Raw genomic sequence first — 120431 nt, 5'->3', positions numbered from 1 at the left:
AACACTGCCAAGTTCAACAGACAGGAAAGACAATATAAAGTGAAAAGAGACCTTCAGACCCTCAAAATTCTACTGGCAGGAAACAGGATGAGAAAATTACACAGCTGCAGACGGAGGCTGCCTTAACATGGAAAAGGAAGGATAATTCAGGGAGTGGAATGCAGAGGACAGAGCAAAGAGCCACGAAGAGTCATGGGTGAGGTAGGAATGAGCCTTAGTCCAGGAACCACCAACATGCTCCTGGCTGGATTTCAGAACTGTCATGGACCAGTGACTCCTGTGTGACCACCCCTGTCTATAGCAGGACTGTCTACAACAGCTATCCTATGCCTGTCCCACTGTTGTATGTTGGGTGTGTACTGGCGTGGGTGTGGGGTGGCAGCAGAGGACTTGCCTCCACTCACAGGTCTTCAGATCAGGAGAAAGTGTATACCAGGAGCTGTACTTAGGAGTGACATGTGAGGAGCTTCTCGGCACCAGACTTGACTTAGATGACCAGATTCTGGACTTGAGCCTGATACTGTAGTGGGAGGGAACTTTGAGGCCTTGGGAGGGAATAAGTATATTTTGTATTTGGAAGAACTATAAATAATTTGTGGCCAGCAAGTGAACTGTGGTGGTATAAAAAGGGAGGAGTAGCACTAGTGTTGCCAGAACCTGTCTAACTTCAGGGGAGACAGTGTGAAACAAGATCACCCCAAGGCTGGTCCCTATGAGGTGGAGGTCCGGCATACCTCCTCTCTCCAACCTTTTTACCAATTCTGACACCAGCCACCCCTCCCACAGCACTCTACTTCTCTGCGGGGCTCGATAATCTGTTGCAGTGTCCACACAATTCACGGACCATTCTTAAGTGGGTTATTAAGGAACAGGGTACAACTTGGGATCAAGATCAACAGGCTACAACTCAGGATCAGGAAACATACACAAAGTCTCCCTTCAGTGCACAACAGCTCTCTCAGCTCCTCTTGGCCGTGCAAGCTTCCTCTTGGCTGTGCAAGCCTCCTCTTGGCCCTGCTGTCTGTCACTGCCAGCTTTATTGCTGGATCCCACACGTTTAAATTCTTGGGCCCTTCATTATCTTCAGTATTACAGCCCTTGACTATGTTACAGGTGTTTTAGAAGGTTGTCTTTTCTCTTTCCGCTTTCTCCCTTTTGCCTCCCTCTCTGCTTCTTTCTGTCTCAGTAAACTTCTCTGGGAATGGTTGCTTAAATACACAAACTGCCTGCCAACTTCAAGGCATGGCAGTCCCACCAGGGCCATGAACTGACCAATTCTGTCTTGGTGTAGGCTACAGACATTTCATTCGCACAGTAGGGTACAACTCATCTCATTTGCATGGTCTATCGACCAGTCCATGTAAGGTGCATACCAATCACAGGGCAGGCTGCAGCCCAGGATCCCACAAGAAGTATTGAAACCAAGTTGCTTACCACTTAACCCAGGAAATGTCAATCAACCTGGACAAAAGTAACAAACCTAGGGTAGAAAACGTGGGCAAAGGTAACTCCTCAGGGCATAGGGGAAAAATCTCTCAAGCTGTTTTTCCAAAGAGCCAAGGGAAAAGGCCACGGAAAGAAATTCATTTCACCACAGGTGATTTTAAAATAGGGCAAGGATGGCTACCATCACTGAACATTTTGATCAAAGATTCTATAACAGAGCCCTGATCAAAAGGGGGATAAATTCGGAACAGAATTTCACACCCTCATGGAATCTAGACTTTTTGGAGCCATGGAGGCTGGAAGAAGCCTCGAAACTGTTGCCCTGAGATAATCTTTAAGACTTTAAACCAAAAATATCCCCTGAAACCTTTAACTAAATAGTAGTTTAGCTAGTAAAGAGTCTGAGAGTTACATGGGATAAAACTGACAACAGCAACTTGAAAGATTAGATAGGGAGCTTTGGGGGCAGTGAGTTTATGTTAATGGGACAAAACAATTGGGAAAAGGAGGGTGAGAATGGTTGCAAACTAAAAAATGTAATCAATGTCACTGAATTGTACATGCAGCAATTGTTGAATTGATGTATCTTCTATGTATATTCTCAACAATCACAAAAAAATGAATGATTAAAAAAAATTAAATAGGACAAAGAGGCTGGATGGCTGGAGCAGGGAGGAGTGGTAGGTGTAGTTCGGGTGGGGGTGGGCTGCTGCAGCAAGATAGGCGGGCAGGGAGGCTTTGAGCAAGGGGCACACTCTCTGCCTGAGGTTTTAGAAATATCACTCTGGCTACTAGCTTCTGCCACATATTTAAATTCTTGGAATGCCCGTAAGCATCAAGGAAACCAATCTTAAGGCTTCCATTCTTGCCTTTTAATGCTGTTAACATCATCTCGTATTTGCTGTGCAAATAAACAATAGGATTGAGTCGTCTTCATTCTTGACTCTTGTACACGGAACCAAGGCTTGTCAGAACAGAATGAAGTTTGCCGAGCATGATTAATTCCTCACGGCCCCGGCTGATTGCTATCGTGTTTCCGTTGGCGATTCACTTTCCTGTCTTCCGTGTATAGACGTGGCCAGCTTATCAGGGTTGTCATCCACATCCTCCAGCTGACTTTTTCATGTATTGTGAAGTCTTCCTTGTTCTTTGCTGCTCCATCAGGATCCTGGCGTCTCGGGGCTCTTGTTCAGCAAGTCTGCCGTCAACTGGCTGGCTTCTCCGCCCCTTCGATAGGAAGACATTGATTGAGCCTCCCAGGTGCCCACTGCCGCTGTCCGAACCAAGAGGCCCTGCCCTTTTGGTTTTCTGGACCCATGTGGGTGGCTTTGCTGATTAACTGATAGGTTACAGGTTCTTTTTTTCTCACGTAGGCAAATTTTAAGGGTCTGCTGGGTAACGTTATGTTACAGTGCTTGGCACACTGGACCTACCTTAGCTGTCTACTGAGAGCCTGGGTTGGCTCTGGGCGGGGGGGTAGTTTTTTGATCACATTTTGTGTGCTGTCAATTCTAACTCATAGCGACCCTAGAGGACGGAGTAGGACTGCCCCATAGGGTTTTCTAGGCTATAATCTTTATGGGAGCAGACTGGAAGGTCTTCCGTAGAGCTGCTGGGTGGGTTCAGACTGGCCTTTTGATTAGCAGCCGAGCGCTTATCTCTTGTGCCACCGGGGCTTCTTTTTGATCATTAGTCTGCATGTAATTTTATTTTTAAGAATCTCGATGGTTTTTTGGTTTTGTTTTGTTGCTGTTTTGTTCTGTATGCGTTTTAATGTGCAGGCTTTAAATGGACCTAAGCCACTGTATAAAAAATCACACTTCAGAGATGCATGTGGAGTTTTTAGGGAACATCTACCTTCAGCGTAGGAGTGGAGGAAGCATAGGCTCCAAATACTGGCACTTAAGACTCAGTGGCTGAGTTTCTGACAAGGTTGCGCACAGGGTGCGGTATACCCAGCACCCCTGCTGGCCTGGCGTGCAGTGGGAACTTTACTGTGGTGCAGGGTGGAACTCTGCGGTGGCCCAATCCCAGCCCTGTCTCTTGGTAGCTGTGTGACTTGGCCTTTGTGTCCCCATCTATAAGATGGGGATAATAGTGTTTCCCTCCTCGGGTGCCACTAAGGATTCACGAGAGAACGAAGGTCAGACTCTTGTACCACCCAGGAGTCATGCTTGATCATGGCAGCTGTTGTAGCCAATGATCTTATTTAATGTCCTTCCTCCAACGATGGGTCCCTCTTGATGCCATGTCCAAAGTAAGTGGTGGACAAAGAAAGACCAGACTTGCTGGCCTGACAGAAACTGGAGAAACCCCGAGAGGATGGCCCCTGGACACCCTTTCAGCTCAGTAATGAGGTCACTCCTCAGGTTCACTAAAGTATAAAAAAAAAAAGTCAACCAAAACAAAAAACAAAAAGTAAGTGAGTCAAAGTCTTGGACAACATTCTGTGGCCCATAGGGTTTTCATTGGCTGATTTTTTGGAAGTAGATTGCCAGCCCTTTCTTCCTAACCTGTTATAGCAACTTGCAAGCCTCCACTGACAGACGAGTGGTGACTGCACTTGGGGTGCATCGGCCAGGAGTTGAACCCAGGTCTTCCACATCGAAGGTGAGAATTCTACTAGTCTCCCTTTTAAATTCACAAGTTCCTAATGTTAAAACAGGAAAGAATTGGTCACCTTCAAGAAGATACTGAAGAGCCAACTCATTATCTTGAGGAGTTCTGGGTGGTACAAACGCTTAAGTGCTTGACTACCAACTGAAAGGTTGACAATTGAACACACCCAGAGGTGCCTCGGAAGAAAGGCCTGGCAATCTGCTTCTGAAAGGTCATAGCCATGAAAACCCTACGGAGCAGTTCTGCTCTGCATGTATGAGGTTGCTGTGAATCAGAATTCATTCGCTGGCAACAACATGCTTAGAATGAACACAGAGATGAGTTTTAATTCATTATCTTGAAAGCTGGTCAGTCAAGGGGGTGAATTCTTAATGAGTGTACGATGGGGCCACCAAACAGGGCTGTCTGCATAAGGATGCTGTCTTAGTTATCTAGTGCTGCTATAACAGAAATACCACAAATGGATGGTTTTAACAGAGAAATATATTTTCTCATAGTCTGGGAGGCTAGAAGTCCAATTTCAGGTTGCTAACTCCAGGCAAATGACAGTGTTCCACCGCTATTCATAAGGTTTTCACTGGCTAATGCTTTTCAGAAGTAGACTGCCGGGTCCTTCTTCTAGTCTGTCTTAGTCTGGAAGCTCAGCTGAAACCTGTCCTCCATGGGTGACCCTGCTGGTCTCTGAATACCAGTGGCATAGCTTCCAGCATCACAGCAACACGCAAGCCCCCACGGTATGACAAAAAGAACGGTTCAAGATCTATCCTGAAGTACAACACTGTCGTGATAGGATAATATCCATGCACCTACAAGGAAGACCAGTTAATACGACTATTATTCAAATTTACGTACCAACCACTAGGGCCGAAGATGAAGAAATAGAAGATTTTTGTCAGCTGCTGCAGTCTGAAATTGATCGAACATGCAATCAAGATGCATTGATAATTACTGGCGATTGGAGTGCGAAAGTTGGAATCAAAGACGAAGGATCCGTAGTTGGAAAATAAGGCCTTGGTGATAGAAACAATGCCAGAGATTGAGTAACAGAATTTTGCAAAACCAACGAGTTCTTCATTGCAAATACCTTCTTTCATCAACATAAATGGCGATTATACACATGGACCTCGCCAGATGGAACACACAGAAATCAAATTGACTACATCTGTGGAAGGAGACGATGGAAAAAATATCATCAGTCAGAACAAGGCCAGGGGACGACTGTGGAACAGACCATCAACTGCTCATATGCAAGTTCAAGCTGAAACTGAAGAAAATCAGAGCAAGTCCACGAGAGCCAAGATATGACCTTGAGTATATCCCACCTGAATTTAGAGACAATCTCAAGAATAGATCTGATGCGTTGAACACTAGAGACCGCAGACCAGACGAATTGTGGAATGACATCAAGGACATCATCTATGAAGAAAGCAAGAGGTCACTGAAAAGACAGGAAAGAAAGAAAAGACCAAGATGGGTTGCAGAGGAGACTCTGAAACTTGCTCTTGAACATCGAGCAGCTAAAGTAAAAGGAAGAATTGATGAAGTAAAAGAACTGAACAGTTTTCAAAGGGTCTCTTGAGAAGACAAAGTAAACTATTATAATGACATGTGCAAAGAGCTGGAGATGGAAAACCAAAAGGGAAGAACATGCTCGCCATTTCTCAAGCTGAAAGAACTGAAGAAAAAATTCAAGCCTCGAATTGCAATAGTGAAGGAGTCCATGGGGAAAATATTAAATGGCGCAGGAATCATCAAAAGAAGATGGAAGGAATACACACAGTCATTATACCAAAAAGAATTAGTTGATGTTCAACCATTTCAAGAGGTGGCATATGATCAGGAACCGATGGTACTGAAGGAAGAAGTCCAAGCTGCTCTGAAGGCATTGGCGAAGAACAAGGCTTCAGGAATTGATGGAATATCAATTGAGATGTTTCAACAAACAGATGCAGTGCTGGTGGTGCTCACTCATCTATGCCAAGAAATATGGAAGACAACTTCCTGGCCAACTGACTGGAAGAGATCCATATTTATGCCTATTCCCAAGAAAGGTGATCCAACCGAATGTGGAAATTATAGAACGATATCATTAATATCACACGTAAGCAAAATTTTGCAGAAGATCATTCAAAAACGGCTGCAGCAGTATATCGACAGGGAACTGCCAGAAATTCAGGCCGGTTTCAAAAGAGGATGTGGAACCAGGGATATCGTTGTAGATATCAGATGGATCCTGGCTGAAAGCAGAGAATACCAGAAGGATGTTTCCCTGTGTTTTATTGACTATGCAAAGGCATTTGACTGTGTGGATCATAACAAAGTATGGATAACATTGCGAAGGATGGGAATTCCAGAACACTTAATTGTGCTCATGAGGAACCTTTACATAGATCAGGAGGCAGTTGTTCAGACAGAACAAGGGAATACTGATTGGTTTAAAGTCAGGAAAGGTGTGCGTCAGGGTTGTATTCTTTCACCATACCTATTTAATCTGTATGCCAAACAAATAATCCGAGAAGCTGGACTATATAAAGAATGGGGCATCAGGATTGGAGGAAGACTCATTAACAACCTGCGTTACGCAGATGACACAACCTTGCTTGCTGAAAGTGAAGAGGACTTGAAGCACTTACTAATGAAGATCAGAGACCACAGCCTTCAGTATTCATTGCACCTCAACATAAAACAAAAATCCTCACGACTGGACCAGTGAGCAACATCAGGATAAACAGAGAAAAGACTGAAGTTGTCAAGGATTTCATTTTACTTGGATCCACAATCAACAGCCATGGAAGCAGCAGTCAAGAAATCAAAAGACGCATTGCATTGGATAAATCTGCTGCAAAGGACCTCTTCTAAGTGTTGAAGAGCAAAGAGATCACCTTGAAGACTAAGGTGTGCCTGACCCAAGCCGTGGTATTTTCAATCGCATCATATCCATGTGAAAGCTGGGCAATGAATAAGGAAGACTGAAGAAGAGTTGACACCTTTGAATTGTGGTGTTGGCGAAGAATGTTGAATATACCATGGACTGTCTGTCAAAAGAACGAACAAATCTGTCTTGGAAGAAGTGTGGCCAGAATGTTCCTTAGAGGCAAGGATGGCGAGACTGTGTCTTACACACTTTGGACATGTTGTCATAAGGGATGAGTCCCTGGAGAAGGACATCATGCTTGGCAGAGTACAGGGTCAGCGGAAAAGAGGAAGACCCTCAGTGAGGTGGATTGACACAGTGGTCAAGCATAGCAACGATTGTAAGGATGGCTCAAGACAGGGCAATGCTTCGTTCTGTTATGCATTGGGTTGCTATGAGTTGGAACTGACTCTAAGGCACCTAACAACAACAACAACAACTCCAGGGAAGGCTTTCTCTCTCGCTTGGCTCTGGGGGAAGGTCCTTGTCATCAGTCTTCCCTGGTCGAGGAGCTTATCGGTGCAGGGACCCCGGGTCCAAAGGACGCACTGTTCTCCTGGCTGTTGTTTTTTGGTGGTATGAGGTCCCCATGTCTCTCTGCTCGCTTCTCTCTTTGTACATAAAAGGTAACATCTTACAGATACTCTCGCAATTTTTTTTCAGCTTCCCCATGTTGCCTGGTATCACTCGCCATCATGCCATGGAGATTAATTAAATCTAGGGTGATGAAAAAGTTTTAGAACCACAGGGAGGCAACAAGTGCACAGCGCTGTTACTGTGTACTAGATGCCACTGAGTTGTACATTTTAAAATGGTTAATTTTATGTTAGGTGAATTTCATCTCAACAAACAAAGAAACGTACAAGGGTCTGGAAGCCATCATAGCATAGGCCTGACAAAATGGGATGGGCACACGGGCTTTCGGTACATTATTTTCTATACTTTTCTGTACACGCCATATATTCCCAATAAAAAAATTGAAGGGAGAAATTCAGGAAAACTAGCAGGGACTACGGTAAGCTGGGCTAACCCAGGGTTCACCAGGCCCATTCCATATCTCATCTAGTCCTTGGCCAACTCTGTGAGCTGGGTGTCATTATTGCCCCCATGTACAGATGTGGAAACTGAGGTACGCAGAGATGCCTGGCGATCCTGCCCAGCCTGTTCCTCCACCATCAGCTCTGCTGGCGAGATATCTAGGTGGGCAGGTGGGAGGAGAGAAGAAAAATAAAGCAAAAATGAGTCAATGCAGCAAAGTCCAGAAAAAAAGACACAAAAAAGCTTTTAAAACAGGAAGCCTGGTAAGATAGCAGGACTGATCGCAGTGAACTCAGCCCACACAAAGCGCTTTACTTCTCGCATCAAAAGACAGATATTTTTGGAATATCACTCAGCTGTAAAGAGACATGAGGTTCTGACACGTCACACATGGATGAACCTTGAGAACAGGCTGAGCAAAGTCACTCACTCGCAAAAGGACACATACCATACGATGTCACTCAGGTGAAAAAGCAAAGAGAAACCAAAGCTTCTTAGCGGTTACCGGGGGTGGGAGGGGAGCCTTTGCTGGGGGTGTTGAGTTCGTGTTCACCATGGTGGAATTTTGGGATGAGAACAGTTACAACGGCGGCACAGCATGAAAAATGTAAGCAAAGGCCCTGAGCTGTAAATGGAGAAGTTGTGTTGGCTGATGTTTTGAAGTGGTTGTTTTCACCACTTTAAAAAGAGAGAGGAATAAATAGATGATCTGAGGGGGAAGCTCCGAGTGCAGCCACCTGCTGCAGGCAAGAGCCACACCCGTACAGGCCGCTGGGGAGCATGCTGCCGAGGGCGTCCCCCGAGCTGTGGCTGTGTCCCCCCTCCTCTGTGCTCGCTTCTCTCTTTTATACCTCAGAACAGGCTGACTGAAGACGCAGCCTCCTCTTGTAGTTGGAGTCCTGCCTCATCAACGAAACTGCTGCTAACCCTGTACTGTGGCAAGCGGAGGAGGGATACATGGCGTGTGCAGGGAACCAGGAAGCCACGTGCAGGAAACTGTAGGAAATAATGCCCGCATGCCCATCCCCAGTTTTGTCAGGCCTTTGCTGTGATGGCTTCCAGACCCTTGTATGTTTGTTCGTTGAGGTGAAACTCACATAACATAAAATTAACCATTTTAAAGTGTACGACTTGGTGGCGTCTGGTACAGTCACAATGCTGTGTACCTGTCGCCTCCCTGTGGTTCTAAAACTTTTTCATCACTCCAAGAATACCCACCCCATGACCTTTAAATAATCACTTCCCACTGCCAATTCCCACCCCTGGTGTCTTAGTCTCCCAGCGCCGCTGTAACAGAAATACCGCAAGTGGGTGGCTTCAAAGGACAGAAATTTATTTTCTCACAGTTCGGAGTCTAGAAGTTTGAATTGAGGGACGCTGGCTGTATGGGAAGGCTTTCTCTCCGTCGGATCTGAGGGAAGGTCCTTGTCTGTTTTCAGCATCTGTTCCTTGGTTCTCTGGCCCATTCCGTGTGGCCTGTGTGTATCTTTCCCTAGGTTTGTGCTTGCTTCCCTCTGCCTCATCTGCTCTTTTTGTATCTCAGAGGTGATTGGCTTAAGACAGGCCCTATACTGATATGGTCCATTAACAAAGCAAAGCAAACCCTGTTCCCAAATGAGATTACATCCACAGGTATAGGGGTTTAGGATTTATAATATGCCTCTTGGGGGACACAATCCCTAACACCTGGCAACCACCGATCTGCTTTCTGTCTCAATGGATTTTCCTATTCTGAGTATTTTGTATAAAAGGGGTCACATGATACGTGGTCTTTTGTGTTTGGTTTCTTTCACTCAGCGTAATATTTCCTAGGTTCACCCACATCGTAGCACGTATCAGCACTTCATTTCTTTTTATGGATGGAGGATTTTTTTGTATGCTCTACCACGTTTTGTTTTCCACTCATCCTTTGATGGGCATTCGGGTTGTTTCCACCTGGTGGTTATTGTGAATAAGGCTGCTATGAACATTGGCATATAAGCATTTGTTTGAGTCCCTGCTTTTAATTCTTTGGGGTATATACCTAGGAGTGTCATTGCTGGGTCACATGGTAACTCCATGTTCAACTTTTTTAGGAACCGCCAAACTTTTTTTCTTTTTTTTAAAAAATGAGAGGTAGAAACCATTCTGATATAGTTGAGGCCGCCAGGCTGCCCCACGGTCTATGCACCTACTTTCCCCTCCACAGACGGCATGTTTGTGCCCTCTTTCCCTGTTAGCGTGTCTAGTGTTGTTTTGTGCATTTTGCAGGTTTTACAGCCGTAAGGCCTGTCCCTGTCCTTCAGTAGTGAGGTGCCCCCTAGACTGGCCCATCCGTCACAGCTCTCCCGAGCGAGGATGAGCTTACCTGAGTCCATCCGTTGTCATGAGCAGGGACAGTCAGGGCGTGGCCACTGTTCGCCGTGACACCTGGGGCTCTGAAGACATTGTTGCACCTCAGCCCACATTTCCATGGCCAGGTTTCTCCAGGGAACTCACCTGGAGTGGCCTTGCTATGACCGTTTGGCTTCACTAGCCAGTACCAAGGGTTAGTTCCACATAGATGGACAGCCTCCCTCAGGTGGATGGTGTCCTCATCGCACCCTGTCACACCCCTGACAGTCCCTGATCTGTGGGTGTGGTGTCAAATGGCCTCGTTTTCTTTGGCATTTCCCGATCCCCATGGCTTGGTGTCCAATCATAGTTCCATCTCTTTGAACTGCCGTCCAGGCCCTTCGCCAGTTTCCCCGTGTGTCATAGCCTTTTCTTGGTAAGTAGGCACACGGGGTGTGGTTGTCAGCTGCCATAGAGTCAACTCCAACTCACGGTGACCTCACGGACAACAGTACATGACGTTGCCTGGTCCTGTGACATCCTCATAATGGTAAGCTTGTTTGAGTCCGATTGGGTCTATTGTGCCGTCCATCTCAGCGCGGGTCCCTCGCCCTCGCTGGCTGTCTACCGTCCATCTTACCACGGGTGCCTCACCCTCGCTGGCTGTCTACCGTCCATCTCAGCGCGGGTCCCTCACCCTCGCTGGCTGTCTACCGTCCATCTTACCACGGGTCCCTCGCCCTCGCTGGCTGTCTACCGTCCATCTCAGCGCGGGTCCCTCACCCTCGCTGGCTGTTTACCGTCCATCTTACCACGGTTCCCTTGGCCTCGCTGGCTGTCTACCGTCCATCTTACCGCGGGTCCCTCGCCCTCGCTGGCTGTCTACCGTCCATCTTACCGCGGGTCCCTCGCCCTCGCTGGCTGTCTACCGTCCATCTTACCGCGGGTCCCTCGCCCTCGCTGGCTGTCTACCGTCCATCTCAGCGCGGGTCCCTCGCCCTCGCTGGCTGTCTACCGTCCATCTTACCGCGGGTCCCTCGCCCTCGCTGGCTGTCTACCGTCCATCTCAGCGCGGGTCCCTCGCCCTCGCTGGCTGTCTACCGTCCATCTCAGCGCGGGTCCCTCGCCCTCGCTGGCTGTCTACCGTCCATCTTACCGCGGGTCCCTCGCCCTCGCTGGCTGTCTACCGTCCATCTTACCGCGGGTCCCTCGCCCTCGCTGGCTGTCTACCGTCCATCTCAGCGCGGGTCCCTCACCCTCGCTGGCTGTCTACCGTCCATCTCAGCGCGGGTCCCTCACCCTCGCTGGCTGTCTACCGTCCATCTCAGCGCGGGTCCCTCACCCTTGCTGGCTGTCTACCGTCCATCTTACCATGGGTCCCTCACCCTCGCTGGCTGTCTGTTCCACCAAACCTGATACCCTCCTCCAGCAATTGATCCCTCCTGATGAGTCGGAAAATGTTCTCTTGTGGTCCGTAAGATTTTCACTGGCTGGGTTTTGGAAGTAGGTTACCGGGTCTTTCTTCCTAATCTGCCTTAGTCTGAGAGCTCTGCTGAAAGCTCTCCACCCCGGGTGGCCCTGCTGCTGGTATTTGAAATACTGGTGGCATAGCTTCCAGCATCACAGCAACATGCCAGCCACCACAGTGCAGCCCAGTGACAGATGGGAGGTTAAGTGTTTTGGCTGCTAACCGAAAGGTTAGCATTTCTGACCCACCAGCCATTCTGTGGAGAAAGATGTGGCATTCTGCTTCCGTAAAGATGACAGCCGTGGAAATCCCAGGGGCAGTTCTGCTGTGTCCTGTGGTTTTGCTGTGAGCCTGAATTGACTCGACGGCAACAGATTTTATTCCTGTGTTATTAATAAGTAGCACAGCTTCTTTCCCAGCCCTTCTGCCATCAGTCATAGTATAGAAGTATTTGCTTTCTTCATTAAAATTAGTGTAATTATAAATAGGCAAGAGAAGGAAAAGCTGTAATTACCCACATCCTACCCTATAGATAATATATTAGTTTTACCCACATCCCTCCAGACATTTTCTTAGCAAACGTGGATGTGTGCACACGCTTACACACACGTGCCTGCGCAGAAAATGGGACTGTGCTTTATAAGACCATCGTGGACCTGGTTCGTACATTAGCAGTCTACCCTCTTTCATGAATCCTGAGAGGCACCAGTTCCCTCATCTTAAAAACCAGGTGCCGTCAAATCGATTCCCACTCATGGCGACCCCCCGTGTGTCAGAGGAGAACTGTGTTCCATAGGGTTTTCAGTGGTTGATTTTTTGGGAAGTAGATTGCCAGGCCTTTCTTCCGAGGTACCTCTAGGTGGACTTGGATTTCCAACCTTGTGGTTAGTAGCCCCGCACATTATCCATTTGCACCACCAGGGACTCCTTCCCTCATTTGAATGTCTGTGAAATTGGAACGCATCTTACAGTCAGTGTCCACCAGGGGGCAGCCGTGCCCTGGTCATCTTAGAGTAAGCAAGAGCATCAGAGGTCTCAGTTCCGTGGGCCAAGGGGTATGTCCCTCATCCTGACATCCTCCCCAGATGCCTGTGGCATTGTCCCCAGTTTTTGGCTAGTTTCAGAAGCATTTAGATTTACTGCAGACAAACTTATCAGATTTTTTTCCTTTATGATTCACACTTCTTTGTGTCATATTTTAAAATCCTTCTCACCCCCAAGGTGACAAAGATACTGTCCTATATATTTTTTGTGACGTTTTAAAGGTTTGCTTTGATTGGTTTGGAATTTATGTTTATGTTTGGCGTGAGGCGGTTATTGTTGTTATGTGCCATCAAGTGGATTCTGACCCGTGGACACCCTATAGGACAGAGTAGAACTGCCCTGTAGGGTTTCCAAGGCTGTAATCCCTACCGGAACCGACTGCCACCTTCTGCGCAGCAGCTGGTGGGTTTGAGCTGCTGACCTTTCAGTTAGCAGCTGAGCAGTTAACCACTCTGCCACCAGGCTCCTTATCCCCACCGTAAGTCCCATCAAATAACTCCCTTTTAGAATATGCTGCCAGGTATGTTCCCTTCCCTCACTGGATACACCGTGGATACAATTTGTGAGACAGCAGTCCAGGGAGAAGCATCACGTTTTGTTTTTTTGCCCTGACCACAAGGAGGCTCACAGGAAAATTTAGTGTCAGACATGGTCAATGTATAAAGCCCAGGTTTGTGGTGTATTTCTTCACCTTCCTTCTACTTTTTAGAAGAATAGCTTCTGTTTTCATGGCGTGAGGTAGGGATCTAATATTATCCATATGGATGGGCACTGGCAGTATTTACTGGCTAGTCAGTCCTTGCCCATGACTGGTGAGTCCCTTTCTGTGTGTGTCACGTGGCCACATAAAATTGACTTGTTTCTGAACTCTCCTGCTCAGCCCCATTGTTTGGACTGTCCCTTCAGCAGGACTGCTACACTGTCTTCTTTACTATAGCTTTGTAATAAGCCTCAATATCTGGTAGGCAAACCCTGCCCACCACCCCATTGTTAATTTTCAGAATTGAATTATTTTTGGCCCTGTGTTCTCCCTAGTGAATGCTGCCATCAGATGGACAAATTCTTCCAAAAGCTTTGAGTTTATAGCTGATTTGGGGGAGAACTGCAGTCTTTGTGGTATTGAGTCTTCCTCTCTGTGGTGAAATGAGTTCTTTCATGTGGCATTTAGCCTTGGTTCTTCGGAAGAACAGGTTGAGACACTTTTCCCCTAAACCCTGAGAAGTTCCCTTTGCCCTAGTTTTCTACCCCAGAGAGTTTGTTACCTTTGTCCAGGTTGATTGACAGTTCCTGGGTAAGCTGTGAACAACATGGTTTGATTCTTTTTGTCTGGTCCTGGCCTGCAGCCCACCCTGTGATTGGTATGCACTTCGTAGGAATTGGTCAATGGACTATGCAAATGAAGTGTCTGTGGCCTATGGAGGAGGACATTTGTCAGTTTGTGGCCCACTATGGGGCGGGGCCATGCCTTGAAATTGACAATAAGCTTGTGTATATATGCAGTCAGCCCCACAGAGGTTTTTCAGGTAGAAAGCAGACAGAAGCAGAAGGAAGAGAAAAGAAGCAGAGAGAGAAAGACAGGAGGCAAGGAACCTCCTTAAAGAGCTGTAACAGGGGGCTAGGGCTATACTACTGAAGGCTGTGAAAGGCCTGGAAGGGGCCCTGCGGCACAGCCAGCAGTGACAGGACCAGAAGGGGCTGGCCCTGTGGCAGAGCCAGTGGTGATGACAGGACCAGAAGGGGCTGGCCCTGTGGCAGAGTCAGTGGTGGTGACAGGACCAGAAGGGGCTGGCCCTGTGGCAGAGTCAGTGGTGGTGACAGGACCAGAAGGGGCTGGCCCTGTGGCAGAGTCAGTGGTGGTGACAGGACCAGAAGGGGCTGGCCCTGTGGCAGAGTCAGTGGTGACAGACAGCAGGGCCAAGAGGAGCCTGTCCTGAGGGGCTTTGATTTCTACTCTCCCAGGCTACAGCAGCTTCCCCTGGTGGCATCTTTTAGAAGATCTAAAGGACAGATCCCTCCCCTCTCCCTTTTTTGAAGCCAGACATTTAAGGAAATCTTTGTCAGGTTCACCACAAAAACAAAGGAACAGAAACGTCAGTGACCACATACAACAAGGAATACATACTTTGCAAACAACAAGGAATACGTACTTCACAAAAATAGTTTGGAAAAACCACAAAGGATGGTTTCGGCCCTCAACAAGTGATAATCAGCAATTCCTGAGGAGGGGATAGTCTGGTCTCCAGAGTTAGCAAATTACAATACTCAGAATGTCCAGTTCTCAACAAAAATCACAAAGTATACAAAGAAACGAAGTATGGCCCGTTCACAAGGAAAAAAAAAATTTGATAGAAACCATTGTGAGAAACCCCATATATTGGAGTTGCTGTTCAGAGACATTAAATCAACTGTCTTAAGTATTCTCAGTGAGCTCGAGGAGACTGTCTTACTGATCCAGTGCTGCTATAACAGAAATTTATTTTCTCAATAGCTTAGGAGGCTAGAAGTCCTAATTCAGAGTGCTAGCCCCAGGGAAAGGCTTTATCTCTCTGTCCGCTCTGGAGGAAGGTCCTTGTCTCTTCAACTTCTGCTTCCCATGTGTCTTGGCATCTGTCTTACCCCATCTCTGCTTCTTAGTTTGCTTGTTTAATCTATTTTATGTGTCAAAGGTCAAAAGATATTGACTCAAAATATACCCTGTACTAATCCTGCCTCATTAACATAACAAAGACAACCCCCCTCAATTGGGATATGTTTTTGGGGGACACAATTTGATCCATAACAGAAACTATGGACATAGAACTAAAGGAAATCAGGAAAATGATCCATGAAAAAAATGATATCAATAAAGAGATGGAAATTATAAAAAACTAAACAGAAATTCTGGAGTGTTACAAAATTAACACAAAAATCAACTATATTTCTGTACACTAGTGGTGAACAACCTAAAAACAAAATTAAGAGAACAATTCCGTTTGTAATAACATCAAAAAGAATAAGAAACTTAGGAATAAATTTAACTATGAGCCAAAAGACTTGTACATTGCTGAAAGAAATTAAACAAGATGTAAATAAGTAGAAAGACACCCTGTGTTCATGGATTGTTGAGTTGGTTCTGACTCATACCTACTCTGTGTACAACAGAACAAAACACTGCCCAGTCGTGCATCATCCTCATGATCGTTGCTATGCTTGAGCCCATTGTTGCAGTCACTGTGTTAACCCATCTCCTTGAGGGTCTTCCTCTTTTTTGCTGACCCTCTACTTTACTAAGCATGATGTCCTTCTCCAGGGACTGGTCCCTCCTGATAACAGGTCCAAGGTACATGAGATGACGTCTCATTATCCTTGCTTCTAAGGAGCATTCTGGCTGTATTTCTTCCAAGACAGATTTGTATGTTCTTCTGGCAGGCCATGGTATATTCAATATTCTTCACCAATGCCATAATTAAAAGGCGTCAGTTCTTCTTCAGTCTTACTTATTCATTGTCCAGCTTTCTCATGCATATGAAGCAACTGAAAATACCATGGCTTGAGTAAGGTGTACTTTAGTCCTCAAAGTGACATCTTTTTAACACTTTAAAGAGGTCTTTTGTTGCAGATGTGCCCGATGCAATGCCTCGTTTGATTTCTGGACTGGTGCTTCCATGGGTGTTGATTGTGGATCCAAGTAGAATGAAATCCTTGACAACTTCACTGTTTTCTCCATTTATCATGATGTTGCTCATTGATCCAGTTGTGAGAATTTTTCCTTTATGTTGAGGTGTAATCCATACTGAAGGCTATAGTCTTTGATTTTCATCAGTAAGTGCTTCCAGTCTTCAATTTTCAGCAAGCAAGATTATGCCATCGTCTCTTTCCACAGATGCAGTCCATTTAATTTCTGTGTATTCCATCTGGCCAAGTCCATGTGTATAGTTGCCGTTCATATTGTCGAAAAAAGGTATTTTTAGTGAAGAAGTCATTGGTCTAGCAAAATTCTATCATGTAATCTCCGGCATCTTTCTATCACCAAGGCCATATTTTCCAACTACCAATCCTTCTTTGTTTCCAACTTTTGCATTCCAGTTTCCAGTAATTATCAATGCATCCTGATTGCATGTTTGATCAATTTCAGACTGTAAAAGTTGATAAAAATCTTCATTTTTTTCATCTTTGGCCTTAGTGGTTGGTACATAAATTTGAATAAGTCACATTAACTGGTCTTCCTTGTAGGCATGTAGATATTATCCTATCACTGACAGCATTTTACTTCAGGATAGATCTTGAAATGTTCTTTTTGATGATGAATGCAACACCATTCCTCTTTAATTTGTCATTCCTGGCATAGTAGACTATATGACTGTCTGATTCAGAAGGCCAATACCAGTCCACTTTAGCTCTCTAATGCCTAGGATAGCAATGTTTATATGTTCCATTTCATTTTTAACATTTCCAATTTTCCTAGATTCGTACTTTGTATGTTCCATGTTCTGATTGTTAATGGATGTTTATAGCTGTTTCTTCTCATTTTGAGTTGTGCCACATCATGGATTAGAAAACTTAATGTTGTTAAGATGAAAATACAACCCAAAGTGATCTACATACAGATTCAACACAATTCCCATCAAAATCCCAAAGTGTTTGTTTTTTGCAGAAGTAGAAAAACTCATCCTAAATTTCATATGTTATGGTAAGCTGAAAAATGGCCTCCCCAAAGATGCTCGTCTCAAATCCCTGGAGGCTTTGAACCTGGCTTTGGAATGTTGAAAAAGGGTCTTTGCAGATGTGACTGAATGCAGGACCTTGAGATGAAAAGATAATCCTGGGTTATCTGGGTGGGTTGTAAATCCAATGACAAATGTCCTCTGAGATTTAATACAGACAGAAGAGAAGGCGGCCATGTGAAGACAGATAGAGGCTGAAGTGATGCACCCACAAGCCAAGGAATGCTGGCTGCCATCAGAAACTCAAAGAGGCAAAGACTAGATTCTCCCTTAGAGCCCAGAGGCAGTGCAACCCTGCCAACACCTTGATTTCAGACTCCTGGCCTCCAGAACTGTGAGAGAATAAATTTATGTTGTTTTTAACCATTCGGTTTATGGTAATTTTTACGGTAGCCTCAGGAAACTCATACATGTGCTATGAAAGTTTTTTTGTCCAACTTTAAGAAATTTTTTGTTATTCCTGCTGCAGACAGCTAAAACGCTGGAGGGAAAACAGGTATCAAAAATCTGGAAAGTATCAGATTGCATTCATTAAGGTGCAGCATCCCCAGGTGGAGAGCTGGGAGAGGCTGAGAATACTTTCATCTGGCTGGTTGCTGATTCAGAAGAGGTGTGAGGGGCCAAGCTACCCTTTGGCAACTTGAGGGGCTGCAGGAGTGAGACTCTGATAAATTGCGGCCTACTTGGGACTGAGACCCCAAAGGAGGCTTCAGGAGCAAGGGTTGCCCTGAAGTAAACCAGCTCTCGCAAGCATGTAGCCTGTAGTCCTCCCAAAAAATCCTCCAGTGGCCTCCAAACCTCCTGATGATCCTGGGAAATGCAGCTGAAGAATCTCAGAAGGAAGATGAGATCATCCTTGGCCTCCAGTTATTTCTACATTTGATTTTTTTCCCAAATAAAAGGTCCAGGCCACAGTCAGAAATAATTGGGCTCGGATTAAGAACTCAGTGGCCGGATTTGACATAGATTAGATACAGGTGAAGAAGGAATCAAGCAGGAATTAGTGACTTGGAAGATGGGCCTGCAGTAGTCTGAGCCTTCTGTTTCTGTTAGGGTGGCTAGAATTAATCCCACCTTCAAGGTGATGTGAATGCTCATTGACTCACCCTCTCACGTAGAGCATCCTCTTTGGACAGAGGTCCTGCATGAGGTCTCCTTGGACCCCAAGGGCCACCTGCTGTGGCTCAGGTGTGGGGTCACGTGAGCTGAAGCAGGGGCTGAGAGCCAGTATGTGGAAGGTGGGTACTGGCCAGCAGGTTTGACCTACTGATGCCCGGATTTCTGGGTTGGAGGGACTGGTGCTGGGGCAGGTGCTGGGTAAGGCAGTGCTGTGCTGTAAACCCCGAATCAGGGGATGTCTGCCCTCTGCGTTTATAGAAAGCTGGCTTTTGGGCAAGTCTTCCTTCCTAGGAACATAGTTGTGAGGGCAGGACTTAACTTTCTTTACAGAAGACATCTGGTCTGGCCCTGCGGGAAGGCCCAGGTTGAGTCCCACCTGGAAGGGTCTTATGGTCCATCCAATCTGACCAGCTTGCCCCGGGGGTCCTGTGTGAGCAGTAGTGTTGTCCCTGTCTGGTAGTGTTCTGCCTTCTCTCCAGCCACCTCTCCCATTATAAGTGTAGAAGGTGTCCAGAGGCTCCGGTGACACACCCAGGCCAAGCTCTGGAACTCAGGTGGGTGCTGAGCCTGGAGCTGGGCCTAGTATAGCCAGGGAGATGCACTTGGCAATCAGGCAGTAGGAGCCACGGGGCACAGGCCTTCATCTACTTCCAGACTTGCAGCAGGGCGGAGACACTCCTTCGTGATGCCTGGTGAAGCAGGGAGAGGCGAGGTCCGCTGTTCCATGGGGCACCCAGGGCAAGAGCTGTGGGTGTTGAAGTCGTTCACACAGTCCTTGACTCTACTGGCCCAGGACACAAGACTTTGCCAATGGGCACAGCTCAGCCGAGAATGCAGGAGGTGCCGGATGTTTAATGGGCCAGCCGGCAGGTCATGGTTGATGCATGTGGCGTGTGTGGTGGAGAGGAGCCTGCCCTTTGCCTGGCTCTCCGAATGCCAGGCCCTGCTCACCGTTGGGCAGGAGGGGGCAGGGCAGGGTGGGAGGAGGTGAGCTGGGAGGTCTCTGGTCTCTGTACTCTCTGCATGGCTCCGGACAAATGACCACCCTGTCCCCAGCCCTCTTGGGCGTCGGGTTCCTCACCTGCAAAACCCGAAGTGCACCGTTCACTCTGCAGGGCTTCTCCCTGCCAGCCCATGGCCATCCTCAGACCCCCAGGCCATCCTCAGACCACCAGGCCCCAGACCAGTGTCTCCCGCCGTGGGAACCTCCGAGACGTGTCCGACCCCATGGCCATCCCCAGACCCCCAGGCCATCCTCAGTCCCCCAGGCCCCAGAAGAGTGTCTCCTGCCCTGGGAACCTCTGAGATGTGTCCAGCCCTCGTGTCATCCTCAAGCCTCACTTACTCCCAAGTCCTGATGACCAGCTTCTGGACAGCCCTGGGCTCCGGCCCTCTTCCCACAGCCTCTGCTGCCCCACTACCCTTGCTGCCCCCTACCGCCCTCCCTGTCCCCTCTTGCCCTGCCCCCTCTGCCCCCTGTCCTCGCTGTGGCACCTTTTCTCACAGTGGCTCCTCTCTGGCTCCAGCCCTGCCTTCTTGCCGCTAGCCACCAAGCCCTGGTCTGACCCTGTCCCCCCCATGGCTCCTGGTCTCCTTGCCTAGTGTTTCTGCCCAGGGTGCTGGCCCCACCTTCTGCCTGGTTCTTGCCCTGCCTGTCAGTACCCTGGGACTGGCCCCTGTGCTCCTGATTCCTGCTAGGATTTGGCCCGTGGACCCCATGCCTGTCCTCCTGGCCCAGAGGTTCAGCCCATCCAAGCCTGGCGATGTCCAGGCAACACAGGGCTGGTGCAGAGTGAGCGTGCTACGGAGAGCCTGGGCGGGCAGTAAACCTGGGACCCCAGCTCCCTGCTGTACCGTGCCCTTGGGCTGTGTGTCAGTCTCTCCATCTGTAGAATGGGCCTGCTGATATTTGCCATGAGGATAAAGTGAGGATGCGGCACTCTCAGCCCATTCCAGAGCATTGCAGGGGTATACCAAGTGGGTGCTCCCCACCCAGGCTGCTCGGGAAACGCCTTCCCCACCTATAGCAAGAAGGGAGTGTGGCCTCCAGCCTCTTGGAGCAGCCCCATCCTGGCTCAGGGCTTCACACACCAGGGGGTAGCACCAGGTTGGAGCAGCCTGTCCTGAACCTGGGGCAGGGGTGGAGGTCTGGGACATAGTGCAAGTTCTAGATACCCCTGCTCCAAAGTCCCATGTGGGTGGGGTCTGGGCAGGGCCCACCCTTCCCCTCTTCCCCACCCTTCCCCTCCCTTTCCCACCTTTCCTTCCCCTCCCTTCCCTACCCTTCCCCACCCCTCCCTTCCTCTCCTGTTTGTTTGCTCTTGGCCTAGCAACCTGGCCCTGCCCTTCTGCACCCTGTCCCTCCCTGTCCTGAGTCCAGCTGCTATCCTCCAACGAATGGAACGTCATACCTTGTTTCCAGAAGCATGCACCCCCTCCCCCCTCCCCCCCCCCGCCCCAGCCTGGCAGGGCAGGTGGGGACAGAACCCTGGTGGGCCTAGCTGAAGGACACCAACTCCCTTTCCCTGGCTGCAGGGACCCACCCGGCTGCAAACTGTACATCTTGGAGCCCCTCAAGGCCCCCCCACCCGGCTTCCTCTCTCAGCTGTTGAAGTGGAGGTGGGGGGAAGGGCACTGAGGAGAGGCCTATAACCACTCTCAGAGCCAAACATCCCAGGCCTGGCCTGGGCCCAGCTGCCAAACAGGGATGGGTGGGGCGGCTGGGCAGGGTGGGGCCCCCACGTTAGGAGCTGCAGCCCCAAGCCCCAGACAGGCCCACCTCCAGGTGTGTGTGCGGCACCAGTGGCACTGTCCAGAGCAGGGGTGGGAGTGGAAGGGCTGCGTGCCTGCCACAGGCCGTAACTCTAGGGAGCCACCAGCCTTGCATCTGGCACTGTGGGCTGCTAACGTGGGCGCTGGGGACATCAGAGTGGGACGGACGGAGGACTGCAAACAGGCCAGATGGGGGGTTCTGTTCATGCTTGTGCCCTGAAAACCAGCAAGGTCATTCAAGGCCACAATGACGTTTCTAAAAGGCTTCCCCCAAAGGCTAGTCCCCAGAGCGGCTCTGTGCTCTGAAAACTTCCAAGGCCCTTCAAGGCCACAGTGACATTTCTAAAAGGCTTCCCCAAAGGCTAGTCCCCAGAAAGTGCTACATTCCACATTTCCTTAGGAACTTCCCATGACATCAGCCCATCAAAGGCTCTGAGAGCTCCTGCGACAAAGAAACTCATATAATATTAAATCATGCGTTTCCCACACTCATTTAATGAAAGAATCTTTTTAGGGAACACTTACACATGGCACACAGAATGAGTGGGCAGAGATACCATGTCACGGTTCCTTCTGGGGTGAGATGGGGGTAGGTCATCTCAAAGGCCACAGTGCCTGAAGTCCCCCACTTAGAGTGCACTCTTTTCCTTCTGGTCTGCCTGAGACCCATTCAGAGAAGAGGAGCTGAAGCCAACAACTAATAGGTTCTTGCCCAGCAGACTAGCGAATGGAAGTCAGCCAGACATGGGGTTGGAAGAACAGAAAGGTTTGCAAACTGTGAATATTAGCTGTTGGCTTCATAGCCCCAGAACTTATATAACACCGACTTGGTGCTTATTGGTGAGTCACGGCTTGGCAGTTTTGGAAGATGGCAGACTTAGGTGGTTATGGCATTCGGCAGGTCGGGGCATTTCTGGCTTTGCCTGACGAGGCTTCTGTTGGAGAGCTGCCTGCCGGGTCTCTGGGAGAGAGCTGGTCCCAGGACTTGGCAGCCAATGGGCTGAGAGGAGGGCAGGCCTGGACCAGGGGCTTGGACAGCCGGAGAGATGGCAGGAGTCGCCCAGTGGGAAGTGTGGGGGACAACTAGGAATAGGGGGCTGGAGCTGCCCCTCATGGGGGGTGGGTGGTAGGGGATGGAGGCTGAGCTGTAATAGCCGTTCTTCTGGCTCCACTTCTGTTGGGCTGCACTATTCCTGGGCTTCTTCCTCCATTAAAAAATATGAAAAATTATATTTTACAATTGTGTTGGTATAAAGACAGACATTGACGTTATATATTAAAACATTTTCATTTTTTTCTTCTGATTTTAAAAGAAATTGCACCATTTTCATGGCTCCTGGGTGTCTGATGGCCCCAGGCACTGTGTCTCCAGTGGTAATGGAGCTGTGGGTCCCGCATCCCGGCCCCTAGGCCTGGAGTGGAAGCCACAGGGCTGCCCCCAGACCCGGAGGGTCCATGCCTGAGTAGACTTTGTATCCAGTGACTCCCCCTCCCATGCCCAGGGAAGTGGTTAAGGGTATGGCTGTGGTGTCTCTGGTCCTTCTAGCCTCCACCATTGGGCCACCGATGGCTGGGACTGGGTGTGGCAGCAGGCCACCAGGTGGGCACCACCTGTACACCATGGTCACGCCCAGGTGGGCACGGGGGGGGGGTGTTATGGATTGAATTGTGTAAAAACGGCATGGGAGGGGCGCTGACCTCCTCTAACGTCACAAGAGGGAAGGAAAATCCAGGTCAACAGTCCAACACTGATTCCTGTGAGACGGAGGTTAGACGTGCCTCCTCTCTGTGCCACCTTCACGGATTCTGACAGCAGCCATCCCCTCCCACGGCACCCTCTACTTCTTTGCTGAGTTCGGAGAGTTCATTGCAGTGGCCACAGAGAACTCAGGACAGCGCTTCTGATGATGGGGTTTATTAGGGAAGTAACAGATTACAGCTGAAGTTCAGGAATGTTCAAGATAACAGTTTTTGCATCAGAACAGCCTCTTCCCAGCCGTGCCTGCAGGCACGCTTCTCTCTGGCTCCAGGCCTCTCCCCTGCTCAGGCAAATGTTACACAACTCTTTTAGCTCCCCCGATAAGTGCCCTGAGGCACCCCACTCCACTCCGCCAGTAAGCCTTGGCCCAAAGGTGCTCATCTCTAGCTCCACAAAGTGGTCAAAGGCACCCTCCTACTCCAGCAAGCCTCCTGCCCAAAGGCACTTAGCTTTCTTGCTCTGTGGGCCAGGAAGCCCAATGTGCGGTCTCTCGCTGGTCTCTTCTGCTGCCATTTCTCTGCCACTGCCGTCTTCCGTGTTACAGCTCTCTCTCTTTGTCTCTCTCTCTCTCTCGGTCTCCTCAGCACAGGGATCCTGGGTCCAAATGTTGCGCTCTGCTCTTGGGTCTTCTTCCTTGGTGGTGGTGAGATCCTCTCCTCTCACCTCTGGGATGGCTTATTTAAAGCCTAGTGGGGCGGCAAAACTCTGATCAAACCCCTCATTAGGGTTGTGTATGCTTCCTTAGTATGGTCCCACCTGATCATTTGGTGGGAGTTACAAAGAATATGGCTAGAAGGGCCATGTTAAGTAGTTCATTGCACCACAAGTTGTGCCCCCCCCCCAAAAAGGTATGTTGAAGTCCTAACACACCTATGAATGTGACCTTGTTTGGAAATAGGGTCTCTGAAGATGTTAGGAGTTAACACGAGATCACACCAGAGTAGGAAAAGAACCCATTGCTGCTGAGTCGATTCAGACTCATAAGGACCCTACAGGACAGAGTAGAACTGCCTCATAGGGTTTCCAAAACTGTAATCTTTACCAAAGCAGACTGCCACATCTGTCTTTCACAGAGCAGCTGGTGCGTTCGAACAGCTGACCTTTCAGTTAGCAGCCTGGTGGGAGAGCACTGCATCACCAAGACTCGCCCTCCCAGAGTGCTGACTTTATAAAAGAGAACAGAAACAGGGAGACGCCATGGGAAGATGCACGTACAAGCCAAGGGATGCCTGGGGCTACCAGAAGCTAGAGGAGACTGGAAGGATCTTCCCCTAGAGCGGTCAGAGAAAGCATGGCATGGCCCTGGCTCACACCCTTATTTCGGATTCCAGCCTCCAGAACTGTGAGACGACAAATTTCTGTTTTTATCAGCCACCCAGTTTGTGGCATTTTGTAATGATGGGAAGGAGCCTGGCCCTGCTGCTTTCTCCCACAGGCCCCCAGGTGTTCTAAGGCACCCCTGAACCCTGGCTCTCCCAGTGAAAGCCCTACCAGCCCTTGCAGTCTCTTTCAGCCCGCCAGCAGAGGCGCTGCCCCTGTCGTGTGCCTCTTCTGCTTGGTTCCTGGCCCCTTTGCCTGCCCAGGGTTATGGGGGTGCTTGGGAGCAGGGGTCCTGGGAGCAGGAGTCCTGGGAGCAGGGACGTATCTTCATAGGACCAGCTCACGGAGGACAGAGCACAGCACAGTGCCAAAGAGTGTGAATGCCACCAGCCACTCCTTATGTCACCTGGGTGGGACAAGTCCCTTCACTCTGAACCTCAGTTTCCACATCTGTGAAATGGGGACAATTCTAATACCTTCACACTGGCTAATCCACAGTTGTTAGGTGCCATCCTCACAACTTTTGCTATGTTTGAGCCCATTGTTGCGGCCACTGTGTCAGTCCTCTCGTTGAGAGTCTTCTTTCTCAACGACCCTCTACCAAGCATGATTTCCTTCTCCAGGGACTGGTCTCTTCTGATAACATGTCCAAAGTACACGAGACAAAGTCTTGCCATCCTTGCTTCTAAGGAGCATTTTGGCTGTACTGCTCAGTCCACAGTAAGGGCTCCATAAACAGCACTTTGATTGAGCACCTGGCCACATGGGCCGAACTGCCATGTGACATGACACCCACAGTGTTTGCAACACAACCTCTGTGCAGCATGAGAAGTGACCCTGCTCTCACCTGCCCAGACATGAGCTTGTAGACTCACCCAGCCACTTCCAGTCTGCAACTCCGTCCCTACAATCTGATGGCCAGGGTGGGGTTTGGAAACACTTTTTGGTTTTATGTGAGATAATCAAACCAAATAAGAGACATTATTTTAAAGGACACAGGCTCTACTGAAAGCCTTCAATAATTATGCAAATAAAGTTGAGAAGGACAGGTGGATATAATTTAAATACCCATAAGGCTTTTGACAAACAGGAAGGTAATCTTGTTAACTGAAGGTAGAAGGGGCTGGTCGTGGATCTAGATGGGCGAGGACAGCAAACCCAGCTGGGGGTGGGGTGGGGGCATCATGGGCAAAGCCCCTCCCTGGCTCAGGTGCCTCCCAGGAGTTGGGTCCTGGTCTGGCCTCTGCCTGCTCTGGTTCAGGCGGGGTGAGGCCTGGGTCCCAAAGCCGCTTGTCCTCAGATCACCTGGCCAGCCTCCCCTCACTGTGATGTGGGGATTAAAGGACAGCCAGGGCAGGTCCTCTGTGGCTTTTCAGGTCCCAACATGGAAACCATCCAGGCACCTGTATCCCAGCCACCTGGGAAGCCTGCCCCCAGCCCCCACTGCTGCTGGCCCTGCTTCCCCCACCAGCCACACTGGGGATTCTTGCATGTCTGGAATGGACGGAAGGTGACTCCTACTGGTTCTGGAGACCCCAACCCTGGACCCCAACCTTTACCCAGGGCCTTGACCTAGAGCCAAGAACCTGAACAGAGGTCCCAGCCTGACATCTGGAGCCCCATCCCCAGTGCCTCCACCACCCTTGTCCCCTTGGATGCCCTTGTGGCTCAAGCCCCACCCCCCTTTGGGACTCTCATGGAATGCCACTCTGAGTGACTCCGTTTCTATCTAAAATAGCCTCCCCCCTCCCCACAATGCTTATGCTGCCCAGCACCACCAGGCTAGCACCTGGCGCTCACCACGGGGTTGGTGTGTGACCCCTTCCCACCACCCGACCCAGAGCTCAGGGCTGGGGGACTGAATTGTGGGAACCCTGGACCACGCAGACTTTAAGCCTCTCAGCTCCAACTGCTTCTCTCCAGGGGCAGGGGCCATCTTCCTGCCTGTACCCTTTGAATAAACCAGCCACTCTGAAACTCCACGTCACTGATACACCAAACCCATGGATGAGCCCTCCTGGCCTGTGTGCTCCCCCTTTGCGGGGGGGGGGGGGTGGTAGTGAGTGTCTGCTGTGGAGGACAGGTGGAAGCTGGGGCTGGAGGGTGTCCGGCTGGGTCAGTCCGCCAGTCCTAGAAGGTGAGAGTCCAGGCCCCTCATCTCAACAGAGGGACACCCCCACCCCCAAGGATGGAAGGGTTGGGAGCGGGGGCAGGGACCCCTTCCTGGGAGTTTGTTAGAGACAGCCAAGGGGAACGCCTTTGCCTGGGAGTGTGGTCGGTAGCGTGGGCTGCCCACCCACGGACCTCGACCACGGCCATCACTGGAAGCCCAGTGAGAAGTCGGTCACGCTGCTCAGCTGTGCTCAGATGGAAAGTCCCGGCCCTGCCTTTGGCCACAGGGGCCTGTGTCGCTGTCCGCTCTGGGCCCCGCACGCCGTGCGCTTCTGGCACACCCCGCCTGCTGGTCTGCGTGAGACCCGACGGGGCGAGGGGCTGGCCAAGGTCACGCCGCGGGTCGGAGGCAGGGCTGGAGCCCTGGAGTCCGGCGGGCCAGGAGTCGGGAAGGGGAGGCGACGGCGGCGAGCCCCAGGGGCTCCGGGACCCGCGCCCCGCGCTCCCCAGCCTGGGCGCCCGCTCTGGCCCGAGAGCCGCCCTCCGGCCGCCACTGCCTAAGGCGGCAAGGACCTTCCGGGGACCTGGGGGCCGAGGTGTCCAAGGCAGTGGGGACCCTAAACGGCCCCGGGCGACAGCGGACAGACCCTGAGCGCCAGCCCGGAGAACACCAACCCTCTACACGCCGCCCCCGCCCCCGCCCCCGCCCCCGCCCCCGCCCCCGCCCCCGGCCGCCCACCCTCGCGGCCCCGCCTCCTTGGCGGGGGCGGGGCCACGTCCAGGGCACGCAAAGCGCGGTGGAGCGGCGGGGGCGGGGCCTGTCCGGGGGCGGGGCCCGACCTGGGGGCGGGGCCAGCTTCAGCGCACGCGCCGTTCGCCGTCTCCTGCCGCGGCCGCGCGCCGGGCTGGGCGGCAGAAGGCGGGGCGCGCGGTGGCCCCGCCCCCGGCCGGCGCGCGGGGCGGCTGAGGGGCAGCGGCAGGAGGTGGCTGCGGCCGCGCGGGGGCCGGCTGACGGGCGCGCGGCGGCGGCGGGGGCGTGGCGGCCAATGAGGGCGGCCGGAGGGGGCGGGGCGTCGCGCGGTTTTGTTCCGCCGGCCGAGGCGCCGCGCCTGTGCGGGAGGAGCGCGGCCTGCAGCGGCCGGGCCTCCTCGCTCCGCCGCGGTCGCGCCGCCATCGGCCGCCGCGCCGAGCTCAGGTACCGACCGCTGGCGGCCCCGCAAGGCGCGGGCTGCGCGCGTCCGTCTGTCCGTCTGTCCGCGCTCCCGGGAGGACGTGCGCGCGGCCGTGGGGTCCCGGGTGCACTTGGGCCGGACCCTGCCCTCCGCCGGCCCCGGACGCCCCCCCCGGCGGCGCGGCGGCCTCGCCTGTCAGCGGCCCAGTTTGAGGCCGTCGGAGCGCACGGGGCCGCCCGGTGCTTCAGGCCGTGGGCCACCCGGAGAGCCTGGCGGCCGCGGGGCAACAAGGGTGCGGGCTCCTGGGTCGCGACTCGGGGTTGGGACCCAGCGCCGCGCGGACGACCCCACTGGACCGGCCCCGGCCCCACGCACCCCGGGTCCCCAGTGCCCCCGAAGTTCCCGCGACCCTCGCGCACTTAGTGGGGTCCGCGTATCCCGAGCCCTCCACGCCCCCCGGGTCCCCCGACGCCCTGGCGCACCTCGGGTCTCCTGCGCACTCCAGCAGCCCGAACCCCCCGACGTCCCCGAGTTCCCCGCGCACCTCGAGCTTCCTGCGTCCCGCGGGCACCGGCACCCTGGACCCCCCCCGTGCCTTCTGCGCGTCCGACGCACCCTGACACTCCTAGGCCCCCGTGCACCCCGGGCCCCTGCGCATCCGGAGCCCCCTGATTCACCTGGGCCCCGCGCACCCCGGGCTCCCTGAGCACCCCGAGCCGCCTGCGCACCCCGAGCCTTCGGGCACCCGGCTGCGAAGGGCTGGCCGGCCGCGCCTAGGGCGCGCTGCCACTTGTTGAATCAACTCTCCGCGTCGGCCTTGGCGAGCCGGTGTCGCTGCAGCCGGCCGTGCGCGCCGCGGTGCCGAGCAGGACGGGCTGGAGCCGCCGCCGCCGCGGGTTCACGTGCTTGTCATTTCGGAGAGCGAGGAGGACGTTTGACGCGATCAAACGGCGCGCGGAGCCCAGGCGGGGACCGGGCGGCGTGCGGAGGGGCCCCGGCAGCCTGCGGCGGCCGCTGGGAGTGGACTCCGAAGCCGCCTTCCGTCCCCGCGTTAGCCTGGAGGCATAAGTCCGAACGACTTCCCGACTTCGCCGGGAACGGAGAAGGGAACGTGGGGTGTAGGTACCTCGTCTACTTTCCTTGATTTCTAGTTTGTTATTGCCTTACTTCGCAAACCCAAAGCCACTGCCTTGGAGTCAATTCTGACCCATAGCAGCCGGGTAGGACAGAGTAGGAATGCCCGTAGGGTTTCCAAGGTTGTAATCTTTATGGAAGCCGACTGGCCACATCTTTCTCCAGCAGAGCGGCTGGTGGGTTGGAACGGCCCGCCTCTCGGTTAGCAGCCACGCGCTCAACCGCTAAGCCTTTTTAGTCAGCAGGTAGGAAGTAATTTTTATCTTAATGTAAGTGCAGCCATGGCTCTTAAGTTTATCCTTCAGTGTGTGAAGCCGGACTCTGGAGGCATCGTATTTCACCCCTGAGTACCTTTACTTTGACTCTAAGCTTTCATAACTTTAAAATGCTTCCTTTTTTTTTTTTTTTTTAATAACTCAAACTTGATTCATTGCTTAGTTGAGTTTCTGATGACCTCTCCTCACTGAGAACTTTCTAGAATAAGTCAGTTTGACTTCACAAATGTGCTCCAGTTTTAGAATATTGGAGTTAAGAAGTTTAACTTGGGCATGTTAATTCTGCTTCTTTAAAAAGCTCAGCTGTCCCCTCACTGTTGAGGGAGCGTGTCCACCATCCAAGTGGGTCGGCGGGCAGGGAAGCCTGGCCTCTCTGAGGATGGTGGAAGGGAGGGACGCTCTCTGAATGGCTTGATTTTGAAGCTTTTGACTCTGATCCCAAAATGGCCACTGGAATTATTTAGAAACAGTAGTGTTTCTTTTAATTGAGTTAGTAATCAATTCAGACATTTGTGCTTCAGGTCTTCATTTTATCCTCCCCACCCCCAGCCCCGCAGGAGTTTCCCAGGTGACAATACCCCTGCCCCCTGCCCCCCTGCCCCCCCGTCCCCCCTGCCCCCCAGATCCTTTGTGCTGTAGGCGGTGGGTGGTGGTGGCAGTTCTGGTCCCCTCCTGTGACTTGATAGACCATTCCCCTCACTGTCCTGTGAACTTAGAACTTGGTTCTGGAGCTTTTGTTCCTCTGGTGAGCTTCGCGATGCCACTCAGAGGGCTTATGTGACCGGGATGGCAGCATGCAGCATGTGGTGTGAACCTGAGATCCCTTTGAGCTGTGTGTATCAGTCAGTTCCACGGAGAGATGGTAACGGGCCTGCCTCCTAGGATGGACCCTTATATTTTCTTATGTTGGATTGAAGGAGCTCTAGTGGCTCAGTGGTTAAACGCTTAGCTGCTAATGGAAAGGTTGATGGTTCGAACCCAGCAGCTGCTCCTCAGGAGAATGATGTCGCAGTTTGCTTCCGTAAAGATTACAGCCTTGGATACTCTATGGGACAGTTCTATTCTGTCTTATAAGATTGGCTGTGAGCTGGAATTGACTCGACGGCAACAGGCTTTTGTTTTTTTTGATATTGAATTGGGGGCCACAGGAAGAAGGGGAACAGTTCTCGTTGCTACTGGAAGTCTTTTAAAACAGAGAAAATGCCACAGTATCCTTTTTTTCAGTGGCTGCACTGGGGTATTTCCTGGGCGTAGAGGCATTTGCTCACAGGCACGTCTGTGCACAGGGAATAGCCGGATGAGGTGGTGCTCATGATGGGGGAGGGGGGCTTATTGGGAGGTAAAAGAACGAAGAGAACACCTGAGTACCTCTTCCTGACATTTCAGGCATTTAAGAACCATGACTTTTCTAGAAAGCAAATTAAAACCCTTTTAGCTTGTTGTGTAGTAATAACTTCTTAAATGAAAATTGACTTTCATATTTCAAGTATTTGTTATAAATGGGCATACTTTAAAAATCTGTGTCAGGGACTGGACCTGGGCACTGTCCTACATCTTATTTAATTTGATACCTCACGGTCTGGTGAAGTGGGTGGTTCTTTCCCAGTTTCCATCAAGGAAACCCAGGCCCAGAGAGGTGAAGTCACTTGCCCAGGAATACACAGCTAGTACATGGGCAAGCTGGAGTTTGATCCTCCATCTTGTGTCCAAAGCTCGGCTTACATCCCTTATCTCATAACAAAATGATTTGATGAAATTTATCCCCTTAAATGTGGAGCACGCTATACTCATGAGTATAGAGGTAATGGTGGTTGTCTCCGTTTTAAAGACATAAAGCTCTTTCTCCATTTTAAGGCACACAGTTTGTTGGTTTGCAAAGATAACATTTCCAAAATAGTTTCTGTGCCCTTTTAAACTAAAGACTCTGCTGTTCAAACCCACTAGTTGTGGGTGTTAATATTAGATGCTTGTTATTTAGGAAAGGTGATTTTTCTTTTCTTTTTTTTACTTTTGTCCTATTTTTGCAAAGGTATTTCTTAGAGACTCTAGAAGTCTTGGAGCCCTGGTGGCACAGTGGTTTAAGAGCTCGGCTGCTAACCAAAAGGTCAGCAGTTGGGATCCGCCAGCCGCTCCTTGGAAACCATATGGGGCAGTTCTGCTCTGTCCTATAGGGTCAGTATGAGCCGGAATGGACTTGACAACAGTGGGTTTGGGTTTTTTGGTTTTCTAAAAGTCTTGCACGTGTTTTATCAATACCACCAGCTTGTGGCACAGATAGAGGGCTTTGTTTTACACTTACCCAGGAATCGCTGATTCTAGCACCTCTATATCCCCTAGAGAAGGAGACGCTGGACCCCTGAAGTGGAGTTGTACCCTAGAGCTATTGATTTGTGGCTTCAGTGAAGGTGATCCAGCGCTGTCGGTGGTCTGAGTCAACTTCACTCATGTGGCTTGTCTTGCGTATGGAGACTTCCTCCACGCCCTTTTTCTTCCTCGGCCTCTGTGTGGTGGAAGAGTCCTAGTTATGACTGGGCTCCAGCAACGTCAGGCCATTTGGCTCCATTCTCTTTCTTAAGTGTGACCGTTGTGGTTACTATGGCAGCATAACAAATTACCTCTGAAATTGGTGGCTTGAAACAACAATAATCAATTATCATCTCATGGTTTCTGGGTTCCTGCAGTGTCTCAGCTGGGTAGGACTTACTTGCTTGAGGTTTCGCGCAGGTTGTTTGGTTGGTGTCCGTGGCAGGAATGTCTCCTTGCAGACGTTCTCATACCTGTGCCTGGTGCCTGGGCTGGGAAGACGTGAACAGCAGGGATTCCTTGGGCCTCTGGTCTCTGTACATGTCTCTGCAGCATGGTGGCTTTGGGGCATGTCCCATAGGAGAGCCAGGCTGCAGTTGTGGAACCTGATTTCATCTTAGAAGTCCCCCAGAGTCCTGGACGTTCCTCTGGTGAGGAGCTAGTCACTAAGATCTGCCCACGTTGAAGGGAGGAAACGAGACACCACCTTTTCAGGGGAGGGAACGCTGCTGGCGCAGTGGCTAAGAGATTGGCTGCTGACCACAAGCTTGATAGTTTGAATCCACCAGCTGCTCCTTGGAAACCCAGCGGGACAGTTCTGCTCTGTCCTGTAGGGTCACTATGAGTCAGAATCGACTCAACGGCAATGGATTTTTCAGGGGAACGATGCCAAAGAATCCGCAGGCTTGTTTTAGAATCTCTCTCTACCTCATGAAAAAAATGAGTGCGTGTTAATAACTGATGTTCAGCCAGGCTGTCTTTGGGTTAAGCAGCATTGTTCAAGTGCCCTTTGAGAGAAAACTAAAAAAAATCTCGGAACCTGGAGTTTGGTGCCATTGTGTTAGCCATGTGGTTATAAATCAGTAGGCATCTCCTTGAATTTGGAGTGTTTACAGTTGAACAGCATTGGTGGACTTGATCGTTTTTGTCTTCTATCAAAACCCATTCCAGGATCCCGATGCCTTTGTGTGGGAAAAGGGAACCACTTTGGTCTTCTGACTGCTGTTTCTAGGACACATTTGTTGACAGCGTGCTCTGCGTGAGGCACCGGGCTGGCTGCCTCGCGCAGATCCTGATTTCATCCGCACAGCCACTTCTTCAGCAGGTACTGGTGTTACCTCTGGTTTCTGGCTTCAGGACCCAGAATCGATGGGGTTAGGGAATTGACCAGAGCCCAGATTTGAACTCAGGTGTCTGAGTCATAGTGAAGAGGGTCTGAGTTGAGTGCCTGGGCCAGTGTCTGCTGGGTACTCGGGAGTCAGAGGGAGCTGCTACTCAGAGGTGACTTTTCCCCTCCTCCCAGGCTGTGGTGCCCCAGAGGCTGGGCATCCATGTGAATTTATTTGTTCTACAAATACTCACTGACTTCCTCCCTGTGTTGGGTAGGCAGCCTGCTGGTGGAGATGCGGGGATGGGGGGATGAGTTCTGTGACTACCAAAGGAGCTGTCTGGGATGGGAGGCACGCTCTGTGTGACCAGTAGGTCACACTGCAACAAGGCCTGCACCAGGAGGCTCTAGGTGGTCTGGCTTGGGGTGATAGGACAGGCTGCGAGAGCTGGGTTTGAAAGGAAGCTTGCCAGGGTCCCAAGCAGGAGGAGGGTTTTCTGGTCATAGGCAGGGTCTGAGGTTGGCAGGCCAGTGAGATGGGGCTCTGGGCCAGGCCGGCTGGGTGTGGCCCTTTGGACTGAGGAGCCAGGTGAGGCTTTCAAACAGTGCGAAGTGGTCAGAGTCCCATCAAAAAACGTTTCTATAGAAAGATTCAGCACACTCTTGTTCTGCTTATTGCCACCGAAATGGTCTTAAAAGGAATAAAAAAGAATAAACCCTCAAGGGCAAGAGACAGGAAAGGACAGCAAACCTGATGGAAAGCAAATACATAAGTGTGACTGTCTTAGAATGGAAACCAGTTGACATGGAGCTGACCCCGACTCCTGGCGCCCCCACGTATTAGAGTAGAACTGTGCTCCGTAGCGTTTTCAATGGCTGATTTATTGGAATTAGATTGGCAGGCCTTTCTTAGGAGGTGCCTCTGGGTGGACTCGAACTGCCAATTTTTTGGTTAGCAGCCGTGTGTGTTAACTGTTCGCACCACCCAGGGAGTAGAAAAGGCAGAAATGTAAGCACCAGTAGGAGAGAAGCAGCAAGAAGCCTCCCCCATCCTGGGATAGGGTCCCAAATGGAGGTAGCAGGCACCTCGGAAAGTGAGGGCGGTAGCTGAAGGCAGAAGGATCGGCTGCTCTCTGATGGAGGTGCTCATCACTATCATCATCTTCATTATTGCCGTTCCCTGTTCCCCAGTGGAACTGGGAGGAGACCCCAGTCTGGGGGTCAGCAGGCAGAGACAGGGGCAGGGCAGGTGCCAGCAGGAAAACGGATCAGGAGGCTTCCCATGCGTCAAGCCCCCAGCAGGAGCGTGGTGGCCTCACCCGTGAAAGGCTGAGCTGCTGTGGGAAGCTGGTGTACGTCCACTGACACTGGGTGGCACCTCCCGCTGGGTCTGCCCAGCCATTCTGAGTGAGACCTGCCAGTCCACAAACCCTACCCCTGCCCACAGAGCTGCTCTGTGTCTCAGGTGTTTGAAATTTTATGATTTGACACGCAAAGGTGTGTGTAAGTTAGGAAGCATGTTGAAAGAACATGAGTTCCCAGCCTCAGAACAGAAGCCCACAGTACTGTGACCAGTGTGGTCCTCCTTGACCCATTCCTCATCAGTCTTGTGTCCAACCAGTATGCTTGATTTTGTGGATTTCTGTCCCTTAAAAAAGAACAAAAATGCACAGGAACTTGAAATGCTTATAGACTCGTAAGATCCCTGGGTGGTGCAAACAATTTGTGCTCGACTACTAACCTAAAGGTTGGCGGTTCGAACCCACCCAGTGGTGCTGTGCAAGAAAGACCTGGTGATTTGCACCCATAAAGATTACAGCCAAGAAAATCCTGTGGAGCACAGTTCTACTCTGTAACATATGGGGTTGCCACCAGTTAGAATTGACAACAACAGTTTCTTTTTTTTTTTGATAGATTCACAGGAAGTTGCAAAGAATAGTAGAGAGTCCCAGGTACCTTTCACCCAGCTTCCCACAATGGTGGTATTTTGCGTAGCTGTAGTACAGTCTCAAAAGTCAGGAAGTTGACTTTGGTATATTACTGTTAACTAGACACCAGACCTTACTCAGTTTCACTGTTTTTTTTACATGCATTCATTCCTCTCCGTGTGTGTGTATTTCCATGGAGATTTATCTCATGTTCAGATTCGTTTAACCACCTCCATAATCAGGACACAGAACTGTTCTATCACCTCAAACAAACTCCCTCTTGCTACCTGTCTTAGTCATCTACTGCTGCTGTAGCAGAAATACCACAAGTGGATGGCTTTAATAAAGAGTTTATTTCTTCACAGTAGAGTAGGCTAAAAGTCCAAATTCAGGGCGTCAGCTCCAGGGGAAGACTTTCTCTCTATACTGTCTCGTCAGTCTTCTCCGGACTAGGAGCTTCTCTGCACAGGGACCCTGGGTCCAAAGGATGCACTCTGCTTTCTTGGTGGTATGAGGTCCCCCCTCTCTGCTCCCTTCCCTTTTCCTTTTATCTCTTGAGAGATAAAAGGTGGTGCAGGGCACACCCTAGGAAAACTCCCTTTACATTGGATCAGGGATGTGACCTGGGTAAGGGTGTTACAATCCCACCCTAATTCTCTTTAACATAAAATTACAAGCACAGAATGGAGGATGACCACACAATACTGGGAATCAATGGCCTAACCGAGTTGACACATATTTTGGGGGGACACAATTCAATCCATGCCACTACCCCTTTATATTCTCCCCTCTCTTCCTTGGCAGCCACTAATCCGTTCTCCATCTCTGTAGGTTTGTCATTTTGAGAATGGTATATCAGTGGAATCATACGGCATGTGACCTTTGGAGGCTGACTTTTTTTTCTGTCAGCACCATGCCCTTGGGAGCCACACAAGTCATCACGTACCTCAGTCGTTTGTCCCTTTTCACTGCTAGGTAGGATTCTGTGTCTCCTGTGCCTTAAAAGAACTCCTTCTCAGCCCCCAATCATAAAAGTCTTAGAGTGTCTCCTAAAAGCCTTCCAGCCTAGCCCTCCATGCCTGAGTATTCTGTACATCCTGAGTGGATGTTTCTGTCTAGGATGGGGCCGGGGCCCCGTTTCCTCCTTCCGCATAGACAGTCATGTCCTGTTCATCTCCTGGCCCTGCTTTGCATGGGGACCCACGGTGCCGCCTGCGTCACTTTGCATTTGCAGACAGGTGCGATTGTTCTGAGTCCGTGTCAGTTCATCTCATCATTTCGTCTCGGCCTGGGCGTTGGTGTCAGTGTGTGTTAATTACCGTAGCTTCATCGCTCTTGCTCCCCCCTCACTCTGGGTATGAATGGAGTCCCAACATGACGGACAGCTGAGACAGTCTTTAGCCTGAAAGCAGAGACCAGAATACCTAGGGAAGACCAAGGGGACTGAGACAATACAGGCACCAGAGAAATCATATTAAAAAACAAACGAAAAGCCCTGTGATAGCCTCCCACCTGACCCTCGGGGGGTGGAGGAGGCCTGTTACTGTGATGCTGAACAGGTTTCAGGGGAGCTTCCAGCCTAAGATGGACTGGGAAGAACACCTGGGGATTTATTTCTGACAATCAGCCAGTGAAAACCCTGTGGATCACAGTGGTCTGGCCTGCAGCCAATCTTGGGCGTGGCACGGGATCGGGCAGCGTTCTGTTCTGTTGGGCGTAGGGTCTCTATGAGTTGGGGACCCACACGATGGCAGCTAACCACAACGGCAGCTAACCACGACAATAGTAACAGCCTTAGAGACAAGAGAGCAAGAAGAAAAGAACTGAAGTTATAAAATGAGCAGCCAGAGACGAGAAGGGAGCCCTCAGAGGTTACACACGTAAGAGTGGAAATAAACATGTTATTGGAAGGATTGGAAAGTGAAGTCAAGGACATAGCCTAGAAAGTAGAACAACAGCTAAAAGAGTTGAAAAATAGGAGGGAAAAGATAGCCAGTTCAGAGAGGGCCAGTCCCAGGGAGCAGGGCATGACATTAGAGGCTGGGGAAAAAGGAGGATGGAAGATAATCAGAAGTAATGCCGGCAGATCTCTGAGAACCGAAGGACTCAGTTTCCAAATCACGTGCCCACTGAGTGAAAGCACAGACGACAAAGCCCCTTCCCAGGGCTCATGTGAATTCTCGGCACTGGGAGAGAAGACCCCAAAAGCGTGGCAGGCGTCAGACGTTGGCTTCTTACAGCAACTGGGAAGAAGACAAGAGTGGTTCCCCCACATCTGCACACCCCTTTCTGGGAAGCTACTGAGAGTGTGTATCTACAAGAGAGACCATGGCGAGGGGTCCTGTAAATGGGATCCCACTCTGGAGCAGGGGGAAGGGCATTATCAAGGCAAGGGAAGGGCGAGGCGCCAGGTGTGACCAGGGAGATGCACTGCAGAGCCCAGCAAGAGGCTGGACGCTGTCCTGGTGTCGTTGACGAAATGAAGCTGCTTCGCAGGAGTTTTGTAGGTGGTTAAGAGTATGGATACTAACCAAAAGGTCAGCAGATTGAATCCACCAGCCACTCCTTCGAAACCCTCTGGGACAGTTCTATTGTGTCCTATAGTGTCTCTATGAGTCGGCATTGACTTGACGGCGATGAGTTTGGGTTTTTTTTTTTTTTTTTTGAGTTGGGGAGTTTAAAAACAAGTCTATTCCAACTCATGGCGATGCCGTGTGTTACAGTGTAGACCTGCTCTGTAGCGTTTTCTTGGCTGTGATCTTTGCAGAAGCAGATTGCAGGCTTTTCCTCTGTGATGCTCCTCGGTGGGTCTGTACCACTAACCTTTGGGTTAGTAGTGGAACACAAACCCTTTGCACCACCCAGGGACCTGTTGGGGAGTTTGGGGGAAAGAATTTGTATCAGGCAGAAATTTTGCGTATTTAAAAAGAAGGAAATTATTCACTTCTGGAGGACAGACTACTGTGTGGCCTAGCCGGGAACACTGTGCTGACGCCATAATGTCAACGATGATCCAGTGGGAATGTGTGTATGGCATTATGGGAGGTTTGGGGTGGGGGAGTTGGTGTGGAGATGTGCTAGAAAGATCTAGAACCTAACCATCCTAAAGGGGGTAGATACTGTGTGAAATGGAGCAATCAAGGAACTGCTGTGTACACACGCTGTTTAGGTGTTGATGTAAGAAAGTACCTGAGTGCAGGGCTGATGGGGCAGAAAGTGCCCCCTTCCTCTCCACAAAACACATAAACACATTTAAAACTGTTGCCAGTACCGGATAAAACATACCTTTACAAATGCTAAATCTGTATGTTAGTAAACTTAAGTTAAAAAACACACAGAAATCCAGACCACTTTGGTGCCTTTAGGAAGGTGGATTCCCAGAGAATGAGACTGACCAGAAAAACCAGCTTAAAGGGATTTTTATTACAGTCCAAGGGGGTAGTAAGTGCCTGGATTTAGGCAGTGCAGAGTGCTCGGTCTTCTATTATTGTTTGTGCATGACCCTCCTGGGGACTCAGAGACACCTTTGTGACTGGAATGTGGTGAGTGCGGGACATGGCATGAGGGAGAAAACAGGTGAAGGGCCAGATCCCCAGAGGCTGGAGCCCAGCATGAGGATTTTGACCTTTGTTCTGCAAGCCATTGAAGGGTGTTTCTGAGGGTCGAAGTGATAGGATCCACATTTTGTTTTAAAGATGCCACCCTCGGGGGCACTGGCTTGAGAGGGGTGCAGAAATGGACAGGAGGGACCACTCAGGCCATTTTGTTGTACAGGCGAGCCATGGCTGGGGCTTGAGCTGAGGGGCAATGGTGGAGGTAGACAGAGAAGGTGGCAAAGAAGAAACTATTTTTGAAGTCGTCAACTAAATTGCTGGTTTGGTTGTAAAGAAGTATCAGAGCCTTTGTAGGCCAGGACAGTGAGTTTGAGTGTGGCTCCTCTCCGGCTGCTTCCTGCTTGTCTTCCTGCCTGGCTTCCGTGTGAGTCCCCTTATCAGGGCTCCTCCAGCAGGCTGCCCTCCGTTACCCCTGGTTTTCTGCTCGCCTCCTCCTTTGAATCTCCACCATCTGTCATCATTTTTGTTTACCTCTTGCCTTTCCCAGCTGGAGTGTGCCCCCTCAGGGCAGAGAGGCTGTCTGTCTCAGCTGCTGACCCAGCTTGGGCTTGGCAAGCAGACCGGCTCTGGTGGCCGTCGAGGAGGGGGCGTGAGCACGTTATACCTTGTGATCAGGGGTACCATCCTGATTGTTTAGTTCTTCAAGGGGGAAACTGGCTGGGGATAGGTTTTATATATAAAAAAAGCATTAGTAACTACCTGAGTCACATGCATTCCTTCCCCTTGACGGAAATGAAAAGGTATACACCTAGGGTCTGATTCTCCTGAGTAGTGCTTCCAATCCCAGTCTGCTTTCTGGTTTCTGAGAGGTAACTGCTGTTGGATCTTGGCACGTTCCCTTCCCCACCATTTCGTGCTTTTCTGTACCATGGAGTGCTTCCTTTGCCTACGTACGCTGCGTTCCTGTAGGTAGCAGGCTGCTTCTGCATATATGGTGTGCTGCTTCCTTATACATGGTGTGCCTCCCCTCTGTATGTAGCGTGCTGCTTCCTCGCACGTGGTGTGTCCCTTCTCTGTACATGGTTTGCTGCTTGCTCGTATGTGGTGTGTCTCGTCTGTGTATGCAGTTTGCTGCTTCCTCGCACGTGGTGTGCCTCTTCTCTGTACATAACGTGCTGCTTCCTTGTACGTGGTGTGTCTCTTCTCTGTATGCGGTGTGCTGCTTCCTCGTACTTGGTGTTACCTCTTCTCTGTACGTAATGTGCTGCTTCCTCGTACGTGGTGTGTCTCTTCTCTGTATTTGGTGTGCTGCTTCCTCGTACGTGATGTGCTTCTTCTTCGTACGTCGTGTGGTCCTCGGTTCTCCCTACGTAGTGTGCTTGTTTTCTGTACATAGTATGTGTCTTCTCCGCTTCTTTTGAAAGGCAGATGGTTTGCTCTGTGCATCCTACTGTGGGTGCTCCCCCCGCCACTCAACAAGGTCTCCTCTGTACACTCTTCGTCAGTCACATATAGACAAAGCACACTTTTTTTTTTTTAAACTTCCATAAGCACAGTATACTAGTCCACATTTTTTATAGCCATTTCCCTATTTAGGGACATACAGATTTTAAAAAGCAAAGATGTCACTTTGAGGTCTAAGGTATGCCTGAACCAAGCTGTGGTGTTTTCAGTTGCTTCGTATGTATGCTGGACAGTGAAATAAGGAAGACAGAAGAAGAATCGATGCCTTTGAATTATGGTGTTGGTGAAGAGTATTGAATATACCATGGACTGCCAGAGGAACGAACATAGCTGTCTTGGAAGAAGTACAACTAGAATGCTTCTTAGAAGCAAAGGTGGAGAGACTTTGTCTCATATACTTTGGACATGTTATCGAGAGGGACCAGTCCCTGGAGAAGGACATCATGCTTGGTGAAGTAGAGGGTCAGGAAAAAAGGAAAACCCTCAATGAGATGTATTGATGCAGTGGCTGCAAAAATGGGCTCAAACATACCAACAACTGTAAAGATGGCACAGGACCGGGCAGTGTTTCGTTCTGTTGTACACAGGGTCACTATGAGTCAGATTCGACTCAATGGCACCTAACAACAACAACAAAGATTTCCCAAATGTTAACACCTTATATAACCACAGTACAGTGAGCAAAATCTGGAAAATAACATTCATACGATACAGTTATTGTTTTGTTAGCTACGGTTGAGTGGGCTCCGAGTCATAGCTACCTTCTGTACAAAAGAATGAAATGTTGCCCAGTCCTTCATCATCCTCACAACTGCCAGTGTGTTCGACTCCATCACTGCCATCCTTGTGCCAGTCCATCTCAGCAGGGATCTCCCTTGCCCTTACAGGCCCCTACCTCAGCAAACATGATGTCCTCCTCCAGCAATTGATCTTTGGTCTTTCCCAATGTCCAGAATGAGAGAGTTGGACCGTGTGCTGTTGTGATCCATAACGTTTTCACTGGCTAATTTTCAGAAGTAGGCCGCCAAGCCTTTCTTCCTAGTCTATCTTAGTTTGGAAGCTCTGCTGAAACCTGTCCACCAGGGGTGACCCCACTGCTATTTGAAATACTGGTGGCATAGCTTCCAGTATCACAGCAACATGCAAGCCACCACAGCATGACAGACTGACAGATGGGGGTGGTATGATGTAGTACTATTATCTAACTTATGGTGCTTACTCAGATTTTGGTAGCTCTCCAATGTCCTCTTACTGGTCTAGGGTCACATGTTACGTTTGGTTGTCCCATGTCTTTAGTCTCCCTCCAATCTGGGATAGTTCCTTAGTCTTCATCTTTTTTGACCTAGACATTCTTGAAGAATTTAAAACTCCTTCCCGTTGAGTTGATTCCGACTCAGAGTGACCCTGTAGACCGAGTAGAACTGCCCCATAGAGTTTCCAAGGCTGTAATCCTTATGGAAGCAGGCTGCCACATCTTTCTCCCGTGGGGCAGCTGGTAGGTTTGAAGGATTCAAACTGCCAACCTTTTGGTTAGAGGCCGAGTGCTTCAACCACGCCACCAGGTACTGGCCAGTTATGTTGTAGAATGTCTCGTAATTTGGGTTTGATGTTTTCTAGCGATTAGATTGAGTTTATGCGTTTTGGCCGGGACCCCCAGGAAGAACGTCTTTTCAGCACATCACATCAGAGGCACACAATGTCGGTTCGTCCGGGCACTCGCCTTGTGAACTTGACCTTTTGCTTGAAGTGGTGTCAGCCAGGTTTCTCCACTATCAGGCTACAATTCCCCCATTGTAAGGAAAAAGTATCTTATAGGGAATGCTTTGAGACTATGTAAACATCGTGTTTCTTGTCATACTTTCACTCAATAATTTTAGCATTCATTTCTTTGATGTTTATTGCCTGAGACAAGTATTATGGGGTGCTTGCCAAATGGTGATTTCTTTTTTTCATTTCCATCGTTCCTTCTCAATTTATTAGTTGGCATTTTGCTGTAAGGAAGAGCTCTCCCTTCTCTCCCATTTATTTATTTTTTCAATTATTTATTTATGTCAGGATGGACTTGGGGATTCTTATTTTATTCTAATGGATTATAACCCATCACTGTCATTACTTACCTTGCTGCTGTTAGGAGCCCTTTTATCGTTCTTTGAGCACTTCCCTACTTTTTGGCAACCTGAGATGTCCGGGCTCATCTTGCCCTTTCTCTCCCCCAGGCCTGGGAGCAGCCATTTCTCTAAGAACTATGTGGCCTTCTTTTCATTTTACTCCTTTTTTAAAAATTGTTATTGAAAATATACACAGCAAAACATACACCAATTCAGTAGTTTCTACGTGTACAATTCAGCGACATTGATTACCTTCTTCCAGTTGTGCAGCCATTCTCACCCTCCTTTTCCAAATTGTTCCTCCCCCATTAACATAAACTCACCACTCTCTAAGCTTCCTGTCTAACTTTTCGAGTTAGTGTTCTCACTTTGGTCCCATACAGATAGTTATTAAAGGAGCGCAGTGCTGAAGGCAGACATTCTTTACTAACTTAGCTAAACTGCTGTTTGGTTTAAGAAGACTTCAGATCATATTTTCAGCTTAAGGTTTAAAGATTATCTCAGGGCAGTAGTTTCAGGGGCTTATCCAGCCTCGGTGGCTCCAAAAAGGCTGGAGTCCATAAGAATTTGAAATTCTGTTTCATATTTCCTCCCCTTTTGATCAGGATTCTTCTATAGAATCTTTGAGCACAATGTTCAGTAACAGTAGCTGGGCACCATCCAGTTCTTCTGGTCTCATGGCAAAGGAGACAGTTGTTGACGGAGGCAATTAGCCACGCAGTCCATTTCCTCCTATTCCTTGGTGGCTCAGTGATTAAGTGCTTGGCTGCTCACCAAAAGGTTGGTGGTTCGAACCCACCACCTGTTCTACAGGAGAAAGATGTGGCAGTGTGCTTCCGTAAAGATGACAGCCTTGGAAACCCAGTGGGGCAGTTCTACTCTGTCCTATAGGGTTGCTGTGAGTTGGAAATGACTTGACGGCAGTGGATTTTTTGATATTCCTGACTCTCCTTCTTTGATGGTCCAGGTGAGTATGTGACCTGCTTTTTAAAATACTGTTGTTATTGTTCTTAGGTGCCATTGAACCTGACTCATAGTGACCCTCCGTACAACAGAATGAAATACTGCCCAGTCTTGCGCCATCCTCACAGTTGTGCTATGTTTGAACCCATTGTTGCAGCCACTGTGTCAGTCCATTTCATCGAGGGTCTTCCTCTTTTTCGCTGACCCTCTACTTTAACACGCATGATGTCCTTCTCCAGGGACTGATCCCTCCTGATAACATGTCCAAAGTATGTGAGATGAAGTCTTGCCATCCTTCTAATGAGCATCCTGGCTGTACTTCTTCCAAGACAGATTTTTTTGTTCTTCTGGCAATCCATGGTATATCCAGTATTCTTCGCCATCACCATAATTCAAGGTATCAGTTCTTCTCGGGTCATCCGTGTTCACTGTCCAGCGTTCACATGCATATGAGGCCATTGAAAACACCATGGTTTGGGTCAGGAGCACCTTAGTCCTTAAACTGACATCTTTACTTTTTAACACTTTAAAGATCTTTTGCAGCAGATTGGCCCAATCCAATGCGTCATTTCATTTCTTGACTGCTGCTTCAATGGGTGTTGATTGTGGATCCAAGTAAAATGAAATCCTTGACAATTTCAGTCTTTTCTCCATTTATCGTGATGTTGCTCATTGGTATGGTTGTGAGGATTTTTGTTTTATGTTGAAGTGTAATCCATACTGAAGGCTGTGGTCTTTGCTCTTCATCAATAAATGCTTCAAGTCTTCTTTACTTTCCGCAGTTAAGGTTGTTTCATCTGCATATTGCAGGTTGTTGAGTCTTCCACCAATCCTGATGCCCTGTTCTTCTTCATAAAGTCCAGGCTTTTAAATTATTTGCTCAGAATACAGATTGAATAAGTGTGATGAAAAGATACAACCCTGACGCACACCTTTCCTGACTTTAAACCACGCAGTATCCCATTGTGTATGTACGACTGCTTCTTGGTCTAAGTACAGATTCTTCATGAGCACAATTAAGTGTTCCGGAATTCCCATTCTTTGTAATATTATCCATAATTTGTTATGATCCACACAGCTGAATGCCTTTGCGTAGTTAATAAAACACACTAAACACTTCTCTGGTATTCTCTGCTTTTAGCCAAGATTCATCTGACGTCAGCAATGATATCCCCGGTTTCAGAGTCTCTTCTGACATTCGTTTTGGTCTTTTCTTTCTTTCCTGTGTTTTTAATGACCTCTTAATTTCTTCACGTATGATATCCTTGCGTGTGATATTAATGATATTGCTCGATAATTTCCGCATTCTGTTGGATCACCTTTCTTTGGAATGGTTACAAATATGAATCTCTTCCAGTTGATTGGCCAACTAGCTGTATCCCAAATTTCTTGGCATAGACAAGTGAGCACTTCCAGCGCTGCATCTGTTTGTTGAAACATCTCAATGGATAGCCCGTCAATTCCTGGAGCCTTCTTTTTCGCCAGTGCCTTTAGTGCAGCTTGGACCTCCTCCTTCGGTACCGTTGGTTCTTGATCATATGCTACCCCCTGAAATGGTTGAATGTCCACCATTTCTCTTTGGTATCCTGATTCTGTGTATTCGTCACATCTTCTTTTGATACTTCTGGATCGTTTAATATTTTCCCCATAGAATTCTTTAGTATTGCAACTCCAGGCTTGAATTTTTTCTTCAGTACTTTCAGTTTGAGAAACGCCGAGCACGTTCTTCCCTTTTTGTTTCTTAACTCCAGGTCTTTGCACATGTCATTATGATCCTTTGTCTTCTTGAGCCACCCTTTTAAATCTTCTGTTCAGGTCTTGCACTTCATCGTTTCTTCCTTGGGCTTTAACTACTGTGCTTGAAGAGCAAGTTTCAGAGTCTCTTCTGACATTCATTTTGGTCTTTTCTTTGTTTCCTGTCTTTTTAATGACCTCTTAATTTCTTCAAGGAGACCTGGTGGCGAAATAGTTAAGAGCTATCCATGGCTGCTGACCAAAAGGCTGGCAGTTCAAATCCACCAGCTGCTCCTTGGAAATCCTATGGGGCAGTTCTGTTCTGTCCTATAGAGTCATTATGACTCAGAATCCACTCGATAGCAGTGGGTTTGTTTTGGAAACCCTGGTGGCATTTCCAAACTTTGGCTGCTAATCAAAACGTCAGTGGTTGGAATCCACCAGGCGCTCCTTGGAAACTCTGTGGGGCAGTTCTACTCTGTCCTATAGCGTCGCTATGAGTCAGAATTGACTCGATGGCAACGGTTTTTTTTTTTTAATTTCTTCATGTGTGATATCCTTGATGGCACTTTACAACTTGTCTGGTCTTCAGTCATTAGTGTTCAACACGTCCAGTCTGTTCTTGTGGTGGTGTCTAAATTCAGACGGGATACACACAAGGTCGTACTTTGGCTCTTGTGGACTTGTTCTAATTTTCTTCACCTTTACCTTGAACTTGCATGTGAGCAATTGATGGTCTATTCCAGAATTGGCCCCTGGCCTTGTTCTGACTTTTGATATTGAGCGTTTCCATTGTCTCTTTCCACAGATGTAGTCGATTTGATTCCTGTGTATTCCATCTGGTGAGGTCCACGTGTGTAGTCCCTTTTATGTTGTTGAAAAACGGTGTTTGTGATGAAGTCATTGGTCTAGCAAAATTCCATCATGCGAGCTCTAGCATCGTTTTTATCACCAGGGCCATATTTTCCAACTACCAATCCTTCTTTGTTTCTAGCACTCGTATTCCAATTGCCAGCAATTATCAGTGCATCTTGATCACATGTGTGGTCAATTTCAGACTGCAGAAGTTGGTAAAAACTTCAATTTCTTCATCTTTGGCCTTAGTGGTTGGTGCGTAAATATGAATAATAGTCATATTAACTGGTCTTCCTTGTAGGCGTATGGATATTATCCTATCACTGACAGTGTTGTACTTCAGGATAGATCTTGAAACGTTCTTTTTGATGAGGAATGTGATGCCCATTTCTCTTCAAGCTGTCCTTCCCAGCATACTAGACCATATGATTGTCTGATTCAAGATGGCCAGTACCACTCTGTTTCAGCTCGCCAATGCCTAGGGTATCAATGTTTATGCGTCCCATTTCATTTTTGATGACTTCCAATTTTCCTAGATTCATACTTTGTACATTATACTTTCTGATTATTAATGGATGTTTGTAGCTGTTCTCATTTTGAGTCATGCCACATCAGCAAATGAAGGCCCTGAAAGCTTGACTCCATCCATGTCATTAAGGTTGACTCTTCTTTGAGGAGGCAGCTCTTCCCTAGTTGTCTTTTGAGTGCCTTCCAACCTGGGGGGGCTCATCTTCCAGTACTATATCATTTAAAAAATTTTTTATTGTGCTTTAAGTGAAAGTTTACAAATCAAGTCAGTCTCTCGTACAGAAATTTTATATATACCTTGTTATATACTTGTAGTTGCTCTCCCCTTAATGAGACAGCACACTCCTTCCCTCCACTCTCTATTTTCATGTCCATTTGGCCAGCTTCTGACCGCCTCTGCCCTCTTATCTCCCAGCCAGACAGGAGATGCTAACATAGTCTCATGTGTCTCTACTTGATCCAAGAAGCTCATTCTTCACCAGTATCTTTTTCTATCCCATAGTCCAGTCCAATCCCTGTCTGAAGAGTTGGCTTTGGGAATGATTCCTGTCCTGGACTAACAGAAGGTCTGGGGACCATGACCTCCGGGGTCCTTCTAGTCTCAGTCAGACCATTAAGCCTGGTCTTTTCACGAGAATTTGAGGTCTGCATCCCACTGCTCTCCTGCTCCCTCAGGGGTTCTCTGTTGTGTTCCCTGTCAGGGCAGTCATCGGTTGTAGCCAGGCACCATCTAGTTCTTCTGGTCTCAGGCTGATGTAGTCTCTGGTTTATGTGGTCCTTTCTGTCTCTTGGGCTCACAATTACCTTGTTTCTTTGGTGTTCTTCATTTTCCTTTGCTCTAGGTAGGTTGAGACCAGTTGATGCATCTTAGATGGCCACTTGCTAGCGTTTAAGACCCCAGACACCACTCTCCAAAGTGAGATGCAGAATGTTATCTTAATAGATTTTATTATGCCAATTGACTTAGATGTCCCCTGAAATCATGGTCCCCAAACCCCTGTCCCTGCTACGCTGGCCTTCAAAGCATTCAGTTTATTCAGGAAACTTCTTTGCTTTTGGTTTAGTCCAATTGTGCTGACCTCTTCTGTATCGTGTGTTGTCTTTCCCTTCACCTAAAATAGTTCTTGTCTACTATCTAATTAGTGAAAACCCCTCTCCCTCCCTCCCTCCCTCCCCACTCTCGTAACCATCAAAGGATATTTTCTTCTTTGTTTAAACTGTTTTTCGAGTTCTTATAATAGTGATCTCATACAATATTTGTTCTTTTGCAACTGACTAATTTCACTCAGAAAAATGCCTTCCAGATTCCTGCATGTTATGAAATGTTTCACAGATTCATCATTGTTCTTTATTGATGCGTGGTATTCCATTGTGTGAATATACCATAATTTATTTATCCATTCATCTGTTGATAGGCACCTTGGTTGCTTCCATCTTTTTGCTGTTGTAAACAGTGCTGCAGTGAACATGGGTGTGCATATATCTGTTGGTGTAAAGGCTTTTACTTCTCTAGGATATATTCCAAGGAGTCAGATTGCTGGATCATACTGTAGCTCTATCTCTAGTTTTTTAAGGAAGCACTAAATCGATTTCCATAGTGGTTGTACCATTTTACATTCCCACCAGGTGTGTATAAGTGTTCCAATCTCTCCACAACCTCTCTAACCTTTATTATTTTGTGTTTTTTGGATTAATGCCAGCCTTGTTGGAGTGAGATGGAATCTCATTGTAGTTTTGATTTGCATTTCTCTAATGGCTAATGATCGTGAGCATTTCCTCATACATCTGCTAGCTACCTGAATGTCTTCTTTAGTGAAGTGTCTATTCATATCTTTTGGCCATTTTTTAATTGGGTTATTTGTCTTTTTGTAGTTGAGTTTTTGCAGTATCACGTAGATTTTAGAGATCAGACACTGATCGGAAGTGTCATAGCTAAAAACTTTTTCCCAGTCTGTAGGTTATCTTTGTACTCTTTTGGTGAAGTCTTTGGATGAGCATAGGTGTTTGATTTTCGGGAGCTCCCCGTTATCTAGTTTCTCTTCTGCATTGTCAGTAACGTTTTGTATAATGTTTATGCCATGTATTAGGGCTCCTAGCGTTGTCCCTAATTTTTCTTCCATGATCTTTATCGTTTTAGATTTTACATTTAGGTCTTTAATCCATTTTGAGTTTGTTTTTGTGCATGGTGTGAGGTATGGGTCATGTTTCATTTTTTTGCAGATGGATATCCAGTTATACCAGCACCGTTTGTTAAAAAGACTGTCTTTTCCCCATTTAACTGACTTTGGGCCTTTGTCAAATATCAGCTGCTCATTTGTGGACGGATTTATGTCTGGATTCTCAATTCTGTTCCATTGGTCCATGTATCTGTTGTTGTACCAGTACCAGGCTGTTTTTACTACTGCAGCGGTATAACAGGTTCTAAAATCAGGTGCAGTGAGGCCTCCCACTTTGTTCTTTTTCAGTAATGCTTTACTTATCCGGGGCCTCTTTCCCGTCCATGTGAGGTTGGTGATTTGTTTCTCCAACTCTTTAAAAAATGTCGCTGGAATTTGGATCGGAATTGCATTGTATCTATAGATGGCTTTTGGTAGAATAGACATTTTTACAATGTTAAGTCTTTCTGTCCATGAGGAAGGTATGTTTTTCCACTTATGTAGGTCTCTTTTGGTTTCTTGCAGTAGTGTCTTGTAGTTTTCTTTGTATAGGTCTTTTACTTCTCTGGTTAGATTTATTCCTAAGTATTTTATTGTCTTGGGGGCTACTGTAAATGGTATTGATTTGGTGATTTCTTCTCCAATGTTCTTTTTGTTGGTGTAGAGGAATCCCACTGATTTTTGTGTGTTTATCTTGTACCCTGATACTCTGCTGAACTCTTCTATTAGTTTCAGTAGTTTTTTGAGGATTCCTTAGGGTTTTCTGTGTATAAGATCATGTTGTCTGCAAATACAGATACTTTTACTTCTCCTTTATCAATCTGGATGCCCTTTATTTCTTTATCTAGCCTAATTGCTCTGGCTAGGACCTCCAGCGCTATGTTGAATAAGAGTGGTGATAAAGGGCATCCTTGTCTGATTCCCAATCTCAAGGGGAATTTAAATAATTTTTAATAAAATAAAGTTTACTGTGGCTGGTGTAGCCTTTCTTGGGAACGTGTGTGTGCATGCTGTGTGCTCCCAGGTTTTTGACAGCCAAGGTGTGAGGGGGATGGTACATAGTGATGGAGCAGAGCCCCCGAGTGGTCCCGAGGAGCAAGAAACCTGCCCTTTGCCCTCCGTTAGGAACTAGCTGCTGTGATGCAGTGGACCCATGGCCGGATGTCAAAAGTTGGTGGGATTAGTGGAAAACAGGCTGGGGCTGAATGAGGGCTGCACTGGCCTGTTGGGGTGCAGTTCTAAGTTGGGGCTGTGGGGAATTTGAGTGTAGTGACCACAAGAACTGTACCTTGTTGAGGACAACATTCTGTGCCAGCTGGTCCACCCAGCTGATGCCCGACCGGTGGGGGCCTGATGTGATGTGGTTGGCTGTGAGTAGGGCTCTTTGGTTTGAAAACGTATTGAAGCATCCACTCCCAGCAGGCAGATGTCTCTTCTGGGAGATATGGCTTCCTGTCCAGGCTCTTGGGCCTCTGGAGGGTGGAGCAGCCAAAGTATCCATGCCATGTATATGCTGTACAGATGCAGTGTCTCATTTAGTTGGCTTTGGGTGAGTTCCATGCACGTATGGTGTGTATCTACTCCTCTGTACCATCAACCACTGTTGTCATTTCGTCAGTAGCCTCAGAGTAGACAAGAGCCAGCTGCCCAGTCATCTTGACACAGATGGATGGGCGCCGTCAACATGTGGGATGGCCTGATCCTGATTCTCCTCATGTTGCCGCACATGGTGAAGGCTTTGTAGTGGCTGTCAGCACAGCCCTGGCTCAGTGTCGGTGGCATGGTCACCACAGCCTGGCTCAGCATTGGCGGCATGGTCACCACAGCCTGGCTCAGCATCGGTGGCATGTTCACCACAGCCCAGGCTCAGTATGAGCGGCATGGTCACCGCACCCCAGGCTCAGTGTCGGCAATGTGGTCACTGTAGATGGGCTCAGCATTGGCAGAGTGGTCACCACAGCCTGGGCTCAGTGTCATTGGTGTGGTCATCACAGCCCAGGTTCTGCGTTGGTGGCATGGTGGGTTCAGTGGCAGTGGCATGGTCTCCATGGCTCGGGCTCAACGTTGGCCACGTGGCCACCACAGCCTGGGCTTTGCGTCGGCGGTGTGGTCTCCACAGCCTGGGCTCACCGTTGGCGGCGTGGTCACCACGGCTTGGGCTCAGTGTTGGCGGCATGGTCACCACGGCTTGGGCTCAGTGTTGGGAGCCTGGTGGCATCCCTGCGAGACTGTGCTCTGGCTGATGCACCATACTTTATGCCCTCCGGTGTGGCCAGGGGACTTTTTCACAGGGTCACTGTGGGCAGAGGACAGACTTGGCCAACAGCTGTCTGCATGTTCACGGTGGCATCATCGTGGGTCAGAACGTGTGAGATGACCTCTCTGAAGGTTGAGATTTGAGTGATGGTGAGGGATGATATCCCTTAGTCCCCAGAGGTGCTGGTTATAGCCCAGGGCCTTACACTGACCCTGCCCCAGGCAAATCTGTCCCTCGCTGAGTTCTTTCTCTTTTCTGATTGCTTCGGCTAAATAGTCCAGTGCAGGATTTGATGGTAGTGCTGTGCCGATAGAGGGTATCTTTGTTCTGCTCCCCTCTGTTTGCTAGAACGCCTCCAGTATTTCCCCATTTGGTAAGATGCGCTGGCTTTTGGGCTGCATGGTTTAAAGCTACATGTTGTGGAAGTTTCTACTGATTCCTATTGAGAGCACGTGTATACACACACGCACACACACATACACACATACACTCACACCTATGTATATATCTGCACAGTCAGATGGTGTCTTAGGCTGGGTTCTCTAGAGAAGCAAAGCCAGTAAAGTGTATAAATATATAGAGAGAGAGATTTATATCAAGGAAACAGCTCACGCAGTTGTAGAGGCTGGAACATCCCAAACCCGTGGATCAGGATAGAGGCTTCTCCCAATTCACACGGCCACAGAAGCTGATGGACCGAAGATCGGCAGGTCGGAGAACAGAGCTCCAGCTTACAGGCTGTGAAGGTCAACAGATCCCAAGATTGGCAGGCAAGACTGCAGGGTTTCTCTGGAGTCACGTAGCTGCAGGGACTGGTGAACCCAAGATTGGCAGATCGGGGAGCAGGACTCTTGCTCACGGGCTGTGAAGATAGACAAATCCCAAGATCGACAGTAAGCTGCTAGCTCAGGTCCTAAGAGCTGGAGGTCAGACGAGACGGATGCTGGATGCAGAACAAGCCAAAAGCCTTGGCAAGGCAAGCAGAAAGGAAGTAGGCGGCGGAGGGCACAGAGATGAAGGCTGAGGGGGGTGGTGAGCTGCCACAGGCCCTGCCCCCACTGATACCACTCAGCAGATTCCATCATGGGAGTGATCACGTATCAGATTTCAACAGGAAGTGATCACAAGATTATACAGCTGCCAAAACTCTGAGAATCATGGCCAAACCAAGTTGACACATAGTCTTAACCATCACAGATAGTATATATAAATTTTTTATTAATTGGCTTTATTTTTTAGAGCAGTTTTAGGTGTATAGAAAAATTGAACAGAAAGTACTGAGAGTTCTATATACCCACCTCTCCCCCTCCCATAGTTTCCTCTTTTGTTAACATCTTGAATTCCTGTGGTGCATTTGTTACAATGGATGAGCCAATATTGATACATTTTTATTAACTAAAGTCCATAGTTTACACTGGGGTTCTGTCTTAGCTATTGCTGCTTTAACAGAAATTCCACAAATGGATGGCTTTAACAAACAAGTTTATTCTCTCACAGTCTAGGAAGCTAGAAGTCTAAATTCAGGACACCAGCTCCCAGGGAATGTTTTCTTTCTCTGTCAGTTCTGGGGGAAGGTCCTTGTCATCAATCTTTCCCTTGGTCTAGGAGTTTCTCAATGCAGGGACCCCAGGTCCAAAGGACACACTCTTCTCCTGGCACTATTTTCTTGGTGGTATGAAGTTCTCCCGTCTCTCTGCTTGCTTCTCTCTTTTATATCTCAGAAGAGATTGACTCAAGATACAGCCTAATCCTGTAGATTGAGTCCTGCCTCATTAACATAACTACATCTAATCCTGCCTCGTTAATATCATAGAGGTTAGGATTTATAATACACAGGATAATTCCATTAGATTACAAAATGGTGGATAACCACACAATACTGGAAATCATGGCCTAGCCAAGTTGACACATTTTTGGGGGACACAGTTCAATCCATGACATTCTGCCCTTTGGCCCCCCAAAATTCATGTCTGTGCCACATGTCAAACACATTCACCCCATCATATCATCCCAAAAGTTCATTCAACTCCAAGTCCAAAATGTCCTGGGGCAAAATTCCTCTTTTCATCTGTGAAATCTAGAATCCAAGTTGTCTGCTTCCAGAGTACAGTGATGGGACAGCCACAAGCTAGACATTTGCATTACAAATGGGAGAAATTGGAGGGAAAGAAGGGATAACAGGCACCAAACAAGTCGGCAGGCACATTACATTAGCTCCCAAGGCTTGAAAATAATCCTCTGTTTTGAGACCATTTAGGCAATGGCCATGCCCTCCAGGCTCTAGGCGTTGGCCACACTCTCCAGTTTCTGGGTGGAGGCCCCTTGGCCTTAGGCTTCACCCCCATCCTCCAGGTCCACTGGAACAGCAACTCTCTTCCCTCACATTTGGGCGACCCCCATTCTAGTCCAACCAGTGGCCACCCTGCCCCCTCATCCCTTGCAGGCCCCATTCTTCTGCCCCTTGGGCATGGCAGGCCTTCCCCTTCAGCTTTGGACAGCGGATCTGGCCCTATCCCGTGAAAGTCAGCCCCACACTCCAGAACCGAGGTGGTGAAGGTCTGACTCTTTAAAACCTAGGAGCCTGTGGCCCCACCCCTTGAAACCCCAGAAGCCATGACTCCACTCTGAGACCCCAGAAGTCCTGGCCCAACCCTTTGAGGCCGAGGCAGCTCTGTTTCCTGTGTTCCCTGTCTCTTCAGCTTCTGCTTCCTGATTCCTTGTCCTCTTGGCCCCTCAGGCCCCTAGGCTGATCCAGCATCTGCCCTGCTTGGCAAGTGTTCCAAAGCTCTTTGGCTCTATCGAAAAGTGCCTGGAGGCATCTCACTCCATCAGTAAACCTTGTCCAGTGAGCACTCAGCTCACTCGCGCTGAGGGTCGGCAAGCCCAGCTCCACTGATGAATACTCGGAGGCACCCCACTCCTCCAGGAAGCCTCTTGCGCAAGGACACTCAGCTCTCCTGCTCCATGGGTTGGCTCCTGCACTGCCTCAGGCCGGTCTCCTGGGTCTGCTGCTGCTGTTCCTTTGCTGCTGCTTCTTGCCTCTGAACCAACTCTGTTGTTACAGCTCTCCTCACTTCCTTTTGAGCCCTTACCAGAATTGTCTTTGACATCCATGATTCCACCAAGAATCTCTTCAAGGCAATCTAGGATTTTACTGTTAGGCAGTTTAAAACTCTTACAGTCTCTATACTCATTCACAGTTTCAAAACCACTTTTACATTTTAGGTACCTCTTAGAGCAGAACCCCACTCTCGGTACCAAATTTGTCTTAGCTGTCTAATACTGCTGTAACAGAAATACCAAAAATGGATGGCTTTTTTTTTTTTTTAATAGAAATTTATTGTCTCTTAGTCCAGTAAGCTAGAAGTCCTAATTCAGGGCACCAGCTCCAGGAGCAGACCTTCTGTCTCTGTTGGTTCTTGGGGAAGGTCCTTGTCATCAATCTTCCCCTCGTTTAGGAGCTTCTCAGCTCAAGGACCCCAGGTTCAAAAGATGCACTCTGCCCCCGGCACTTCTTTCTTGGTGGCATGAGGTCCCTCTCCTCTCTACTTAGATCTCTCTTTTATATCTCAAAAGGGATTGACTCAAGATACAACCTAATCCTGTAGATTGAGTCCTGCCTCATTAACAATTGCCTCTAATCCTGCCTCATTAACATCATAGAGGTTAGGATTTACAACACAGAGGATAATCCCATCAGATCACAAAAGGTTGGACAACCACATAACACTAGGAATCACGGCCTAGCCAAGTTAATATGCGTTTTGGGGGGGACGCAATTCAGTCCCTAACAGGCTCACTGTTAGTGTTGGGTTTTGACAGACGATAATGTCCTGTGTCCAACATTACAGTACCACGGAGAATAGTTTCACTGCCCTAAAAATGCCCTGCGCTCCACCTGTTCATTTCTCTCTCCCTCTTTCTGAACCCCTGGCAACCACTGATCTTTTTACTGTCTCTGTAGTTTTGCCTTTTCTGGAATGTCATATTGTTGGAATTGTATAGTACATAGCCTCTTCAGACTGGCTTCATCCACTTAGCAACAAGTGTTTAAGGTTTCTCCACATCTTTTCCTAGCTTAGTAGCTCATTTCTTTTTCTCACTGAATAATACTCGGTTGTGTGGATGGACCACAGTTAAGTTTATCCATTCATCTACTGAAGGACATTTCAGTTGCTTCCAGTTTGAGGCATTTATGAATAAACCTGCTATAAATGTTCATGTGCAGGGTTTGTGTGGACATGCGTTGTCGACTCAGTTGGGTAAATAGCTAGGAGCGTGGTTGTTGGATCGGATGGTAAGCCTGTGTTTACCTTGGTGAGAAAGTGCTGGACTGTCTTCCAGAGTGGCTGTGTTCCCAGCGGCAATGAATGAGTGTTTGTTCCTGCAGCTCCATATCCTTGCCAGCATTTGGCATTGTCAGTGTTTTGGATTTTAGCCACTCGTGTACGTGTGCAGTGGTATCTCATTGTTGGTTTAATTTGTAATTCCCTAATGACATGTGGGGGCCCTCGTGGCACAATGGTTAAACATTTGGCTGCTAACCAAAAGGTCAGCAGTTTGAATCCACCGGCTGCTTCTTGGAAACCCTATGGGGCAGTTCTACCCTGCCCTATAGGGTTGATATGAGTCGGAATCGACTTGATGGCAATGGGTTTGGTTTGGTTAATGACGTACGAAAGGAGCCCTGGAGATGAAATAGTTAAGTGCTTGGCTGCTAACTGAAAGGTTGGCAGTTGGAACCCAGTGGCTCCGTGGAACCCAGAAAAACCTGGAGATCTGCTCCTGTAAAGATTACAGCCAAGAAAACCCTATGGGGCAGCCCTGTTCAATCACATGTGGTGGCCGTGAGTTAGAATCGACGTTGAAGGCACTCGGTGATAACAACAGCGATGACATGTGCTGCTGGACACCTTTTCATGTGCTTATTTGCCTTCTGTAATCTTCTGTCTATGGGCTCAAACACAGAAACGATTGTGAGGATGGTGCAGGGCCGGGCAGCGTTTTGTTCTGTTGTACGTAGGGTGGCTATGAGTTGGAACCAACTTGACGGCACCTGTCTTAGTCATCTAGCCCTTCTATAACAGAAATACCACAGGTGGATGGCTGTAATAAAAGAGAAACTTATTCTTTCACAGTCTGGGAGACTAAAAGTCTGAATTCAGGGTGCCAGCTCCAGGGGAAGACTTTGTCTTTCTGTCAGCTCTGCTGGAAGGCCTTGCCATCAATCTTCCCCTGGTCGAGGAGCTTCTCGGTGCAGGCACCCTGGGTCCAAAGGACGTGCTATTCTCCTGGACCTTTTGGTGGTGTGAGGTCCTCCTGTCTCTGTACTCACTTCTCTGTTTTATATCTCAGAAGAGATTGGCTTAAAACACAACCTAGTCTTGTAGGTTGAGTCCTGCTTTATTAACATAACTGCTGCTAATCCTGTCTCATTAACATCGTAGAGATAAGATTTACATCACAAGGGAAAATCACATCAGGTGACAAAAATGGTGGACAGTCACACAATACTGGGAATCACGGCCTAGCCAAGTTGACTGATATTTTTGGGAGACACAGTTCAATCCATGACAGCCCCTAACAACAGCAGCCTGTCTTCTTTGGTGAGGTGTCTGTTCAGATCTTTTGTTCATTTTGTATTTGGGTTGCTTGTTTCCTTATTGCTGAGTTTTAAGAGTTTTATGTATTTTGGATAGTATACTTTTAAAGATGAGAAATGAGTATTAGAATTTTTTCAGAAACCATTTCAGCATCTACGGCAATGATCATATGGTTTTTCTCCTTAGATCTATTAGCACATTGTACTAGTAGATTTCATAAAATGGAATGACCCTTGCTTTCCTAGCTCAGCCCCACTTGGCTGGCACGGACATTCCTCTGATGCCGTAAGGGTGATACTGCTGACAAACACTAAGGTTTTGGGGGCAGATGTCCATAAGCAGTGCTGTCCCAGAGATGGATTTAATGGCTCGTGGAGAGGCCTGGGCACTGAGTGCTTTGGGCTCCCGCCGGTGGGGACCCTCTGTTCAGTGATGCTTATTCTGCCCGACGAGTCTCCTCGAAGGAGACTGGAGGTCTGTGTTTTGAGGACACGCATTCAGGATCTTCTGTGCAGTTTTTCATCCCTGCTGTTATGGTTTTAGACGTCCTGTGGAAGTGACTCGACGGCACTGGGTTTGGGTGACACAAGTGGCTAAGCACTCTGCTGCTAATTGAAAGGTGGAAGTTCAGGTCTACCCAGAGGTGCCTCAGAAGAAAGGCCTGGCAATCTCCTTTGAAAAATCAGCCACTGACAACTGTAGAGCCCAGTTCTACTCTGACACACGTGGGGTTGCCATGCGTTGGAATCGACTTGATGGCAAATGGTTTTTATTATGTTTTTAATGTCCAAGAGCTCCTTTTTTTTTCCTTTTTGAGTGTTGTTAAGGATATTGTGGTCATTGGTATAGTATCTTACCACTTTGAGGTAAGATTGATACTAATGTTGAAAGATCCCTCTCGCACACTGTATTTTCTTCAGGTTGCTTTTTTCCCCTGATGGTTCTGGCCTCTTTTATTGCATTCCTAAGGAGCCCTGATTGTGCAGTGGTTAAGCGCTCAGCTGCTAACCAAAAGGTCAGTGGTTTGAACCCACCAGCCGCTTTGCAAAAGAAGGATTAGGCAGTCTGCTTCTATAAAGATGACATCCTTGGAAATCCTGTGGGACAGTTCTGCTCTGTCCTACGGGGTCACTATGTGTTGAAATTGACTCGACGGCAGTAGGTATTGCTTTCCTAAACTGATGACCCTGGGCGCCTGCTGGTGTTCAAGAATGGGACACTGAAAAGCAGACTGAAGCCTGTGTGTGGTAGGCTTGCTGGGCTGCTTGTGGGCCCTTGCCTTGTCAGGACCTCTCTCCTCTTCTGCCTGGGGGAGGCAGACCCCCCAGTGTGGCAGTTGAGTCTTTGCCTGCGGGTGGGTTCTTAGCTGTCCACTTCTGGGGCTTGGACAGGGATGGCTGAAGGGTTAATGCTGTCTGGAGTCCCCTGCGCCTGTTGACCGGTTTCACCTAGCTCTTCCCCTTCAGCTGGGCCCAGCCAGCAGACCTCTGTGCACCCCAGGAAACTGCGCTTCAGTTGGGGTGGGGTGGGGCTCTTGCCCAGCAGGGTGGAGTGGGGGAGGGGACCGGTGTGTAACTGCTTTAAACAGACTTTCTACCAGGGAGGTGGGAGGTTCAGTAGTTTGCAGTCAGGTTGTTCCCTGGGGCTTCTCCACAGTGGGCTTAAGGTTCGATTTCTTAGCTGCTTTCCAGCTTCCCAAATCCAGTTCCTGTGTCTCCTCGCCTGTCTTCTTTGCCTTGTGGGCTAAGGGCCTTGTTGGAGAGGGTGGGACTGGCCTTCCCTGGCACCTCTGTGGGGGCATTGGAAGGGGTTGGCCCTAACGTGTGGATTTGACCCTCCATCTTTTAGCCGGAAGACGGCTCTCATTAAGTTTTCCAGGAGAGAGCTTGTGTGGTTGTTTTTAAAGGGCTTGTCAGGCAGAGGGGTCAGAAATATTTTATGTGCGTAGTACTCAGCATGTGATAGAAAAACGAATGGAACGGTGTGTATGTCGTTACATTTGACAGTTTCTCTTTACCGACAAACAGACACGAGGCTCTGAAGACCCCCTGGAAATGGATCGTTCATCTGCCAAATGGGAGCATAATCTCCAGGTTTAGCTCAGACCCAGCAATGGCCTGGGCCTCCTGAAGCCCAATGCCCCAGAACCTCAATGCTCGACTGTGCGGACAGAGGACACGGGACCCCCGACCATGGTCACGCTTATCACCGAGAAGCTGCAGAACCAGAGCCTGGACGACCTCGCCCGCAAGACCTATGATGCCAGCCCGGTAAGCTAGCCTTGGGCGGCAGGAGGCAGTGCTCTGCTTTCTCTCCAGCCTTCTCGAGAGTGGCCGACTGGCAGGCGGGGGTCTGGGGCAGTGGGGGAGGAGGGGGTGTGGGGAAGGAGGAGGGGATGTTGGGGGCAGGGGTGCCCAGCAGAAGCCCAGTGCAGGTGTAGCTCCTGGAGGCCAGCCGTCTCTGTGGATCGCTTTTCTTTTAAAGTAAACCTTTAACTAACGTACAACCTACACACAGAAAAGTGGGCAAATCACAGTGTGTGAATTTGTACACCTGTTAGCCTCACCAGATGAAGAAACTACACAGGACTGCTGCCCAGAGGCCCCCTTCGGGCCTCCCAGCACCACCCGCTCCCAGGGAAACCTGTGTCTTGAATTTTATCATCCTAGGTTAGTTTTGGAGCCCTGGTGGTGCAGTGGTTAAGAGCTCAACTGCTAACCAAAAGGTCGGCAGTTCGAACCTACCAGCCGCTCCTTGGAAACCCTGTGGGGCAGTTCTACTCTGCCCTATAAGGTTGCTATGCGTCGGAATTGACTTGATGGCAACGAGTTTGGTTTAGATTAGTTTTGCCTAGTTTTAGACTTTGTGCAAGTGGGGTTAATTTTTCTAGCATCGGCCTAAAGGGGACTTTTAGTACACCTCCTTCAATATACCAGCCATGCCCTGGTCAGATGGGGATTCAGAGGGTGTGCTCAGTCATGTGCAGCCCCCACATCCACACGCAGAATCGCGGTGCTGCTGAGCTTTGCCTGCGTGGCACCCTGCGGCTGGGCCTGGGCACTCTCACTGCAAGACCCAGCTGGCTCGGAGCCATTATCCTTTTGCCCTGGACCGTGCTGCAGGCACACGTGAGCGAGGCTTATCTGTAGCCTGCAAGTTCAGGTGACACATGGGAGGCATGGGCGCGGGTTCTAGGCCTCCTAAGCCGGGCACATGCAATCCACGTTCAGAGCTGTCAGCTTGGGTTTTCTGTGGGTCAGCATGGAAAGTGCTCTCTGCAGCAGAAAGATGATTGTTGTTGCTCCTACTGAGTGGGGAGGGTGGGGGACCAGGTCGTGGGGAGCAGGGGTACCAGCAAGAGGGGCCGCAGTGCCTGCCTGGTAGAGTGGTCGGGGATGTGTGGGAGATGGCCTTGGCACAGCACATGTGCTGGTGCACACACGAGCCTGCAGGGTCTACACGGGCATGGCACATGCCTGCGCCCTGTGGGCTTGATTTCTCCACTTGCCCTAACAGCCCATGCGGTGGGTGGCCGGTCCCCCTTTCATTCAGGGAGACTGAATTAGCTCCCTAGCATTCTCCGGAGTTTACCAATGAGGTACATTTTCTTTCTTTCTTTTTTTAAAGTATCGTGGTGAACTAGTGGCTTTTAACAGTTGATGTTTCAGTTCATTTCAGTTCTTACTCTGATGCCCATGTTGTCCCACCTGGGGTCAGTGGGAGTTTCTTCAAGTTAGCTCATAGCTATTTTTACTCTAAGATCAAAAACCAGTTGCGTTGTATTGATTCTGACCCATAGCGACCCCATGTGTGTCTGAGTAGAACTGTGTTCCATAGAGTTTTCAGTGACTGATTTTTTGGAAATAGATCACCTGGCCTTTTTTCCTAGTTGCCTCTAAGGTAGACGTGAATTTTTGGTTCAAGTACTGTGCCTGGTTAAGAGAACGAACAAATGTGTCTTGAAACAAGAATGCTCCTGAGCAGCAAGGGTGGCAAGACTTTGTCTCACATACTTTGGACATGTTATCAGGAGGGATCAGTCCCTGGAGAAGGACATCATGCTTGGTAAAGTAGAGGGAGAAAAAAAAGAGGAAGACCCTCCATGAGATGGATTGACACAGTGGCTGGGACAGTGGGCTCAAGCATAACAACAATTGTGAGGATGGTGCAGGACCAGGCAGTGTTTCATTCTGTTGTACCTGGGGTTGCTATGAGCAGGAACTGCTCGACGGCATCTGGCAACAACTGCACTTGGTTAGTAGCCAGGTGCAGTAATTGTTTGCACTCTCAGGGAGTCGCATTTTAACCATAGATGCTGTCTTAGTCATCTAGTGCTGCTATAACAGAAACACCACAAGTGGATGGCTTCAACAAAAACAAGGTTACTTTCTCACAGTCTAGTAGGCTAGAAGCCCAAATTCATGGCACCAGCTCCAGGGGAAGGCTCTCTCTCTCTGTCGGCTTTGGAGGAAGGTCCTTGTCATCACTCTTCCCTTGGTCTGGGAGCTTCTCAGTACAGGAATCTCTAGTCCAAAGGATGTGCTCTGCTCCTGGTGCTGCTTTCTTGGTGGTATGAGGTCCCCCAACCCTCTGCTCACTTTCCTTTCCTTTTATCTCTTGGAAGATAAAAGGTGGTACAGGCCACACCCCAGGGAAGCTCCATTTGCATGGATCAGGAATGTGACCTTAGTAAGGGTGTTACAATCCCACCCTAATCCTCTTTAACATATCTAATCTTGCCTCATTAGCCACAGGCAGAGATTAGGATTTACAACACGTAGGAAATTACAATCATGAAATGGAGGACAACCATAAAATACTGGTAGTCATAGCTTAACCAAGTTACAACATGTTTTTGGGGGACATAATTCAATCCATGACATTCTACCCTTTGGTCCCCAAAATGTCCTTGCCACATGTAAAACACATTAACTCCATCATACCATAGTGTGAGATAGCAAGTCTTAATTCAACTCCATGTCCAAAATCCAAAAAATACCTCTTCATCTGTGAAATCTAGAATACAAGTTACCTGCTTCCAAAGGTACAGTGGTGTAACAGGCAGGCAGAAGCTAGACATTTCCACTACAAACGGGAGAAATTGGAGGGAAAGAAGGATACAGGCACCAAGCTAGTCAGCAGAACACATTACATTAGCCCTCAAGGCCTCGTAACCCTCACTTATCTGAGACCATTTACACAATGGCCCTGCCCTCCAGACCCTAAGGTACTGGTCTCATTTTGGAGGCCCCTAGGCCCTGGGCTTCAGCTCTGCCATCCAGGCCCACTGGGGTGGCATCTCTGCTCCCTCAGCTTTAGGCACACCATTCTCCTAGTCCATCTTAGTGGCGACTCCACCCTTTAAAACCCCAGAGGTCCTGGCCGTACCTTTTGAGACTGAGGCAGCTCAGCTTCCTGTGTTCCTTGTCTCTTCTGCTTCTGATTCCTAGTTCCTTAGTCTCTTGGCCCCTCAGCCTCATGCCTGCATCTGCCCTGCTGGGGCAAGTGTTCCAAATATCTGTAGCTACACTGATAAGTGTCTGGAGGCACTGTACTCCGCCAGTAAACTTCAGCCAGAAGGCACTCAGCTCCCTTGCTCTGTGGCTCAGCAAATTTAGCTCTACTGATCAGTGCCTGGAGGCACCCAACTCTGCCAGGAAACCTCCTGCACAAAGGCCCTCAGCCCCCTTGTTTCATGGGTCAGCTTCAGCGCTGTCCGGTGATGGTTTCCAGGTTCTGCTGCTGTGGGTCTTCTGAGTTGCTGGTCTTCTGCTCTTGGTGGTCCTCTGCTGCTGCTGCTCCTCTATTCATTCACAGTTTCAAAACCACTTCCGCATTTTACATATCTGTTAGAGCAGCACCTCACTCCTGGTACCGAATGTCGTAAGCTGGGTTATCTAGAGAAGCAAAACTAGTAAAGTGTATAAATATACATAGAGAGAGATTTATATCAAGGAAAAGGCTCACGTGATTGTAGAGGCAGGAATGTCCCAAGTCTGAGGATCAGAATAGAGGGTTCTCCAGATTCACGTAGCTGCAGGGGTTGACAAACCCAAGATCGGCAGGTCGGAGAGCAGGGCTCTTGCTCACAGGCTGTGAAGATCGACAAATCCCAAGGTCAGCAGATAAGCTGATAGCTCATGTCCCAAGAACCGGAGGTCAGATGAACAGAAGGCAGCTGCAGGATCTAGAGAGGCAAAAGCCGGAATGCCCGCTTGTATTTCGATGCAGGCCACAGCAGATCGCTTTATGGGGTGTTCGCGTATAAGCGCTGAGAGTCAAGGCCCAGCCAAGCTGGCACACGATCTCAGCCATCGCAGGTGCTTTATGTGGCGTGCTTGAGCATCTTGTAGGGAAAGTGTACCTTTGTTGTTTTTTTCCAAATTTTCTTTGCTGCTTTTGCATACTTATTTTTCTAAATGAACTTTAAAAACCAACTTGCCACATTTGTAATCTCTGAGTTAATGGCTAGAATTGCATAAAATTTAGTTTCTGTTTTAGAAGTTTAACGCATTTGTGATATTAAGTCTTTGTTCATAAACATATATGTTACTCTATTCAAGTTTTTTACATCCTTGCGTAAAGTTCTATAATTTTTTATAGACTTTTTTTTTCCTTGATCATTTCTGGCTATTTATTTGCTTTTGTTGCTAATCGGAATGAAATTGTCTTTTTTTTTTTTAACCAGTGATTGCTGATGAAAGAAGAATAATCGATTTGTATATGTTTATCATGTATCTACCCACTTTCGGGACCCTCGGTTTTAGTAGAAAATTCAATCATTTTATCCGCACTACTGACAGCTTCGTCAGTTTTCACACCTGTGTCCACCTTTCCCTTTTTGCGTCTCCTTATTGTTGGAACCTCAGAGACATTGCTGAAGAGCAAGATGATAGCCGAGGCTTAGTTCTGACGTGCCGTTATTATCCGCCGTATGGAATTCCTGATATATTTCTCATGTCAGAAATTTCATCATAATATTTCACTGGTGTGCTTAGGAAGTTTATTATTTTATTTCAGGAAATGAGTGCTGAGTGTCATTAAATGCTTTGAGGGCATAGGTTGCTATGAGTTTTCTCTTTTAGTTTGTTAACATAGTGAGTTAAATTTCATCACGTTGAACTAATTGATGTGTACCTAGACGATACTCTACGTGTTCATGGTATATCCTTTTCCTATTTTAGTTTTGGGTGCCTTTTTCAGATGAAGTATTCACCACCCTCTAGGAAGTACCAAGAAGACACCAAGAAACGAGAGAAAGCATGATCAACCGCAGGATTTGAACTGCTCATAATTTTAATATTTTTGTATCTGTATTCAGAAGCGAGGTGGTTGTTAGGTGCTGTCGAGTTGGTTCTGACTCATAGTGACCTTATATAGAGCAGAAGATTGGCCTATAGAAATTTCACTGAGGATTTGTAAATAGATTGTAATTTTCAGTGATATTTTCTCAAATGCGAGAGTTGCTGAAAAGTGCTTAGGTTTCTTTTTAATGTTGATTTCCTCTTTAATTGCATTAAAGAGAATATAGTCTGTGTGTATGACATCCATTCCTAGAAATATCTCAAAACTGATTTTGAGGCTTAATTACTTGATCAAATTTTGTACATTTCCATGTTCTTGAGTAAATCTTGGATGCAAAGTTGAGTATCTACTAGCTGTAATTTGTTACTTTCCATATCCTCACTATTTTTTGTCCGTTAATTTAGTAGCACCTGCTAGTTGCTACTGTTGTACACAGGGTTCCTATGAGTTGGAGCTGACTCAAGTCATGGATTGTTGTTAGAGTTGGTTCTGACTCGTAGCGACCCTGTGTACGACAGAACGAAACACTGCCAGATCCTGTGCCATCCTTACAATCATTGTTATGTTTAAGGCCAGTGTTGCAGCCACCATGTCAGTCCATCTCGTTGAGGGCCTTCCTCTTTTTCACTGACCCTCTACCTCACCAAGCACGATGCTGTTCTTCAGGGACTGGTCCCTTCTGATAACATGTCCAGAGTCTCACTATCATTGCTTCCAAGAGCGCTCTGGCTGTACTTCTTCCAAGACAGACTTGTTCGTTCTTCTGGCAGCCCGTGGTATATTCAGTATTCTTCACCAGCCCCGTAATTCAGAGGCATCAATTCTTCTTGAGTCTTCCTTATTCATTGTCCAGCTTTCATATGCATGCAAAGCGATTGGTAATACCATGGCTTTGGTCCACCATGGGTGACCCTGTTGGTATTTGAAATACCGGTGGCATAGTTTCCAGTATCAAAGCAACATGCAAGCCACCACAGTATGACAAACTGACAGACGTGTGGTGGATGTCATCTTTAGGGACTGGCTTTTTCACTCAGCACAGTTCTCCGGGGGTCCATCCAGGTTGCAGCTTCTCTCAGTAGTTCGTGCCTTTGAATTGCCGAGTAGTGCTCCTTGGTAGGATGTCTTACTGCGTATTTAACCATTCACTTGTTGAAGGATCATTGCAATTCCAATAAAGACCCTCAAACCATGTTTTGTGGAACACATGACGGAGAAGGAGGGTTGTGTGGCCTGGGCTGCTGGGGTCCAGTGAGCTGAGGGCTGGCCCTGGATTATACATGTGGAGGTCATTGGTGAGCCCGAGGAGAGTCAGAGTGTGAACTGGAAAGTGGCCCCAGGAGACTGGGAGATCAGCTTTCGTGGCAGTGGTGACAGCTGGACCAGGGAGATGGGGCCACAGGTGTTTATTAAAGAGTGGCAAATAAGCAGCATGGTCACGTGATGGGACAGCACAGGTGGAGGGGATTGGTTCAGATGGGGGACTTGTGTGGGCGAGGAGTGGGAAGCCGCCTGGGTGCGTGGGGATGCAGGGGACGCAGGCGGCTCAGGGCGCTGGGCCTGAGTGGACATGCTGTTGTCAGTCAGCATGCTGGGTGGCTGTGACCCACTGCGCGAAGCAGGCTTGAGTGGCGGAGAGTGGGTATTTTCAAACCTTTCGTTCGAGTGTATTCTTTTGTGGAGGTGGAATTCACGGGCACTGAAGTGCGTGGCCGGGGAGGGTTCAGTTCCATGCGTTTGCCTGGTGTGCACAGCCTGGCACCTACCACCCCGAACAGGCTCCAGGCCATCCTTGACCCAGGGCATCCCCCTGAGCCCTGGGCTGGGGGCCTGGGCCCCATGGCTGGAGCTGCCATGGGGGAGCAGGCCCCAGTGGTGAGGTTTGTGAAGACGTGGCCCAAACCAGCCAAGAAGTAGGAGGCCTGGCGTTCAGGAGTCAGGTGTTTATTTCCACTTCGTAAATGAATTGTCAGGTCTTTAAAAATCTCCTTTAAGAAAAAATACTGTATTCCAGAGGCCAGTGCCTTTTTTTTAATCAGCAAAAAGAAAATGATGGAGAAACAGGCTTTGTTGTAGTGATGGAAACATGGACTGGGGTAACCCTATTTCTCGATTTTCCTGTGCAAGTCCGTGGTGTTGAAACATCTCTTTCTCATCACTTTCAGTATTCAGCTGAGAAACTGAACAAAAGCGGCAGTTTGTTCCCCTTTGACCTCAACGGTAAGTGTTGAAAAGCTCTGGCGGTCTTCCTGGGGCTGGTGTGGGCCTGCAGGAAGCAGAGTCAGGGCCTGGGCCCCTGGCCTGGGGGCGGAGGTGGAGGCTGTGTAGTGGGATTCGCACCTAAGGTTGACGGTCTTAGTCATCCAGTGCTGCTGTAACAGAAACACCACAAGTGGATGGCTTTAACAAAGGAAAATTTATGTCCTCATAATAAAGTAGGCTAAAAGTCCAAATTCAGGGCATCAGTGCCAGGGGAGGGCTTTCTGTCTCTGTCTGCCTTCTCATCAGTCCTTCCTCAAACTAGAAGCTTTTCCATGCAGGGACCCTGGGTCCAAAGAATGCTCTGCTCCCTGCACTACTTTCTTGGTGATACGACGTCCCCAACTCTCTGCTTGCTTTCCATTTATCTCTTGTAAGATAAAGGTGGTGCAGGCCACACCCCGGGGAAACTCCTTTACATTGGATCAGGGATGTGACCTGAGTAAGGATGTTACAATCCCACCCTAATCTTCTTTAACAAAACTACAGCCACAAAGTGGAGGACAACCACACAGTACTGAGAATCATGGCCTAACCAAGTTTACACAGGTTTTGGGGGGACACAATTCAATCCACGACATTGACCTTCATAGCCACGCCCAGACAGTGTTTCTGTCTTGTCCCTCGGGTGCCTAGAGTTCTTCAGTAGCTATCCTTTCCCTTTGCTGGACCAGTGGTTGGAGGGTGATCCATGAGTCCAGGTGGGTGGTGCCTGTGGCTAAGGGCCAGTTAGGGTACTTGGGAGATAGCCCCTTGCCCTTCTGCCTGGAGTCACTTTAAACAGTGACAGTGTCCGGGATGGAGCCTGGGAAATTGCTGTGTCCTTTCTGGAAAGGCACCTGGAGGTGCCAGAGTGAAACATCCACTCCATGGGGTCCTGCGGCCCCCTGTTGGCAGCACAACCTAGACAAACCAGAGGGCAGCAGGCCAAGCGGTATCCACAGTGTTGGCTGGAGCTCTAACATGTCTGGCCCTGGAGCCAGCTGTGGGTTGTTGGGGTGATGGCAGAGTGGGAGGGGGTGTCCGTGCTGTGGGGTGCTTGGCCCCCAGCCCATGTCCTTGGCGGCTGGCCACGCTGAGCATGTCGGGGAGCCAAGCCTAGTGGTGGTCACGCTCTCAGTGCGCCTGTGCACTGTTTTGCTGGCTGCAGTCAGATGTGCTCGTTGGTGGTGTTTATAAAGGAGGAGCTGAATGGAGAGAAAAGGCAGGGTGGTTTACAGTCAGACAGACCTGAGTCTGAGCCTCAGTTCCCACCCCAGTTGAGACCTGGGGGCGGCCGTCTCTGTTGGCCAGGATCACGGGGCTGTGGAAGGCGCCTGGATCTGGCCAGGGTGGTCTGAGTGGTGATGTGTCTGCGTGCCAGACAACTGAAGTGAAGAGTCTCTACCAGATCTTTAATGGGTAATGGAAATAAAAGTCCCCACCGCGGTCCCAACGTCATTACCTGCCCCAGCCTTTGGCGCTTCTCCCCAGCTCACCTTCCTGCTTCGGTCTTGGCCTCCTGGAGTCCGTCCTGCCCTCAGGCCAGGCCAGACCACCACTGTCCCAGCTCAGAACTCCCTAAAGGCTTCCCACTGCAGAGTCAGCCCCACTACTCTTGTGGCCCCTAGGCCTCCTCTCTGACTGCACCTTCCACCCCCTCATACCCCTTTCCAGCCTCGTTGCTGCTCTAGGGTCACCAGGCCCCGCCCCACCCCAGGGCCTGTGCTGGGGCTTTCTCCCTCATGCCTCTCAGCTGGACAGTCACTGCAGAAGCAGCTGGTGAGGCCGCCAGGGGCTGCTGGATGCCTTCTGCCTGGACTGGGTTTTGAACTACCCTCTGGGCCTTACGGCCAGGTGTTGGCTCCATGTGAGGAAGCCTGTGTACCTGACTGTGTGTTTTCTTTTCTGAAGGGTGGTGATGGAGGCAGTTAGGAAAGCGCCCCCAGGGGGCAAGGGTGAATCTGATAACGCACGCCCGGAGTCTGGGCGCCCAGGTTGGGCGGCATGAGGCAGAGGGGCTGGTGGGAAGGGGAGCGGGGCCCCTTGTGTGGGGAGCTTCTGCAGGGCAGTGGTCATTCAGGGAAAGCTGGGGAGTATAAGTATTAGATGGAGAGCAGAGGCCTTGGTGGGCATGCTCTTGAGTTGCTGGAGCTAAGACTTGACTGTCTCTTGAGAAGCACCGGTCCAGGGGAGTGTGAACTTTGGTTCTGTTCTCAAGTCTTTACCTGGGGTGTCAAAGGCAGAGAAGGCCAGTGCAGGCCCCCCTTGGTCCGTTCATATTCTGCAGATGGCACATTTCACTGCCTGCCAGCTGAGAGGCAGGCACTAACTCAAACGGAGAGGGCCGCTTCTGGTGGCAGGGCTGGCTCTGGACGCTCACAGCAGACGCCTGGTTCATGGGGCCTGGGGTGGGGAGGCTCTGTCCCCAGATGCGGTCCCCACCCGCTGTGTGTGATGCAGGGAATGGATGGCAGGGAAGCCCAGGAGCTGAGGCCGCTGGAGCCCCTGCCGGACAAGGTAGCCGGGCCTTGGTGCTGGGCCTCTGTCCGCCTCAGGCTGCTTGTGAGGGAGGGCTTCACTACGACTTCTCACAGCTGTCAAGAGGGAAAGAACACTAGTGGCGTCCCCTCTCCGAGACTACTGAAGGAGTGTGAGTAGTTTTGAGGAAGCAGCTCGGTGGGGTCCTCACCAGTAAGTCACACACTCGCACATGACCATTGAACCCCAGGATAGGAAAAGCCTTTTGATGATGTAAACAAGTATTTTGGTGAAACTGAGTCAAGCGCAGAGGAATCTGGTTCTTTTCCTGGAACTGACTGGTGGGGAGATACTAGGCTTGCTAAGACCAGGCACCCTCCTGAAGGAAATGGGCAGCTCCACAGCTAACCTGTGCAGGAGACACAGGGCCATGGAGAGGCCATTGGCAAGTGCAGGTGGCCAGCCATGCTGGGGCCTGCGCAGCCTCCGTCGGCCCTGAGGTGCCATTCGCCTCCCTGCAGATGTCTTGAGTAGACAAACCTGGAAGTCCAGTCCAGGCTTGGTGAGGCATTCCTGGGTGTTCTAGGCTGTGGCTGGGCTCCCCACCCCACCAGCCAGGGCAGAAGCTGGTCCCTGTGCTGGCCCCGCATGCGGAGATATATCCCTGTGCCCCCGCTCACTGTCTCTCCCCCACCCCCTGTGTTTCCTCAGTAGACAACAAGAGCCCCTGGCAAGTTCTAAGTGGAGGACGGCCGGTCTGCAGCGAGGTGGCCCAGGGCCCTGCCTTCCCCTTCCCTCCTGGCCCCTTCGGCTCGGCTCACACCATGGGGCTCCAGTGGCGACCAGAGTCACCCAGCCCATCCGTGGGGCCTGGCAGCATCAGTGACGTGAGCCTCAGTGAACACTCAGGGCAGCCCCTGGCCCCGCCGACCAAGCGGCACTGCCGGTCCCTGTCAGAACCCGACGAGCTGGCGCGCTGCCGGTCCCCTTGGAGGCCCGGTGGCTCTAAGGTCTGGACTCCTGTCTCCAAAAGGCGGTGCAACAGTGGTGGCAGTGCCACACTGCAGCGCTGCAGCGGCCCCGGGAGCACCAGCCTGCCACGGGCTGTTGCACCACCGAGCCACACCCAGCCTGTAGCCAGCTCACCCCCGCCTGCGGCGCCCAGGCCGGCTTCGGCCAGCAGCAGCTTTGTGGACTATGGCGCTGCAGGGCCCTGGGAGCTGTCCTCGAGGCGCCGCCTCTCGCTGTCGCAGGAGCACATTGCAGATGCGGCCAGTGGCCTGCCCTCCGCCAGCAGCACCCCGACCACCACACCCGAGCTGAGCCGGCGCCAGGGCCTGCTGCGGAGCCGCTCGCAGCCGTGTGTGCTGGACGAGAGGAAGAGCCGGCGCAAGCGGAGGCGCGAGGAGGATGCCAGGTGGACGCGACCAGCCTTGGACTTTTTAAAAATGACACGGGTGAGGCTCTTGTTGTAGTTTTGAGTAGGGGTGGAGGGAAGGCTCAGCTTCCTGGACTTGGTATTTCTTGGGCTGAGGGTGGTGTTGGCAGATGGTGAATGTTTGCTTTGCAGAGTTAATTTGATCACACCTTGAACTAACATGTGCCTGAGAAGAAAGCTGAGCTCATGGCTTTGCACCTGGAGGCTGTCCCTGTGCCTTCAGAATATCCTGCCCTGCCTCACCCCCTCCCTCCAAAGAAGCAGGAAAAGCCTGGAAGAGCCTGCTCGCCGTGCCCCGGGGTCTGCGGGAGGAGTGGAGGCCTGAGCTGTAGGTGTCCACGGTAGTGCAGCTTGCCGCCCCACCTGGGCGCAGCCTTTGTTTGTTGGGGAGAGTCTGGGAAGTGAGGTGTGGAGCTTGGTCCAGGGTGGAGCTGCAGCCCACCCTGCAGCCCAGGCTTCCTTTCTCGGGAGATACAGCTGGAACCAGGCCCTCTTGCCTTGCATGCTCTCCACTCAGGACTCACTGAAGGAGCCCTGGTCTGTCGAAGGCCTGCACATGCCTCTTGTTTAGGAACTTAGAGATTTGAAGTGATGCTTTCGAGTTGTGGTCTAGAAGGAAATGCTAATCTCGTGCGGAGCATCGTTACCATCACCTCCTCCCTGTGTCTGCTTACCGCTCGGTCTCCTCGGCAGAGTTGCTAGACTATGTAAAAAGGCCCTGGGCCCTTAGTGTTTTATTGGAAGGGGTCACATTCACTGCAGTGTATTTGGAGACTTACTAATGGGCTTCTCGAAGAGCTCAGCTGGAAGTGGCATCATTGGGGGTGCAAATGTGTCATGTGCCTGCTTGGTTTCATTCACATCTGCTTGACCGTTCTGAATGCAAAAGGAGCTGAGGCAGCTGAAGCAGTAAGACTGGGACTTGCCGATACTATTAAGCCTGTGAAATGAAGGAGAGGACAGACCTTTGAGCAGCTGAGGCTGAGGTGGTAGGAAAGCAGGCCACCTGCTGGGCCCCGTCAGCCTGATACTTCCTTCCCGCGCCGGTTCTGGGGCAGGTCCCTGGATTGGTGCACAGGCCTTCCCACACGGCGACCTGTGGCCTTGGAAAGTTACCTGACTTTCCTGACTCCCCCCCTCCCCCGACCCCAACATTATCTGTGATCTGATGCCCCGCTTTTATGGGACGTTGGGTCTGAATGCTCGTCACATTCAAAAGCAAGTACTCTGTGTGTCAGAGGGCATCTGCTGTGTGTGTCTTGCGTCATGTGGGCAGTGCCTGGGCTGCCCTTTTGGGAGATCAGTGGCTCGAGACTCTGGAGTCAGTTTAATTTTAAATCAGTCAAGATCAAATAAACTTAGAAACTCAGTTCCCCAGTTGCACTGGCTCAAGGGCTCCATGGCCATGTGTGGCTGGTGGCCGCCATATTGGATGGTGCAGACTTGGAGAGAGCTGTCTTGGGTTGTGCTGCTCTAGACCCACATGCTAGGTCTTCCTGACTGGTAGGTTCTCTGGAATACTCCCCACAGTGGCTGTGAGCGGGTACAAATCCAGATGGCTGACTTTTCTTATTGGTTGTAATACTTCTCTTCAGAGCTCTGGGGCTTAGACTATGAATGTTCTGAAGAGAAGGTGGCCATCCTGGTGAATCACACTCTGTGTTGGAAAACCACCCCTCTTCCTCTTTGCTTCCCCACAGAAGCAAACCAGGAGACCTGAAGGCTGCTTGTCTCCTTTCCTTTCTTCTTTGTTTCTTTTTCTTTCTTTTCTCCCTGTCACTGGCACATTACTGTACCCGCTTCCCCCAAAGACACCTAGAGGCCCTTTTGCTTCCCACTCTGCTCTTACCCAATCACTCAGTTCCCTGGTTCTGGTGGGGCTGTCTCCTGGGCATTTCTCTAACCAACCCCTGCTCCATCCCTATCACAGCTGTCCTGCCTCAGGCTTCCTGATAACACCTCAACTACTGAGACATCATCTTTGTTAGTTTCTTTGCCTCTAATCTTGCCATCCTCCATTTAATCTATTAGAGTGAACTCTCTAAAATGAAAATGCAAGATTGTTATATTAGCCCATATTTAGCAGTTTAAAGTAACAAATGTCTGTTGTCTCACAGTTTATGTGGGTCAGGAATTGAGGGGGACGAGGGGATGGGGATGGGGGAGGAGGTGATGGGAGACAAAGAGACGGGGATGGGGGATGGGGACAATGGGACGGGGGACGAGGGCATGGGGGATTGGGGGAGGGGTGCGAGGGGGTGGGAGGTGGGGATGAGGGGAGGGGGGTTGGGGGACAGGAGTGTGAGGGGGTGGGGGTGGGGACGAGGGGAGGGGGGATGGGGATGAGGGGACAGGGATGAGCGTGTGCCCTTGCCCTTCTTCCATGGTTCAGCCCAGTCACAACACCCAGTGCTGTCTCCTGCGTGTGTCCACAAGCCTTTCCTGGGCAGACAGTACAGTGGGTACATCTCCATCTTCCTGGGCGTCGCCAAGGTGTCCTGAATGGATTGCCTGCCTCCCCCACAACTTCCCCTGCCTGCCTCCCCGACGTCCTCCCCTTGCCCAACTGCTGACAAGGTAGACAGTTGCGTGTGTTTTTGGCTTTCCACCCTTTCCCTTCTGGGAAACACCGACTTGTGTCTTAGGCTGTTCTTGCTCCTTGGTGGTTCTTTGTCTTTCTGATGTTTGATCTGTTGGAACTTTCTGTATGGTAGGACCCTGATGTCCTGCTTACTACGCCTTCCCGTCAAGGCTCGTGTTCTGTTGTCTTCTTCCATGGTATGTTGATGAGTAGACGTTCTGCTCAGGACTGACAGCCTGCTCCGTGAATCTGCCAGTGGCTCAGCTCCCTGCACTGGGATCTCCATCCTCAGCCCGAGGACATCTCGCAGTGAGGTTGCTTCTCTGGTTCCCCCCAACTTTGGAGGAAGGCGCCCAGACCAGCCTTCCGGGTGCTGTGGAAATGAGCCTGCAAGCAAGGTGGGCGGGTGGGAGTTGTGGTGTGTGCTTGAACTCAGGAGGGGCCCCCCCGTGCACAAGTACGTAGCATGCCGGTCTGCCTTCCCAGAAGCGCCGGGAGCAGAGGGCCAGCATGGAGGCCTTCTGTCTTGAGTTCTCAGTGTCACATGTGAAGAATTTGAATCCTGTGTGTATTTGTCAGAAATTTAAAAATAAGAGAGTGGGAGAACCACAGCGGAAGTAAAACACTTAAAAAAGAAAAGCACACATCTAGGCCAGTTCTGCTGTGGGGCCCCTCCTAATTGGTGGCAGGTTGGAGGCTGGCGGCCGCAGAGGGAACCACACAGCTGTGCCCTGCCTCCCCGTGTACCGCTGACCCCTCACTGTTGACAGTGAGTGAGTAATGCCTGCGAGAAGCTTCAGCTCAGAAGGTTTTTCTTTTCTGTGAAAACATGCGCTCCATTCTGAGACTCAGAATCCTACATCTGGTGGTTTAGTCCTTCCAGGAGGCCCCCAGCAGGGAATGTGGCTCTGGGCTGCTCTTGCTGCCATCACAGGGATTTGTCTACTGAGGCTGCTGATTATTCTGGGAAGGGGCTCCCGGTCGGCACCCTGGGCATCCTGCAAGTGGTAACCAGACCTGCTCCCAAGGAGGTGGGATCAGCTGCACTGTGGATGAGGCTTTCGAATACGTGAGGGTTTTCACAACCAAATAATGCTCCCAAAACAAAACATTTAACATTTTCTGTTTTGATTGGCACAGCTCTGTTTCAAAGTTGAAATGAAAATATCCCTGAGAACATGCATGTTGGAACAGGCTCCTGCAAAGTAGGTAGCAGGTGCGAGGTTGTGGAAAAGTACCAGGTCGCGGAAAAGCACCAAGTCATGGAAAAGCGTGAGGTCGCAGAAAAGCGTGAGGTCGTGAAAAAGTGCTTGCATTTATAGGAAACCCTCAGCCCCTTGAGCGTGATCAGAAGTTACTCTCATGTCCTGTAAAGAAGGAGACGCAGCTCTGCCCTCGGGCTCAGCAGAGCCTCTGTGCAGAGACCCTCAGTGCTGGAGGTGGTCCCTGGCCTGGTGTTCCCTGGGACTTGCCGGTTTTTACCACGTGTCCTGCTGATGCCTGCGTCCACGTTGCCCGGGGAGGAAACTGACGTCTAGAGAGATGACCCAGACTTCTCGCCCGGACTCCGTGGCCGCTCTGAGATGTGACATTCTTGCTGATATTTTGATAGTTCCAAGCACCTTGTCCCTCTGGCTCTGGTGTGACCCAGGAGGTGCCCGGAGCTGGCCATCCATGTAGGGCAGTGTCAGGGGGGTGGGGACTGGTGGCAGGTTGGTTGACTGGATTTCTGTTTGTCATGTTTTCTCTGGTCTTTGTCATTATTTTTTGCCACGCGCTGTCTTAGTTACCTAGTCCTGCTATAACTGAAATATAACAAGTGGGTGGCTTAAACAAACAGAAGTTTATTTTCTCTTGGTTCAGGCGCCTAGAAGCCCGAATTCAGGGTGTGCCTCTCTGGGAAGGCTTTCTCTCTCTTTTGGCTCTGGATTAAGGTCCTTGTTTCTTTGAGCTTCTGCTCCTGGGAGATCTTCATGTGGCTAGGCATCTCTCTTCCCTCATCTCTGCTCCTCACTTGCTTGTTTAATCTTTTTTATATCTCAAAAGAGATTGATCTAAGGCACACCCTACACTAATCCTGTCTCATTAACGTAACAGAGAAGATCCATTTCCAAATGGGGTTGTAACCACCAGTATAGGGGTTAGGATTTACAGCAGAGACTTTTTGGGGACATGATTCAATCCATAGATCACACATAGCAATCAGACGTTTTAGCAGGGGCACTACCTGTCCTTGTCTGAGGGGCCCTTCTGGTAGGAGATCACTTCCACGAGGCAGGGGGTGCCCACTCACCCCTCCACTGGCCGTGGTGGGTGACTTATGGCATCTCGTCCCAACACTTGCCTATGCTGCTGAATGAGACAGTTTTGTGAAAGAGCGTGCTAGCAGGTCTGTCGCGTGGCGGAACTTCGTCTGGACTGTTAGGAGGCTATTGGCAGCCTTTGTTGTTGAGAGTATACACAGCAGAGTATACACCAATTCAACAATTTCCATGCGTACAGTTCAGTGACCCTGATTACATTCTTTCAGTTTACAACCACTCTTACCCTCCTTTTCTGAGTCGTTCCTCCACCATTGGCATAAACTCACTGCCCCCCGTGTTTCCTATGTGATCATTTGAGTTGCTCTTGTCAATTTGATCCCATATAGTTATTAAAAGAACACATGCTCAAGGCAGACGTTCTTTACTAATTAAGCTGAACTGCTGTTTGGTTTTTTCTGGGGATATTTTTGGTCTAAAGTTAAAGATTATCTCAGGGCAATAGTTTTGGGGGTTCATCCAGCCTCAGTGGCTCCAACTGTGGTGTTGGAGAAGAATATTGAATACAACATGGACTGCCAAAAGAACAGACAGTCTGTCTTGGATGAAGTACAGCCAGAATACACCTTGGAAGCAAGGGTGTAAGACTTCATCTTACATATTTTGGACATGTTGCCAGGAGGATCAGTCCCTGGAGAAGGACATCATGCTTGCTCACCAATAAAACTAAAGAATAAAAACAAAAACAAGACAGCTTGTAGCTGTTCAAGCAAAGGACCATTGTGAACATAAAATGTTCAAATAGCGCAGGTTGAAAGCTCGGTCTTTTGCAGCTAGAGTGAAACCTGTGAGAGCCGGAACTCCACAGGACTGCCTTGTTTTTCTGGGTCTCCCAAGTTCTCTGCCTTTGACTTTTCTATCACTTGTTTTAGTGGAAAATATTTCAGTTCTTCTCTGACAGGTTTCTGCCTTACACAGCTTCCGGCTTTTGCAGGTTGTGCTGTCCTATAGTTTCCCCCTGCTCGTTTTCTCAGATCTTCCCCAGGAGATGTAACGCCAGCGAGTGTCATGCGTGGAGATGAGGAGAAGTTACAATGTGGAGATGGCTGACTAGAGAATCATGTAACTGGACAGAAAGCTGTGCCACCCCTGCGATCACACCCTGCTGGAGTACGTTGGGTGTCACAGCGCCAGCTTTCTGCACCTCATTGACGTGGGCTGAGGAGGCCAAGCCTCCCTGACCAGCAGTGCATGGGGTGGCGGTCCCAGGGGCGAGGCCAGAGCCCTCCCCTCACGGAGGACTGGGAGGACCTTGGGAGGGTCTCTGATCTGCAGTTTCCTGTCTACCTGAGGCGTAAGCTCAGGCCTGTATTCAGAGTTCACAGTCTGGCAAGTTGTACCTGCTTTAATTTTTTTCTTACTCTTTCCACTTACGTTTAGGTTGTACCACAGTTGAATAAACAATTTTAAATATCTACTTTAACCTTTTTTTCTCAATTATTTTAACTTTTCAACTTATATTTAGATAAATGTGAAAGGTGACACATATGAAAACTGGGCAGTGAGGGTGTTCTGCCTCTGTTGCGGGGTAGTATCGCCGCTGTCAGTGAAGGCTCTGGGGAAGAGAGGCTAAGCAGCATCTTGAGACCACTGTGTGGCCCCCACTTTTGAGAAAGTCAGTGCCGCGGTCACAGGCTGGCACCCAGGGTGCAGGCAGGTGCCGGGGGTGCAGGCTGGCACTGGAGTCACAAGCAGGTGCTGGAGTTACAGGCTGGTGCTGGGGCCACAGGCGAGTGCTGGGGTCACACATATGTTATGGGGTCACAGACGGGTACCGGGGTCACACATGGGGGTGTCGAACTCAGCCAAGGCATCTGGGAGAGTGGGCTGGCTCCTGGGCATGTGGCAGGAGGAAGTTTGGGCATGTGAGCTGCACCTCAAGCCTAGCCTTGCCTTATTGAGTGGGGTCAACCAGAACTCAGGTGTGGGTGATAGGAGTGTCCTCAGATGGCCCAGGCAACCGGGCAGGAGCAGAGACCAGGAACACTGCCCGTGTGTGGTTGAGGTGCACGATCAGGCACATGGTCCTGTCACATCTTGAGTTATCGGTTCTCAGGTCGCAGGGCGCACTGTGGCTGCAGTATTTTGGTGGTCGCCTTTGACTCACCAGTCTTGAGCCATGTGGCTCCAGCTGGGACTGGTTGCCCCCACACTGTCCTGTCTCCCTTCACTGGCCCCTTGTGGGGTCCTACTGTCCATGTGCCTCGGTTGCAGGCTGTCTTTTTCTTAGTTTACTGTCTCGTTTTGATAGAGTGTAGTTGTCAGGTGCCATCAGTCCCATCTCATAGCGACCCTGTGCACAACATAACAAAACACTGCCCTCTCTTGCGCCATCCTCACAATCGTTGTGGTGCTTGAGCTCATTGTTGCAGCCACTGTGTCAGCCCATCTCTTTGAGGCTGTCTTTTTCGCTGACCCTCTACTTTACCAAACATGATGTCCTTCTCCAGGGACTGATCCCTCCTGATAACATGTCAAAAGTACGTGAGACAAAGTCTGGCCATCTTTGCTTCCAAGGAGCATTCTCGCTGTCCTTCTTGCCAGACAGATTTGTTTGTTCTTTTGGCAGTCCATCGTATATTCAATATTCTTTGCCAACACCACAATTCAAAGGCATCAATTCTGCTTTGGTCTAGCTTTCACATGCATACGAAGTGACTGAAAACAGCATGGCTTGAGTCAGGCGCCTTTTAGTCCTTAAAGCGACATCTTTGTTCTTTCACACTTTAAGGAGGTGTTTTGTAGCAGATTTGCCCAATGCTGTACATCATTTGACTTCCTGACTGCTGCTGCCATGGACCTTTGGTGGAGTATCTTGTTGAGAAAGGCTGCGTGGAAGGCAAACGTTTTGAGATTGTCCACAGCTGAAAACTTTCTTAGTCCACTCTTATATTCCTCTGAGAGTTGGGAATAGAATCCTGGGCTGGAAACTTATTGCCTTCAGGGTCTTGAAGACGTTGCCTGTTGCCTTCCGGATTCCAGCGTTGCTGATGAGAAGCACAAAGCCCTCTGATTCCGGATTCTTTGTTTCTTGACTTTCCTCCCTGGAGGCTTGTTGTCTCCACTTTACTCTCCATGTTCTGGAATTCATGATCGAAGACCTTGGCGATTGTCCATTTTCGCTGATTGTGCTGAAGACTTGGGGACCCTCTGATTTTGCAGACTCGTGCCCTCCAGTCTGGGGAATTTTCTTGAAGTATTTTGTAGGTGATTTCTTAATGCATGTGCACATCTCCCTATGCCCGCCCGCTGTGCTTCCCTGTTTTCTTTGTTCAGGCTTTCTGTAACTCCAGTTATTCAGATATTGGACCTCCTCGACCGGCTCTCTCCATCTTCTTTTTCTCTCTAATTTTCTCTCAATTCCAGGAATGAATATCTTACCTCTGAGGATAGTAATACCAAGTTTTGTTTGGGGAAAGGGGATGTTTTCTTTTCCCTGCATAGCCTGTTTCCCTCAAGTTGCCTGTTTCTTCTGATTTATTCTAGTCTCTGACTTTCAGGTTAGATGCGTTCCTCAGATGTTTGGTTGTCTTCTTGTGTTTTAGAGTGGGGGCTCTGTGCGTGTGGGTGTGGCCCCTCGACTGTGAGCTTTTTTAGGCTGATGTGGGTCAGCTGTGTGTTGGGAACCTTCAAAGTCTGTATCTCTAGGACTTTCCTTTGGGGCTGGTCAGATTTCCCAAAGAAGATTCTTCAGCCTCGGAGGTGGAGGGTACTTGGAGCCACACGGCTAGGGGCCAGGGCTCTGTGTTTAGGGTGTGTATGTTCACTTGGCTCTGCTTCCGTATGGTGTTGTCCCCTACTCTGTGCCTGGCACCCCCAATTCAGAGACCTCCAGCTTATTGTCTTTAGAGAATAAATCTCTACTGTCCTGCAAGGTTGGGGAGGGGTGCTGGCCTAAAGGCTGGGGTGGGGGTCTAGGGGTCTGATTACTTCTCATACTGGCTTCCTTATTACAGCTCCCCTCGTATTTAACACACCCAGACACACTCGCCATGCACACACACACACACACACTCACGCACATGCAACCATACCCTCGCCCGTGTGTGGTATGGACACACCTGAGCCCTCTGGGCCTCCATAGCTTGGCGTAGGCTGGTCTCTGCCCTTCCTCTTGGTCAGCTGAGCAAGACACTCTGTTGTGTTGGCCAAGTTGGCCCCAGGAAGTTCTTTTTTTATATAACTATTTTATTGCATTTTTGGTGAAAGTATACATAGCAAAGCAGGTTCCTATTCAACAATTTCTATACTTATTGTTCAGTGACATTGGTTACACTCTTCACATTTTGTCAACATTCTCATTATTTCTGTTCTAGTTGTTCTGTTCCCATTAACTTAGCCTCACTGTCCCTCAACCTTCTCATCTGTGCTTTAGAATAATTGTTGACCATTTGGTCTCATACAGATGATTTTTTAAAACAGTGCAGTACTTAAGGATGATAGTCTTTCCTTTATGAGCTGACCTGCTATTTAGGTAAAAGGTGACTTCAGGGGATAGTTTTGGTTTAAGGTTTAAAGAGTATCTCGGGGTAATATTCTTGGGAATTCCTCTAGTGTCAATGGGTCCGGTAAGTCTGGATTCTCTGAGAACTTGAAGTTCTATTCCACATTTTTCTCCCATTCTATCAGGATGCAGTTATTGTGGCCCTGATATGAACGTTCAGTGGTGGTAGCTGGGCACCATCTAGTTCTTCTGGTCTCAAGGTAGAGGAGACCATGGTTCCTGGAGACAATTAGTCTTGTAGACCATTTCCTCTCTGAATCTTGGATTTCCTTTTTTGTCTTTTGCTCCAGACTAGTGGAGACAAATAGTTTATCTTAGATGGCTGCTCAAAAGCTTTTGATACCCCGGATGCTACTCACCAAACTAGAATGTAGAAAATAACCTTTATGAACTAATTATGTCAATTGACTCAGTGTCCCATGAGACTATGACCCTAAGTCTTCAAACCAAAAAAGCTAATCCCATGAGGTGACTGGTTATGTCTAAGAAGTATCAGTATCTGTGGCCCCTATTTGTTTTGTTTTATACACACACACACAAATTTTTTTTGGTTAGAAATTATACATAACATAACATTTACAAAAACATTATTTTTCTTCTGTACAACTTAGTGGCATGTGTTACCTTGGTCAAGCTATGCATACTTCACCCACATTTGGTGCTGCCTTTCCCATCACCATAAATAAAAAGTGACTACTATCTAGAGAATTACTGCCCCCTCCCCAACCCCTGGTAACCATCAGTAAACACTGGTCTTTGTATATATACCTATTCTTGTCATTTTATAAAAGTGAAATCGTATAGTATTTGTCCCTTGTGATTGACTTACTTCTGTCAGCATTACATTCTCCAGGTTCATCCATGTTACAAGGTGTCTCTTTATGACTGAGTAGGATTTCCTTGCATGTATGTGCCAAGTTTTGTTTATCCGTTCATCTACTGATGGGCACTTCGGTTGTTTCCATCTTTTGGCTGTTGTGAATAGAGCTGCAGTAAACGTAGGTGTGCATATGTGTCTGTTCCCGTGTCTTCTATTAGATCTCTAGGGGATATGTTGTTGTTAGGTGCCACTGAGTTGGTTCCAACTCATAGCGACCCCTATGTACAACGGAAGGAAAGACTGCGTGGCCCAGCACCATCCTCACAGTTGCTGCTATGTTTGAACCCCTTGTTGCAGCCGCTGTGTCAGTCCATCTCACTGAGGGTCTTCTACTTTACCAAGCATGATGTCCTTCTCCAGGGGCTGGTCCCTCCTGATAACATGCCAAAGGTACGTGAGACGAAGCCTCGCCATCCTCGCTTCTAAGGAGCATTCCACCTGTACTTATTCCAGCACAGATTTATTCATTACTTCTGGCAGTCCATGGTATATTCAGTATTCTTTGCCTACACCATAATTCAAAGGCATCAGTTCTTCTTCCGTCTTCCTTATTCATTGTCCAGCTTTCACATGTCTTCAAAGTGACATCTTTGCGTTTTAACACTTTAAAGAAATGTTTTGCAGCAGGTTTGCCCAATGTGATACATTGCTTGACTTCTCGACTGCTGCTTCCATGGGCGTTGATGGTGGATCCAAGTAAAATGAACTCCTTGACAGCTTCAGTCTTTTCTGTGTGTCATGATGTTGCTTATTGGTCCAGTTGTGAGGATTTACATACCAAAGGTGTGTACACTAGGTATACATCTAAGTGGAATTATTGGACTGTAAGGTTCTATTTCTAACTTTCTGAGGAATTGCCATACTGTTTTCCATAGTGATTATACCATTTTACGTTTCTGTCTGCACTGGCTAAGTTTTCCAGTCTCCCCACATCCTTACCAACATTTATTGTTTTCTGTTTTTTTTTTTAATCAGTTCCATTTTAGCAGGGTAAGATGGTATCTCATTGTAGTTTTGTTCTGAATCTCTCTAATGGCTAATGGGAGCCCTTGTGGTACAATGGTTAAGCACTCAGCTGCTAATCGAAAGGTCAGTGATTCGAACCCATCAGCTGCTCTGTGGGAAAAACATGTGGCAGTCTGCTTCCACAAAGATTTACAGCCTTGGAAAACCTTTGGGGCAGTTCTGCTCTGTCCTACAGGGTTGCTATGAGTTGGAATGGACTTGACAGCAGTGGGTTTGGGTTTTTTTTTTAATGGCTAATGACAGAGAGCATCTTTGCATGTGTTTGTTGGCCGCTTGAATGTCCTCTTTCTGGGAGGTTATTGTTGCCAGTGTCTGTCCTTGTTTCTTTGTAGCACCTGGAGCCCTGGTTTGACCCACGCACATGTGCAGTGGGCTCCCAGTACTCACAGACAGCCAGAAGCCCTGGGCTCCCTGCCCTGACCCGGCCTTCGGTTATGGCTGTTGTGCCTGAGGGCCAGCTCACCCTGGTGAAAGCAGGCACGCAGCGTGGGTCTGTCTCACGTGGTCGTGGAGGACGTGCTGTCCCACAGAGAACCCGTGGGCTTCAGTCTGGTGGGAGCCTTGGCACGTGCGACCAGGTGTGGATGCTTGTTGAAGTGACTTCAGGGTACGTGGGGGGAGGTTCTGCTTCCCCTTGCAACTTGCCAACTTCATTGTAGCTGGAGGAGCTTGCCTGTCTATGAGTGGGGCCTGTCTTGCTGTCCCTGCAACCTGGCCTGTCCCCACACACTGACCGTCCTGCACAAAATTTCAAAGACCTGCTGAAATTTAGGCCAAGAACCCCTGATTTTGGACTCAGAGACTTGACCTTTGTGTTTTGAGGAAATATTTTGTGTTCACCTGCTTCGATGCAGGTGACTTCAAACCACAGTGATGGTAGCCGGAGCCCTGCAGTGTCTGTGACGGGGTCACACATGGTGGATTAGGCCCCTGCCCAGGTCCCTCATCCTCTGAGCCTCAGTGTCCTCAGCTGTGGCCTGTGGCTCTGAGCAGCATCAGGTGCCCCGTGAGGTGGCCTGAGGCGTGATGCCCCCTTTTCGCCCTGTCGAGGGTTTGCTCTTCACACGTCTTCCTGTTTAACCACGGTTGTGGGGCTTCTTTCGCAAACCACACAAGCTAGATGTTACTAAGCAGCCTGCTGCCCTCACACTTCAGCTACACCGTTGCTTATGCAGCCTGTGAATGTGGCTCACGTGACGATGACGGCGAGGACCTCTCAGCAGTAGCTCTCTCGCCATCTGCCAGGCTTAGTCGGGCTCGGAGGCTTGACTTCTGTGGTGCAAACCAAAAGGGAAATAGCTTGAGATTTTAAGAAATTTGGCCACTAAAGACTTGTAAAGGAGACGTGGTGGCGCAATAGTTAAGCACTCAGCTGCTACATGAAAGGTCAGTGGTTTGAACCCACCCAGTGGCTCCATGGGAGAGAGACCTGATGATCTGCTCTCGAGAAGATTACAGCCTAGGAAACCCTACGGGGCAGTCCTACTCTGTTACGTGGGGTCCCTATGAGTCGGAGTCGACCTGACGATTCTGACACATAACAACAACAAAGACTTGTAAGATTTCTTTTAGGTCCCTAGGTGGCACAGATGGTTTGGCTCGACTGCTAACCTAAAGGTTGGAGGTTCAAACCCACCCAGCGGCACTCCAGAAGAAAGGCCTGGTGATCTGTGCCCCTAAAGATCACAGGAAAGAAAACTGTGGGACAGTTCTACTCTGTAACACCCGGGGTCGCCAGGAGTCGGCATCTATTCTATGGCAGTGTGTGTGTATAGTGCCAGGTGTCCCCCTGCTGTGCCCAGGCCGGGCAGTCTGGAGCCAGCGTAACAAGGAAGCGAGGCCAGACGCAGCCAGACACGAGGCCGTCTGGGCTGGGAGCCAGCGCGAGGGGCTGTGCTCTGCCCGCTGTCCCTGACGCGCCGAGGGCCCACAGATCAGCTGGCAGGTTTGCCTCTAGAAATGTTATTTATTTTATTTTGTCGTTGAGCACGTCCATGGCAAAACACACACCAATTCAGCCGTTTCTACGTGTACAATTCAGTGACATTGATTGTGCTCTTCCAGTTGTGTGACTGTTCTCACCCTCCCCTTGGAGTTGTTTCTCCCCCGTTAACAAAAATTTACTGCCCCCTAAGGCTCCCCTCTAGACTTTTTAGTGGCTGTTGCCACTTTGGTCCCATCTACATAGTTCCTACAGGAGAACAATGGTCAGGGCAGGCCTTTGTACATGGAAGTGGTTTGATAGGTGGACTCGCCTTGACTTGAACAAAGCGTGGATTCCTTTAGACCCACCTCCCGGATCTCTTGAGGCCAAACCCATAGCCGTTGGCTCTTTAAAGATTTGGTTCTTGTTCTGATAAATAGAATTTTACTTCTCAAACAGTGATTTTTTTTTTTTTTTTAATATTTTGTTGTGTTTTCTGTGAAGGCTTACACAGCACATTCATTTCCCGTTTAACACTATCTGCACAGGTTATTCAGTGACAGGTTATGTTTTTCACGGTGTGTCGACAATGGTTCACGTTTTAGTGGAACAGTGCACGTGTGGCCTGAAAACACAAATTCAAAGGGGAGCTCTGCCCTCCCAGGGGAGAGGCGTTTGTTTACTCCACTGTGGAGTTGTTTCTAGGGAATTTGCCAAAAGATAGATTTTTCCATCGTGTGCCTAGAAGAATGGCGGTTTCGGGGAGAAGATTCTTTGGTTGTGTCAAGTTGATTGACTTGTACCCTAGGTTCATAGTTTTAGACAGATTGGCTGATATCCAAATTAAAAAAAAAAACAAAAAACAGGAAACCCCATTTGCCTTCTGGGCGTGTCTGTGTGGTTTGGGCTTTGCCCTCCCATCACCTCACATGTCCAGGCCCTGGCCGGGGGCTGAGGGGATGGAGAGGACAGAAGCCCCCTACCCTTGAGAAACCACGAATAACATGGTGATGTGTTTCCAGGTGCAGCCTGGGTGTGGGCCTCAGAAAGGAGCCCACCTGGTCCTGGCAGTGGCAGGTGACACCTGGGCAGGTGGAGGAGGCGAACAGGCTGTTCCCAGCGGAGGCTGGACACGCCGTGGACAGGGTGTGGGCACTGCAGGAAGCACAGGACTCGGAATTCCAGGCGAGACCAGGAGACAGTGGGCTGAGGGGGGGGTACCCCCATGGAGTGGGTGTGGAGGCAACTCCACAGGAGATGCCATGGGGGCAGTCCCACACGGTGGCCTGCTGGGCCTCAGAACCCGTGGGGCAGTCAGGAGAGGTGTCAACAGGACGGGCTCAGGACTGTCTGCAGTTCCAGAGAGAGCTTCCTGGGTTCCGACTCTGGGTGGGGAGTACGTGAGAGGGCAGGCTGCTGAGGAGAGCGAGCTCTGGCTGGAAGGGCCGAGGGCGAAGAGAACTGCAGCGGTGGTCTGGACAGGGGCTGATCTCCTGAGAGCGGTTCCAAGAGTCCCTGAATGTGGCCCCATGGGGCCCTTCCAGGCAGGGCCATTCCAGTGTGGGGGGTGCTGAAGGCGGGTGGACAGCTGGTGGGAGGGGCCCTGTGACGGGGGCGCGGTGCACAGAGCAGGCCCTGGTTCTGTGTGCGCGCACGAGCGTGTGCACATTTGCATACGCATGTGTGCATGTGTGTACATGTGTGCTCCTTAGATACTGAAGGATCAGAAAGATCGAAGCATGTTTACATTTGAAAGAGAAAAGGCTGAAGACAAAGAAAAAGGTGCTGGGCGGATGCAGGCCCCTAAGGAAATGGGAAGAGGAGAGACTCAGGGACTCACGAGGGGTCTGATGGGGCCCAGGTATAGGGGTGGCAAGAGAGGTGGGAGCTCTCCCCTGAGACCATGTTGGCCTGGAGGGGTCTGTGAGCGAGGCTGGGGAGGCGCTGTGGTGGGAAATGCAGGGGAGACCGCCCCTTCCTGACCAGCCCCTCTGGGCGTCTTGAGTTCTTGCTCAGGGAGCGGGCCTGCTGTGGTGGGCTCAGGTGGAGCCCGTGGGGGGCTGGCAGGGCCCTGGCGGCACTTCCGGTTGTGGCCAGGGACATGGCCGAGGATGCCTCCGCCTTGTGTGAACTGCAGGACCAGTGACACCAAGCGCACCAGCCCCGGCAGCCTGCCGACAGTGTCGTAAGCCTCTCTTTTCTTCTTGCAGACGCTAAAGAATTCCAAGAGCCTCTGTTCCCTCGACTACGAAGATGACGAGGAAGATGACGCCCAAGTGAAGACGGTGGTGTCCTCCCCGTGTGACTCACACGACCTCATGAGCATGGTCACGCCTGGCTCCAGCCCGGTGAGGGAGTGCCCGGGGCCCTGCCCCGCCGGCCTGCGCCCATGGACCCCAAGGGAGTGCGTGGCGGCCACGGGTGAGGGTGAGAGTGCCGGGGCCCCCGGTGACGGGGACAGTGCTGAGGAGGAGGGTGTCTTCCCTCTGGACTGCGGGGACCTTGACCTGGAGCAGATCGAGAACAACTGATGGCCAGTGTGTCCGTTGGTGGCGCCCCGACGGAAGAGGGGTTCCGCGTCATTTCGAACATCAAGGTATCATTTTGATTACAGTTTTCCTAAAGAAGTATTTTGCATTTTTTTGGCTTTTACAGTTTCAGAGAAAGCTCCTCTATTTTGGAATGAATTTTCAGAAGAACATTGTATTAAACGTGCATCTTCAAACCGACCCGTGTGGGTGTGTCTCCTTGCGCCAAGAGCCCCGTGGAAGCGCGGTGCCCGGTTTACCTGGTCAGAAACCCCGGCGCTGCTGGGCTGGCCCCCAGTAGGTGGGACGGGCATCTCTTCTCCCCAGAGGGTGTGTTACGGGTGTTCAGGGCCCACACAGGCACAGGTGGCGCTTGGTGCCCTTGGCGTGTGACCTGGGTTTGGTAGCCTGGCCGTCATGACTGCCCTGGTCTCCTATGTGATGGCTTCCAGCTGGAAGTGGTGCTGCTGGGGCAGAGTCTGGCTGAGACGGTGCAAGCAGTTTGCAATTGGCTGCTAACCTTAAGGTTGGTGGTTCAAACCCACCCTGTGTACCACAGAAGAAAGGCCTGGGGATCTGCTTCGGTTAAGATGACAGCCAGGAGACTCCAATGGAACAGTTTTCCTCTAACACATGAGATTGCCCCGAGCTGGAATCAACTCAACAAGATGAGGTTTCTGGCTGAGGACTCCCTATCAGGTGTGGCTGTGCCTTCCTTAGCCAAGGAGGGTGCGCGGGGGCCCTTGAGCTCCCAGATGGGGTTTGCAGACGACCGTTCCTGGGAGGTGACCCTGTCAGCACTCCTAGTTGAAAGTGGCCCGTGGCGTCAGTCAAAGGCGTTGTGCTTTGCATGTGTGACTGCTCCCGTCCTGCCTGGTCTTGCTTTAGCACAAGGACAGAGCCTGGGAGCCCCTGTTTTTTATTTCTGTAACACAGTAAGATCACAGGAATTTCTAACAGACATTTATCTAAGGACTTTGGTTAACAGAAAGTTTATGATAGTGAAAGAGAGCATTAACAACCTTGAGACATTTTCTTGATTTTTTAAAATTAGAAGTTTTTTCTTTTTTTACCCCTAAGAAAATTTGTGAAAGGTCGATAATCCATGTCTTTTTCCTAACTTGTGTGGACTGTCCCCTGAAGGTGGGCAAAGGTGGGAAATGATTTTATTTTATTTGGATTGGCCCAGCCCCGACATGGGGGAAGCCTGGGTACCCTGCTTTCTGGTGCCACCCTTCGACCCTTTCCTATGAGATGGAGGGGGCAGGGCAGTTGAGGATCTTTTTGCCTTCCACCTCAGGACAATGGGTGTGTCCCCTCCTCCATCAGGGCCACCTGGACTGTGCTAATGTGGCTGCCCTGCAGACAGCGGGCCCACAGCAGGGTGGGCACCCGTGTGTGGCAAAGGCCACACTCTTCGTCCACATCTGTAACTGTCCAACACACCCTGGTCTACACAGAGCATTTTGTACATAGGTACATACACACATGCATGCACACAGGCATAGCTGTGCATGTGTATGTATGTACACGCAGGTGTGCACGCAGGCACACATGCACATGGGCACTCAGGTGTGCATGTAGGCACACATACATATGCACACGGGCACACAGGTGTGCACGCAGGCAGACATGCACGCGGGCACACAGGAGTGCACGCAGGCACATGTGCACATGGGCACACATGCACAGGCATACACATGTATACACATGTGGATACAATGCACATGCATGCACATGAGTATGCAAACACGTACACGCATACACAGGTACACATGTAGGTACGTGCACACACGCATGGAGGCACGTGCACCTTGATACATTCCAAATGGTAAAACATTGATAGGCTTTATTATTTAAACCCATGCAATAAACCTCAGAATTAATAAAAGGGTAAAAAAGAAAAAAAAAACAAACTACTTGGAAATTCAAAGATACTCTCCTAAATAACTCCTAGGTCGGAGAGTAAATAACAGGGACCGTGACAGGCGGTTTTACAATTATACAGAGAGAGAAACCACACGTCCAGGAAGCAGCTTTAGGAGGAGCTGGTGGAAAATTCACAACCTTAAATGCTTTTATTACCAAGCAAGAGAGACGGAAAATAAATGAACTAAACATTTGACACAAGGAGGGAAAAACAGAACAATAAAGTAAATCCAAGGGAGGCAGGAGGGGGCGGAATAAAGATAAAGGCGGAATTAATGAATTGGAAACAAGAAAAACGGTAGAGCCCATCAGTAAATCCAAGAGCCAGTTCTGTGAAATAAATAAATAAAATAAACAACCCCCTGACCAGTCTAATCAACAGAGAGAGAGAGGGGAGGGGAGCAGAGGGAGAGCTGGGGCCCTCCAGGAGCAAGAAGGAGGCATCAGAGCGGCACAGGAGATGAAAAGGGACAAGTTAATACATTCGAAATTCTTGGTAAGATTGATAATTTTCTAAGACAACATAAATTACCAAAATTACCTGAAAGAGGTTTAAGAAGAAACCATATACATAACTGCCGGAGAACGGGCAAAGGTGTGTGCTCGGGGCTCCGTGGTGACGACTCATCGTCTGTCCGGCACAGACAGGGGAAGGGAAATCTATTCGGATGGCGGGCCTGAGGCAGAGGGGGCTCCAGGGGCTGGGGGAACCCCAAGGAGGGCCGCCCTGGCCGAGCTCTGGAGGTCAGGAACAGCAGGCCCTAAACACAGGGAGGGGTCTGGGAGGGGCAGAGGAAGAGTGAGGAGGTTTAGCTGCCTACAGGCTGGCGCCCAGCTTTGAGGGCACTGAGGTCTTCTCCCTGGCTGTCCAGAGGGCTGCACAGTCTGCCCACCTGTGCCCCTGACCTTGGGTGTGGTAGGAGCAGCCTGAGCTGCTTAGTGCAAACAGGACCAGGTCAGGAACAGACAACCCCGAAGGCTTGCGAAGGGGATGTCAGAAGCGTGGGTGGTTCAGTGGTAGAATTCTCGCCTGCCGTGCAGGAGAAAACCTGGGTTCAATTCCCAGCCTGGGCATGCCATGTGCAACCACCCTTGTCTGTTGGTGGAGGCTTGCATGTTGCTGTGACGCCGGCCAGGCTTCAGCGGAGCTCCAGACTGAGATGGACTAGGAAGAAAGACCTGGTGATCTGCTTCTGAAATCAGCCACTGAAAACCCTGTGGGTCACAACAGTCTGATCTGTGGTGGATCTCGGGGATGGCGCAGGACCAGGCAGTGTTTCCGTTGCGCAGGAGGTTGCCATGAGTCGGGGTCAGTTCGACAGCAGCTAACAACCACTTGGGGATGGTGAGGTGGCAGGGTGGGCAGGTGGGAAGGGCTGGCTGCAGAGACCCCATAGTTACAGTGAGGAGGACTGTGCCCCCTGCCCCACCTGGGTCAGCTGAGGCTCCTGGTTATCCTTTGAGCCCCATCCCTGCTCCAGTCTCCTCCACCCTGGCCAGATACGCTGCGGGGAATGGGGAAAGAAGGAGACGAGGCAGCCTCAACCCCTTGGTCTGATTCGACTCCACGGAGCCCAAACACTGCGGGGGCTTCCACACCACTGCCTGAGCCTCAGTGGTCAGCTGATGGTCATCAGTGACCTCCGCTGTGCTTGTCTGGTTTCCACATCATGGTTATACTCACCTCATGTGAAAATCAGGGAGCATCCCCTCTTTTCTATTCTGCAAAAGCAAAAGAATGGAATTCTCCTTTCCATGTTTTGTAGAGGAAACCCTGGTGGCATAGTGGTAAGTGCCACGGCTGCTAACCAAAGGGTCAGCAGTTCAAACTCGCCAGGCGCTCCTTGGAAGCTCTATGGGGCAGGTCTCCTCTGTCCTATAGGGTCGCTACGAGTCAGAATCAACTTGACGGCACTGGGTTTGGTTTGTTTTTTTTGTTTTGTTTTGTAGAATTGGTCTATAAAGTCCTCGGGGACTGGTGTTTCTTTTCCTCACATTTGTGGATCTCCGCCAGAGTGTCCCTAGGGTGTCGCAGGTGTGTTCCCCTGGGTGTGTCAACACATAAGAACCTCAGTGGGGGAGGTGCACATGACCTTGACTACCCCCACCCAGCCATCAGGAGCTCAGAGGCCACCCAACCACTCCTAGCCTGACCTCAGGGTGAGGCCCACTGTGGGGAGGAGGCTGGCCTTGGGACAGGTACAGAGATGGGGCTCAGGGGGCTGAGGGGAAGCACCCACTACTCCCAGGGGCAGGGAGGGAGGTGCCAATGCAGGAGACGCCAGTGTGCAGGGGACACAGCGCGGGGTGCCCTAGACCACACCCAACCTCTGGAGCTGCACCCAGGAATGCTCAGGGACACACCCGGGGGAATAGAGACAGACACACTCGGGGAGACGCATATACACACACACAGACACAATCAAGGAGACACACATGACCACACACGCAGACGTGAGGAGTCACATGTACACACATGGGGACACACTTGAAGACACATACGCATATACCAGGGGCACACGGGGATGTGTGGTGAGCTGGCACCCCCCACTTTACTGTGGATACATGTGCAGGTGCCAAGCTTTGCAGCTGGGGGCACCCACAAATTTCAGCCTCAGTTCCCCCATCTGTACAAAAAGGCCACAGGCTCGTCTGCCCTCAAGGTGAAGCCACTGGGCTTTGAAGGCAGGTGCCAGCCCACTGAGGGGCCTTGACCCGGCCAATCCCTCAGAAGGAGCTGCCCGCGCACCCAGTGCTCCTGGCCCCGCCGACCTGCCAGCTGGAAGGTTCTGGGGCCCAGCTGAGCTGAAGTTTGGGGAGGGAGGAGGAGATGAAGGAAGGGGGTAGAACAGTGCTCGAGGGAGGGGCTGGCTATGAGCAGGCCGGGTGCTGGGGCAGAACTTCTTCAAGGAGGTCACCGCAGGTGGGCCCTGTCCCCAGGCTGTTCACAGCATCTCTTCTCTGTCAGTCTCAGGTGGGCTCTGAGCTGGCGAGGGGGCCTGGGCTACGTGGGTGCTGGGGACTTCCCAAGTTGGGCTTAGTGTCTGGGAGCAGGAAATGCTGGGCAAACCCCAAGTTCTACCTCTGGTGGAGGGCAGCAGGACCTCTAGCGTGGGTCTCGGAGGGTGGGGTGGCTCCAGGCAGGGCCGAGCCCCTCTGGGCCCAGGAGGCAGCTGGCCCTGGGAGGGGTGTCCTCCGCGTTCTCAGGACTCTCTGCTACTGTCCTTGTTCTGCGGTGTCCCCGCTCCAGCTGCCCCACAGCCACAGGCACCACACCCAGCCTGGCCCACTGTTTCAGTTGGCACAACCCCCATCCCGCACCCGGCGCTCTGGGCTCCCCCACAGGTACAGGCCTCAGTATCACAGCCACACTGCCCAGGGCAGACAGCCATAGCTTTTACAGGGTGCTGGTTGCAGAGAGGGGCTTAGGCCCTGGATTTGGGGGGTCAGGCCTGAGGGAAGGGAAAGAAGAGAACCTGCCCACCATGAGGGCAACCAGTTACTGGGGGGCAGGGAAGGAAGGGCAGCTGAGAGGCTCGCCTAGCGCTGTACAGACAAGGAGCGACAGGACGGCTTCCTGGGGTGGATGCACATGCTAGCTGCTCAAACCTGGGGAGTCCCGGAGTGCAGTGCTGCTGGGAGAACCCAGTTGTGAGAGCCACTGGTGCCCCTGTGGACGCGCAGCCTGGAGGAGGCAGCTGGCTCAAGCACCCAGGGGACACCTGGGTTTGAGGGAGGCTGGGGTGGTCTACAGGGCCAGGAGGAGAGACCAATGTGGCTGGAAACGCCTAGGGCCTTTGTCACTACTGCTGACTAGACCCTGCGCCCGCAGGCCAGTTTGGGCCTCAGCTGCCATGGAGACCAGGTGAGGTCATGGGGGAGCTTGAAATCACGAAGGGGTGGGGCAGGCCCCTGCCATATTCTGTCCACTGGAAGCGAGCCTCTGGGTCCAGCCCACACTCAGCGTGACCCCAGGAGACAGGATCAGTGGGGTCCCAAAGGCTGCCTAAGGCTGCACCCCCATGCACAGTACCTTCATCTCAAAGATACTTCTCGTGGGCCTCCTCTGTGCCAGGTGCTGGGGCAGAGTGGGTGGGCCCGGGTTAGCCCTCCCTCTTGGGTCCTGGGAACATGCCCAGGGAGACAAGAAGTCACACGCCAAGTGGGAAATGGAACACCGGGGCTGGCCCCAGACTCTGAGAGTAGAAGTACATCACACCTGCCTGGGCTGGATGCCGGCCCTACCATTTTCCAGTGTGGGATCCGGGGGAGGTCCGTCCTTACCTGGTACGGGGGGCGCACGGGGCAGCCACTGGCATCGAAGCCATCCTCTCTCCATTTCTTTTTTTCAGTTTTAAATCATTTATTGGAAACATCTTTTCAAAAATTTGTTGATGTGTTTATTTTGGATTTTAATTTTATACCTTACTACATGTAAAAAAGGAAAAGTTGCCACTGAGTGGACCCCGACTCATGGTGACCCCACGTGTGCAGAGTAGGACTGTGCTCCATAGGATTTTCAAGGCTGTGACCTTTCGGAAGCAGATTGCCAGGCTGTTCTTCAGAGGTGCCTCTGGGTGGGTCTGAACCTCCAACCTTTTGGCTACTGGCTGAGTGCTTAACCTTTTGTGCCCCCCAGGGACTCCTTACAATATACACGTTAGAACTAATTACCCTTTTTTATTGAGGAGAGCCATCATGTGTCTGTCAGTTCGTCATACAGGGATATCATTGCTGATGTCCGATGGAGCCTGACTGAAAGGAGGGGATACCGGAAAGATGTTTACCTGTGTTTTATTGATATGCTAAGGCATTTGCTTGTGTGGATCATAACAAATTATGGATAACATTTCAAAGAACGGGAATTCCAGAACACTTAATTGTGCTCATGAAGAGCCTGTACTTAGACCAAGAGGCAGTAGTTTGAACAGAACAAAGGTATACTGCGTGGTTTAAAGTCATGTCATGGATCGAACTGTGTCCCCCCAAAATATTTGTCAACTTGGTTAGGCCATGATTTCCAGTATTGTGTGATTGTCCTCCATTTTGTGATTGTAATTTTATGTTAAAGAGGATTAGGGTGGGATTGTAACACCCTTACCCAGGTCACATCCCTGATCCAATGTAAAGGGAGTTCCCATGGAGTGTGGCCTGCACCACCTTTTATCTCTCGAGACATAAAAGGAAAGGGAAGCAAGCAGAGTGGGGACCTCATACCACCAAGAAAGCAGTGCTGGGAGCAGAGCACATCCTTTGGACCCAGGGTTCCTACGTGGAGAAGCTCCTAGTCCAGGGGAAGATTGACTAGAAGGACCTTCCTCGAGAGCTGACAGAGAAAGACTTCCCCTGCAGCTGATGCCCTGAATTTGGACTTGTAGCCTACTAGACTGAGAATAAACTTCTCTTTGTTAAAGCCATCCACTTGTGGTATTTCTGTTATAGCAGCACTAGATCAGGACAAGTCAGAAAAGGTGTGCGTCAGGGTTGTATCCTTTCACCAAACTTGCTCACTCTGTATGCTGAGCAAATTATCTGAGAAGCTGAACTGTATGAAAAAGAATGGGGCATCAGGATTGGAGGAAGACTCATTAACAACCTGCGTTATGCAGATGACACAACCTTGCTTGCTGAAACCGAAGAGGACTTGACGCACTTGCTGAAGAGGATCAAAGACCACAGCCTTCAGTATGGATTACACCTCAACATAAAGAAAAGAAAGAGCCTCACAACTGGACCAATAAGCAACATCAAGATAAACAGAGAAAAGATTGAAGTTGTCAAGGATTTCATTTTACTTGGATCCACAGTCAATGCCCAGGGAAGCAGCAGTCGAGAAATCAAACAACACAATGCATTGGGCAAATCTGCAGCAAAAGTCCTCTTCAAAGTGTTAAAAAGCATAGAGGCCACTTTAAGGACTAAGGTGTGCTTGACCCAGCTATGGTATTTTCAATCACCTCACATGCGTGTGGAAGCTGAACAATGAATAAGCAGACTGAAGAAGAATTGATGCCTTTGAATTGTAGTGTCGGGAAAGAATGTTGAATATACCATGGACTGGCAGAAGAAGGATCAAGTCTGTCCTGGAAGAAGTACAGCCAGAATGCTCTTTGGAACCTGCCTCTGCTTGGAGCCCCTTCTGGCCTCTGCCCACCTGGCCAGCTCCTCCCACCCTTCGCTGGATCCAGTTCAGGCACTGCCTCCCCCAGGAAGCCCCCTGGCCCTCTGGCTCCCCAGGTGTCCTCATCACAGCCCACGGATGTGGACACGTGAATGCTCACACACCACACACACATACCCGGTTGCACGTGTGCAGACACACAGGTGTGGTCACCCGTGGTCACACACGTGCACATATACATAGTCCCACACATATGTGCACATGCAGACAAGGTCACACACGTGCACGCACGCGCCCGTGTGCTTGGCTGGCCTGGCTTCTCTGGCTCCAGCTGGCAGCACAGCGGGGGTGGCCTGTGTCATCCCCGAGGCAGATGGTGAAGCTGGGCCAGCCACGTGGGAGGGTGCAGCCACTGCAGGCCTTGGCCGGAGGACCTGCTGGGGTGTGAGTGCTGCACCACCCCCTACTTCCAGCCCAGCCTCCCAGGCACCCACCCGGCCTTCCTGGGGTGGGGGGGGAGCGAGGAGGAGGCAGACAGACAGATGTGTGTGCATACACACAGGTTCACAGGCTGGCCCCATGCCTACCCCACATGAATTCCCCACCCAGCCCAACCCCCTTTCCCCTTCCTCCTACTGGTTCTAGGCACTCAGAGGTGGTCCTGCCTCACCCTGTGCTCAAGGGGCTGCCTGGCTGGCCTGGGGCCCAGGGGACCAGGTGACTCTAACCCTGCTGAGAAGGGAGAGTGGAGCTGGCGTTCCCACCCCAGCCTCTCTGCCCCTCACGTTGCCTGGGCTCATCCAGCCTTTTGTAGGGCAAGCCTTTTGGCCAGTACCCCCTCTGCCCAGGTGTCTTGGTGCTCACCCTTGCTGACCTGTCCTGGTCCTGCTCCTACCACTACCTCAAGAGAGCCCCTCGGCTTGGCCCCTGCACTTTCCAGCCTTCCTGTGACCTTTGCCCTGGGAACCCCTCTGGATGACTTCAGGCAGGCCCTCCAGCCTCAGCTTTCTACCCTCAGGTGCTGGGCGTGAGGCAAGATGCTGTGGGAGGGTGCCCCCAGTGGGCAATGGCTGAGCTGCCGGGGGCTGCCAGAGGCTTCCAGTGGAGTGAGGCTGCAGCTGGGTCCTAACAGGTGTCCCAGGCAGAGGATGGTGCTGGTGGTGGTGGGGAAGGTGGGCGGCTGGTCCACAGGCCTTGAAAGCCAGACCAAGACTTGGGTGACAGGGAGCCCCAGGGTGTCCGCGCCCCGGAGTCCCCGGAACACGGAATCCTGGGGTGCAGAGTCCTCAGAACGTGGAGTCCGGGGGCGCGGAATCCTGGGGTTCGAAGTCCTGGGGTACGGAGTCCTTGGAACGCCGAGTCCTTGGAATGCAGAGTCCTGGGGCGCAGAGTCCTCAGGGAGCTGAGTCCTGGAACGTGAGGGCATACCCAGGAGAGGGCCCAGGGTGCTCTCCTGGAAGAATGGTCTTGGCGGGGGACACTGAGCACAGACCGTAGAGGCTGCTGACCCCAGAAGTTGTCCCAGGAGATCATGGAGCCTCCAGGGGGGCAGGCCAGGCCGTCCCCACACCTGGTAGTAGAGGTCCCTTGGCTCTATACCGGCCCTTCTCAGACAAGAAACGGGTCTGGGGGCCTCCAAGGACCCTTCCCCTCAGGCAGGGGCAGCATTGGCACCTCGGCCCCCTGAGTTCTCCGTCCTTGCTCTTCTATGTTGCTGCAGCTCGTAGTTCCCGGGGACCCAGGGGAGGTTGCTCACCCACTGTCAGTACCCCCTGCCACGTGGGCTGTGAATTTGGCTCATGAATTGGGCCCCAAGCTATGGTGTTCCACACCCCGGGCCCCTCGCCCAGCGCTGCCTCCTCCAATGGGCCTCTGGGCCATGGCCCGGGCGACCCTCACCATGACTGACATGACTGCTGGCCGGTGGACACCACGTCTCTCAGCTGGGTCCCCGTGACAGCTATGCAGGTAGGCGCACGGGGAGGGGCTGTGTGGGGTGCCTACCTGCCGCCATCCTCCTGCTGGGACCTGGGGACATGGGGGTGGATTCAGGCCCAAGGGGTGCAGCACCCAGGTGGGGGGACCCCAGTGTGCAGAAGGCCAGGCCCCTGGGAGTGTGCACCAAACGCGGGTGCTCATGGGAAGCAGCCCCTCACTCGCAGTCTGAAGACACCAGGTACCCCATTTTAGCTGATGTGAAGGTGGAAGTGCCTCCTGGTCTGCACCTCTTAAGTGTGACACAGGGTCCGGAGTCAGGGTCCCCAGGGCCTTGGTCCTGGGCTTGCAGGGTGCCAGCCACCCTCGGAACGAACATGCTGACATTGGGCCGGTCCCCTGGCCTCCAACTGCTCTGGCCGGACTTCTGGGGTGCATGGTCCAGGGACACTCCAGAGCAGGTCTCAAGGCACCTGCCCACCCAGTCACTAGGGTCCAACTGTAACCTGACCTCTGCTGGGCCTGGCCACCTGCGGCGGCTGCCTGGGCAGGGGCGGAGTGACCGGCTGCTCTGCACTGTGCTTTCCCCTGTAGCCACTGGGTGGCAGCAAAGATCGCCTCTGGAGGGAGCCTCCTCCCTGCCTGGAAGTACCTGAGGGGGGCCCCTGGAGCCAGGTGGGTGGGTAGAGCCCTGCAGACTCTATGGGGCCACTCTATGGGGTGGGCAGGCAGTTCTCAGGGAGGTGCATGAGGGGTACCCACCAATCCCAACGTCCCCAGGCCTCTGGCAGCTGGTGGGACCTGCTCCTTCCCCTTCCTGTGCGAAGCAGCAGCCCCAGAAGGAACCCAGGGAACCCTCCTTGAAGCCCGGGGTTCAGGGGGTGCCTCAGTCACTCAGCAAGCTCTGGCCATGGTGCTCACTGGGACCCAGTAGCAGAGAACCACGTGGCAAGTGACCCCTGGGTGCTTATGATGAGTGGGGTTTGAGCCTTCAGTCAGCTGGGCCCAGGCCTCAAACAGTGTCATTGGAACCCAGGCTCTGCTGCCCTGGGTGGGGCCCCCGAGGGGATCAAAAGCTGTCCCCAGAAGAGTGGATGCTGGGCAGCCCGGGGGATGTGACAGGGAAGTGACCCCCACCTCCCAGACCTGACCCCAGCCTGCACGCCCCCACCCCCTGTAGAGCACCTGCCCCCGAGCAGGCTGTACTGGGTGGGGGTTCCCAAAGCCAGTTGCTCCGACTGTGCACCTTCCCTTGGGCACAGGGTGGCGTGCCCCTGGATCCCCTGACCCCACCAGTGCAGTGTCCTGGTAGCTGGCAGACAGAGCTCTGGGCATGGGTCTTTGTGCACGGCTGGTCCCACCCGTCTTTGGCTGGGGCAGAAGGGTGCTTTCGTGTGGCCAGAGCCCAGCCGTACCCCGGAGGCCAGGTTTGGGTCATCCTGAACATCAACCCCCGACACTGCACTTTGCAGACCAGCTCTGAGCACAGAGAGGTGAGGTGAGTTGCCTGAGGCCACACAGCTGACAAAACCCCAGGGGTTTCTTCCAGTGGCGGGGGTGGTGCATGGGGGCCTGGGGGTTTGGGTTCAAGCCCCAGACCCCCACTGACTTGCTGTATGACCTCAATAAGTCCTCCCTGCTGAGTGGAGACCTCTTCCCACCCAGAGGCCCAGGAGGAGCGAGGGGACATGGGGGTGGGGGTGTGGAGGGAGGAGGCCAGATGAGACGCCCTGGCTTCCCCTTACTTCCCACCAGGCTGGCCTTGGCTGTAGCATCCAGGCAGCTTCGAGATGGTGGGGGACCAGTGGGGTCAGGATGCCCTGATAGGAGGCCCAGCCTCCCCACTGCCCCAGCTGCTCCCCATGAGGCCTGGGGAAGGGAGGGCTGCCAGTTGTGGGGTGAGCAGGGAGTGCTCTAACCACGGCTTCTTCCATCTGCGCCCCAGCCCAGTGGGTCCACTGTTATTGGAGAAGAAGCCTGGGGACCGTGTGGCACATAAGCCTCCCGGGAAATGTGTCCATCAATAGGCCATTCCAGCTGACCGTGACTGCCCTGAGGGACACACTGGTGCGGGGACAGTGACCCCAGCTGAGCACTGCCATGGCCTTGGCAGGACAGGGACACACAGCCTGCTGCCTGCCCCGTCCCGCCTGGCCAGACCCAGACATGGTGCTTGGGGGTCAAAGGGGCAAGGCCATGTCCACAGTTCCCATGGGCCAGGAGGGGCCCTGAGTCCCATTGCTTGGCCCTGGGGCACTGGGGGTGTGTGTGGGGGACACAGGCCAGGTCCAGGGTAGGCTTCCCAGAAGGCAGACCTGGCAGTGTCCAGAGGCCAGGGGTGGGGGGATCCAGGAGAGCTTGGAGCCCAACAGTCCCTGGGGAGATTTGCCCCCAACCCTTCTACCCAGAGCTGTGGCCTCAGGTGTGCCCTTTGCTGCCCTTTCTCTGGCTCCCCGGGCAGGGGTCTCCACCTCCTCTTGGGACCCCCTAGTGCTAACCCTAAACTCTTCCAGAGCCCTCATGCCAGCCACAGATCCCAAATCACAGTCCAGCCCAAAGGACCCATAAGATAATTCCCACCCACAAGTTAAAGGTGGGCAGGCCCACCTGACCCCACCTCACTCCACCCTCACAGTACTCCCCAGGACCTGGCACTGGCTACCTGCTCATCTGCTGGGGGTCAGGACCCGGGACCCCCACGCCCGCTATGGAGCCGTAGATCTGGTTCAGTTAGGTTTGGGGGCTCCAATTAGCCTGATAATGACTTGGGCTGCCCACGTACTCATTACAGCCGCAGAGGGACTTTGAGACAGAGCATGGCTGAGTCAGGCCAGGGCTGCATCTGAGGAAACGGGCTGGGCGGAGCCGTTCAGGGCTGGCGGTGTCTGCACAGAGTGGCCTGCACCCCTCCTCTAGGCTTGCGGCACCTTGTTCCCCAATACCACACTGGGGCCAAAGCTTGACGTCGCTCTGCCCTCTGGTGGCCACTCCAAGCAATGCCAGCCCCGCAGCCTGCAGACCTGCCCTGGCTTGGCTTCCCTTCCAGGTCCCCACCTTCTCCACCTGGTGGCCTGGGGGGGCTGACCCCTTCCCATTTACAGGTGCACAGACACCCTCCCCTGGGGACCCTGGGTGGACCTTTGACGGCTGGGCTGGGGTCAACCTCCCTGGGGCTGGTGGAGGGTGCTGTACTGTGGCCTGGCCAGGGTGGCAGATGTGGCCATCCCCTGGGCCCTATTGGAGTTATGGGAGGCATTTATTTAACCTGCACCCCAGCTGTTTGTTCTCCATGGGGATTTTCCCTCTGCTGATCCAGCCCTCGGGGCTGGGGGTCCTGCGATCATATTACCCCCATGCTGTGGCTGAACTGGAAACCCTGATGGAGTAGTGGTTAAGAGCTATGGCTGCTAACCAAAAGGTCAGCAGTTCGAATCCACTAGGTGCTCCTTGGAAACCCTATGGAGGCAGTTCTACTCTGTCCTGTAGGGTTGCTGTGAGTGGAAATCAACTCAATGGCAATGGTTGGCTGGCTGAACCAGCCCACAGGCTCCTGGCTTTGGCGATCTGGTTCACTGGGCCTTATTGGAGTTGGGTCCCCTTCCATCCCCGAACTCTGGTGCCAGCACATGGTGGGGCGCTGAGTGACCCCGGGGCCGTGGTCAGGCTGGTGGCCAAGGGGCACGGGCGCTGAACTTGCTGAGAGCACATGTGGGGGGCTCTGGAAGCTGCTGTGTGTGTTGGGGGGCTCTAGAGGCTGGGTGTTGTGGGGGGGCCCTGTAGGCTGGTGTGTGGGGGGGGCAGCCCCCACCGCCTAGCAACCTACCCCTCCACTGTGGGGAGCTCTGTGTCCCGGGAAAACCGGCCTGGACTTTGCCTCTGCCTCCCACCCTCCCCAGCCTGTGGATTTCCTGTCTTGTTTCTGATTTTAAACACCTGGGTTGATGTTGACAAAGATACTTTTTCTTTTGAATTCAAAACCCCAAAAACATTTCGCACAATATGGGATGGCAGCTCGGGGGCGGGGGCGTTGGGAGGGGGTGCTTGGGGAGGCGGGGCACGTGGGGAGGCAGGTGCGTGGGGAGGCGCGAGCTGCGGGCACGTTCCTGCCACCTCTGACCCATGGGGGCAGCCGCTGTCCCAGAGTGTGTATCGGAACAGACCGGCATGGGGGCTCCCAGGTCAGCCCTGTTGAAGGAGGAAAGGCTGTTCTGGGATCCATTTCCTGCCCAACTTGGATACAGGGCCTTAGGCCGAGAAGTGGGAGAGGAGGCCAAGGGGTGCCTGTCCCTATTCCTGGGGGCTCCTGAGGACAATGGACCCTCCAGTAAGTTGGAGGTTAGGGCCTGCACCCCTCAGATGTCCCTGACCCCTCAGCCAGCCACACATGGGGCTGAGACTGAGAGGTGGTGTGACCCTTCTGTGTCCCCTGCCTCAAAGAGGGTACAGGGCGAAGTTGCGGGAAGGCTTGGGTGGGGTGAGGGGCTGCAGCCACAGGGCGGCATGGAAATCATGAGCCCCTCTTGGAGGACATGGTGCAAACGCGTGGGTAGGGGGTGCCCTGGGTGGGCCAAGGACCCGAAATTGATGGCTAAACCCCGGCAGTAGTAAGGACAACAGCTCTCACCATCAGGAGGTCAGGGAGGCAGGAGGTCATCCTTTTTCTGCCCCAAGTGCTTACCTACGTCAGCTCACCCAACCCCAGAATGGGGGCGCAGCCACCACCCCCTTGGTTACAGCTGAGTTGTTGTTGCGAGTTGCCCTCGAGTTGATTCTGACTCCCGGTGACCCCATGTGTGTCAGAGTAGAACTGCTCCACAGGGCTTTCAAGACTGACCTTTCAGAAGCAGATTGCCAGGCCTATCTTCCGAGGCGTCTCTGGGCAGGTTTGAACTGCCAATCTTTCGGCTGGTATTCGAGTGTTTAACTGTTTGTGGTACCCAGGGACTCCTATGGAATGAGCGCACCCCCCAAAAAGACAAGTCGAAGTCCTGACTCCTGTCTGCGAATGTGACCCTGTTTGGAAATGGGGTCTTTGAAGATGTTATCAGTTAGACTAGCAGGGGGTCACACTAGAAACCCCATTGCTGTGGCGTCGACCCCGACTCATGGCATCCCGTGTGTGTCAGAGTAAAACTGTGCTCCAGAGGGTTTTCAACAATTCGTTTTTTGGAAGGAGCTCACCAGGTCTTTCTTCCAAGGCGCACCTCTGGGTGGACTCAAACTTCTAACCTTTCAGTTAGCAGCGGAGCACTTAACCGTTTGCACCACCCACGGACTCCATACTGGAGTAGGGTGGGTCCTAATCCCATCTGAGTGGTGTCCTATAAAAGAGGAGAGGAGACACAGAAAGACAGACGGGGTGGGGAAGACACCATGTGATGCAGCACCCACCAACTCTCCCTGCACTGTCCGGGGTGGTGGACGCAGCCACCAGCTACCCAGATGAGGGGAGGGATGGAGGCTCAAGGGTGGGTGGCAGCCCTGGAGGGGACCTGACCAGGGGCAGTTGACCCAATGCTCCTGCTGGTCCTTTGGGCAAACTGGCTTTTCCAGAGGAGCTGACCCTCTGTCTGTAGGTGGCCAGGCCTTGGCCCTCACAGGCTGCCACCACCTGGGCCTCGGCTGCCACTCCAGGCAGCCTGAGCTCCAGCCCTCCCTGCAGGCAACCGACCTGGGGCCCTTGGACCTGCCTTGGGAGTCTCTGGGGAGGTGACACCCATCTCCCAGTCTGGGGGCTGCGCCCAACTGGGCACCCAGCTCCTCGCCGCCCGCTAGAGCGGGAGCTCGTCGGCACCACCCTCCTTAAGTTTTTTTCTCCTCCCCAATTAATTAATTTAAATTGACCATTAAGTCAGCCGAGTTTTTGATTGATATTTTCATTAGCGGCCCTGTCCGACACCCCAGGAATGTATGGTAATGTCCAATCTGCGGGCGGCCCGCTCCTCCTCGCAGCTGAGTTATGGCTGCGCCGTTGCTGCGGCTCCCAGGGTAATTTGAATTCAGATGAGCTGCCGCAGTGTTCCGGAGCCTGGCGGCCGGCCGCTGACGGATGGCACCCAGGTTATCACAAGGTCACTGGCGCAGCCGCTGCCCGCCGTGGGAGGGGCGGCCAGGCTGCTGGGGCTGGGGGACAGGGGCCCGCCCCACAGCAGGCAGCCGAGTGGAGTCCCGAAAACCCTCTGGCTGGTGCCGCTGGGATTAAGCTGTCCCTGGATTAAAACACCAACGGGCCCTTTGGCCCGTCTGGCTGGAGGCCGCTGGAGGTCGCTGTCCCTTGAGGGGACTTGGAAACCCGACTTCCGTCTATACCCCAGGCAGCCTCATATGTAGAGGGGGCATCCTCTGGAGAGAGCTTACCAGCATCCCTGTCTTGGGGAGCCAGCCCGGTGGGCGCCGCTGGAGGGTTGGGACAAGTGGATAGAGAGCTCCACAGCTGGACACAGCCTCTCCTGCAGCCCCCTGTCCTGAGGGGGAGCCCCAGGGCCTGGCCATGGCTGGCTCCGAGTACTGGACCTGCCTTGTGGGTATTTCTCGGTGTGGGGACAGGATGGCAGGCTGCTGGCCGTGGTGGGAGGCCTATAGCCCAGAGTCCTCACTCTATAGCTGCCTGATCCTGGGCAGGTCACTGCAGTGGCCTATGCCTCAGTTTACTCACCAGTAGGGCAGAGATGACATGGTGCCTCCCATTTGGGTTTGGAGTGAGGCAGTGTGAAGCCTGTGGTGGGCCCTTAGGCACCTTCGAATGTGACCTCCCCTTCTGCCTCAGCAAGGGCTGGGGTCTGGTGCCACCCCAGGTGCAGCTAAGGTGGGGGGGCCTGCCATGCCTACTACATGCTGCCTGCTGAGGGGTGAGAGGACCTGCTCCTGGGTCCTTGAGGGGCTAGGGTGCTTCCTGCTGACCTCAGGCCTGGCAAAGGGGCTTCAGGGGCTTCTGGGTGTTGGAAATGCAGTCTCGGTGTGGAGACCCTGAGGGCCAGCACGTGACCTTGGTCAGAGAGGCAACGTGACTGTGGGCGGGATCAGATCAGGGCCTGGGCGAGAAGGAGGTGGTGGGTGTCGGTATACCTCCACAGGAGGCTGTGGGAGCATGGCCCAGCTGGGAACCCAAGGATCAAGAAGGTGTCGCTGAGAGCCGGCCCAGCAGGCGAGGCCCCTGACAAAGGCGTCCAATGAAGCCAGACCCTTCCCTGGCCCAGGGGGTCTAGGAAAGGCACCCTGCCCATCCTTGTCTGTGTCTGTGTCCCCACAAGGGCCTCTGTGGCAGCAGACCAGGCTGGGCACACCCAGGTGGCCAGGAGCTTTGACTGTCCCATGAGGAAGACGTCGCAGCTTGAGGCTGGGCTTGTGTCCTGAAGTGACGGCAGCGTGTAGGCTCCCTGAGAGGCCGGAAATCCTGATTCCTGGACGGTGACAGCAACTGTGCAAGACCAGGTCTTCGGCCCCAACCCATCTGTTCTGCTGACCTCTGCAGACCCGTACCAGGACCTTGGGGCAGCCTGGGGCAGGGCAGTGTCCTGGGTCGGGATCCCTCATCCTCTGTCTCTTCTGTGGAGGCTAGTGGTGGGGGCCAGCCAAGCTGGACACCCTCTCCAAACCCCATTTCTCAATCTCCCTTGTAGGTAGGAGTGGCCATTTGACTAAATTTTGGCCAATGAGATGTGAGTAAAAGCGTTGGGCAGAGCTTTCAAAAGTCTCCTTAAAAGGAGCCGGCTCAATTTGGAAAAGCACCCTTTCACCGTTTTATTCTTTCCTGCTTTTTGAACTAAAAGCGTGATGGCTGGAGCTCTGACAGCCACTTGGACCATGAAATAACCTTGAGACAGGAATCCATGTGCAAGGAGGTGGAGAGAAAGACAGATGGTGCCTGGATCCCTGGTGACTATAGACACCGAATGCCAGCCCTGCTTTGCCCCTCTCTGACTCCCATCATGTGAGAGAGGAATGGACTTCCAACTTACTTATGCCACTGTTTTGTTTGTTTGCTTGTTGTTGTTTTATATGCAGCCAACACAATTTCTAACTGAGGTGGGCAACCAGGGAGGATCCACCCTACATGGAAACACTCCCTAGAGAGGTCTCCCTTGTTCTAGGACCAAGTAAGAAGCAAGACAGCTCAGTGCAGATCCTGTGGAATGTTCTGGAAAAGGAGGGGTCATTTCAACAGCAGTGGCAAAATGCACTTGGGAAAGATTTATTATTGGAAAATAAAATGACATTTTACGAAGCGTCTACTTGGGTTTTTAATAAAATTTAAGGAAATGGGAGGCTGTGAAACAAGAGACGGGAGATAAGATGATTGTCTGATAGAATGATGTGAAAATGAGAATAATCCGGAAGCCAGCTTTCATGAAAAGGACCTGGATGAGGTTAGCAAGGACTGAGGGTGGTCAGGCCTCGTCCCTCTGCACCTGGGTCTACTCTGCACCTTCTCACCCACCCAGCTGGGATTGTGCACGTGGGACTACCAGGTGATTCCCCAGGCTTCCTTCTCATGGAGTCGCCAGGGCCGGGTGTGTGTCCCAGCGGAAGGGCCCAGCTCTGGCAGACATCCCTCTCAAGCCCTGCCTCCCTCGAACCTTTGTCAGGATGGTGCAGATGGTGAACGTGCTTGGCTGCTAATCAAAAAGTTCAAGTTCGAGTCTACTTAGAGACACCTTGGAGGAAAGGCCTGGTGACCTACTTCAGAAAAGTCAGCCACTGAAAACCCTGTGGGGTTACGTTCTTTTAAGATCTGCCTATATGGGTTCAAATTAACGACGGCAACTTGAAAGATTAGATTGGAAACTTAGAGGGCAGTGAGTTTAAGTTAATGGGGGAGCAACAACTCATAAAAGGAGGGTGAGAGTGGCTGCACAACTTGGAGAATGTAATCAGTGTCACTTAATTGTACGTGTAGAAACGGTTGAATTGGTCTATGTTTTGCTGTGTATATTCTCAACAACAACAACAACAACAACAACAACCCTGTGGAGCCCAGTTGTACTCTGACACACATGGGTTACCCTTAGTCTGAGTTGGCTCGGCGGCAACTGGTAGTTGGGGGTTTGGATTTTCCTGCCCACAGGCTTCTGGTCCTGTCGGGAATCGGTTCACACAATGGCAGCTAGAATGAACGAACAAAGCTTGAACCGCGGTGTGGTGTAAAATGACCAAGAGCCGGGCAGTGCTGCTTGAGCCTGAACCCAAGACGCAGAGGCCGTGGTGGGCTGTCACCCCATGCAGCATAGGACACCGAGTGGTGAAGGCGGGGAGGGAACTGGCCTGCAGGGCGTGGGTGGGGGATGGTTCCGAAAGGCCATCAGAACAGAGCAGAAGCCAGGAGCAGTGATGTTAGAGGAGACGTGCTCAGGCAGAGCAGCCCCGTGTTCCCAGGCTAAGGGGCACATGAGGACCAAGAAAGCTCAGGGGAGGGAGGGTCAGGTCTACCCGCTGCACCCTTTCACCCTCCCACTGGTCACAGGGTCTCCTGCCTCGGCCCCACCCTGGTGAGAAAGGCCGGGAGGTCCTGCGAGGAGCCAGGTCAGTGGTCCCAGCTCACTGCCGCCCGCCCAGCATTCACTGTTCTCTCCGGCGCTGGCTGTCCTGGATGCCTGTGCCCGACCGTGCCTCCCCTTCCTCTGGGGTCAGTCGTGTTTGTTCAGATCTATGGCTAGAAGTCCAAATTCAGGGTGCCAGCTCAGGGGGAAGGCTCTCTCTCTGTCGGCTCTGGGGGAAGGTCCTTTGATCAGTCTTCCCCAGGTCTAGGAGCTTCTCAGTGCAGGGACCCTGGGTCCAAAGGACAAGTTCCACTCCTGGCTCTTCTTTCTTGGTGGCATGAGGTCCCTCTCCTCTCCGATCCCTTCTCTCTTTTATATCTCGAAAGAGATTGACTTGAGATACAGCCTAATCCTATAGATTGTGTCCTGTCTCATTCACATAACTGCCAGTAATCCTGCCTCATTAACATCACAGAGGTTAGGATTTACAACACATAGGATAATCACATCAGACTACAAAATGATGGACAACCACACAATACTGGGAATCGCGGCGTAGCCAAGCTGACACACATTTTTGGGGGACACGATTCAACCCATAACATCCCTGTAACTGTGGACATGACCTTGTTCGGGGAAATAGGGTCTTTCTTTGCAGATGCTATCAGTTAGGTTAAGATGTCATGCTGGAGTAGAGTAGGTCCTAATCTCTCCTGAGCGGTGTCTTATTTGAAGGGGGTCGCACACACCAGGGGAGACGCCGTGTGATCAACGAGCATCTAGAAGCAGCAAAGGACTGCCAGGGATAGCTGGCAGCACCAGAAACTCACACAGAGGCATGGACTGTTCTCTCAGAGCCTCAGGAGGGACTGACAAGGCCGACGCCCTGAATTGGGCCTTCTAGCCTCCAGAACTGAGGCAATACACTGCTGTTCTTTGAAGCCAGCCACCAGGTGGAATTTTGTTAGGGCAGCACTATCAAACTAAGACACCGGTCTCAGAGCATGGGGAGGCTGGGTGAGCGGCCGTGGGGCCCTTATCGATGGTGTCCAACCCCCCAGGCATGACCAGCCACCCAGGGCACCATCCTGTCCTGGACCTTGCAGGAGGCTGGGCTTCCTTCTGCTTGGCCTAAGGGAGGAAGAGAGGACAGGCTCCCCTGTCCAGCTACCTGGGACCAGGTGAGAGTCCTCACGGCCTCTTCCCACAGCTCTCACTCTGGGCTCCAGCTGCCCTACAGCATGACCGTTGTCTTTCCGTCCAGCCATCTTCCTATTTTGAGCTCAAGCCTGGCCGTTTCACTGTATGAATGCAGCTAACTACCCTGCCTGCTCATTGTATTAACTAAGGTGATGCTCAAAGCTGCCACAGGTAAACCCTGAGTGTTCAGGGTTCACACAGTCAGGGGTGGTTCCTTACCCTTGCTGGTCAGCAGGCAGTTCCCCTCTGAGCAGGGATGAGGAACCTGGGGATCCAGGGGCCTGGTCCCTTCCATATTGTGGGTCTCCTTTACCAACATAAAGAAAACAAAAATCCTCACAACTGGACCAATACGCAACATCATGATAAACAGAGAAAAGGTTGAAGCTGTCAAGGATTTCATTTTACTTGGATCCACAATCAATACGCATGGAAGCAGCAGTCAAGAAATCAAACAACGTATTGCACTGGGCAAATCTGAAGCAAAAGACCTCTTTAAAGTGTTAAAAAGCAAAGATGTCACTTTGAGGACTAAGGTGTGCCTGACCCAAGCCATGGTGTTTTCAATAGCCTCATATGCATGCAAGAGCTGGACAATGGATAAGGACGATGGAAGAAGAATTGATACCATACCTTTAAATTTACGGTGTTGGCGAAGAATATCGAATATACCACGCACAGCCAGAAGAATGAACAAATCTGTCTTGGACGACGTACAGCCAGAATGTTCCTTAGAAGCAAGGATGATGAGGCTTTGTCATGTTATCAGGAGGGACCAGCCCCTGGAGAAGGACATCATGCTTGGTGAAATAGAGAGTCAGCGAAAAAGAGGAAGGCCGTCAATGAGAGAGACTTACATAGTGGCTGCAACAATGGGCTCGGGGATAACAATGGTTTGAGGATGGGATGTGGCCCAGGACCGGGCAATGTTTCGTCCTGTTGTACATAGGGGTCGCTACTCCAGTGGCCAGAAGGGAATACTACAATAGTGGACTGCGTGTGGGGTGTTTTCATGGCCAGGTCCAAGGCTGGAGCTCAGCACTCCGGCTCATTCTACCGCACACATTTCACTGCAAGGGAATCAGGGAAGGCAGTCACTCCACACTCAGGAGGGAGGGGAGGGATTTGGTGACCACACATAGTCTGCCACAGTCTACACTGTAGGCCACTGAATAGTCTTTTCACCATCTTCCTATACAAAGAGCCCCCTGTTCCCTCCCCAAGGAGCCCAAAGGGTCAGAGTTCCATCCTGTCTGTGTGTGCAGCTCCCAGCCTGGGTCTCCCTCTGTGCTGGGAAGGAAGGCTCTGACCCTGCTCCCCCTCATTCATGTGTCCAGGACCCCAGTGGAAGTGGGCGCTGGGCATTGCCCTTCTTGGGGAACGGGCAGCGTTCCCAGCCCACTTCCTGCCCGTGGACATTTGGGGTGCAGAGCTGTTGTAAGACCCAAACAGTCAAAGGTTTTTAACATGGGCTTGCAGGTGACACAAAATATTTGGTGACCCAGTTCCCACAGGATTCTGGCAGGCTCCTCTCATATCAGCTTCCAATCAGCCCACCCCCAGGAGCTGTGCCCGCAGCTCTTTCCTAGACTCAGGTCTTGGCCAGATGTGAGAATATGCTTCCTCGCTGCTGCCACTCCCCTTTCTCTATTCAATGGTGGCCACCTGAGGCTTTTGGCTCAGGTGGGAGGACCTCTCCCTTAACTTGATCCTTATTGGAGAGCTGACTCATAATGGCCTTTGTTGCTAAAGTCTTAGCCATCGAAATTCCTCCTGTTTGAGGCCAACAAGCTGTTCTAAGCCTTCGAAGGCCCAATTCCTGGCCTCCCTCAGTTCCCTTTCACCTAAGCCTACAGCAGCCAATGATGGCCCTTGTTCTAGCCTTTCTGTTTCCACTTATTTCCCTAGAGGCATGGCTTGCTTGCCCTTGTTCACTTTTCAGGTTACCTAACTGGACTGTTGTACTAAGTATTTTGCTACTGCGTAGTGTCGGTCTCTATCTTCCCAGCCTCCAGTATCCATTCCTCACTGGCCCTGCTCAGTGCTAAGCTGATGCTACGTATTTATTTTTTGTTATTGCAACACCTTCTTTCTTGGCAATTTCTTTGTTGGTTAAGGTGACACTGGCTATTTAATAGACAGCTATTTATTTATTACTCATATAAAGCCCACCTGGCTGTTCCTGACATGCAGACATTCTTCTTCAAGGGGCGGACCCAACTGCCTTCATTTCCACGGCTCTACCATTAGTCAAGTACTGACAGGAAAGAATGGTCAACACAGAATTCTATACCCAGTGAAAATATGCTTCAGGAAAGAAGGGGCTGTCAGATGAAGGAAAACTAAGAAAAATTGTCTCCAGCTGAACTACCCTAAAAGTATGTCTTAAAGAATTTCTTTAAACATAAAGGAAACAATAAGAGAACGAATCTTGGAACATCAGGAAGGAAAAAAGAACATGATAAGAACAAAAAATGTGGATAAATAAAATAGACTATCTTTCCTCTTGTGTCTTCTAAGTTACTTCCGTTAGTGGAAGCAAAAATTATGATATTGTCTAATGTGGTTCTTGGTGAATGTAAAGGAAATACTTAAGGCATTTATAAATAGGGGAGGACAAAAGAACATAAGATAAAGTTTCTACACTTCGTTCACTTAGACTTGCAAAATACTGACACTAATTGACTGTGATGAGCTATGTGTGAAAAAGGGGTTGTTGTTAAGTGCCTTAGAGTCAGCCAGTTTGGTGACGAGGTCATGGAGTGACCCTATGTACCACAGAAAGAAACACTGCCTGGTCCTGTGCCATCCTCACAATCGTTGCTAAACTTGAGTCCATTGTTACAGCTCAATCCATCTTGTTGAGGGTCTTCCTCTTTTTCACTGACCCTCCACTTTACCAGGCATGATGCCCTTCTCCAGGGACTGATCCCTCCTGATAACATGTCCAAAGTATGTGAGATGAAGTCTTGTGATCTTTGCTTCTAAGGAGCATTCTGGCTGTATTTCTTCCAAGACAGATTTGTTCGTTCTTTTGGCAGTCCATGGTATAGTCAATATTCTTCACCAACACCATAATTCAAATGTGCCAATTTTCCTTCAATCTTCCGTATTCATTGTCCAGTTTTCACATGCATATGAGGTGATTGAAAATACCATGGCATGGGTCAGGCCCACCTTAGTCCTCAAAGTGACACCTTTGCTTTTTAACACTTTAAAGAGGTCTTTTGCAACAGATTCGCCCAATGCAATGGGTTGTTTGATTTCTTGACTGCTGCTTCCATCGGCGTAGATTGTGAATCCAAGTAAAATGAAATCCTTGACAACTTCAATCTTTTCTCCGCTTATCATGACGTTGGTTACTGCTCCAGTTGTGAGGATTTTTGTTTTCTTTATGTTGAGGTGTAATCCATACTGAAGGCTGTGGCCTTTGACTTCCTTAGTAAGTGCTTCAAGTTCTCTTCACTCTCAGCAAGCAAGATTGTGTTATCTGCATACCGCGGGTTGGGTTGTTAATGAATCTTCCTCCTATCCTAACGTCGCATTCTTCTTCATATGGCCCAGTTTCTTGGATTAGTTGCTCAGCATACAGATGGAGTAAGAGTGGTGAAAGGATACAACGTGACACACACCTTTCCTGATTTTAAACCACCCAGTATCCCCTTGTTCCGTTAGGACAACTCCCTTTTTGTCATGTACAGGTCTGCTTGAGCACAATGAAGTGTTCTGGAATTCCCATTCTTTGCAATGTTATCCATAATTTATTATGATCCACACAGTCGAATGCCTTTGCATAGTTAATAAAACACAGGTAAACATCCTTCTGGTATTCTCTGCTTTCAGCCAGGATCCGTCTGACATCAGCAATGATATTCTTGCATCCACATCCTTTTCAGAATCCAGCCAATTTCTGGCAGCTCCCTGTTGATGTACTGCTGCAACCGTTCTGAATGATCTTCAGCAAAATTTTACTTGGATTTGATATTAATGATATTGTTCCATAATTTCCATATTCTGTTGGATCACCTTTCTTTGGAATGAGTGCAAATATGGATCCTCTCCAGTTGGTTGGAGCCCCAGTGGTGCAGTGGCTAAGAGTTCAGCTGGTAACCAAGAGGTCAGCAGTTCGAATCCACCAGCCATTCCTTGGGAACACTTGGGGGCAGTTGTGTTCTGTCCTATAGGGTTGCTATGAGTCGGAATGGACTTGATGGAAGTGGGTCTTTTTTTTTTTTTTCCAGCTGGTTGGCCAGGTAGCTGTCTTCCAAATTTCTTGGCATAGATGAGTGAACCCTTCCAGCATCGCATCTGTGTGTTGAAACATCTCAATTGATATTTCATCAATTCCTGGAGCCTTATTTTTCACCAATGCCTTCAGTGCAGCTTGGTCTACTTTCTTTAGTATCATTGGTTCTTGATCATATGCTAGCTACCTCCTGAAATGGTTGAATGTCCACCAATTCTTTTTGTTACAGTGACTCTGTGTATTCTTTTCATCTTCTTTTGATTTTTCCTGCATCGTTCAATATTTTGCCCATAGAATCCTTCACTATTGCAACTCAAGCCTTGAATTTTTCTGCAGTTCTTTCAGCTTGAGAAATGTCGAGTGTGTTCTTCCCTTTTGGTTCTTTAACTCCAGGTCTTTGCACATTTCATTATAATACTTTACTTTGTCTTTCCAAGCTGCCCTTTGAAATTTTCTGCTTAGCTCTTTTACTTTGTCATTTCTTCAGTTTGCTTTAGCTACTCTGCATTCAAGAGCAAGTTTCAGAGTCTCTTCTGACATCCTTTTTGGTCTTTTCTTTCTTTCCTGTAAATAACCTTTTGCTAAGAGCTCAGCTGCTAACCAAAAGGTCTGCAGCTGGAATCCACCAGCTGCTCCTTGGAGACCCTACGGGGCCGTTCTACTCTGTCCTATAGGGTCGCTATGAGTCAGAATCGACTAGATGGCAATAGGTTTGGTTTTTTGGTCTTTGCCATCTTCATGTATGATGCCCTTTATGCCATCCCACAACTCACCTGGTCTTTGATCATTAGTGTTCAATGCATCAAGTCTATTGTTGAGGTGGTCTTTAAATTCTGGTGGGATATACTGAAGGTCGTACTTTGGCTCTTGTGGACTTGTTTTAATCTTTTTCAGCTTTAACTTGAGTTTGCATATGAGCAATTGATGGTATGTTCCACAGTCAGCCACGGCCTTGTTTTGACTGATGATATTGAGCTTTTCCATCATCTCTTTCCACAGATGTAATTGATTTGATTCCTGTGTATTCTATCTGGTGAGGTCTCCGTGTATAGTCCCGGTTTATGTTGTTGAAAAAAGTATTTGCAATGAAGAAGTCATTGGTTTTGCAAAAGTGCTATGGCTGCTAATCAGAAGTTCTGCAGTTTGAATCCGCCGGAGGCTCCTTGGAAACCCTGTGGGGCAGTTCTACTCTGTCCTGTAGGGTCGCTATGAGTCAGAATTGACTCGACGACAATGGGTTAATGGGTATCATGTGATCTCTGGCATTGTTTCTATCACCAAGGCCATATTTCCCAACCACCAAATTCTTTTTTTCCAACTTTTGAATTCCAGTTACCAGTATTTATCAATGTATCTCAATTGCATGTTCGATCAATTTCGGACTGCAGAAGCTGGTAAAAATCTTCCATTTCCTCATCTTTGGCTTTAGTGGTTGGTGTGTAAATTTGCTATATAGTTTTATTAACTGATCCTCTTTGTAGGTGTATGGATATTATCCAATCACTGACAGCGTTGTATTTCACGGTGGATCTTTTTTTTTTTTAATTGTGTTTCAAGTGAAAGTTTACAGATCAAGTTAGTTTCTGATACAAAAATTTATGCACACATTGTTACATGATCCTATTTGCTCTCTCTATAACGTGACAGCACACTCCTCATTTCCACCTTGGATTTTCTGTGTCCATTCAACCAGCTCCTGTCTCTTTTTCTGCCTTCTCATCTCACCTCCGGACAGGACCTGCCCATTTAGTCTCATGTATCTACTTGGACTAAGAAACACACTCTTCACAAGTATCATTTTGTGTCTTATACTCCAGTCTAATTTTTGTCTGAATAGTTCGCTTCAGGAATGGTTGTAGCTCTGGCTTAACAGAATGTCTGGGGACCATGTCTTCTGGGGTTCCTCCAGTCTCAGTCAGATTCTTAAGTCTGGTCTTTTTACTAGAATTTTAGTTCTGCACCCCACTTTTCTCCTGCTCCATCAGGGACTTTCTGCTGTGTTCCCTGTCAGGGTGGTCATTGGTGGTAGCTGGGCACTATCTAGTTCTTCTGGTTTCAGGCTGATGGAGTCTCTGGTTTCTGTGGCCCTTTCTGCCTCCTGGGCTAATATTTTCCTTGACTCTTTGTTGTTCCTTATTCTCCCTTGCTCCAGGTGGGTTGGGATGAATTGACTCATCTTAGGGCTGCTTGCTAGCTTTTAAGACCCCAGTTGCCACTCACCAAAGTGGGATGCAGAACATATTCTTTTTTTTTTTTATTATTAACTTTTATTGAGCTTCAAGTGAACGTTTACAAATCAAGTCAGTCTGTCACATATAAGTTAACATACATCTTACTCCTTACTCCCACTTGCTCTCCCCCAATGAGTCAGCCCTTCCAGTCTCTCCTTTCGTGAAAACTTTGCCAGCCTCCAACTCTCTCTATCCTCCCATCCCCCCTCCAGACAGGAGATGCCAACACAGTCTCAAGTGTCCACCTGATATAATTAGCTCACTCTTCATCAGCATTTCTCTCCCACCCACTGTCCAGTCCCATTCATGTCTGATGAATTGTCTTCGGGGATGATTCCTGTCCTGTGCCAACAGAAGGTCTGGGGACCATGACCGCCGGGATTCCTCTAGTCACAGTCAGACCATTAAGTCTGGTCTTTTTATGAGAATTTGGGGTCGGCATCCCACTGATCTTCTGCTCCCTCAGGGGTTCTCTATCGTGCTCCCTGTGAGGGCAGTCATCGGTTGCGGCCGGGCACCAACTAGTTCTTCTGGTCTCAGGATGATGTAGGTCTCTGGTTCATGTGGCCCTTTCTGTCTCTTGGGCTCTTAGTTGTCGTGTGACCTTGGTGTTCTTCATTCTCCTTTGCTCCAGGTGGGTTGAGACCAATTGATGCATCTTAGATGGCTGCTTGTTAGCGTTTAAGACCCCAGACGCCACATTTCAAAATGGGATGCAGAATGATTTCATAATAGAATTATTTTGCCAATTGACTTAGAAGTCCCCTTAAACCATGGTTGTAAACCCCCGCCCTTGCTCCGCTGACCTTTGAAGTATTCAGTTTATCCCGGAAACTTCTTTGCTTTTGGTCCAGTCCAGTCCAGTTGAGCTGACCTTCCATGTATTGAGTGTTGTCCTTCCCTTCACCTAAAGCAGTTCTTATCTGCTAATTAATCAGTTAAAAACCCTCTCCCTCCCTCCCTCCCTCCCTCCCCCCTCGTAACCACAAAAGTATGTGTTCTTCTCAGTTTATACTATTTCTCAAGATCTTATAATAGTGGTCTTATACAATATTTGTCCTTTTGCCTCTGACTGATTTCGCTCAGCATAATGCCTTCCAGGTTCCTCCATGTTATGAAATGTTTCAGAGATTCGTCACTGTTCTTTATCGATGCGTAGTATTCCATTCTGTGAATATACCACAATTTATTTACCCATTCATCCGTTGATGGACACCTTGGTTGCTTCCAACTTTTTGCTATTGTAAACAGAGCTGCAATAAACATGGGTGTGCATATATCTGTTTGTGTGAAGGCTCTTGTTTCTCTAGGGTATATTCCGAGGAGTGGGATTTCTGGGTTGCATGGTAGTTCTATTTCTAACTGTTTAAGATAACGCCAGATAGATTTCCAAAGTGGTTGTACCATTTTACATTCCCACCAGCAGTGTATAAGAGTTCCAATCTCTCCGCAGCCTCTCCAACATTTCTTATTTTGTGTTTTTTGGATTAATGCTAGCCTTGTTGGAGTGAGATGGAATCTCATCGTAGTTTTAATCTGCATTTCTCTAATGGCTAGTGATCGAGAGCATTTTCTCATGTATCTGTTAGCTGCCTGAATATCTTCTTTAGTGAAATGTGTGTTCATATCCTTTGCCCACTTCTTGATTGGGTTGTTTGTCTTTTTGTGATTGAGTTTTGACAGAATCATGTAAATTTTAGAGATCAGGTGCTGGTCAGAGATGTCATAGCTTAAAATTCTTTCCCAGTCTGTAGGTGGTCTTTTTACTCTTTTGGTGAAGTCTTTAGATGAGCATAGGTGTTTGATTTTTAGGAGCTCCCAGTTATCTGGTTTCTCTTCATCATTTTTGGTAATTTTTTTTTTTTTTATAACTTTTATTAAGCTTCAAGTGAACGTTTACAAATCCAATCAGTCTGTCACATATAAGTTTACATACATCTCACTCCCTACTCCCACTTGCTCTCCCCCTCTTGAGTCAGCCCTTTCAGTCTCTCCTTTCTTGACAACTTTGCCGGCTTCCCTCTCTCTCTATCCTCCCATCCCCCCTCCAGACAAGAGTTGCCAACACAATCTCAAGTGTCTACCTGATATAATTAGCTCACTCTTCATCAGCGTCTCTTTCCCACCCGCTGACCAGTCCCTTTCATGTCTGATGAGTTGTCTTTGGGGATGGTTCCTGTCTTGTGCCAACAGAAGGTCTGGGGAGCATGGCCGCCGGGATTCCTCTAGTCTCAGTCAGACCATTAAGTTTGGCCTTTTTATGAGAATTTGGGGTCTGCATCCCACTGATCTCCTGCTCCCTCAGGGGTCCTCTGCTGTGCTCCCTGTCAGGGCAGTCATCGATTGTGGCTGGGCACCAACTAGTTCTTCTGGTCTCAGGATGATGTAGGTCTCTGGTTCATGTGGCCCTTTCTGTCTCTTGGGCTCTTAGTTGTCGTGTGACCTTGGTGTTCTTCATTTTCCTTTGCTCCAGGTGGGTTGAGACCAGTTGATGCATCTTAGATGGCCGCTTGTTAGCATTTAAGACCCCAGACGCCACATTTCAAAGTGGGATGCAGAATGATTTCATAATAGAATTATTTTGCCAATTGACTTAGAAGTCCCCGCAAACCATGTTCCCCAGACCCCCGCGCTTGCTCCACGACCTTTGAAGCATTCATTTTATCCCGGAAACTTCTTTGCTTTTGGTCCAGTCCAATTGAGCTGACCTTCCATGTATTGAGTGTTGTCTTTCCCTTCACCTAAAGCAGTTCTTATCTACTGATTAATCAATAAAAAACCCTCTCCCACCCTCCCTCCCTCCCCCCCTCGTAACCACAAAAGTATGTGTTCTTCTCAGGTTTACTATTTCTCAAGATCTTATAATAGTGGTCTTATACAATATTTGTCCTTTTGCCTCTGACTAATTTCGCTCAGCATAATGCCTTCCAGGTTCCTCCATGTTATGAAATGTTTCAGAGATTCGTCACTGTTCTTTATCGATGCGTAGTATTCCATTGTGTGAATATACCACAATTTACTTACCCATTCATCCGTTGATGGACACCTTGGTTGCTTCCAACTTTTTGCTATTGTAAACAGAGCTGCAATAAACATGGGTGTGCATATATCTGTTTGTATGAAGGCTCTTGTATCTCTAGGGTATATTCCCAGGAGTGGGATTTCTGGGTTGTATGGTAGTTCTATTTCTAACTGTTTAAGATAACGCCAGATAGATTTCCAAAGTGGTTGTACCATTTTACATTCCCACCAGCAGTGTATAAGAGTTCCAATCTCTCCGCAGCCTCTCCAACATTTATTATTTTGTGTTTTTTGGATTAATGCCAGCCTTGCTGGTGTGAGATGGAATCTCATCGTAGTTTTAATCTGCATTTCTCTAATGGCTAGTGATCGAGAGCATTTTCTCATGTATCTGTTAGCTGCCTGAATATCTTCTTTAGTGAAATGTGTGTTCATATCCTTTGCCCACTTCTTGATTGGGTTGTTTGTCTTTTTGTGATTGAGTTTTGACAGAATCATGTAGATTTTAGAGATCAGGCGCTGGTCAGAGATGTCATAGCTTAAAATTCTTTCCCAGTCTGTAGGTGGTCTTTTTAATCTTTTGGTGAAGTCTTTAGATGAGCATAGGTGTTTGATTTTTAGGAGCTCCCAGTTATCTGGTTTCTCTTCATCATTTTTGGTAATGTTTTGTATTCTGTTTATGCCTTGTATTAGGGCTCCTAGTGTTGTCCCTATTTTTTCTTCCATGATCTTTATCGTTTTAGTCTTTATGTTTAGGTCTTTGATCCACTTGGAGTTAGTTTTTGTGCATGGTGTGAGGTATGGGTCCTGTTTCATTCTTTTGCAAATGGATATCCAGTTATGCCAGCACCGTTTGTTAAAAAGACTATCTTTTCCCCAATTAACTGACACCGGGCCTTTGTCAAATATCAGCTGCTCATACGTGGATGGATTTATATCTGGGTTCTCAATTCTGTTCCATTGGTCTATGTGCCTGTTGTTGTACCAGTACCAGGCTGTTTTGACTACTGTGGCTGTATAATAGGTTCTGAAATCAGGTACAGTGAGGCCTCCCACTTTCTTCTTCTTTTTCAGTAATGTTTTGCTTATCCGAGGCTTCTTTCCCTTCCATACGAAATTGGTGATTTGTTTCTCTATCACCTTAAAAAATGACATTGGAATTTGGATTGGAAGTGCGTTGTATGCATAGACGGCTTTTGGTAGAATAGACATTTTTACTATGTTAACTCTTCCTATCCATGAGCAAGGTATGTTTTTCCACTTAAGTATGTCCTTTTTAATTTCTTGTAGTAGAGCTTTGTAGTTTTCTTTGTATAGGTCTTTTACATCCTTGGTAAGATTTATTCCTAAGTATTTTATCTTCTTGGGGGCTACTGTGAATGGTATTGATTTGGTTATTTCCTCTTCGATGTTCTTTTTGTTGATGTAGAGGAATCCAAGTGATCTTTGTATGTTTATCTTATAACCTGAGACTCTGCCAAACTCTTCTATTAGTTTCAGTAGTTTTCTGGAGGATTCCTTAGGGTTTTCTGTGTATAAGATCATGTCATCTGCAAATAGAGATAATTTTACTTCCTCCTTGCCAATCCGGATGCCCTTTGTTTCTTTGTCTAGCCTAATTGCCCTGGCTAGGACTTCTAGCGCGATGTTGAATAACAGGACATATTCTTAATAAGTTTTGTTATGCCAATTGACCTAGATGTCCTATGGAAACATGGTCCCCAGACCACTCCCCTCTTACTCTGTCCCTGGAAGTCTTTGGATGTATTCAGGGAACTTCTTAGCTTTTGGTTTAGTCCAGTTGTGCTGACATCCCCTGTATTGTGTGTTGTCCTTCCCTTCACCTAAGATAATTCTAGTTTGCTAACCAAAAGTTTGGCAGTTCGAATCCACCAGGTGCTCCTTGGAAACCCTATGGGGCAGTTCTACTCTATCTATAGGATCTCTCTAAGTTGGAATAGACTTGATGGCAGTGAGTTTTTATCTAGTTAGTGAATACCCCTTTTCCTCCCTCCCCACCCTCGTGACCATCAAAGAATGTTTTCTTCTGTGTTTAAACCTTTTCTTGAGTTCTTATAATAGTGGTCTCATACAGTGTTTGTCCTTCTGCGACTGACTAATTTCACTCGGCATAACGCCTTCCAGATTTATCCATGTGTGAGATGCTTCATGGATTCATCGTTGTTCTTTATTGTTGTGTAGTATTCCATTGTGTGAATATGCTATAATTTGTTTATCCATTCATCCACTGAGGGGCACCTATGTTGTTTCCATCTTTTTGCTGTTGTGAACAGTGCTGCAATGAACATGGGTATGCATATATCTATTCGTGTGATGGCTCTTATTTCTCTAGAATACATTCCAAGGAGTGGGATTGCTGAATTGTATGGTACTTCTATTTCTAGCTTTTAAAGGAAGCACCAGATCAATTTCCAGAGTGGCTGTACTGTTTTACATTCCCACCAGCAGTGTATAAGTGCCCCAGTCTATCCACAACTTCTCCAACATTTATTATTTTGTGTTTTTTGGATTAGTGCTAGACTTGCTGACGTGAGATGGTACCTCATTGTAGTTTTGATTTGCATTTCTCTAAAGGCTAATGATCGTGAGCATTTTCTCATGTATCTATTAGCTGCCTGAACATCTTCCTTGGGGAAGTGCCTGTTCTTATTCAGGATAGATCCTGAAATGTTCTTTTTGACTATAAATACAGCATGGTTCCTCTTCAATTTGTCATTCCTGACATAGTAGATCACATGATTGTCTGACTCAAAATGGCCAATACCAGTTCATTTCAGTTCACTAATGCCTAGGATAATGATCTTCAAGCATTTCATTTAATTTTTGACAACTTGCAATTTCTGACAATGTAATAGTATATATAGGTTGAAAGTAAAAGGATGGAAATATATATACCATTCAAACATTAAACAAAAGAAGGCAGGAATGATTATGTTAGTATCAGAGAAATTAGACTTCAAAGCAAAGAAAATTAACAGGGATGAAAAAGAACATTATATAACGAAAAAAGGGTCAATCCACCAAGAAGGCAGCAATCTTAAATATGTATGCATCAAATAACAGAGCTGGAAAATATGTGTATTACTGATATTACTGAAAGGAGAAATCGTATCTACAATTGTAACTGGAGATTTCAACACACTCCTCTTAGCAACTGATACAACAACTAAACAGAAAATCAGTAAGGATATAAAACTCAGCAGCACCATCAACCAACAGGACCTAATTGACGTTTATAGAACACTCCACCCAACAACAGCAGAAGGTATATTCTTTGCAAGCAACCATGGAACATATACCAAGATAGACCTTATGCTGGGCCATTAAACAAGCCTCTACACAGTTAAAAGCTTTGGAATCATACAGAGTATATTAGAAATCGATAACAGGAAAATCTCCAAACGCTTAGAAACTAAACAACATAATTCAAAATAATCTATGGGTCAAAGAGGAAGTCTCAAGGGAAGTAAAATAGCACACTGAACTGAATGAAAATGAAAATACAACTTATTGAAATTTATGGAGTTCAGTGAAAGCAGTGCTGAGAAGAAAATTTATAGCGTTAAATGATTACATTACTTCATTACTGTAGCTTTGTAGTAAGTCTTAAAATAAGATGGTGTAAGTTCTTCAACTTTGTTCTCCTCTTTCAAAAATTTTAGACCACTTTAGATTTTCTACATTGCAATATAGGTTTTAGAATCAACTTGGTTAGTTTTACAAAAAAAAGCTGTTAGTGTTTTGATTGAGACTGTGTTAAATCTACATACCAATTCAGTGGAGAGGTGACATTTTAACACTATCATATGAACATGATCTAATTCACCAGTTATTTGTCTTCTTTAGTTTCTTTCTGTTATTGGTGTAGAGGTTTTGTACATTTTATTAAATTTATTCCCACTTATTTTATTTTTATGCTATTTTAGCAGATTAAAAATTCTTTTCTAAGTTTTTGCTACTAGTTCATAGAAATTAGATTGATTTTTATATGTTGATTTTATACCCTGTGATCTTGCTAAACCCATTTATTAGTTCTAGTAGTTTTTTGTGAATTTCTTAGTATTTTAGCTACATATTGCTGCATGATAAATTAGTCCAAAACTTACATGCCTAAAACAACAGATATTTATTATCTCTTAGATTCTGAGGGACAGTAATCCCTGTGTGGCTTAACTGGCTCAATGTTCAATGTTCAAGTCAAGCTGTTGGCTGGGGCTGTAGTCTCATCTGAAGCCTAGACTGGGGTAGGGATCTGCTTCCAAACTCTCTCCCATGTCTGTTGGCCTCAGAAGATCCACTTCTAAGCTCACTCATCTGTGCCTCTCGATAGGACTGCCTATTGACACGATGAGAAGGAAAGAGACCCAAGATTGAAGGACTCTAATATCGGAAGTGACATCCCATTACTTCTGCTCATTTCTATCCATTAGACGTGAGTCACTAAACGAAGCCCGCACTGAAGGAAGATTACTCAAGGGCATGAACACCAGGAGGCAGGGATCATGAGAGGCCACCTTAAATGCTTCCTACCAAGTTAGGGTTTTCTACGTAAACCATCATTTCATCTATGAATAAACCATAAGACTTTTAAACAAAAATTATGATTCAATAATTCTATATAGAGCTAAGTTTTCCATAAAGTGTAAAGATACAGAAATACATTTTTAAGTATGAAAGGACTCTGAGAAAATCTCACTGCATACCCTTCCTTTAAATGTTTTTTAAAGATATTCCCCTGGAATATGACACTGAATAAGTATAGTTGAGAAACAAATTAATTTAGTTCAAGTTGATTTTTTTAATGTGAATATAACCGATATATAAATTTTAAAAAGCAGAAGCCATGTCCACTTGTAAAATCAGTAAACAACAAACAAGAAAAAAAAGCAAAGAACACATAACTCTTAAGCCAATGACAGAAGCAAAGAGATCAGGAAACAAGTATTAAAAAACACCACGCATAAAAGAATATTGTAGAAACGAGAGCAAATATATGCTATGACAATAAATGTAAATGGGTTAAACACCTTTAGAAA

The 120431-nt window shown here is 49.8% G+C and overlaps 1 protein-coding gene and 1 non-coding gene across 4 annotated transcripts; both read left to right on the top strand.

Moving 5' to 3' along the window:
* Positions 1-27757: 27757 nt before the first annotated feature.
* Positions 27758-85430, top strand: FAM53A (family with sequence similarity 53 member A). Of its 3 annotated transcripts, none has more exons than XM_064286133.1 (5): positions 27758-27822; positions 58017-58259; positions 65460-65514; positions 68725-69470; positions 84898-85430. In XM_064286133.1, exons 2-5 carry the CDS (start codon positions 58182-58184, stop codon positions 85216-85218), a joined length of 1200 nt encoding a protein of 399 aa, XP_064142203.1. In that variant the 5' UTR covers positions 27758-27822; positions 58017-58181; the 3' UTR covers positions 85219-85430. The 3 variants fall into 3 exon arrangements, with proteins under 3 accessions (XP_064142203.1, XP_064142204.1, XP_064142202.1); XM_064286134.1 differs by lacking the exon at positions 27758-27822 and adding an exon at positions 27946-28917 and having other exon boundaries at positions 68728-69470; XM_064286132.1 differs by lacking the exon at positions 27758-27822 and adding an exon at positions 27951-28917.
* A 2714-nt stretch (positions 85431-88144) lies between these two features.
* On the top strand, positions 88145-88218 carry TRNAG-GCC (transfer RNA glycine (anticodon GCC)). Its single transcript has one exon. It is a non-coding gene; the product is annotated as a tRNA-Gly (tRNA).
* Positions 88219-120431: the final 32213 nt, after the last annotated feature.

The sequence above is a fragment of the Loxodonta africana genome, chromosome 5 (genome assembly GCF_030014295.1).
Source record: "Loxodonta africana isolate mLoxAfr1 chromosome 5, mLoxAfr1.hap2, whole genome shotgun sequence".
Lineage (NCBI taxonomy): Eukaryota > Metazoa > Chordata > Mammalia > Proboscidea > Elephantidae > Loxodonta > Loxodonta africana.
The sequence above is the reverse complement of the archived record's forward strand: the minus strand, read 5'-3'. Positions and strand labels throughout refer to the sequence as shown.

Bases quoted from the DNA above. Each gene is read 5' to 3' on its own strand.
- FAM53A (XM_064286133.1), top strand. From the start codon at position 58,182: ATGGTCACGCTTATCACCGAGAAGCTGCAGAACCAGAGCCTGGACGAC. The intron at 65,515-68,724 runs GTAAGTGTTGAA...GTGTTTCCTCAG, and splicing joins GTTCCCCTTTGACCTCAACG to TAGACAACAAGAGCCCCTGG. The intron at 69,471-84,897 runs GTGAGGCTCTTG...TTCTTCTTGCAG, and splicing joins ACTTTTTAAAAATGACACGG to ACGCTAAAGAATTCCAAGAG.